The following is a 107,500-nucleotide window of genomic DNA, read 5'->3' as shown; positions in this document are numbered from 1 at the left end:
TTGGTTTGTTTGTTTGTTTTTTAAACTGTATAGGACACTTTTAAATTAGCTGTCCTAATATTCAGCATTGTTCCATACTCTTCATCGCACGTCAATACATGCAAAATCAGCATGAGCTCATTACTGATTTTAACATTGAGCAAGCCTTATAATTAAAAGGTCACTCATGGAATTCATGTAACATTACATTAGTGCTCCAGTTTTTGAATAGAGCCAATATATGGGTTATACAATAAACATAACAGCTTATAACTGTTTTCTACACTGCATAGGTCACCTCTAAACTAGCTGCACTAGTATTGAGGGTTATCCCGTCCTCTTCATCAACTCGTCCTGTTTTCTAGAAAGCCGCTGTCCCAGATCTAGAGGTGCAGGTAAACAGTGGTCATGCTTTCCGCTAGGAAACATCATAAAAGTACTGAGTCTTTTTAAACCACATCAATCAAACCAAGCAGGCACGTCCCATTCCAGTTCCACACTTCATTTTATATTCACTCAGTGTTGCGCTTGTGAAATAGAACTGGAATGCAGTTCAGAACATGTAGTGTTATACAGCTCCCGAATAGCTGTGAGCTATCCATCAAGCAGGGTCTCTGCAACAGTGCCCACAGGCAGTGCCTGAGTGATTTCCCAGTGCTGTAAAACATTAGTAAACTCCAGCTGTAACGTATCCCAGCTGGCATATGTTGATCAAAATGACCCCCAAGCTAGCTTGTATCCTTTTTGAGCTGATGCCACTGTAGCTCTTAACAACTCACTACACAGTATACAGCTCTTTATATGCAATACAATAGTGTTTAACACACAACAGCATCCATACAATCGAATAAAACAGAAGACATTTCAGCAGACCAGCTGTTTGAGTCTTCAGCAGCTCCTGCCATCTCTCTCTCTCTCTCTCTCTCTCTCTCTCTCTCTCTCTCTCTCTCTCTCTCTCTCTCTCTCTCTCTCTCTCTCTCTCTCTTTCTCTCTCTCTCTCTCTCACTCAATTCTCTGGGTACCTTGAGTCCCCAGCTGACAATTGGAGATGATTGAACAGGGGCAGCTGAACTGAAGTGCTGTTGCAAAATCAATAATTTGCCAGCCGACTTCAGTGCACATACAGTAAAGAGCTAATCATACTTATGGACATGAAAATATGTCCTGTTTTCAGAGTACATTTACTGGTTCTGAAGTATTGAAAGCACATCCAATCTACTCCAGAAGACAGTGGAGGGGGTAGGACTGTTCCCAAGGCAATGGTACACAAGGTCTCTGCTGTTAATTACTGGGAAGTGCATGCCTTGCAGTAGATGATTGCTGCCTGTTCTTTTGATGAAGTGTAACAGCTAGGTATTCTGTTCAGGTTTTGAGGATATTAGCTGCAGTACAGTGTTAGCTATTCGCATGTTTGTGCTATGCCACTCAGCTGGAATGCAGATCACTGTTCTCTGCTGTTGTTTTTAATTCACGGTTAGGGCATGTTGACAAGTCCTATATTAGCCCTTTTGTTCACTTGGTTTCTAAATTCCAAGATATTTCTATGTGTAAATGAAAAAGACAAGGGAGCCCCGTGGTTGGCAGATTTGTGTTTTGTTCACCAGTTTAACATCAACATTTATGAAAATTTGCAAGCAGCAAGCAAACATGTTGAGATACTTGTGATTTAGAGTGGCAATGACTACTGAGCAGTTCTGTTTTGAAATTGTGTCCAGGTTATACCTGTACAATCTCTCCTGAAGCTCTCTCTATTAGAGCTACAGCTGCTGTTCTTGTTTGGGAATTTTAGTGCATTTACCGAGCTGTCAACATTGATAACGACTTCAACAAATCCATAGACATCTTCAGGAAAATAATGTATGGGCTGAAGAGCAACAAAATGTCAAGCACTGTAGCAAATAAGCACCGGAAATCTTAATTAACTTCGTGAAATGTTGATTGACTGCCACTGTAGCTATTTTAAAATGTACATTTACTGCATGCCCACCACACAGCATTGCCTACGTGTAATATTGACCAGAGAAAACACTTATGCACTTTACAGGGTTGCTGGCTTAATTTCCTCTGTCAATTCCCAGAGCAGGGAAGCATTACTCTTTTTACACAACACAACTTCAGCCCATCAATGCAGTGTCCCCCTTTGCTTGCTAATGTGCAGATGGCAGACTGTAACCCTTTCCACACCAAATGCCCTTCTTATGCTCGGCAAGACAGCAGATCTTACATACTGTTAGAAGGGCTGCCAGGCGGAGTCAGGTTGGCAAATGGTTCTATTCTGTTTACATTTTTTCCTGAAGTAATGACTACGGGACATCTTTTTTTTATAATTTCCACCTGTTTAGAATGGCAGATATATTAAAGCTGAGGGAACACAAAGTTCTCTTAAAAATAAATAAATAAATAAATAACATTCCTTAAAACAGTGTTTGGAGTTTTGTGACCAGGAGCTGATGCTTCAGACTGTGGCTATTCAAAACAGAAAAACTTTTCCATTAACATAAAACAGAAAGTACTGATTAGAGGAGAAACCTCAGAATGGAGTGTGGTAACCAGTGGAGTACCACAGGGATCAGTATTAGGTTCTTCCTAATCTACATTAATGATTTATATTCTGGTATAGTAAGCAAACTTGTTAAATTCGAAGACGACACAAAAATAGGAGGAGTGGCAAACACTGTTGCAGCAGCAAAGGTCATTCAAAATGATCTAGACAAGATTCAGAATTGGGCAGACACATGGCAAATGACATTTAGTAGAGAAAAGTGTAAGGTACTGCACGCAGGAAATAAAAATGTACATTATAAATATCATATGGGAGATACTGAAATTGGAGAAGGAATCTATGAAAAAGACCTAGGAGTTTTTGTTGACTCAGAAATGTCTTCATCTAGACAATGTAGAGAAGCTATAAAAAAGGCCAACAAGATGCTTGCATACATTGTGAAAAGTGTTGAATTTAAATCAAGGGAAGTAATGTTAAAACTGTACGATGCATTAGTAAGACCTCATCTTGAATATTGTGTTCAGTTCTGGTCACCTCGCTATAAAAAAGATATTGCTGCTCTAGAAAGAGTGCAAAGAAGAGTGACCAGAATTATTCTGGGTTTAAAAGGCATGTCATATGCAGACAGACTAAAAGAATTGAATCTGTTCAGTCTCGAACAAAGAAGACTACGTGGCAACCTAATTCAAGCATTCAAAATTCTAAAAGGTATTGACAGTGTCGACCCAAGGGACTTTTTCGACCTGAAAAAAGAAACAAGGACCAGGGGTCACAAATGGAAATTAGAAAAAGGGGCATTCAGAACATAAAATAAGAGGCACTTTTTTACACAGAGAATCGTGAGGGTCTGGAATCAACTCCCCAGTAATGTTGTTGAAGCTGACACCCTGGGATCCTTCAAGAAGCTGCTTGATGTGATTCTGGGATCAATAAGCTACTAACAACCAAACGAGTAAGATGGGCCGAATGGCCTCCTCTTGTTTGTAAACTTTCTTATGTTCTTATGTTCTTACTGTTTTGATCAGTAAAAAGTCCTCCGAACACAAAGCTAACAATGCTGTCTCTTCCTTGAAGGAAAACTACACACAAAAACTTTCCCAAGTTTTCCCAATGTTAAATTCCATGCTTCTATGTGTTTTATTTGCCTTGCTTAAGTGTGAAATGTAATGTGCTGGAGTCACAATGTTTTATTTTGAAATGCCTTGGCGCTATCTGTTTAATGGATTGAGGCTTCACTGAGGGAGCGTCGAGGGTTTTGTTATCATGTCAAAGTGTTCTCTGATCTCAGACTGCATTTAGTCAGCCCGTAGCGCTTGGCATTTCGCCATGGAGCTTTCTCTTCATTTATGTTGTGTTTTGAAAAGTCACAGTGCACACAGAAGTTAATGCCGACTGTCCAAGCAAGGACACAAGAAAGAAAATGCTTTCAGTTACAAGGAACAACATGCCGTCAAACTCCTTTAATACTGCTCGTGTTAATGCACCCTCCACGTCTTGTCATCACAAGGAAATGTCCTCACCAGAACAACAATAACAGATAATATATAGAACACCCTCGCTATAATGAACCCGTGGGGGTCCAAGCCTTCTATTCGTTATATCGAGGGGTTTGTTATAGCGAAAGGACAATCAAAATGAACTATAAACTGTTAATGAGGTGAGATTGTGAATACCTGTTCGTCTCATGTATGCAGTATTCTGCCTTTGCTTTATCCTATTCGTTAAAGAATTAAAACGCAGTACAAAAAGCAAAAATTGAAGCTGAAATTTAATTCATAATCAATCTGACATGAAGCGTTTCTAAATGCATGTGACAGAGAGTGAATGAATCCGAATCAACAATCTCCCTCTCGACGAGTGAGGGCACTGTACAACAGGAGCTACGGGCTTCCTACTGAATGGTTGGGCAGTTCATCCCAGGGACAGTCGGGAGCCGGCCATTCAGGAAGAGGGCGGCGTTATGGTACCTGGAGTCATCGCCCTAGTATGGTGAGCGAAGTTTCAGTCATGAATTGGAGGAGACGTGATTGAACTAGCTATCGGAGGGGCCGTGGCTTAGGGTACTTTAGGGGGACGTGACGCCGTAATCGGCTCCTTTGTTGTGGTTAATGGGAGGAGACAAGGACGGAACCTTGAATGAAGTGTGGGTTCATGTTTTCTGTGGTTATTATTTTGGGACTGCAACCCCTTTGTTTTGTAGCTGGTAATATCCATTGCTGGGTAGAACGAGCTTTATTATTTTGAGTCCAGTTTTTGCTGGCAATACCCATTGCTGGGTAGAGCCAGCTTTATTATTTGAAACCCGGTTTAAAGGGCATTAAAAGAAACCTGACCGGTAAACTTTGTGCTTGTCCTTTGTTAGAGCACCTCAAATCACCTATACACCACTACAAACCACTTTGCCACAATGCACCAAATTTTAATCCAAATGCAAGAATCCCAATCTGAGTTTTTATTCCAAATCAACCCGACATCAGAAGGTCATCAGATCTTCCAAGTTTGTGTTGTTACTGTTTTGTTTTGTTTTTTTATCAGTTTTGCATGGTTGCTAAACAAGCAAAACACCCTGTATTCCTGACAGAGATATGCCTGCGTTACCTCTTTTTTCAAATGCTGAGTATAGTTTCCAACTCTGTTGCAACATAAAATGATTTTCTTTTCGGAGGCACAGTTACAGCGCTCGCTTTAAGACTGAAGAGTTGACTTCATTGACTGCTGAGGTGGCGTCCCGTGTGTACAGACCAGGATGTTGACAGTGTGTTTTTATGTTATCTTTTTTATTTTCTTTCATTTGGGGTCCAGGCGCCAGGTTTGTTATAATGAAGGGAGTTATAGCGAAGGCGTAATATATATTTAGGGCTTCTGATTTTTGGTTTTAACTGATATAAACAACAGTAAAACACCCCAGATACAGAACAAATTAAATCAGTGTACACCAGAATAACACTTGACATGGTTATTCAATTCACCTTGACTTGACCCCTTTCCCTGTGAAAAAAATAAATAAAATACCTACAAAAAAATATATATATTTAAAAAACCATCCCAGTGCAGCTGGGCAATGTCCCCTCCTTCCAGACTTGTATCTCGCATTGATTCGTTCTGAATGCTTAGTTTAAACCCATCCCTACTATAGTGACAGCAAACTGTATGAGGATTGTAAACACATGTGAGTCTTAAAACGAGATGCTCTTGCTCACGAGATTTAAAGCTGTATTACAGTTTGATAGGGAGTATTTACACGCTCGTGGAATTTAAAACAGAATTGCAAATTGTGGTGACATGAAAAAAAAAACCCTAAATGCACAATACTCCCAGAAGAATATGCCTATGACCATAATGCTTTCGCTGTGAAAGACAGCAAAGCAAAGAAGGTACAACTGAAGTGTGCAAGTACTGTCGAGTTACTATACATATTGTGACTAGGGACCACCCACCACTAATTGGACGGGACAGTCCCTAAACGTAAAGATCAAGTCAGGGTCCCGGGCTAAATTACTTCAGGATGGAATTTGTCCCGGATTCCTAGACACAGTGCACCCTTACAGTGTATTGCCATAGTCAAACCATAACATATCAGTCTGGAGCAGTGTCTGTCTGTCGCATCGCTTTGCACAGTGCTTACAAAAGTACCACAAAGTCTTCCTGTGAGGACAACTGAGAAAGTGAGCACTTCCTTCAAAAAACCTGCTTTAAGTAATAGCAAAGCTTATTCCCTGCCAAACATGAGCCACTCTAGCTGTGTAATGGCTGCACTTAAGGGTAGGGTTTCGGTGTAGGGAGGGGATGATTCCTTGTTTTATTAACAATAAAACAATAGCCAATCAGAGTGCTCGGGTTAAATTTGTAAGGACAGCTCATTTTGCAATGCCTTACACAGCCCCAGAATGATAGCCAATCTAAGACATAAAGCTATAGAACCCCTCTATCATGTGACTTTTTATACAGCACGTGTTCCCTATGTGATCTGCTTTGGCAACAGCAAACTAAATACAATTGGTATCATATTTTTATTTCAGTGTTTTCTTTGTGCATGCGAAACGTCTGAGTGTAAAAGTTGAAGTGACACTGATAATGATAATGATACATCAGTAAAGGAAGGAGCACCCTATAAGACAGAAAGGAAGCACCCTTGCAAATCCAGAGAGGAATGGGTTATAACGTCACTCACGTGGATTAGGAAAAGTGCCAGTGATTCAACAAGAGTCTTTACACATTATGCAGAAAAGATTTTAGAACTGGACACTTATAAAAAGTGAAAGCCAAGAAAAAAAAAGATTTACATATAACTTAAAAATGGAATTAATAAAAACCAAAAATCAGAAGCCCTAGATATCTTAGATATCTTAGATATCGAGATGTCGGCTCACTGCAGTGACTTTCAAAACATGTTGTAATGTTTGTTATCATACTATTCCTATGATGTAATAATTCTCACTGAAGGTATGGGTGTGGGGTGTGGGTTTAGATTGATACATGCATGAATGTTAACCTTATATATTTGAGAATATGTTTGTATTATAAGATTGCATTTATGTTGTTTAAAAATATAATACAAATATATTTTAAAAAAAGAAGAAAATAATAGGAGTAAATGAGGATTATTACACTGGCTATTGTCACACTATTATCAGTCATATTTATCAGTCATATACAGTAAATACTTGACTTAAAATAACTATTATTATTATTATTATTATTATTATTATTATTATTATTATTATTATATTGCAATCAAGTACGAATGATAGTACGTATTTGACAAAATCGGGTGACTGGACAAGTGCTCCAGGTTATATACGGTTCGCCTTCAATGAGCTGTCAGTACCATAGCATGTTTAGTAGTATGCATGCCCAGATGATCTACAGTCTCAAGAACTTGTGCTAAGGAATGTCCACCCCTGCGATACCATTAACAAAAGAGGACATTGTTTCCGGTGTGATAACATTACACTAATCCCTCATATGACTGCTGCTGCCCTTGTGCTATCATTGCATGTTCAAACCTATAGATTTCCACTGCTGTGCCACTGCATTGCCACTGGAGATCATTGCATTGGGGGGATGAGGCCTCTCCTGTAGAAAGCAAAGAATTACAGAGTGCCAGGAGCTGCTTCATGAGCACAAAGCTAAGTCTCATGGTCCATCAGTCAACACGGCATCTCACAGACAAGACCCTGCCTGAGAAAGAGTAGACAGAGCTGAGGTGCAGGGGAGAGCCTGACACCAAACCACCTCCCGCTGTACCAGGCTTTTCAATCAGACAGGGTGATCCATCCCACTCCATCCACAGACCCTGCCTGAGAAAGAGTAGACAGAGCTGAGGTGCAGGGGAGAGCCTGACACCAGACTACCTCCCACTGTACCAGGCTTTTCAATCAGACAGGGTGATCCATCCCACTCCATCCACAGACCCTGCCTGAGAAAGAGTAGACAGAGCTGAGGTGCAGGGGAGAGCCTGACACCAGACTACCTCCCACTGTACCAGGCTTTTCAATCAGACAGGGTGATCCATCCCACTCCATCCACAGACCCTGCCTGAGAAAGAGTAGACAGAGCTGAGGTGCAGGGGAGAGCCTGACACCAGACTACCTCCCACTGTACCAGGCTTTTCAATCAGACAGGGTGATCCATCCCACTCCATCCACAGACCCTGCCTGAGAAAGAGTAGACAGAGCTGAGGTGCAGGGGAGAGCCTGACACCAGACTACCTCCCACTGTACCAGGCTTTTCAATCAGACAGGGTGATCCATCCCACTCCATCCACAGACCCTGCCTGAGAAAGAGTAGACAGAGCTGAGGTGCAGGGAAGAGCCTGACACCAGACTACCTCCCACTGTACCAGGCTTTTCAATCAGACAGGGTGATCCATCCCACTCCATCCACAGACCCTGCCTGAGAAAGAGTAGACAGAGCTGAGGTGCAGGGGAGAGCCTGACACCAGACTACCTCCCACTGTACCAGGCTTTTCAATCAGACAGGGTGATCCATCCCACTCCATCCACAGACCCTGCCTGAGAAAGAGTAGACAGAGCTGAGGTGCAGGGAAGAGCCTGACACCAGACTACCTCCCACTGTACCAGGCTTTTCAATCAGACAGGGTGATCCATCCCACTCCATCCACAGACCCTGCCTGAGAAAGAGTAGACAGAGCTGAGGTGCAGGGGGGACAGCCTGACACCAAACTACCTCCCACTGTACCAGGCTTTTCAATCAGACAGGGTGATCCATCCCACTCCATCCACAGACCCTGCCTGAGAAAGAGTAGACAGAGCTGAGGTGCAGGGAAGAGCCTGACACCAGACTACCTCCCACTGTACCAGGCTTTTCAATCAGACAGGGTGATCCATCCCACTCCATCGCAGACCCTGCCTGAGAAAGAGTAGACAGAGCTGAGGTGCAGGGAAGAGCCTGACACCAGACTACCTCCCACTGTACCAGGCTTTTCAATCAGACAGGGTGATCCATCCCACTCCATCCACAGACCCTGCCTGAGAAAGAGTAGACAGAGCTGAGGTGCAGGGAAGAGCCTGACACCAGACTACCTCCCACTGTACCAGGCTTTTCAATCAGACAGGGTGATCCATCCCACTCCATCCACAGACCCTGCCTGAGAAAGAGTAGACAGAGCTGAGGTGCAGGGGGGACAGCCTGACACCAGACTACCTCCCACTGTACCAGGCTTTTCATTCAGACAGGGTGATCCATCCCACTCCATCGCAGACCCTGCCTGAGAAAGAGTAGACAGAGCTGAGGTGCAGGGGGGACAGCCTGACACCAAACTACCTCCCGCTGTACCAGGCTTTTCAATCAGACAGGGTGATCCATCCCACTCCATCCACAGACCCTGCCTGAGAAAGAGTAGACAGAGCTGAGGTGCAGGGAAGAGCCTGACACCAGACTACCTCCCACTGTACCAGGCTTTTCAATCAGACAGGGTGATCCATCCCACTCCATCACAGACCCTGCTTGAGAAAGAGTAGACAGAGCTGAGGTGCAGGGGGGACAGCCTGACACCAAACTACCTCCCACTGTACCAGGCTTTTCAATCAGACAGGGTGATCCATCCCACTCCATCCACAGACCCTGCCTGAGAAAGAGTAGACAGAGCTGAGGTGCAGGGGAGAGCCTGACACCAGACTACCTCCCACTGTACCAGGCTTTTCAATCAGACAGGGTGATCCATCCCACTCCATCCACAGACCCTGCCTGAGAAAGAGTAGACAGAGCTGAGGTGCAGGGGAGAGCCTGACTCCAGACTACCTCCCACTGTACCAGGCTTTTCAATCAGACAGGGTGATCCATCCCAGTCCATCCACAGGCACATATTTCAAGTGCTTCATTGCCTGTGTCAGCTCTTTGTTATTCAGCTGTTGCTTTCTAAGTAGGGCAGGCATAGTTCTGTGTCAGAAGATTATCAGCTGTCAGGGAACAGTGACCCGCAAGTGTCACTGGTGTAATTTTATTTGCTCACACACAACAGACAATTAAAGGTTATAAATGAGGGATCTGGTGTCAAGCTATGAATGTCTCCAACTTTAATACTGGTTTTGGCTCCCTTCGATTGCATGTTTACAAAATCCGAAAATGCGTCTCACACTTAATTAAATGACAAAAGTTGTAATAAATATGAACTGTGTTATGCTCAGCCTACAACATTTGTCAAAAAACTGGTAGTTTTCTGTTCTTTAAAGTCACTATAAGCAGCTCCACAAAAGTGTATATGGCTCCAATTTACATTGAAGCTTCCAAGCATCCTAAAGAAATCAAACAGCTTCCTTCTCAACCTGTAAACCACCTACTTCTCATGCTGTGCATTTTAGTGATAAAGCTCTTCTTACCAGGCATGTGGCGAGCAAAGCAAGCAAGCCAATTCAATTTGCTTCACTCAACACCTTGTCCATGCGAGCTATTTCACTCAATGTTTTTCCTTCTTTATGCAAGTCAAGGTTGTTCATATACGTCAGTTCCAACAATATTTGACGTTGCGCTCGGTGCCTTAGGTGGTTAATCTATTTTTTTTGTGATCACATACCGAAAACTCATGTAACAATAAACAAATCTATCTCATTTTTTAGGTTGTTACAGCTTCCTGAATTTTCTTAGAAAACACTAGTGGAGGCTTTGAGTACATTGTTAGGGTTAGGGATAGAGTAGAAAAATGCAACATGTCTAAGACTTTTGCACAGCAGTGTATAAACACATGCCAGGTGAGGGACTGAGGGCTGCTAGTTACCTGTTCAAAGATCCTTCTTGCTAGTGGTTAAGAAGAGGGATGAGGGGAGGTTGTTAACTGTGGATTCTGTTACAATAACATTGACACGTGTAGTTGAAATAAAACAATGGGATATTCACGGGTCTACTTGTATTTCCCTTATTGCTGATGATAAGATTTCACATTGACTCTGAGGAAGACACAATGCAATACGTAGGCATATAGGTTCAAATATATGGACAAAAACATTTATTTGTCAGTCATGTTAAACTTACAAAATTGATGCAAATTTAATAAAGCCACATCATGAGACATCTTCCTGCCCTGCTCCACCATTAACCTGTTCCAATAATCACACTTCTGAGAACAGAACAAATCTTTCCATCAGACGTAATCACTCAAGTGCATCCCTGGATTTCCTCCCTCATCTGACATATGGAAGAGAAGCTTTCGCAGCCTTGTACAATGAAAAGGTCCTTGTGATGTTGACCCTGCTTCTCAATATGCAAAGCAACGCTGACCCCATGGCATGTGAAGCTTTATAACTTCCTGGTCCATGCAAGGTCAGGGTTTGTCATTTTAACATCCTCTCATCTCACCGACTGTACAGGACAGAGTCTGAACACTATCTCCCGAGAAAAGGTTTTACACACTGCTCTGATACAGTATAGGGTTTGTCATTTTAACATCCTCTCATCTCACCGACTGTACAGGACAGAGTCTGAACACTATCTCCCGAGAAAAGGTTTTACACACTGCTCTGATACAGTATAGGGTTTGTCATTTTAACATCCTCTCATCTCACCGACTGTACAGGACAGAGTCTGAACACTATCTCCCGAGAAAACGTTTTACACACTGCTCTGATACAGTATAGGGTTTGTCATTTTAACATCCTCTCATCTCACCGACTGTACAGGACAGAGTCTGAACACTATCTCCCGAGAAAACGTTTTACACACTGCTCTGATACAGTATAGGGTTTGTCATTTTAACATCCTCTCATCTCACCAACTGTACAGGACAGAGTCTGAACACTATCTCCCGAGAAAAGGTTTTACACACTGCTTTGATACAGTATAGGGTTTGTCATTTTAACATCCTCTCATCTCACCAACTGTACAGGACAGAGTCTGAACACTATCTCCCGAGAAAAGGTTTTACACACTGCTCTGATACAGTATAGGGTTTGTCATTTTAACATTCTCTCATCTCACCGACTGTACAGGACAGAGTCTGAACACTATCTCCCGAGAAAAGGTTTTACACACTGCTCTGATACAGTATAGGGTTTGTCATTTTAACATCCTCTCATCTCACCGACTGTACAGGACAGAGTCTGAACACTATCTCCCGAGAAAAGGTTTTACACACTGCTCTGATACAGTATAGGGTTTGTCATTTTCTCTCGGTAATTGGTACTTCTGATCTAAAACCCATGTAACTCCAATAACTTGATGTTGGCAGGTGATGGAGGAGCAGGGTTGAGATTAAAATAGAATTATTCAAATGAAGCAGAGTCCTTTACAGAGATTATCAACGGTTTCTATATTTAGCCGACACCTTCTAAACTCTTGATTAGCGTCCAGTTTAAGCAATGAAATGTGATTCCTGCAAACTCTAAGAGGAGGAGGGTGTGCAGCTCCTGTCTGCGCTGAAACTCTCCTCCACCAATAAAGATGCAGCCTTGCAGGGCACTGCTGCACGCCAGCTAACCTCAGAGCGATCAAATAAAACTTCTAGGGTTAAAAAATAAAACAAACAAAATGGACCGAAATCAAAACCTTGAAAGGGTTAATAAACCTGTAAGTTGAAGATTTTAAATGTGTTTAAACATCAGGCAATAATGTCACCTGATCAAGGTTCTCGTGCTTAAGCAAAGTCTGTGTCTTCAACAATTAATTGGAGAAAAGGTGGATTTATATGACATTCATGGTTTAAAGTCCCAATTCATCTAATAAAGTGACTCGCCTCATCAATAAACAGGTACATTTGGTGTCCTTAACAGGGATGAGGCTGAGGCAAGAACCGACAACCCTGCCCACCGCAATCAACAGTCATTACCACAATGCAAAAGAGCTTTAACCTCCTCCCATCTCACTGAAAGGGGACTGGACAGAGTCCATAATGGCAGTGTACGACACAACACTGCCTGCTGCATGTGCTTACACATTTTAACACAGTGTGCATAAAACGGGATGTGGTTTGATTTCTTGCAGATCTATCTTGGAATTCAGACTGAGCATTTCAAAGTTATGAATGAAAGAATGCAAAGGATATCCATTCTAATCATATAAACTGGAGTAGAGAAAACATATCAATGAATATGTCAATCATACAGAAAAAAACAACTATTACATGAATGCAATAAACAAATGTTGCTGTTTATAAATTATTTTAAATATGCAACTAGTTAAATGAAAGCTAATAATGCTTATGTGATTGTGACAGAGAGCGAATGAATCCTGGTCAACAATCTCCCTTCTGAGCTGTGAGGGCACGGTATAACCAGAGCAGAGTGCCCCAGACTGGATGGTTCAGCAGTTCATTCCAGGGTCAGTCGGAAGCCAGCCATCCAGGAAGGGGGCGGGGTCAATATACCAGAAATCATTGCCTTAATGCGGTAGGTGATGTGTCAGTCACGGATTGGCGGATACGTGATTGGCCGTGACTGAAGGTATTTAGGGGAAATGGCCCAGTGATCTGTTCCTTTGGTTGGTTACTGAAAGGACCCGTGGGAAAGCGCATGTAATTAATAATCGTGAATGTTATCGTGTTTTGTTTGTTTGTCAGGCCGACTGTTTCTGTTTGTTCTTGCTAACACAATCCGGGAGCTGTCGCTTAAGACAGCACCCAACCCGGACTTCACTAATAAATTGTATTGCACCACTCGCACTTCAGCACTCACTCAGGACTGGCGATCGTGTGTGTGTTCTGTGTGTGTTTATACAGTATTTATTATTTCGGGACTAAACCCTGTGGTTATTTCACTGAGCAATACACATTGTTGTGTATTGCCAATCCTTCTTTGTTATTGCTGTTGTCAAGGGTCATTTGTATTATAAATAAACGTCATCATTTCACCAGTGCTTTGTTGTTTGTCGTTGTATTGAGCACTGCATCACCTGCACACCTGTGCACTACTTACTACTTTGCCACAGGAAAAGCAGTATTTACTGAAGCATTCAGAGATCACTGCTTCCTTGCCTTCGAACGTCTTCAGATTGCCCTGCATGTGGGAGTAATGTAAAGGAAATGTGTGCGCCCTAGTAATGTGGGGTGGACTCTTGCATACACACACAACCTTTAATGTTTTTAAATCTAGTGCTGACTCAGATCCAGTCCATGTTTTATTAAACTCCCTCCACACACAACTACCAATTCACCTTGTGGAAAGACCGGGGTCTAAGGGACTATGTCTAAAGTTCCATTAATTAAGAAGACTTGGATCTAAGGTACTGTGTCTAAAGTTCCATTAATTAAGATGAAGAAAAGTGCCTAACACTTATTGTGAATGGAGCCAAGAACTCTGCCCCTTAGTGTACCCAGAATGGTTCCTAAACATTTTCAGAAACTTTCACCAAAAATGGAAATGCAGGTTTTCTTAAATTAGTCCCAGCTTTTTTTTTTTTTTAGTTACTTATCACTTAGTTTAGTGTGTTAAAGCATTGCATGAGCCGACCAACATGCAGTTAAGCACAGTAACGAACAGTCAATGGCATGTTAACCATGACAAAGTGCAGTAAATGCGAAGTAAACTGCACATTACCATGCAAATATGCTGCAGTAAACTTTTACTCGTGCTCTGCTAACTAAAATGACCTGTAACTAAGCCCAATGTACCACATACATACTGGCCCTTAGAAGCTGCCAAGTTGGTTCACTCTACCAATCTGTGGTCACGTTCCTTTTCTGATGCCTTTACTTCTGGCACTTAACACGAAACAACAAGATCAAATCAATGATGCCCTGATCTTTGTCATAGTTTTCTATAGGTGGCTTTCTGTTGAGCAATACTACATCAATCAACATTGCTGGCGGATCTGAAAGCCTATGTGGCATCAGGACTTTGCTCATTCCACTCTGCTGTTTCATTGCTGTAAGCTTGCTACAAACTCACAGGGAGTTTCTTTACTGCAGTGAGGAGAGCTGCTGAGTGTTTGGGGGGATCAGTTTAATGTCTTTAAATTCCCGCTGCATTGTACATGCAGATTAGCAGCCCAGGAACTGCATCTCTGTGATTTAGGATGAATGTACAGCTCAAACATTCTACTGCGTCTACATATTTCAGTTTTGATGACTGTAATAACTCAAACCAATTAAAACTTTGTCCATGACATTTAAATTAAATAGGTTCTGTATCGTGAACGCCACCCATTGACAATCTATGAATTAACTCAAGTTTGACTGATCTAGCCTGCGTTACATATGGCAATCAACTACAACTGAGGATCAACTCCTAAATTTAGATCAAATCACCAATAAATTGAAATGACTTCAAAAGAAAACAACAAAAAGAAAGCAGGTAACAAGTGTCCAGTCAATGACTCTGATTGATTGAAGCTGAATAAGCAGCCATGAACATGTATCTGTGTGCAGACTGGAGCCAAAGCCCAGTAACTCTGGTTCTGTGATCTCCCTGGAGTCCATACTAGGAGAACGTACTCTCCTCCCTGTGTTACAATCACTTACGATGTGTTCATACACAGTTCAATATATTGAGCCAGATTAGCCACACTAGATACTGTATGGGGATGTTAATGTCACAGGGGAGTGTTGTGTGATGCATTGTTGTTGGTGAGGTCAGCGCATCATTAGCACCACTGCCTCGCTATATGAGCATCAAGCCTCAATCTCAGACCCTTCGGTCATCACAGTAGAGGGACTGCAATGCGTTTAATCACAAACGAAAGGCTGTCTGAATTTTTCCTCCCATGTGCTCACACTCCAGGAAGTGGAGATACCAGGAAGGCTGTGCTGAAGTGCGTTGAAAGACGAGGTGCTAACCTGTCAGACAGGCACTTGAACCACATACAGGAGGCGTGATAAACACACAATACTTCCAAGGTCATCTCTAGTGTGTGCCAGCCAGTGATTAAAGGCAAAGAGCATACAGTTTAATTGTCTCCCAGATGTCACATCTCTAACAAGTGGTTTCCAAGATTTAGCCTTTAATATTAAGTACTTTTTAAAAAAGTAGGTCAGACCATTCAGATCATCACTGCACTAAGCAAATCGAGACTCTGCTGTAATGAAGACCTGACATAGCTTCTCTCAGCCCAATCAGTTCAGACCAGAACTCACATAAAAGTAGGAAACTGCTTTGGACATCCACAATAACCTACAGTAGTGTACAAAATGTACTAGAACACCTCAAGATTTGTCAGTTTTTGGGTCCGTAATCATTGATATAGAAACAATAGGGACTCGTGAAAATGTTAGACCACTTTGTGCTTTAATGAGGCATCTTAAACAACTTCTAAAAAGTCATGTATTTTACCATTTGTGGCTGTGTGTTCCTTTTCTCTTACTATTTGGAATTAATTGCATGTGTGGCCTATTAAAGTCATCAATTAAATTAGACAATCGCTAATTTGCCTATTTTGCCAGTTTTCCAAGATTTTCATTTTCAGTGATTTGATTTCATATGCACAACAAATCAAAACTACAGAAGCAATGAGGTGCTCTAATAACTGTGCACACGACTGAGCTACAGAAGCAATGGGGTGCTCTAATAACTGTGCACACGACTGAGCTACAGAAGCAATGAGGTGCTCTAATAACTGTGCACACGACTGAGCTACAGAAGCAATGAGGTGCTCTAATAACTGTGCACACGACTGAGCTACAGAAGCAATGAGGTGCTCTAATAACTGTGCACACGACTGAGCTACAGAAGCAATGGGGTGTTCTAATAACTGTGCACACGACTTAGCTACAGAAGCAATGAGGTGCTCTAATAACTGTGCACACGACTGAGCTACAGAAGCAATGAGGTGCTCTAATAACTGTGCACACGACTGAGCTACAGAAGCAATGAGGTGCTCTAATAACTGTGCACACGACTGAGCTACAGAAGCAATGAGGTGCTCTAATAACTGTGCACACGACTGAGCTACAGAAGCAATGAGGTGCTCTAATAACTGTGCACACACGACTGAGCTACAGAAGCAATGAGGTGCTCTAATAACTGTGCACACAACTGAGCTACAGAAGCAATGAGGTGCTCTAATAACTGTGCACACGACTGAGCTACAGAAGCAATGAGGTGCTCTAATAACTGTGCACACGACTGAGCTACAGAAGCAATGAGGTGCTCTAATAACTGTGCACACGACTGAGCTACAGAAGCAATGAGGTGCTCTAATAACTGTGCACACGACTGAGCTACAGAAGCAATGGGGTGCTCTTATAACTGTGCACACGACTGAACTACAGAAGCAATGGGGTGTTCTAATAACTGTGCACATGACTGCACAGAAGTCCATTTCATCATAATTGGATAAGCAGTGTCACACACAGATGAACAGACCAGCAGACTACGAGCCCACTCACCGTATCCCTCTCACAGGTGAAATGTACCCACCACATTGCTATGAATAAAAACAGCCAATTGAATGATCTGACACACAGAAAAGTAAATCAATTTATTCTAAAACTAATGTAAGAATAAATAAATTGTCATTGATGTTTGTAAAAGTTTATATGATAATAATGTAAGTATCAAATGTAATGTATAACTGGTGGTTTAAAAAGCTAGCTAATTAGATAGGGGTATCAATAAAATAGCGTGTTGGATAGGAAGTGTTTATCATTATCTCTATGTTAGCTACTTTGTTTTTAAACATGTTACAGGAATTGTGATTGGATGGTACCTGGTAGCATGATTATACATTTGTACAAATGCCAGTTTGATGCCAATAAGGGCGGAATAAGCAGAGGTTATGTTGCAACACACAACATTGATAATGGATACATCTCTTCAGCCAGATCGAAGCACGCTTTTGTGACTTCACAAGGTTCCATCTGACTGAATGTTACGTACCCACTGTTGGGAGAATGTTGTGACAGCAGAGATTCCTTCTGATTGAATGTTATGTGCCCACAGTTAGGAGAATGTTGTGACATCACTGGATTCCATTTGATTGAATGTTACATGTCCACAGTTGGGAGAATGTCTCTCATCTGTAGCCTCGAGTGGTGCCCCTTCCTGCTGCACTTGCCACCAGAAAACCACCATCAATGGGATTGGTGAATAGTCACATACTGTAAGCAGCGACTCAAACATAATCAACTATGGTGGAAAAGTTACATAAATGGCATTTTCCTTCAACAAATGAATTCTCCCTGGATGTTATCCATCTGTAGAGAGACTCTCCCCAGTGGAGCTAATATAAATTGTTAGCATCCAAAAGTGGGAGACGATACACAGATGGTCCCATATTTATTACAATTATTAGGAGGATTTACATAAACTGTTTATCACAATTTCCACTCTAGTGATTTTTTCAATGTTTTCAATGGCTTGTTAAAGCTGAGAGAACACGGAGCCACTTTGGGGCTTGATTTCAGAAGACTAGGTTTCAGGCCACTGCACAGCACACCAGGGGAGACTTGGGGTTTAATACAGCAGCTGCCTCAAGCTAGATCTCCCTGTCTCCTGGAACCAGGTTTCAAGCCCATGTTCCTGAAAAAGAGGCTTCCTGTATGTGTAAAAGTACATTAACTTTACAGAGTTCACACCTCCACTTGGAAATCAATTCATTCAATAAAATGACAGTTAAATTGAGAAGATAATTGTGCAGGAACAGTGATGAAACATACACTTAATTTGTTTTAATTAAAGTCGAGTAAAATAAGTGGCAAGTGCAACATAGAGATTTACTTATGCATAAGGTAATACAATAAAGATAGGTCAGACAGGAAGGCACGCAGGCAGGCAGTCACACCAATTGAAAGAATGCTAGTAATTCAAGAGACAAGGCTACAGGGATATGAAATGCTTATGTCAACAGACATTAGGCTTGGCCAGGGGATCTCCTGTTTGTCCCGCCTGGCAAACGCACTCAGATAGGTGAGACAAGACGGTAGCCACGTCTCCAAGACTTCACAATATAGTACAGGTTTTGTGAAATACCCCGCATCTCAAAGAATGCCTCCTTGCGTTCTTTCAAGTCACGCGTACGCGCAGCTACGGAAGAGTGCTAGGGCCTGACCACAGAAACGTGACTTTAAAACCCCAAAATGTTGCTATTCTGCATACGAGCTGGGTCTGTGGAAAAGACGGAACAGGCGGAGCTCAGAACACTTGTTGACAGCGCTGCTGCCTGAGCCTCAAATTCACTGCCGTCGGGTTTTAATAAAGTCTAAAAACCGGCTTTTCTAGCATGCATTCCCTTTTACACATATATTATAGACTCATATCTGCTAGAAAAACAAAGCTAAAGTTTGAAGTAGGAATGTTTTACATAATTAATAATTAATCTATGTTTCCCTTCAGGCAATATACAGCTTTTAATTAAGGCTGTTTTATCCATAAAAGCGTCTTGCCCCACCATAATGCATCATTTTTATAAAGCCTGGACAAATGTTTCTTTGACTAAATACACACAAGTTTGTAGCAATGCAAATGATTTATATATATATTAAGCACTATAATTATGTCAACAAGGGTGTCTATAGTAAGTCATTAAGGTGGTTTACTATCAATGTGCGGACAAAATTTGAGAAAATGTCCCTACAAAGATAGTAACTCCTGAAAAACGGCGTTGTGGGGGCGTCCCCACTTTGTAAAACACCTTTTTAAGAACTAAATATGCCTTTAAAAAAAAAAAAAAAAAGAGCCAAAATATTGAGTTTGTTGTCGACTTTCACCCTGTGTGCAGTTTTGTCTGACTGGAGTTAGAAAAAGTAAATATAAATAAAAAATAAAAATAATAAATAAAAATATAGTGAGAGTCAATGAGAAGTCCCCACAAGTATAGAAAAACAAACACGTGTGCGTGTGCGTGTGTCTGTGTGTGTGTGCGTGTGCGCCTAATTTTTATGAATACTATTCTGTTTTTATAACGTTGAATCCGTGCCATTATATTATTATAATAATAGTATTTATTAATAATAATAATAATAATAATATAATAATAATAATGATTCAACTACAGCAAATTACTGTACGCCAAGATAACGTACTAAGCTATTTTGGTTTAAACTCCTGCGCTTTGAAAGGTTAATAAAGCGCTGTATTTAGGTGAGATAAATAAAGGAGACTGTTGTGTAATAAGCAGGCCTACTTTTCATACTTCAGCCTACTGGTAAAAAACAAAACAAAACAAAACAAAACAAAACAAAACAAAACAAAAAAACAGCACTCGTTTGAAACGTTAATTATTGTTTTTGTATATATGTTACGGCAGAATAAAACGAGCAATCGAAGAGACCCGAAGTGCATTGCATGCAGAAATTCAAGTATACCAAATCCCCTATACCAGATCGGTGTTATCCCTGTGACAGAAGCACACATGTTCTGTGCAGTGTTTCCAATGTAATAGAGGCTCAAGACCTCCCAAGCTGGTCCCCTACCACTCCAGCAACGCTGTTAGACACCCTTCCAATAAACAATTTACATTGAAGGAATATTTCTAAAAAAAACATTTACACAGTAAACGTGTCTGCCCCTTTTAAGCACTTGGATTCGAGCAGCTTTAAAAACGAACATCTTTCTTTCAGCGTTCCTGAGAGCTTAGCTGTGTTTTGGGCAGACATGTCACCGCACCTGAGCTCGTCAAAATAGCGGAATATCAACGAGACCATTCAAAACACATACGTTTAAAGATATGAAGCCCATTAAATTATAAAGTAGACTCGCTTTCATTTGCTTAACTGTCATTGCGGAAAACTAACGTGCTGACATGTTAAATTGAATAAATTAACTCAGTGTTATCGCTTCATTTATAAGGTACTCATATCCGGGAAATAGTTATAAAAAACATTTTTAACGGTGCTATCCAGGATTGTCATTAAGGTCCTTCTTATCGCCTATAAAGCCCCGTATTAGTCCCGTATGCCCTGGCCGGCCACTCCGATCCCAAGATGCAGGGCTGCTATCTGTCTCAATGGTAGAGCATTCAGTCACAGGGCACCTGAACTCTGGGATGGTCTACTACGCACAGGGAGAGACGCACCTACATTGCCAATTTTTAAAAATAAATTAAAAACATACCTTTATAATCTTTATAATATGTCTTTCTTTATATCGTTTTATTCCTATTTATTCTTTAATTTTTAATATAACCAGTTCTAATATATTTGGTTTTTAAAAATTATTGTTGCTAGATATACTATATATATTAAAATTTATATATATATATATATCATATATATATATATATATATATATATATATATATATATATATATATATATATATATGTTATTAGAATTATGGAGGAATAATATTTTCTCAGTTACCCGCAGATTAAAAAGAGAAGAGCATAAACAAAAAAAGAAAGAAAGAAAGAGAGAAAGAAAGAAAGAAAGAGAGGCAAACTCGCCAGTTCGCTGTTCCTGTGTTTTGACGGTTAGTCTCAGCTGTTGTCGTTCATCTTTCAGCGCAGCGCTACTGTTTAAATCAAACGTGTTAAATCCACAAAGCGAAAGATGAAAGATTTAAGAAAGATGAAAGTTGTAAGAAAGAAAAATAAAAAAGAAAGATGAAAGATTGAAGAAAGAAAGAAAGAAAGAAAGAAAGAAAGAAAGAAAGAAAGAAAGAAAGAAAGAAAGAAAGAAAGAAAGATGTAAGAAGTCTAAACATGCACACGCTCGCAGGAGTTTCAGCACCTTGGACAACAGACCAGCGGTGCCGCTTCCTTTCAAGGTAAAAAGATTAAAAGCTCTTTGCTGTGTAAAATATCCCGAGTTCTTTCAGGCTTGCGTTTGGTTTTACACTCGAGAGTTTAACTGCCAGTTTCTCTGGAGCCGAGAGCAGCAAGCAGCAGGGCGCGCCACGAGTTCGGCTCGCTATATGACAGTCGGATGCACCTGTTGTTGGGTTCTCCTGTAAGTATTGCAGGTACAGGACCGGCACTCCCCATAACCTGTATAACACGAGATACTTCACTTTTACACATGCATTCGCATCACACATCCACACATACACACAATGCTAACTGATGATGCTGAACTAGACTTGCGTTTAATTTGCAAGAAGAAAAAATACAAGAATATACAGTAATATATTGTTTTAATCCAGACAGAACTGTATTAGATTAAGAAGAACCCCGTAGCACCGAGAACTGATTCGAGCCGTTTCGCAGTGGTAGTAATACAAGTCGACTCGTCTCTCTCTATCACCACGCTTCCACTACACTCGTAATAAGAAGCTAAAGGGACAGTACTAAACATGCGTACTCAAATAATTCAATCCCTGAAATTCGTGCACAGACGTGTGTTCCCATAACTACAACATGCGACACAGCAAGGCTTGCACTGGCCCCGATCTGTAAAACGCATGAGATCTTTAACCTGGTTTTCAGATGTATTTCAACACAATGCAGTGCCAGACTGACTAGAACGCATTTTACATTTAGTAAAGTTTACACCCTCAACAAAATATGAGTCGAAAACTAAACAATCTGTTCAATGGAAATAATGCAAATGTGCATAAAAAATACTGATTCAATTGCATATAGAGACAACTCCCCAATATTTTAAAATCCCAGCATTGCTAAATTATTAGTAGCAGTAGCATACCATTAAATGCGTATTGTTCTAATATAGGCCTAGATCAGTCATCTGGAGCATTTCCATTAGGTAAACATTGAATCAATCCGTAGTTATTTCTTTTCCATTTCCCAAATAAAAGTTTGATCAAAGCTCTTCTCAGTTTGGAACCCGCTCTTCAGTGAAGTGGTAAGGTAATAAAAACAACAGCGGTACTCACATATGAAACTCCTTGGTGTACAGCATTGCATCCAGAACTTGTTGTGTGTGTGTGTGTGTGTGTGTGTGTGTGTGTGTGTGTGTGTGTGTGTGTGTGTGTGTGTGTTCTTTTTATTTACAATGTCCACAAAGTCATAGAAGCCCCCCACTTGTCGCCATGTTTATTCTCTCCTTGTAAATTTCCCCTTAATCCTTGATGTACTTGTCTGCCAAGTATTAGACTATAGTATTATTACTATTAATATTGCCTCTCCCCGGCAGTCAGGAACACGGAGGTCAATTGTCAACCCTTCTGGTACATCGCTAGCTTCCGTGCAGATTACTGGTAGTTTGTAGCCAGCACCGATCTCCGCTAGCTCGCCTCTCCAGTCCGATAGACTCTGACACATGCACTTAAAGTAGGTTATTGTTTTTTTTTTTTTCTCGCAGGCGTCTCTTTCAAACACCTCCCAGTTTTCTTACAGCTGTTAATGGAGCCCAAGGGAAACAAAAGCATAACCATGAAGTACAGAGCCCATCCTCCAACTGCCCCTGGCTGGAATGAACAAAGCATCCAAGCCTCTCTGCGAGTCAGATGTTCCGAGGTAACGCCTACTCCACCAGCAACTGGGGGGCTGTTCATGAAACCACTGTGTGACACAGCATTTCAAAAAAGAAAAAGTTATTCTGAAACGAGTTTAAATCCCCTTCAAGTCGGTTCACACGAGTGGATCCAGTGGACACGTGACTGGCATGAAAACTCGTGCTCGTGGAAGCCTCCGAATTCATATAGCCCTCCAAAATCTCTGTCACGCGGACAGCTGTTTTTCTGCCGCTGCTCGCGCTTCGTTATAGAGAGATGATTGGTTTGGAAGTTTGCTTTGACATCCGGGGTATTCTCCAGCACCCCGAATTAAATGAGACACGCACCTGTTAATTGCACGAGCACGGGGGGCAGAGCAGCGTAACACTGCGCCCGAATATTCTGACAGGTAACCAGCAGACTACCTGTACAACAAGCAGCCCCACTGATAGAAGCGCGTACGCACTTTAACCAAAGCACCATTCATTTTACTGCACTCTGTACATGGGCTGATTTATAGATTAACCTAAAGAGTTAGACTTTCCGATTTATTAATACCAAATTAGTTGACAGTTTAGTTGACAATGATTTTTTTTAAATTATTATTTTTTACCAATACTCTGTTATTTACAACTCGTGCTATGGCGTCAGGTGTACCTGTGTTAGTGATTGCTTGCAGGTCTTTTATATCTGAACTAACAGCTCCCTCTCTCTGCCACTGCCACACAGCGGAGTCCTGAGCCGTGCCTTTGAAATGAGTCAATGCGCTCAGCGAGGAAGACGGCAGAAAGCAGGTGGACGTCACGTAGCTAGTATGAGACAAACATTGACTGTCTGCACCTGTTGCCACATACATCAGAGGCCTCCTTAGTACCAACCCCCCACACCCTCCATACAAACACACACACACACACACAACCAAAAGCTATCTCCTACTGTAAACAGAGGAGCTCTGGATTCCTGTGTTTCCACACTGCACCACAATATAACCTGTACTGAGTTGTAATCTCTTAGCCCTCGTGATACCAGATTGCCACCAATAATACTGACCAGGCGACGCTTGGTTACGTCAGAAACTATTCTACAGGTTTCTGAAAATCTCTCTATATATATATATATATATATATATATATATATATATATATATATATATATATATATATATATATATATATATATATATATATATATAGAAATAAAAAAGTGCATGAACCTAGTTATTTACAAAAAAACCCAACGAACAACATGAATGACCTACAATTTGTAATTTTAGAAGAAATAAAATTAGATAATATAAAATATCTTTGAATAAAGGCAAATAAATGCATACCGGTAAATACTCAATACCATGAGGTCTGAAGGTTTAAATACAGTAGAAAGGAACCATAGATCGTTACATCAATAACTACTGTATGTAATAAATTAAATCACAAACACATTAATAGATTTACATAGAAACAAGTGAGTGTAGTTACCATGGCATCAAAACCTGTAAGTACCTGCAGCGTTTGTTTTCAAACACAAAATCACTTAACAGTACTGTGACAGAGATCGAATGACGCTTGATGTTATTTCTCCCTCCCGACCTGAGAGGGTACTAGATAAAGGGAGCAGAATACCCTGGACTTAAAGGCATGACACTTTATTCCCGTGGGTAGGTGGAAGTCGGCCGGCTAGAAAAGGGACTGAGCTACGGTACCCGGACTCAATGGCCCGAACGGGAAAAGGCTTGGCATCCGTGGATTGGAGGAGCGGATGCACACGTTAACCAAGGGGTCATGAGCGCGGGTATAAAATATGGGCATAGCAAAGTAAGCTGCTCCTTTGTAAATGGTTGGAGTTAACCTAAAAGCAGTAAACGTATTGTTGAGAACCACGAGTGTTTGTTTTGTGTTTGTAAATTGTGGGCTGTAACCAGGGCCGGAGTAAGAACTCACAGGGTCCTGGGCACAGGCTAGATAAATTGACCTTTTGTTGAGCAGCTTTGAATGCGGTTAAGAGGCTGTTGTATTTCTATTGCATTTTCTTTTGCCTGCAGTTTCTCAGCATTACTAGCTCCATGGGCCGTCTTGCTTCTCGTCGTTTTTTCAGCCACTTCTCAGCTGTCTTGTAGTGGCTTGTCTTTTTTATTTATTTTGTAAAAACAAGCTAAACTTTGGATTTTGTTGTACTAAACTTGCTTCTTTTAAACCTTTTTGTTTATTTTTGTTTCTGTTTATCACACCCCACTTGAGTCGCGGTGGTTGGTAGCCAAATCCATCATTTACTAAATACCATATCAGCGGCTGTTAAAATACGCAAGCACGCAGTGATAGAACATTACTTTACACAGCTCCACTACAAACAGGCAGGTCGCGTATCAAAAACACTTGAGCCATTTTCAAGAGCAGGGGTGTCAAGAGTTATTAAGTAAAAATTGTGAACAGTATTTACAGTGATGGACACGTGATACACATGTATTCTAAGGCTCTGTAAATAAAACAAATGGAAGATTAAATATGTAAGATCATAATTATGGGGCCCCTGGTTTTCTGGGGGCCCTGGGCCAGGGCCCTGTAGGTCCACCCCTTATTACAGCCCTGGCTGTAACTGTTGTTTGTCCGTTTAGACTATCAGTACCACGATCCGGAGCTGTAGCGCAAGCCAGCATCAACCCGGACATCAACCCGGACATCACATTTCAACCCGGTATTTCACACAGTACTGTAATCACCACTAGCACTTCATTTCACTCACTGTCTTGTGTTTGTGTTTTGTGTTTAATGTGTGTGTGTTACCTGGACTTTTGGTTGCTGGTCAAACCCAGGGATTACAGGTTTGCTGCTGTATCACTCCAGCATTTATTATTTACAGGTGCTTGTCTCAGGGCTCTGGACATTGTTATTATCAATAAACACCCCTTGCACCTGAAAGTAATTTTCTGAGTGTTTTGTACCTGCACAACACTACACTCACCACTTTGCCACAAGTACCTATAGATAAGTCAGTGGAAACTCTTCAAACTGTACCTTATCATCTTTAAGAAATTGCCACGTCTGTTTACTGCATTTTTAAACCTTTAAAAAAGAAGAGTCTGATCTACCTGCATCATTAAAGAGTTCTTCAACAAGGATGTGTAGTGAAATGGACCTCCATAGTGGGGTAGGGTTCTACATTCCAGGGGTGAACTAGATCATAGCAACCCATTCAGATTTGGGGGGTTTAGATAGATAGATGGTCGAGATCTTTGACATTTCTTCCAAAATCAGGTAAATATTCTGATATTCTATATAGCAAAACAAAACTATGTACCCCAACACATTGCTATGAGTTGAATGCGCTGCATTCTGTTCATAACGATCTTTTAATAATTGGTCCCTCTGCCTTGTACTCCGTTGATTATCTATCAGTTGTGAAGCTGCAGAGACCTCCCTTGAGTGAGTTCACTTGTGGGCTGAATAACAGAAGTACCTGACTGTGACATGCTGTAAAATGGTGTTTATGTTATAGAATGGAGCTGTGGACAAGACTATTGGCCATAAACCCATCAATTTACCATCAAACAGGTCATTGCATAAATTCAATATAGGGCAGTACATTCTCTTGCCAAAGCTTGATATAATACAGCTGTCAGACCCATGCCTTTGAGTTTATCTTTCGTACACTCAGTCATTTCCACTTGACATTTTTACTTTCTATACATAGTTCACGGAACACATGATTCATCATCACATCACTCCCACTTATTCTCCACTCAGGGCTATAAAACCCTCTCACTCCAATTGCCGGTCCCCTTGGTGTAGATGATCAGCACTGGTGCGCAAAGTGGGAGGGGCGCCCCATTGTGGGCGGGGGGGGGGGGGGGGGGGGGGGGTACAGAGAGTCAGTAAGGGGGGTGTGACTATAACTAAAGGGGCAGTTCTGTAAAATCATTTTTTAAAGGATAGAACATTTTAAATAAATACATTTCATGGAGTGGGAGCCAGGGCTGTGAGAGGAAAGGAGTGTTTAACATCTTAGGATTGGAGGCTCTGTCTCTAGAACAAGGGAGAAAGAAGAGGACTGGCCGGACTCCAACCAAGAGAGCCTCCCCTGTGGAGTTGAGGTTAGCCCCTCCGCCAGCAACTGCTGGACTGATCCATGCACTGCCTCCTGGCCTGAATAACCAACAGCCTGCACCAATACAGTTCATGCACAGTAAATTAACAGGTAATATGCTTTGTGAATACAAACCTCATCATGTTGACTCCCTAATGAATTCCCTTGATTTTTAAAATATGTGTGCCGGCTGGGAGACCACTTCATAGTAACACACACTGGGTCTCTAGAAAAAAAAACATGCTTATGAAATATTTAATCAGGAGTAACAATCAGTTTGCCAACTTATACCAGCTAATAGATCAATTTCTTATGAAAATTGAGCACTGGTGGCCTTGCATAGCTTTGAAGAGCTGATCAAATAATAATCAATAAAGCTGAGCAAGACTGAGACGAACAATATTCAACAAAACTGAGCAAGACTGAAACAAACAATATTCAACAAAACTGAGCAAGACTGAGACGAAACTGAGGAAGACTGAGACGAACATTACTCAATAAAACTGAGCAAGACTGAGTCGAACAATACTCAATAAAACTGAGCGAGACTGAGACAAACAATACTCAATAAAACTGAGAAAGACTGAGACAAACAATACTCAATAAAATTGAGCGAGACTGAGACAAACAGTACTCAATAAAACTGAGCGAGACTGAGACGAACAATATACAATAAAACTGAGCAAGATTGAGATAAGCAATACTCAATAAAACTGAGCAAGACTGAGACGAACAATACTCAATAAAACTGAGCAAGACTGAGACGAAACTGAGGAAGACTGAGACGAACAATACTCAATAGAACTGAGCAAGACTGAGATGAACAATACTCAATAAAACTGAACGAGACGAACAATACTCAGCAAAACTGAGCGAGACGAACAATACTATATATATATATATATATCTATATGTGTGTGCACGTGCATCTGTGTGTGCGTGTTTCTAAAAGCTTGAATTTGTGATGATAATTAGATCATGTGAATAAATGCACATGCATTTATGGCCTTTATTGTGATTAAGCTGTGACATCACATCTTTACAGGAGTAAGACCAAGCCTTGATCTAAAGGAAGATTAAATTCTTTTAACATATCCATATTGATTATTTCATTATATGTATTATTTCATTTTATATATATATATATCTATATATAACCAGCCAGCCATCCATTATCATTAACTGCTTAATCCTTTACAGGTTCGCGGTAAGCCAGAGCCTAACACAGGGCAGACACAGGGCGCAAGGCAGGACTACTCCCTGGACTGGAATGCCAGTCTGTCGCAGGGCACCACACACACACAGGGCAATTTAGAATGACCAGTCAACCTGAACAGAATGTCTTTGGACTGTGGGAGATAACCGGAGTACCCGGAAAAAACCCACATGAACACGGGGAGAACAAGCAGACTCCACACAGACAGACCCCTGAGGCCAGATTCAAACTCAGAACCCTGGTGCTGTGAGGCAGCCGTGCTAACCACCACACCACCATGCCACCCTATATATATATATATATATATATATATATATATATATATATGAAACAGTGATTGGAAATCCTGGCCTGTGATTGGATAAAACCTCATTATATGTATACTCAACAAAGGAGTTCCTTTTTTAATTATATAACTTAATTTCGCATTCTTCAGCTTGACAAAGATAACTCAGCTCTCCAGAGCACATGTCAGTGTTCTTCGCTGCTCCTGGATCCTGTTTCTACAAGTCAGAAAGAAAAGCGACCCAAACCCAAGAAGAGGCTGGCTACGTGCAGGCTGTTTTGAACTGGATGAAGAAGGCTTTGAGCCCTGTCTCAGCACATCCATCCCAGCACTCCCACTTCAGGATTCAGGTTAGGATCCAGACAGCAGGAATAATGGAGTGTGAGGGCTCCCCGATTGGAGTGCTGGAGGGTGAGGGCTCCTCGATTGGAGTGCTGGTGGGTGAGGGCTCCTCGACTGGAGTGCTGGAGGGTGAGGGCTCCCCGATTGGAGAGCTGGAGGGTGAGGGCTCCTTGATTGGAGAGCTGGAGGGTGAGGGCTCCTCGATTGGAGTGCTGGAGGGTGAGGGCTCCTTGAGTGCTGGAGGGTGAGGGCTCCCCGGAGTGCTGGAGGGTGAGGGCTCCCCGATTGGAGTGCTGGAGGGTGAGGGCTCCCCGATTGGAGTGCTGGAGGGTGAGGGCTCCTTGATTGGAGTGCTGGAGGGTGAGGGCTCCCCGATTGGAGTGCTGGAGGGTGAGGGCTCCTTGGAGTGATTGGAGTGCTGGAGGGTGAGGGCTCCTTGATTGGAGTGCTGGAGGGTGAGGGCTCCCCGATTGGAGTGCTGGAGGGTGAGGGCTCCCCGATTGGAGTGCTGGAGGGTGAGGGCTCCTCGATTGGAGTGCTGGAGGGTGAGGGCTCCTTGATTGGAATGCTGGAGGGTGAGGGCTCCTCGGTTGGAGTGCTGGAGGGTGAGGGCTCCTTGGTTGGAGTGCTGGAGGGTGAGGGCTCCTCGGTTGGAGTGCTGGAGGGTGAGGGCTCCCTGGAGGGTGAGGGCTCCCCGATTGGAGTGCTGGAGGGTGAGGGCTCCCCGATTGGAGTGCTGGAGGGTGAGGGCTCCTCGATTGGAATGCTGCAGAGTGAGGGCTCCCTAATTGGAATGCTAGAGGGTGAGGGCTCCTCGACTGGAGTGCTAGCAGTGGTTTTAGTGCTGGTTGGAGTTACTCTGTTCATTGCTATTTGGAAGAGAGACTTGTATCAGGTAAGAGATCTTGGAAAAAGTCTTTCTGTTGGTCTACTGGTACCAGGGAGGTGCGAAGGAGCCTGGAAAGAACTTCTTTTGTTTGTTTGTTTTTCCCTTCCCCCTCTTTTCTTCCATCATTGCGTCCTGACATTTCTTCAGAGATGGCTAGCATGGCCCTTTTTTAAAAGTACTTAGCGTTGATTGGTTTTTCTGGGGGGTGGGTTTGAGTCTCTGACCCGGGCCTGGAGCACCTTTGGCATGGCACAGCCTGCTACCTGTTGTAACAGACTGCTTTGCTGTCTCTTCCAGGCAGTTGTATCAAGTCTCAGGCCCAAATTGAAAAGCTCTCCAAACAGCAGCACATCCAGACCAGGGCCTCAGGATGGAGACTTTGCTGAGCAGCTGGTGGAGATGTGGAAACAAGTGGAACACATAGAGAAGATATTTCAGAGGCAGTACAGAGTGGGAGCTCAAAAGAAAAAGAAAGAGAGACTCATGAAACATGTCTCCTCTTCCTCTTCACCCAGTTCTTCGTGAAGTGACATGGAACACGTCATCATTGACACCTCTAGGGGGCAGCATAGTGCTCCAGGACAGAGATGAGGGAGGGACTTCGCTGGTACGTTGCTGTTGAGTTGCAAAGCACTACATATGAATGAATAAAGATATTTATGCAACATGTTGGCTGATAATAATACTACTAATAAAACAGTGTTATCATATTGCCATTGGTACAATCCAACTCAGACCATATGCATTTGAGCATATTTTGTATATTTGTGTTTAATTCCTTCAAAAGAAAATGTTCAGCATGATTTAATATACGATAATAAATGAAACCAACTATAAAAACCTATGTTTTATTAGGCCGTTATGATATAATATTTTAAATGAATTGCATGTGTGGCTGATTAAAGTCATCAATTCATTTAGACAATCACTCATTTGCCTGTTTTGACAATTTTCCAAGATTTTCAGTTGTTTGACTTCATATGCACATCGAATCACAACTACAAAAGCAATGGGGTGTTGTAATACATGTGCACACTGCTGAACTACAGAAGCAATGGGGTGTTGTAATACATGTGCACACTGCTGAACTACAGAAGCAATGGGGTGTTGTAATACATGTGCACACTGCTGAACTACAGAAGCAATGGGGTGTTGTAATACATGTGCACACTGCTGAACTACAGAAGCAATGGGGTGTTGTAATACATGTGCACACTGCTGAACTACAGAAGCAATGGGGTGTTGTAATACATGTGCACACTGCTGAACTACAGAAGCAATGGGGTGTTCTAATGCATGTGCACACTGCTGAACTACAGAAGCAATGGGGTGTTGTAATACATGTGCACACTGCTGAACTACAGAAGCAATGGGGTGTTGTAATACATGTGCACACTGCTGAACTACAGAAGCAATGGGGTGTTCTAATGCATGTGCACACTACTGAACTACAGAAGCAATGGGGTGCTCTAATACATGTGCACACTGCTGAACTACAGAAGCAATGGGGTGTTGTAATACATGTGCACACTGCTGAACTACAGAAGCAATGGGGTGTTGTAATACATGTGCACACTGCTGAACTACAGAAGCAATGGGGTGTTCTAATACATGAGCACACTGCTGAACTACAGAAGCAATGGGGTGTTGTAATACATGAGCACACTGCTGTACCTGAAGCACTAAGGGGTACTTGAGCACCTGTATTCTGTGTAAAGAATAAGTCCCTGTTTGTCTAGCTATAGCAACCTAGTGTTTACAAGGCTTCTGACCCTTATGTTTGCCAAACATTTGAGACCTAAATATGAAGGTCAGAAAGGCTTATTTATTAAATATGCAGTTAGGAATTCTTCCCAGGGAGAATGTTATTTCCAAAATGAGTCACTTCAAATCTCTGTTTAAAGTGCTGTGTACAGTGCAATCAGGGACACATCTGTCAGTGCACTGCCGCCGATAACCTGCAACAGCTCCAGTTCTACTACTGTCATATCAGTGAATGGACATATATATGAATATACATTATAAACAAGATTATATGGCCCTCCAAGACTGTGACTGAACACCCCTGGCCTGCGAGATGGAGTAAAATGGTCTTAGTAGAGGAAGATAATTTGCTTAATTAGATCTTTTTAATGGTTTTCAGCTCTTAAACAGTAGCAGAGTTCAAGTTACTTATAACATGTTATAGATAACTTGAAATCTTTAACTGTTTAGGAGCTGAAAACAAGTAAAAAGGTTCATTTACCTAAATGATCAGTTCAATTAAGGGCATAGTTAAGTAATTGAGAGCTCAGTTGGAATGAAAACCAACAGTCACAGTGGGACAATTGCAATGAACTAAAAGGAGTGTACTAACTGGGGATGATCCCGTGGTTAGCACGGGGGATGATATGATCCCGTGGTTAGCACGGAGGAGGATATGATCCCGTGGTAAGCACGGAGGTGGATATGATCCCGTGGTTAGCACGGAGGAGGATATGATCCCGTGGTTAGCATGGAGGACGATATGATCCCGTGGTTAGCACGGGGGACGATATGATCCCGTGGTTAGCACGGAGGAGGATATGATCCCGTGGTTAGCACGGAGGACGATATGATCCCGTGGTTAGCACGAAGGAGGATATGATCCCGTGGTTAGCACGGAGGAGGATATGATCCCGTGGTTAGCACGGAGGAGGATATGATCCCGTGGTTAGCACGGAGGACGATATGATCCCGTGGTTAGCACGGAGGAGGATATGATCCCGTGGTTAGCACGGAGGAGGATATGATCCCGTGGTTAGCACGGAGGAGGATATGATCCCGTGGTTAGCACGGAGGAGGATATGATCCCGTGGTTAGCACGGAGGAGGATATGATCCCGTGGTTAGCACGGAGGAGGATATGATCCCGTGGTTAGCACGGAGGAGGATATGATCCCGTGGTTAGCACGGAGGACGATATGATCCCGTGGTTAGCACGGAGGAGGATATGATCCCGTGGTTAGCACGGAGGAGGATATGATCCCGTGGTTAGCACGGAGGAGGATATGATCCCGTGGTTAGCACGGAGGAGGATATGATCCCGTGGTTAGCACGGAGGAGGATATGATCCCGTGGTTAGCACGGAGGAGGATATGATCCCGTGGTTAGCACGGAGGAGGATATGATCCCGTGGTTAGCACGGAGGAGGATATGATCCCGTGGTTAGCACGGAGGAGGATATGATCCCGTGGTTAGCACGGAGGAGGATATGATCCCGTGGTTAGCACGGAGGACGATATGATCCCGTGGTTAGCACGGAGGAGGATATGATCCCGTGGTTAGCACGGAGGAGGATATGATCCCGTGGTTAGCACGGAGGAGGATATGATCCCGTGGTTAGCACGGAGGAGTGATCCCGTGGTTAGCACGGAGGAGGATATGATCCCGTGGTTAGCACGGAGGAGGATATGATCCCGTGGTTAGCACGGAGGAGGATATGATCCCGTGGTTAGCACGGAGGAGGATATGATCCCGTGGTTAGCACGGAGGAGGATATGATCCCGTGGTTAGCACGGAGGAGGATATGATCCCGTGGTTAGCACGGAGGAGGATATGATCCCGTGGTTAGCACGGAGGAGGATATGATCCCGTGGTTAGCACGGAGGAGGATATGATCCCGTGGTTAGCACGGAGGAGGATATGATCCCGTGGTTAGCACGGAGGAGGATATGATCCCGTGGTTAGCACGGAGGAGGATATGATCCCGTGGTTAGCACGGAGGGGGATATGATCCCGTGGTTAGCACGGAGGAGGATATGATCCCGTGGTTAGCACGGAGGAGGATATGATCCCGTGGTTAGCACGGAGGAGGATATGATCCCGTGGTTAGCACGGAGGGGGATATGATCCCGTGGTTAGCACGGAGGACGATATGATCCCGTGGTTAGCACGGAGGAGGATATGATCCCGTGGTTAGCACAGAGGACGATATGATCCCGTGGTTAGCATGGAGGATATGATCCCGTGGTTAGCACGGAGGAGGATATGATCCCGTGGTTAGCACGGAGGAGGATATGATCCCGTGGTTAGAACAGAGGACGCTACTACATTAGTATGCAACTCAATACCAATTGCAACAAACTAAACAGCTCAAGACAGTCCCCAACTGTGTAGCAAATATGTTCTGAATTGCAACAAAGCCAAAGGAGCTGCTGCTGCTCTCTAGAGCAGTGATTCCCAACCCTGATCCTGGGGACCCCGTCTCTGCTGGTTCATAACCCTGGTCATGGGGACCCCGTCTCTGCTGGTTCCCAACCCTGGTCCTGGGGACCCCGTCTCTGCTGGTTCCTAACCCTGGTCATGGGGACCCCGTCTCTGCTGGTTCCTAACCCTGGGGACCCCATCTCTGCTGGTTCCTATCCCTGGTCCAGGGGACCCTGTCTCTGCTGGTTCCTAACCCTGGTCCTGGGGACCCCGTCTCTGCTTGTTCCTAACCCTCGTCCTGGGGACCCAGACTTTGCTGGTTCCTAACCCTGGTCATGGGGACCCCGTCTCTGCTGGTTCCCAACCCTGGTCCTGGGGACCCCGTCTTTGCTGGCTCCTAACCCTGGGGACCCCATCTCTGCTTGTTCCCAACCCTGGTCCTGGGGACCCCGTCCCTGCTGGCCACTAACCCTGGTCCTGGGGACCCCGTCTCTGCTGGTTCCCAACCCTGGTCCTGGGGACCCTGTCTCTGCTGGTTCCTAACCCTGGGGACCCCGTCTCTGCTGGTTCATAACCCTGGTCATGGGGACCCCGTCTCTGCTGGTTCCCAACCCTGGTCCTGGGGACCCTGTCTCTGCTGGTTCCTAACCCTGGGGACCCCGTCTCTGCTGGTTCATAACCCTGGTCCTGGGGACCCCGTCTCTGCTGGTTCCCAACCCTGGTCCTGGGGACCCTGTCTCTGCTGGTTCCTAACCCTGATCCTGGGGACCCTGTCTCTGCTGGTTCCTAACCCTGGTCCTGGGGACCCCGTCTCTGCTTGTTCCTAACCCTCGTCCTGGGGACCCAGACTTTGCTGGTTCCTAACCCTGGTCATGGGGACTCCGTCTCTGCTGGTTCCCAACCCTGGTCCTGGGGACCCCGTCTTTGCTGGCTCCTAACCCTGGGGACCCCATCTCTGCTGGTTCCCAACCCTGGTCCTGGGGACCCCGTCTCTGCTGGCTCCTAACCCTGGTCCTGGGGACCCCGTCTCTGCTGGTTCCCAACCCTGGTCCTGGGGACCCCGTCTCTGCTGGTTCTCAACCCTGGTCCTGGGGACCCCGTCTCTGCTGGTTCCCAACCCTGGTCCTGGGGACCCCGTCTCTGCTGGTTCCTAACCCTCGTTCTGGGGACCCAGTCTTTGCTGGTTCCTAACCCTGGTCCTGGGGACCCCGTCTCTGCTGGTTCCCAACCCTGGTCCTGGGGACCCCGTCTCTGCTGGTTCTAACCCTGGTCCTGGGGACCCTGGTCCTGGGGACCCCGTCTCTGCTGGTTCCTAACCCTGGTCCTGGGGACCCCGTCTCTGCTGGTTCCCAACCCTGGTCCTGGGGACCCCGTCTCTGCTGGTTCCCAACCCTTGGGGACCCCACCCTGTCTCTGCTGGTTCCTAACCCTGGTCCTGGGGACCCCGTCTCTGCTGGTTCCTAACCCTGGTCCTGGGGACTCCGTCTCTGCTGGTTCCCAACCCTTGTCCTGGGGACCCTGTCTCTGCAGGTTCCTAACCCTGGGGACCCCATCTCTGCTGGTTCCTATCCCTGGTCCTGGGGACTCCGTCTCTGCTGGTTCCCAACCCTGTTCCTGGGGACCCCTCTCTACATGTAGCGCTTTTCTCCTGTATATTATGCTATTTAAACTACCTTACACTACACAAACGGGGTTAATGATCTCAAATGAGCTAGTTAACCCATTCCGCTAATACAATCACTGCAACATTAATATAGCAGTAAACCATCCCGCTTGAGCGGGGCTTACAATAATATTAATTATCCTTATATTTAAAAAAAGCCCTTTGCTTCTGAATGCTAGCTTCCTCCTCTTCTTGGTTAATCACCACCAAGTTTCTGCTGAAGCTTTGTCGCCACCTACTGTTTGTTTTTATTATAGTTATTGTGAGCACAACATTGATTCCTGATTTTTTTTTTTTTTTAAGACTGGTTAAATCTCCCTGTTTTCCTAATGAATTTCCCTATATACCTGGCCATACCCCTATCTGTTCTATTACCATCCCCTATACCATCCTTGAAAAAGATCCTGAATATTCAAAGCCCTCAACTCTTCCCCTAACTCTAATCTCACTTCCCTATATCCAGCACATTCAACCATCAGGTGTTCCTGTTTCCATACCCCCTATCTCATACAGAACCCATTCTCATGCGCTCCAATTCTATATAAATGTTCATTTAAAGTCGACTGTCCCATAAACAGCCTTATTAGGTTACCTTCCTCCTGTCTATTCCCGCCATACCATTCTTCCCACAAGCTGACCTTACTTTGTGGTTTACATAATTTACACCCTTTTTTCCCTATTCCACATATTCTGCCATTCATCCACTATATTTTTTTCTGTTATTTTATAACACTCCCTTGACTCATAATGCACATCCATACCCACATTCACTCTCTTCACTGCTGTTGCTAACCCATCCGCCCTCTCATTCCCCTCTCCCTGGAATCCACACATAACCCACATACAATCCTAAACACACATATTCTGACACCAGATACATCACTTCCTCTATAAACCCCTTCTATCCCTTTTTCCTTCATTCTTAATTGCCTGTAGCCCTATAACGAAGATGAAAAAATTACTGCCCTCTTCACCTTAACCTCTATAATCCAGTGTAATGCCAAAAATAATCCCTATTAGTTCAGCTGTCATAATAGACACGTTCCTCCCTCAAAGGAATGTAATAAGCTGCCCCATCTCTACCATTATCTGTATTTTTAGGCCCATCTGTAAAAATCTTACAGTCATTTTCCCTACACGGTTTACTCATTTCCCCTCCAGTTCACAGAAAACCGTTCTATCTCTTTTTCTTTAACTTTTATAAATAAAGATCAATCACTGGATTTTAAAACACCTTGGACTGATGACAGAGTTTATATTTTTTAGTCTCACCCTTCCTATCCAGTCTTTCAATGTTCCCTGCTCCTCAATAGCTTTCTTAATTCTCACCCCTAAACTTGTATCACTGTCATTCCTTTTCCTCATCAATACCTCATACTCCCAACAGGGCTCAAACATCCTTTGAACACGATTTCCATCTCCTCTTCCAGTCATTATCTTAGCCCAATACCTAATTATCATCCTCTTCCTTCTTAAAGAGAGGCATTTCACCTGCAACCTCTTGCAATGCTGCAGCTGGCAATGAACACAGCGCTCCTCTGCATATTCACAAAGCCCTAGCTTGTACCACATCCCATTCTCCCAGCTCCTTACTGCTTCCTCATATTATACCAGCATACATCCATAATCCAGTGTAGCCCTGGTCAATGCTCTATAGATCATCAAGAGAGTTTTCATACTGCTCCCCACGAGTTCCCCGACATACTCAGCAGGTTCATCCTTCCCTTACATCTCACAATCAATCTGCTGAGTCCATTTCAACTTCTCATCCAACAACACCCCCAGAAATTTAAACACTGGCTCTACCTTTAACATCATCCCATCAAACTAAATTCTAATGCCTTCTGTTTTCTTCTTACCAGAGAAAATAACACGTTTGTTTTTGATTTTGAAAACTTTACCCCCCATTTTGTTTCCCATCATTGTATTTTCAATATCCCCATTCAGCACTTTAATCCCGCTTTTACATTCAAAGCACACAGTGATCTTCAGCAGACTCTGGCAAGGCGTTTATCACAACGCTGCTCTCCTCATGATCACACTCTGGTCCGGTCTTCTGCTTGCTCTCTTCGCGCCTCTTCTCTTGCAGGTCCGCCTACTCTGTGATTTGATGGCTGCGATTGGTGCAGCACCTTCGCCGTCAGCATTTGACTGACAGCAGCTTCCGGAAGTCTTTCCGTGGAAGTGACGTCGCGCTGTCAACATGTAAGATGGCGGCTCATCACAGGCAGAATGCAGCTGGGCGCAGGAAAGTCCAGGTAAATGTACAGTATAAACGCTAACCCCAGACAGGAGCTCGGGCATGGGGGCACGGTGCTGCCCTACGCCTCAGCCTGCGTGCTAATGTCGAGCTGCAGAGTGGCGTCCTCCTGAGACAGCGCAGTGATTACTGCGAGGGGCAGGCTCCGTGCGCTCCCGGTCTCTCTCCACTGGGATGGATCGGTCAGTGAAGCACATCTGTAAAGAGCTGATCCAGACAGGAGATGATATCACTGCGCGAACACGAAGTTATCAGACTGGATTTCAAATGTGTAAAAAGACACGAATTAACGGTGGATTGCAAAAGGGCCCGGGTCGTGTTTTTTTTTTTTAATTGTAGTGGGTAGGTCATGCAGTCGTACAACGGCAGCCGTGTTTAGATTGAGTCAAGGCAAAACATCAGCCATCAGCATGTTGTGTTCTTTTCATTTTGGCAAGCGTTATTTGCTGCGTCCGTTTCCTGTACCGTGACCGGTTCGTTTAGTAAGGTTTGTATGAGGCTCGGTGCTGCTGTAGTACTGCATATATACTTTGCAAGTACCTGGTGCAATGCACTAAACACTTCATTACTGATCGAAAAATCCAATAATAATAAGAAGAGTTCTGTTGTGGAATAACTCCCTTTGACGGGTAACCTTTCAGTTTTTATATTAAACGTTTTATTCATATAATGCAATTACCGCTACTTCACAGTTTCATGTTTATTCAGGTCGTCCATGTTTGCAGGGAAGTGCTGCATATTTAACTGGATAAAGTTGTATAGTTTTGCAAAGTTCAGAATGTGGAGTCAGTTGGCTATCAATAAATAGCAAGCCCACTGTGCCCTGGTGTAATGACTAAGGAGAGAAGGCGACATGCCAATCTGTTTCAATGTAGCAAATGCAAATTCAGTTGTTACTGTTTCACCATTAAGCCAACACTGATGTGTCTAACACAGACACACAGATAATATATATATATGTATGTATGTGTGTGTGTGTATAGTAAAGTCCGACTGGAAATTACATTAGTAGATTCACGTGACAAATGCATAAGGGAGGCAGCATCTGTGTTGAAAACTGGAAGAAAATGGACGGCAAAGAAATCTGTGGAAGATGCTAAGGCTGCCCTTCGAATCTGAGATATTATGGGGAAAGTTCTGCATGGGAAAGGAGGTTTTGGTCTCAGTTCAGCTCCTCCTACATGGCACAAGGCAACCCCAGTTTAACAGAGGAAGCTGGTAGTCAACGAGGTGCAAAAGCAGGAGAGGATCAGGTGTGTAAAGGCCGTTTCCCAGGCCAAGCAGGGAGAACGGATGAGATGGGAGAGTGTGGAACAACGCAAGATTGGCTGGCAAGACCCATGGCCAATGGAACAGAGCAGGATCAGTTTCCTCATCAGATCTACATATGATGTTCTACCATCACCACAGAACCTAAACCTCTGGGTGGGTGAGGATCCCTCATGTCCTTGTGTTCATTACCTGCAACATTAAGGCACATTTTGACAGGATGTAAGGTGGGTCTTAGCCAAGGACGGTTAACTTGGCGCCATGACCAGGTGCTGCAATGTTTGGCCTTAGCATTGGAAGACAAGCATAACCTGACCAATAAGTTGCCACCAGTTCCATCAAAGCATTACACACAAAAGACAATATTCCTCCGTCCAGGAGAGCAACCACCAAGGAAAGGTGTTAAAATCAAATCTCGCTCAGGACAACTGGAAGCTGCTAGAGACTGGAAGATGCTGGCAGATGTTGGTCAACGGCTTATTTTTCCACCAGAGATTGCCACCACTAACCTTCGACCAGACATTGTTTTGTAGTCTGGATCAGGACGCCTTGTTCATCTGGTAGAGTTAACAGTGCCATGGGAGGATGCTGTGGATGAGGCGTGTGAGAGGGAGAAAGTTCGGTATGCTCAACTAGCTGCTGAAGCGGAACAGCGAGGATGGAGAGTCTGAGTTTTGTGCTTTTCACTTGTATTTTTTCTTTTTTTTTTTTTTGCAAACTTGCCATTTGATTTGTGCTAATAGTTAATGGCGTAAGAAGGACAATAGAATATTTGCTTGTGGTTTGTCTTGTTTGTAATAAGCAACTTTGTGATATTGTTTTTAATACATGTTCATTTTACTGCAAGATTGGACTGGTTTCCTGCGGTAGTACTGTATAAAATGAAAGCAACATCAAAAATACCCAATGTCTCCTGTTTTTCAGTTGGTTGACGTGCTCCCTCTGTCTCTCTGAATGTTTTTCGGTTGGTTGACGTGCTCCCTCTGTCTCTCTGAATGTTTTTCGGTTGGTTGACGTGCTCCCTCTGTCTCTCTGAATGTTTTTCGGTTGGTTGACGTGCTCCCTCTGTCTCTCTGAATGTTTCTCGGTTGGTTGACGTGCTCCCTCTGTCTCTCTGAATGTTTTTCGGTTGGTTGACGTGCTCCCTCTGTCTCTCTGAATGTTTTTCGGTTGGTTGACGTGCTCCCTCTGTCTCTCTGAATGTTTTTCGGTTGGTTGACGTGCTCCCTCTGTCTCTCTGAACGTTTCTCGGTTGGTTGACGTGCTCCCTCTGTCTCTCTGAACGTTTCTCGGTTGGTTGACGTGCTCCCTCTGTCTCTCTGAACGTTTCTCGGTTGGTTGACGTGCTCCCTCTGTCTCTCTGAACGTTTCTCGGTTGGTTGACGTGCTCCCTCTGTCTCTCTGAACGTTTCTTGGTTGGTTGACGTGCTCCCTCTGTCTCTCTGAACGTTTTTCGGTTGGTTGACGTGCTCCCTCTGTCTCTCTGAATGTTTCTCGGTTGGTTGACGTGCTCCCTCTGTCTCTCTGAATGTTTTTCGGTTGGTTGACGTGCTCCCTCTGTCTCTCTGAATGTTTTTCGGTTGGTTGACGTGCTCCCTCTGTCTCTCTGAATGTTTTTCGGTTGGTTGACGTGCTCCCTCTGTCTCTCTGAATGTTTCTCGGTTGGTTGACGTGCTCCCTCTGTCTCTCTGAATGTTTTTCGGTTGGTTGACGTGCTCCCTCTGTCTCTCTGAATGTTTTTCGGTTGGTTGACGTGCTCCCTCTGTCTCTCTGAATGTTTCTCGGTTGGTTGACGTGCTCCCTCTGTCTCTGTGATGTGTGTCTAATCCACTGTGCTACTGTGGTGTTGCTGCAGGTGTCCTATGTAATACGGGATGAAGTAGAGAAATACAATCGCAATGGGGTGAACGCACTGCAGCTGGACCCCACATTGAACCGGCTGTTCACTGCCGGCCGAGACTCCATCATCAGAATCTGGAGTGTGAACCAGCACAAGGTACTGTAGCTGTCTAGTGCTCACTCCCATAGCTGTGGAGAGGGGTGCTGTAAATACTGTGTATTATTGCTCTTTTGGTCAATTGAAAACACTGAAGTTGTAAATACTTTTGCTAAAATAGCCAGGAGCCCTTTTAACAGAAAAGTAAATTTGTCTTACCTTAAATATATAATAAGACAAATATACACCTGTAGTTGGGTTGGAGGCACAAAGCAAAGCTGAGTGACTGCCTTCAGCCAACAAAGCCATGCTAATACAACACAGCACACAAGTGCTGGAGTGTGTTCTCTCACTTATAAAACAGATACCATTCGAGAAAAAAAAACGTATGTATGTGTTTAAAAAAAAAAAAAAAAAAAAAACAATGCATGTCCTTATGCTTTGGAGAAAAACTAGTCCCTCAAACAAACACATTTCTGTTTGTTGTAAGCATCAAACTGGAAGTTTGTAACTTTTCTATTTAGTGTAATTAATTAAAATGAAAGAAGCCTCTGTGCTGGTCTCAGTGAACAGAGCTGACATGACCCGTTAGTGATGTGTTAGCCTTGTTAGTGATCAAGCATTTTAAAAATACCAAAATACATTTTAGGTGTTCATGAAAAGATACAGAAAAGGAGGCAAAGACAAAGATTACTATCCATGCCTTACTGCCGCTGACTTGGAGAAGCCAATACAAAAATATATTATTGGCATTTTAAATGCTTGATCGCTAACGGGCTGCCATTGCAGAGCAGCACTGAGGCTAACAATAATATAACAAAGCTAGAAATTGAGCAGCCGAACTGAAGCGTAGAATTCTCGTAACAGACCGTTTACATTTTCAAGACAAACTCTTTTTAAGTTGATTTACCATTTCTTTGAGTTTTTTTTTATTTCATCAAGTTGTTAACTTGTTAGAACTCTGTGTCTCTGTTTTTTTTGTTTGTTTGTTTTGCATCTTATAATTCTAGCCACTTGTCAAGATGAAACGTGACAAGAGGAATATCAATCATTTTTAAAAACTGTAAAAGACCTCTCGAAACAATGTGTATGAGTATTGCAGGTTTAATATGTCGTGTATTGATAATTTATTAATCGAACTTCTTGTCTTGTTCCACAGGCCTTTATTTTATTAATTTTTTTAATTGTGAAACACTAACATGTCTTTGCCGTGAAATGCACTACATAAAAGTAATTTGTTTGATTGATGACTACAATGTGTAATGAATTAAAGTGTATAGAGAATGTAGAAACTGCTATATTTCAGAAATACACACAGTACTTAGCTGGATCAAACTGGTAAGTGCTAACGTCAGTGTGGTTATTTAAGTATAATATGGTTGGTAACACTTTTATTTTTTTAAATTGCAGCAAGACCCCTACATAGCATCAATGGAGCATCACACAGACTGGGTCAATGACATCGTACTTTGTTGTAATGGAAAGACTTGTAAGTATTTCACCCTTTGAATGTATCATCACTGTTCTAACAGTATATGCTGTACCTGTTGGTAATATAATGTGATGTGTTTACTCTGAAAACATTTGCATGGACAGTATAATAATAATAACAGCAGTGTTTATTTATTAGGGTCTGTGAGAAGGGGGTGGAATTCACTGGACACAAACACAAGGTTCAAGTTTGAACACCCCACAGGGGTGTACTTTATTAAATTCACCACAAGGTGGCACTGCTCTGCTGCCTCACCCGAATTCCGACGATGGTAAACATGGGGCCAATGGAGAGTGCACGCACACACACAGGTGCGTCAAAATAATAGTCCAGACGAGAGGCGAAAGCAAAAAGAGAACATAAAACTACAAACAAAAGGTTGCTGCTTCAGCAGCGTTCCCCCACCGTCGCTACCCGTACGCCTCGGGTCTTCAGCCTGTGTCTGCTCGCTACTCCTCTACCTAACGCTGTGTGGGGATGCCCAAGGTTTCCCCGCTAACTACACACGTTCCCCCTCGGGACTGTAGTAAAAGAAAAGGTTTGCCCTCCCCGATTCCGGGCTATATTCTTCCGTCTGTGTTGATGGGTTGGCAGCTCCAGATGCTGGCGTTCTGTTCGGTCTCTCCTTTATGTTTGACCAGAGCTCCCGCTGTCGTTCTCCCAGAAGGGCCGACCTGAGGAGTAGCAGAGCATTATTTTTATAGGACAAGCGCCACTCAAGACCCGCCTCTCAACCACTAAGAGAGAAAGAGCGAGCCCTCTCCCAGCCTCCCCATGTCACTGCCATGATTGACAGGCGGGCTCTTCGTGGCTCCCGAGCTCCCCCTGCAGGATCATGCACGCACCAAAGAGCCAGTACAGGACCCCCCTGTTACAGGGTCCTCTCGTCTGAGGGATAGCAGAAGCACCCTGACTAGGCAGCTCCCTGTATGAAGCAGCCACACATGTTTAGTTACTTTGAATAGCAGTTCATTCAGCTTGCACTGTGCACCAAGGGCTCTAATAATCCATTGCAAAACATGACTACCTAGTAATACTGTGCAGTATTACTAGGGGTCTACTTAGATCGCGGCAAATTACTGTATTTTTTGCGGGTAGGTTATGGAATAAAGGATTTCGCTTACATTTTGCGTACCTGTTTACACATTAAAGTAGAGAATATTTCAGAGCAGTATAAAGCCTAAAAATAGTTGCTGTCATTTGTTAAAGGCAAGCATGAATCATCCCCCAGCTGTTGCTGCCGACATTCTCTGTCTGGTGTGGACCTGCCCACACCATATTTTGGAATATTTTTTTGTAAATGTTTTTTGTCCAAGGACGTAATAAAAAGGCCTATCTACAGAAGGAACATACGTAGTTTGGGTCTCTTGCGTTGTGCAGTAGTTCAGTTAAATGACGTTTCTTTTTTTCTTCTCTCCGTACCTGTCTGGTATGCATTGACCCTTGAAAGAGGTGAATTTTGCGGTGACCCCTCAATTTCACAATTTTTCTGCGAAATCGCTATTTAGGTAGTCATTACACTTTGCAATGATTTTACTTTTGGTAAACTTTTTAAGGGTAAGGTACAAAACCCACCAATGGATCAGCCCAAGTAAGAACATAAGAGCATAAGAACATAAAGTTTACAAATGAGAGGAAGCCATTCGGCCCATCTTGCTCGTTTGGTTGTTAGTAGCTTATTGATCCCAGAATCTCATCAAGCAGCTTCTTGAAGGATCTCAGGGAGTCGGCTTCAACAACATTACTGGGGAGTTGATTCCAGACCCTCACGATTCTCTGTGTAAAAAAGTGCCTCCTATTTTCTGTTCTGAATGCCCCTTTGTCTAATCTCCATTTGTGACCCCTGGTCCTTGTTTCTTTTTTCAGGCTGAAAAAGTCCCTTGGGTCGACACTGTCAATACCTTTTAGAATTTGGAATGCTTGAATTAGGTCGCCACGTAGTCTTCTTTGTTCAAGACTGAACAGATTCAATTCTTTTAGCCTGTCTGCATATGACATGCCTTTTAAGCCCGGAATAATTCTGGTCGCTCTTCTTTGCACTCTTTCTAGAGCAGCAATATCCTTTTTATAGCGAGGTGACCAGAACTGAACACAGTATTCAAGATGAGGTCTTACTAGTGCATTGTAGAGTTTTAACATTACTTCCCTTGATTTAAATTCAACACTTTTCACAATGTATCCGAGCATCTTGTTAGCCTTTTGTATAGCTTCCCCACATTGTCTAGATGAAGACATTTCTGAGTCAACAAAAACTCTTAGGTTTTTTTCATAGATTCCTTCTCCAATTTCAGTATCTCCCATATGATATTTATAATGTACATTTTTATTTCCTGTGTGCAGTACCTTACACTTTTCTCTATTAAATGTCATTTGCCATGTGTCTACCCAGTTCTGAATCTTGTCTAGATCATTTTGAATGACCTATGCTGCTGCAACAGTGTTTGCCACTGCTCCTACTTTTGTGTCGTCTGCAAATTTAGCAAGTTTGCTTACTATACCAGAATCTAAATCATTAATGTAGATTAGGAATAGCAGAGGACCTAATACTGATCCCTGTGGTACTCCACTGGTTACCACACTCAATTCTGAGGTTTTTCCTCTAATCAGTGCTTTTTGTTTTCTACATGTTAACCACTCCCTAATCCATGTACATGCGTTTCCTTGAATTCCAACTGCGTTCAGTTTGAGAATTAATCTTTTGTGCGGGACTTTGTCAAAAGTAACCTCTGAATACATTTGAATTGAATGCTATTGCCTTAATGACCTTGCTTTATTCCTATTTATTTTGTAGTAATATCCGCTTCCTCAGACACCACTGTCAAAGTCTGGAATGCACACAAAGGATTTTGCATGTCAACACTGCGGACACACAAGGTAAACTAAACTATATATACTGTGTGTGTCTCTGTCTGTCTATCTATCAATCTGTGTATCTATCCATCCATCCATCGGTCCGTCGATCTGTCTGTCTGTATTGATCTATCTATCTGTCTGTCTATCGATCCATCGATCGAGTTATTTTTTTTGGATGTACAGAGAAGGTTGTACACAGCTGAAGGGCTTTTCTCCGAAACGTCCTGAAATAAATAGTTTCAAGAAGATCCACTCGCAGTGATTTCAGACATAAGGGAGGACGTCAAAAATACGATTGCATGTTGTACACTTCACTGTGTAGAAATGTTTAAAAGCATGTGCCTGTGCTCTTGTTTTCGCAGGACTATGTGAAAGCGCTGGCATATGCAAAGGATAAAGAGGTGGTGGCATCAGCAGGGCTGGACAGACAGATATTCCTTTGGGATGTAAATACCCTCACAGCACTGACTGCCTCAAACAACACGGTCACCAGTAAGTGTCTTAGGATAAATAATCCACCAATTAAAGTGCATCGTTTAGATTCAAATGAAGACATTGGTTATATAGACCACCTGAAGCGATATTTCATCAGAATTGGGTCTCCTAGGGCAGTAGCAAAGCAATTTCACAGAAATGTATCAGCTGAACAAGATTTCCAACCCCATATTTAAAAAAAAAAGCGCTATTAATAAGTCCAGCGTCTGTATGTGTGCGTATATGGGTAAATGTTTTGATGTTTCTGTGCTTCAAGCACAGTTTTTAACGAATGTGAAAATTAATCTTCAGTAAAAGTAAGCAGCATTATTTAGATGGCCTAGGTTTTGGAGTGTCTCTTTAATAAATGTCTTTAGCCCAAGCTGTGCTAGCCACTGAGTTTCTGTCAAAGAAGTTTAGTAAGACCAGTCCCGTTCTCGTAGACCTAAGTAGGTCCTCACTGCTAACCCTCTTGACTACTCTGTCACAAAACCGCTTCCTCCCTGAAGAAGTTTACTAAGCCCCTGTCCCACGCTGGCAGACGCAGGCGCCTGTCCCACGCTGGCAGGCGCAGGCGCCTGTCCCACGCTGGCAGGCGCAGGCCCATCCCATACTCTCTTGACTCTTTCTCGTAGATCCTCACTGCTAACTCATTCTCGTAGATCCTCACTGCTAACTCATTCTCGTAGATCTTCACTGCTGACTCTCTTGACTCATTCTCGTAGATCCTCACTGCTGACTCTCTTGACTCATTCTCGTAGATCCTCACTGCTGACTCTCTTGACTCATTCTCGTAGATCCTCACTGCTGACTCTCTTGACTCATTCTCGTAGATCCTCACTGCTGACTCTCTTGATTCATTCTCGTAGATCCTCACTGTTGACTCTCTTGACTCATTCTCGTAGATCCTCACTGCTAACTCTCTTGACTGCTCTGTCACGAAACAGCTTCCTCCCTGAGTGGGAACAAGGACTCCATCTACAGTCTTGCCATGAATCAGATGGGAACAGTAATTGTTTCCGGGTCCACAGAGAAGGTTGGTATCTTTTCAGCTTCTTTGTTTTAAGCGGGCAATAGACATTATAGACCAGGTTTGACAGGTATAATGCATTTATAGTTTACGACCTGAATGGACATTTAATTAATTTACTGAAACGATTGAGAACGTGATTGGAACAAAGACCTGGTTAGGAATCGCCCAATCAGGGATTTGCCCCTACCTGATTTAAAACCTCAATTGTCAAACAGTGTTGGTAGTAATCCTGTTTGGAAATGTTTCTTTTAAAAACTGTCAATGTTTGATGCAGCTGGTTGAAGACATTTTAAAGAAGTCGGGCAGTTCTATGCAGTTTGTGTTCAGTCATTTACCGGAAGCAAACTAAACCAGCTGCCAGGTTCTTAAATGCAGTGTACAGGAAGTGTAACAATCAGGAAAACTGGGTTTGTTCTTAAATGCTAAAGATTATGTAGACGTATGTAGACACTATTCTTTCAGAAATGGGGATTTTCATAGGAAACTGCATATTGTGTACATTGTACGGAAATCGTGAAAACAGTACAGCCTTGAGCAGGAGTATTACCTAGTGTTATACAAGGATAACCCTTGCGTACAGAATGTGTGAAGAACACAGCCTGTAGTACATTTACATGGATCTCTTGCTTGCTGAAACAACAGGTTCTGCGAGTGTGGGACCCACGGACCTGTGCAAAGCTAATGAAGCTGAAAGGACACACAGACAATGTAAAGTCTTTGTTATTAAACAGAGATGGAACACAGGTGAGTCTCTGAGAGAACTGTGCAGGTAGAGTGACATGTCCACCTTTTAACTAATTCTGTGTACTGTGCACCAGCTTCATGTTCTAACCAAACTTAGTTTTTTTTTGTTGTTTTTTTTGTTTTTGGTTAAGTGACGTTTGCACAAACATGCGCTCTATATTAAATAACAAACTTTTCCTGCATTTAGTGGTGCAGAAGAAATACTGAAATCCAAAGCATGTTTTTAACCAGGGCTGGTTGTTTCTTACTATAAGAACGAGGGGCAGCATTGCCTCTTTTTTCCTAGTTTGTTTGGTGCAGAAAGGTTTTCAGCAAGCAGCAGAGTACCCTCTGTTACAACATGGTCTGTTCCAGATGCAGCCTCTCTCCATGCTGTGATTCTGGTTTCAGTGCACTGTCTCACTCCTCCTCTTGGAGCGGGTGCAGCCTCTCTCCATGCTGTGATTCTGGTTTCAGTGCACTGTCTCACTCCTCCTCTTGGAGCGGGTGCAGCCTCTCTCCATGCTGTGATTCTGGTTTCAGTGCACTGTCTCACTCCTCCTCTTGGAGCGGGTGCAGCCTCTCTCCATGCTGTGATTCTGGTTTCAGTGCACTGTCTCACTCCTCCTCTTGGAGCGGGTGCAGCCTCTCTCCATGCTGTGATTCTGGTTTCAGTGCACTGTCTCACTCCTCCTCTTGGAGCGGGTGCAGCCTCTCTCCATGCTTTGATTCTGGTTTCAGTGCACTGTCTCACTCCTCCTCTTGGAGCAGGTGCCAGTGTACACAGGAGTGTTAAGGAGAATAGAGCAGGTGGTGGAGCCCCAGCTCGTCTTTAATATATCAAGTGCAATCAATCCAGAAAGTCGTGGTCATGTTACTGTTTTTACCGGCCTGAAAGTGAATTGTTTGACAAGTGTTTTGAAAAGTGTTTGTTGACCGTCAGAACAATACCCCTGTGGAAACCCTCGTAAAGACTGTCTGTTTAAATGGAAATCTGGACTTTGCAACATGTCATTTAAAGCTCTGTGTAAATGTTTCTTTACATATCTATAAAATGGCATACTTGCTGACAGTGATGCTTAACTGAATAGTCAAATTATCAAACAAAAGTTAAAAGAACACAATGTGCTTACCTGAGTGTGGAACCACAACTGGGAGATCTGGGAAACGTCCAGTGCATAGCTGAAAAATAAACCAAAAAAAAAAAAGTTAGTATTTGATATTAAAGAATGTGTTATCGTTTGACTTGTAAACAAAAGGCTTATTGTTTAAAAACAGGAATAGCGATGGGTGTAGCGAGGTAAAGCTGAAAGGAAACTTGTATTTATTTACTGGTAAAGTTGTAAGGGAGGTTTGGCATGCATGTGCTCTTCATGGGGACGGCGCGGCCGGGAGTCCCAGGTTACTAAAGGGCCAGGCAAGCACACCTTCACAAGTAGAGGGGGAGGCTTTGCCCTTGGAAAATAAAAAAGGGAAAATGTGTTTTTTAACTTTGCTATTGGAATAAACAGCTTCTGGATAGGTTTGTAAAATGTCTTCTACAAAGTAAAATGAAAACTATCTGTGGTTTATTCTAGAATATTACATTTAGTAGTTTAGATTGTTCGGGGGCGGAGGAGCCTAGCTGGGTAGCCTGCTATAAGTACCTCCTGGGAGTTCATTTGAGAGAGAGACTCTTAGTAACTCTGAGCTGAGAGAAGGGTGTTAAGCTATTGCACCTCTAGTCAGTAGAACATTGCTGGTATCTGATTGTGATTTCTTGAGTTTGTTTAACAGCAATCCAGCACTGTGTGCTGCAGGAAGTATGCGGCAGCCCTTGCTAAAATACATAAAAACAGAGTTTGTGCTTTAGTAGAGCGTTTCACTGGGGTAATAGCAAGGCTGTGGCAGGCACTGACTGCCCCTATGACTGAAATGCCTGTTCTCCGTGGTGCAGTGTTTATCAGGCAGCTCCGATGGGACAATCCGCCTGTGGTCCCTGGGCCAGCAGAGATGTATAGCCACATACAGAGTCCACGATGAAGGGGTCTGGGCTCTGCAAGTGAACGAGGCTTTCACCCACGTTTACTCAGGAGGACGGGACAGAAAGATCTACTGCACAGACCTGCGCAATCCAGACATCAGGGTGCTCATCTGCGAGGAAAAGGCACCGGTTCTGAAGGTAAGGAGCTGATGGGTGCTTTTAGACAAGTCTGACGCCTTCTCTCTGCTCCAGTTCAAGTACTGTAATCAATGTCCATTTCAGAGACTTTGACACGCAAACCTGGCGTTCATTGTACTGAACCTAATACCAGGCGCGAGAAACTGTTTTTAGAAGGCAAGCAAGGCTTTTTAGCATTTAATCGCACAAAATGCAGTAGCTGTAATAGATACACTTGTGTTAATTAAATAAATACCATAAATAGTTTTTTAAAAATATATATTAATACATTTGGTGAAACAGCAATGTAAGTGTTTAGCAGCTGAATATTTGTGGTTACTATTTACAGTTTCATGTACAGGACTTGAATATTTCATAAGTTTCCCCAAATCCAAATTGTTTGTCCTACAATTACAACTGCCCCCCCCCCCCCCCCCCCCAACCTCTGAATTAAGAAAGTGTCTTCCTTTAGTGTCTTCACTCTGCTCTTGTTGTTTAGATGGAACTGGACAGATCTGCAGACCCCCCTCCAGCTCTCTGGGTGTCCACCACAAAGTCCTCCGTAAACAAATGGGTAAGTACAGAGACGTTCTTAACCCATTAAGTGCCACTGCCTTCCTTTTAAGACAGGCTACTTTGTTTGGAGCATTTTTAACTGGCATCTACCTGTTACTTTCGTTCACTCTTATTGTTCTGATAGCTCACTCTCATTTTTGTTCATGGTGCATTTTTCTTTAGTCCCTGAAAGGTATTCACAATTTCCGAACATCTGGTGAATATGATAATGACTGTAGCGCTCCCCTGACACCCCTGTGCACACAACCTGAACAAGTGATCAAAGGTGAGCTGTCTGAATTGCTTTCCACTGACCCCCAGATTCAACATGTACACATTACACAGAGTACCCACTGTATCTAGGGGAGAGGTCACAGTTAAATGAAGGGCTTCCAAGGCACTCTGTAAAGTCAATTAAAGGGGCAGTTGGATTTGACAGCTGTCTAGGGCTGCTAGATTAAGCCTGGAAGAATTAACCCAGTCCCTTGAGACCTTGAAGTCAAATTAATTTATCAGCAAAACCTTGTGAGATCAAGGTCTCCTAGGGGGTAGAGTCCTGGGATAATAGATGGCATTCAGTGGCATTAGTCACCTAGTTCAAACAGTTCACTGTACAGATACTAACCACAAATAAGTATGCCATAGGTATTGGACTGTATTATCCAGTGTAATGTCATAACATGATGTAATCTCATCTTTTCTTGTGTATTTTACACTGGAAATTCTAGAATACTTTTAGTCGGTTTCAAATGCAGAATTATATTTGGCATGCAGTTTAAACGTATTGGAGACAAGTTGAAAGTACAGGGCTGAGGATTTATGGAATGTTCTTTTTTGTTTGTCCACTAGGGGGAGCTAGTATTATTCAGTGCCACATCCTGAATGATAAGAGACACATACTTACCAAGGACACCAACAACAATGTGGCATATTGGGATGTACTTAAGGTGATTATGATATGGTTCTCTTTATCAGGTTTTAGATTTACAGAGTCGTGGAAGCATGTTGTAACGCAGCATTTCGTTTTTTTTTTTTAAAACAGGCCTGCAAGGGAGAAGATCTGGGAAAGATAGAATTTGATGAAGAAATTAAAAAACGGTTCAAAATGGTATATGTGCCAAACTGGTTCTCAGTAGACCTGAAAACTGGGGTGAGTCTTGGTGTTTTCTGTATAGTGTTAAACTGGGGTGAGTCTTGGTGTTTTCTGTATAGTGTTAAACTGGGGTGAGTCTTGGTGTTTTCTGTATAGTGTTAAACTGGGGTGAGTCTTGGTGTTTTCTGTATAGTGTTAAACTGGGGTGAGTCTTGGTGTTTTCTGTATAGTGTTAAACTGGGGTGAGTCTTGGTGTTTTCTGTATAGTGTTAAACTGGGGTGAGTCTTGGTGTTTTCTGTATAGTGTTAAACTGGGGTGAGTCTTGGTGTTTTCTGTATAGTGTTAAATCTGTGTTTTAGCATGAATTGCAAGCTGCTGTAGATACTACAAGTATTATTGATTTACTAACAATGCAGAATGACCGAGTAGCATTTGCTCTCTCTTTAACCCCAGGCGGCGAGAGCCCAGCCTGGATAATATTTAGTGTAGTGTTGCTCTTGGCTGTCCTGAGCCAGAAGCATGTTTTTTGAGGGTAAAATGTAGAGACGGTGTCACACCCAGTCACTCTGCACTGGCAAGAAGTAGATCATATTTGGGGGACTGTTCATTAAAATCTCTTGCATGTTTTTAAAGAGGAGATGATTTTCTACTCGGAGATACCCGGGTATTTGGTAAACGAGGGTCTGAGTGAGGAAAGACAGACAGTACAATCCCAGGTAGTCTTGGTGGTCCAGTGGTTAAAGAAAAAGGCTTGATACCAGGAGGTCTCCGGTTCAAATCCCAGCTCAGCCACAGACTCGCTGTGTGTGACCCTGAGCAAGTCACTTAACCTCCTTGTGCTCTGTACTTCAGACAGAGGTCCTATTGTAAGTGACTCTGCAGCGCCCCCTAGTCTCTGAGTCGTTTTGGATTAAAGCGCCTGCTAAATAATAATAATAATCCCCACCCCTAGTGTTTCTGTAAATCCTCTGTTGCTTCCACACTTTAACACATGGATTGCATGTTAAAGGGTCCTGTTTGTTGTGTACTCTGCAGTTAAAGCAAGGCTGTTCTCAAGCTCTTCTGGGTTTAGCTGTGACCCCTGTCTTGCTGCACTGTATCCGATTCTCTTGTGTTGGATTTGTTTTATAGATGCTGACGATCACTTTGGATGAGAGCGACTGTTTTGCTGCCTGGGTGTCTGCTAAGGATGCTGGGTTTACCAGTCCAGATGGTTCAGATCCCAAACGTAAGTCACGATGGCGCTGCCCCCGGCTCAGCAGCTTGAACACCACTTACCACTGCTGATATTGCATGAATCATCCCAGCCACCAGCTTCAGCGTTTCACTATGGGAACTCCTGAATAGCACCCTTCACTGTGACCTGGGACCAGTACAGATCAATACCATCACTGCTACGTTATTTGGAACTTCTGGATATATAAATTTGGGGGGGGGGGGGGGTGTCCCCCCCCCCCCCCCCCCCCCCCCCAAAACCATTCGATCTGATATGACATACTCCTTAGATTATGCTACCAGGGATGCTTTTTTTTTCACAAAAACCTTCAGGTATTGCTCCTGCTAATCTCTCAAGTTGTTTGATATAAATAAATACATTACGCAACCTATTCAAAAGTGTTGTAGGGTTCTGCTCACGTATTTCCCTAGCTGGCAGATAGGCTGCTTAGTTCCACTAGGCTTTCAGCTGATGCCGAGTTCCTGTGTCCCAGACATCAGGACCAATGCTCCCCGTTGTGGGAAGATAATAGCTTTCCACTTGGCTAAGTGTAGGGAAGCGCCTGGTTGGAGCTGAGAAGATAATTAGATGGCGTGCTGGTAGAATAGAAAGCTTGGAGAAGCCCCCCTGCTATGAGCAGAATGCTTGATTGTCACCCCGGTCACAGGGGTTCTGGCTCTGGAATTGATTTATTGGTTTGTGCCCGTGTTTACAGCACAGGTACAGTCACAGCTCTGCAGTGTAACAGCAGCAGCACTTAAATATTCTTAGATAAAGGGAGACAAGTCGGTATAATCTGCGGTTCGTCGTTCCAGCAAAAGCAAGTCATCAAACAAACGTGCTTCCTCTACCACAGGGGCCATTTAGGTAAGAAATGTCACTCTGTTTTAACCAGCTGGACTGGAAAGTAGAGATGTGCAGGTCATTCAAAAGACTTTGAGAAGAACCTTGAAACTGGTAGCAATCCCCAAAAATATGTATCAACCGGGGGGCTAGTTTCACAAAGCAGTTCTAGGTAGCAGTCTGCTAAACCCAATTCACTTCCATAATAAAATAAACACACACTTATCCTTTAATCATATAGACTTGCTGAGTTGATTTCTACTGAGCTTTATCGTATCTTAAAATAATGTTTTTCTAAGCAGGTAATACTAAGATATCTTGCTGACTAGCAGCCTGCTAAGTGCTGGCAGTGCTTTGTGAAACTGGCCTCAGAAGATCAGTGTGTGCAAAGAATCCCGTTGGAGCCATTGAATGAAATGGTGCATACAACCACATGTCTTTCCTTCTTTAGTAAACCTGGGTGGGCTGTTGCTTCAAGCTCTGTTGGAATACTGGCCAAGAACACATATCAGCCAAGTGGATGAAGAAGAAAGTGAAGTAAACCACGGTGTGTATCTTCAGTTCCACCTGTTTCTTTAGAATATGTCATGCTGTACAGCAGATATAAAGGATGGTCTGCAGAAACGCGAACCATGCTGACACAATACTTTCCCTGTATCCGTAACACAGGAACTAGGAAGGCTGTCTAGGTCATTGTCTCACTGATCACACACAAGGAGTGTGGTAACCCTTTGACTTGCAGGTCAATGTCATTTTTAGAACAGATCATCCAATATGGAAACCCCTTTTTGCATTACGTACAGATTTGGCTCCTCTTGCTTTTGCTGTAACTCTGGGAATCGGATGTAGGTCAAGCATCTATAAACAGGCCCATTTTCTGCAGGAGTAGAATCAAAGCCATGTTTTACAAACTCGGGTCATGCTTGCCACCTTTCAGTTGGCTCAGAGCCGTGGCTATGAGGATGATTCTGCAGCGGCAGCAGATTTGAAGGATCGCTCACCTTATTATATATTTATTGCATTTATGTAGAGCTTTTAATACAAAAGTATTGCAAAGCACTGTACAGTACATAGCAGAAAAAACAGAACAAACTGCAATACATTTGTATAGCATGTCACACACACACAACTGCTACAGTCAGACCATTTAAATAGCAGTATACAAATAATAATAATACAAAAGCAGCAGTTTTAAAGTTACATTAAAACCCACTAAGATAAGAAAGACATTTTATAAAAGTGCATCTTTAGTCTTGATTTGAAAACTGTAACGGTCCCAGATTCCCTGAAGAACGTCATCTGTTTTTAGTTCAATGGTGACAGCTTTAAATACTATGTAGAGTCTTCAATCAGTTCCACCACTGCACTTCCTGCTGGGAATAACTTTAATAAATCATTTAAGCTGGCAACTTCCAAGTGTTGTTCTAACTCCTCTGGAAAAATCCAACGGCAACTTTGAGCTGTGATGTAGAATGGGCGTTGTGTGACTTTGCTTTTGGGATGCTTCATGCTCGCTACACAATGCACACGTGTGTTCTTTGATCACATTGTCACGCTCGATAGTGGGTGTCATTACCAGTGTTCATTAACAAGGGACCCTTTTACTGCTGCATTGCTTGAAATGCAGGCCCTCTGAATCAGACACACCACATGCTTTGACATCGTCTTACAGTCGGTATGCAGCTGTATTCTACGAGTCCAGTTTGTTACAGGTGGTGTCCAGTCAACATTAACCATTTCAATGCCACATTCTTGTAACCTCTGGACATATTATTTATACAGAGCACTTGAATTACCTTTACAAGCTGTATACAACTATTGTCTCAGTTAAAAATCATCCTTTTCACTGCTACATTGTAACCTCTGGACGAATCAATCTTTCACATTTCCATATTCCTCATGTTTTGAAGCTATTCAGCCATTCTGTCTGATATGACATACTCGGCGCGACCCGGAATGTTTTGTTCTTGTTAACAGAAACTCTCATTTCTTGGTGTGTGGTGCTGGTGTTGTTTCATATCAGATGTTTATGTGTGTATTTTAGTTTGCATGCAGGTCATGTGGTTCCCTGATTGAACCCCTCAGTCAGTATTGCCACTGCTTTGTTTTCATATGTAAATGTTTTGTAGTTAACGGTGAGCAGGAGCCTCGAATACAGAAAGGAAATGGGTATTTCCAGGTGCCGCCCCACACGCCGGTCATCTTTGGTGAAGCAGGGGGGAGAACTCTGTTCAGGTTAGTAACCTGGTCCTGCTGCAGCATTACTGACACCTGAAGCAGCGTTTCTACCTTACTGGATAGCAACGCTTGGCACCTCTAACAAACAAACAGCTCTGTACACAGCATCAGCACCTTTAACAAACAAGCAGCTCTGTACACAGCATCAGCACCTTTAACAAACAAACAAGCAGCTCTGTACACAGCATCAGCACCTTTAACAAACAAGCAGCTCTGTACACAGCATCAGCACCTTTAACAAACAAACAAGCAGCTCTGTACACAGCATCAGCACCTTTAACAAACAAACAAGCAGCTCTGTACACAGCATCAGCACCTTTAACAAACAAGCAGCTCTGTACACAGCATCAGCACCTTTAACAAACAAGCAGCTCTGTACACAGCATCAGCACCTTTAACAAACAAGCAGCTCTGTACACAGCATCAGCACCTTTAACAAACAAGCAGCTCTGTACACAGCATCAGCACCTTTAACAAACAAACAAGCAGCTCTGTACACAGCATCAGCACCTTTAACAAACAAGCAGCTCTGTACACAGCATCAGCACCTTTAACAAACAAGCAGCTCTGTACACAGCATCAGCACCTTTAACAAACAAGCAGCTCTGTACACAGCATCAGCACCTTTAACAAACAAGCAGCTCTGTACACAGCATCAGCACCTTTAACAAACAAACAAACAGCTCTGTACACAGCATCAGCACCTTTAACAAACAAACAAGCAGCTCTGTACACAGCATCAGCACCTTTAACAAACAAGCAGCTCTGTACACAGCATCAGCACCTTTAACAAACAAACAAGCAGCTCTGTACACAGCATCAGCACCTTTAACAAACAAGCAGCTCTGTACACAGCATCAGCACCTTTAACAAACAAGCAGCTCTGTACACAGCATCAGCACCTTTAACAAACAAACAAGCAGCTCTGTACACAGCATCAGCACCTTTAACAAACAAACAAGCAGCTCTGTACACAGCATCAGCACCTTTAACAAACAAACAAGCAGCTCTGTACACAGCATCAGCACCTTTAACAAACAAACAGCTCTGTACACAGCATCAGCACCTTTAACAAACAAACAAGCAGCTCTGTACACAGCATCAGCACCTTTAACAAACAAGCAGCTCTGTACACAGCATCAGCACCTTTAACAAACAAGCAGCTCTGTACACAGCATCAGCACCTTTAACAAACAAACAAGCAGCTCTGTACACAGCATCAGCACCTTTAACAAACAAGCAGCTCTGTACACAGCATCAGCACCTTTAACAAACAAGCAGCTCTGTACACAGCATCAGCACCTTTAACAAACAAGCAGCTCTGTACACAGCATCAGCACCTTTAACAAACAAGCAGCTCTGTACACAGCATCAGCACCTTTAACAAACAAGCAGCTCTGTACACAGCATCAGCACCTTTAACAAACAAGCAGCTCTGTACACAGCATCAGCACCTTTAACAAACAAACAAACAGCTCTGTACACAGCATCAGCACCTTTAACAAACAAGCAGCTCTGTACACAGCATCAGCACCTTTAACAAACAAGCAGCTCTGTACACAGCATCAGCACCTTTAACAAACAAGCAGCTCTGTACACAGCATCAGCACCTTTAACAAACAAGCAGCTCTGTACACAGCATCAGCACCTTTAACAAACAAGCAGCTCTGTACACAGCATCAGCACCTTTAACAAACAAGCACATTTCTGTACACAGCATCAGCACCTTTAACAAACAAGCAGCTCTGTACACAGCATCAGCACCTTTAACAAACAAACAAGCTTCTGTACACAGCATCAGCACCTTTAACAAACAAGCAGCTCTGTACACAGCATCAGCACCTTTAACAAACAAGCAGCTCTGTACACAGCATCAGCACCTTTAACAAACAAACAAACAGCTCTGTACACAGCATCAGCACCTTTAACAAACAAGCAGCTCTGTACACAGCATCCCCTGACTACGTACCCATTGTTCACATTTCCATTGCCTACATGGGCCATAAAATGTGCAGTTTTTATAGAAACCCCCTTTTCTTCAAGCGTTTCTTTTCATTTTAAAAAGTCTGCTTCTGCATTTTTCACTCTCGTTCATTTCCCCAGAAGTGTGTTCTGGGTCAAAGCATTGGTTATTGACAGGAATCAAGCCAGTGACGCAGGTCCTCCCATGTACTTGTTTGAGGGGAGTGTATGGGGTCAGTACAGGTTAAACACATTTGTGAGCACACTTGAGAACACTGCTCAAGCTCAGCTGCAAGGTGAGAGGATGTTTTCCAACTCAAAAAACCCAGGACACAGAGGAACAAGGAATTGATAAAGTGAGGTACATTGGACCTTGTGTAGAAGAGATGTGTATTCTGAGTCTGGAGCAACATTGTAACTCATGCTAATAGATCGTGTTTAGATATTGTTAGGAAAACAGAGTGTAAGCAGAGCTCACAAAGTTCAGCTTCACACCCCCACATTTAGGTAAGATATATAAGACAGGCACTTGAGAGTGTGAGTGAGACAAGCTCCCTGAATCCTCTCCTGATGAGAGACCCTCTCTGTGCCTGAGCTACCTCCCAGAACGTGATGTAACTGATCGCTATCTGACTGTTATAACTCGTTGCTACACTGTTGTGTCTAACGTTAATGTTTAAGCTATATGCCTGTAACTTTTGAATATTGGAATCAATACATGGAAACTTACTAGCATAGCAATTGGTACAGTTGGTACTGCGTGCACTCGTTTCCAGGCGTCAGATTAGTTTCCTTACAGGACTGTAGTTCAGTATTTTTATAGCACTGTCGTGTAACACTATAACGTTCTAATGAAACAATAGGTGAATGGAGGGACTCTCTTTTCTTTTTATGTGTGTGCTTCCTCTCTCAGATTACTGTGTCGAGATTCAGGGGGTGAAACAGAGTCCATGCTTCTCAACGAGACTGTTCCGCAATGGGTTATTGACATCACTGTGGATGTAAGTAGACCTCTATTGCTAGAGTCAATCCCGTTAGTGCTGTTTAATGGTAGATCACTAGTTTGTGTGTGTGTGTATTTTAGTACCAGTATTAATGGTGTTCTGCACTTGCTATTGCTATGTATTGCTGCTGTGAGTCCTAAGACTCTTGTGTGAGTGGCTTTGTCCAAGCTCTTTCAGGCAGCTACAGTATCTGGAGGAGACATCTACCAGCATGAGAAGAGTTCATGCAACAAAATCACAAACTTAGTTTGAATTTTTCATACACTTTAGGTACATATCAAAACAAAATTGCATGCTGTGAATTTAGCCGCCTCCATTGGATAGTAAGCTGTATATTAAAACCGCATCGCACTGGAACTTTAGCGGTTCTCCTCAACATTATATATGCTGTTAATTCAGATGTAGATTTTGTGATCAGTGTCTTCATAATTGAATTGAACAATCTCTCTCTCCTCTTTTAACTTGCAGAAAAACATGCCTAAATTCAACAAAATCCCTTTCTACCTCCAACCTCATTCCTCTTCAGGAGCGAAGACATTAAAGAAGTAAGTTGGCTCAGTTGTCAGGACTCTTGTTTCTTCAGTCCAGGATGACAGGCTGGTTTGTAAAGCATGGTGCTGGTTTGAAGCATTAGGATGATTGGCAGATTACCTTGTGCTGTAGGTATAGGAACCTTTTCACTAAACTTTTAACCAAGTTACTTAAAGGCTGGTTTGAAGATTATATAGTTTTATATGCATCTGTTGTTCTATTATGACAAGTTATAAATATTCTCTACTTTTGATTAAAACAGTTAAGATAGGGGAAGGTTTAGTTTTGCCAGAAGGGCATCGTTAAAATAACTGGAAGGAAATGTAGTTAATTAGTAGCATGCTAAAAAAAAAATAACAATATCCTGCATTTATCTACAGGAAACTGATTCCTGCACCCCAGGTTATTTATTTTACATTGAATACAACATTGTTTTTGATCAGTGAACGGTCAGCAAGCTGGGAAGTGACTTGGTTGTCTGCTGCAGCAATGCTGAAGGCTGTTTGTTTCACTGCTTTTAGGGATCGATTATCAGCTAGCGACATGCTGCAGGTCAGGAAGGTGATGGAACACGTGTACGAGAAGATTATCAACCTGGACAACGAGTCCCAGATAACCAGCGCCTCCAATAACGAAAAGCCTGGAGAGCAGGAGAAGGAGGAGGACATCGCCATGCTGGCAGAGGAGAAGATTGAGCTGCTGTGTCAGGACCAGGTGTGTAGACATGCCCCTCCCCCTCACTGCTCCTGGCAGAGGAAGAGATTGAGCTGCTGTGTCAGGACCAGGTGTGTAGACATGCCCCTCCCCCCCCCTCACTGCTCCTGGCAGAGGAAGATATTGAGCTGCTGTGTCAGGACCAGGTGTGTAGACATGCCCCTCCCCCTCCCCCTCACTGCTCCTGGCAGAGGAAGAGATTGAGCTGCTGTGTCAGGACCAGGTGTGTAGACATGCCCCTCCCCCTCACTGCTCCTGGCAGAGGAAGAGATTGAGCTGCTGTGTCAGGACCAGGTGTGTAGACATGCCCCTCCCCCTCCCCCTCACTGCTCCTGGCAGAGGAAGAGATTGAGCTGCTGTGTCAGGACCAGGTGTGTAGACATGCCCCTCCCCCTCACTGCTCCTGGCAGAGGAAGAGATTGAGCTGCTGTGTCAGGACCAGGTGTGTAGACATGCCCCTCCCTCCCCCTCCCCCTCACTGCTCCTGGCAGAGGAAGAGATTGAGCTGCCTCAGGACCAGGTGTGTAGAATGCCCCTCCCCCTCACTGCTCCTGGCAGAGGAAGATTGAGCTGCAACCTCAGGACCAGGTGTGTAGACATGCCCCTCCCCTCCCCCTCACTGAAAAGCCTGGCAGAGGAAGATATTGAGCTGCTGTGTCAGGACCAGGTGTGTAGACATGCCCCTCCCCCTCCCCCTCACTGCTCCTGGCAGAGGAAGAGATTGAGCTGCTGTGTCAGGACCAGGTGTGTAGACATGCCCCTCCCCCTCCCCCTCACTGCTCCTGGCAGAGGAAGAGATTGAGCTGCTGTGTCAGGACCAGGTGTGTAGACATGCCCCTCCCCCTCACTGCTCCTGGCAGAGGAAGATATTGAGCTGCTGTGTCAGGACCAGGTGTGTAGACATGCCTGCTCCTGGCAGAGGAAGAGATTGAGCTGCTGTGTCAGGACCAGGTGTGTAGACATGCCCCTCCCCCTCACTGCTCCTGGCAGAGGAAGATATTGAGCTGCTGTGTCAGGACCAGGTGTGTAGACATGCCCCTCCCCTCCCCCTCACTGCTCCTGGCAGAGGAAGATATTGAGCTGCTGTGTCAGGACCAGGTGTGTAGACATGCCCCTCCCCTCCCCCTCACTGCTCCTGGCAGAGGAAGATATTGAGCTGCTGTGTCAGGACCAGGTGTGTAGACATGCCCCTCCCCTCCCCCTCACTGCTCCTGGCAGAGGAAGATATTGAGCTGCTGTGTCAGGACCAGGTGTGTAGACATGCCCCTCCCCTCTCACTGCTCCTGGCAGAGGAAGAGATTGAGCTGCTGTGTCAGGACCAGGTGTGTAGACATGCCCCTCCCCCTCACTGCTCTTGGCAGAGGAAGAGATTGAGCTGCAGTGTCAGGACCAGGTGTGTAGACATGCCCCTCCCCTTCACTGCTCCTGGCAGAGGAAGAGATTGAGCTGCTGTGTCAGGACCAGGTGTGTAGACATGCCCCTCCCCCTCCACCTCACTGCTCCTGGCAGAGGAAGAGATTGAGCTGCTGTGTCAGGACCAGGTGTGTAGACATGCCCCTCCCCTCCCCCTCACTGCTCCTGGCAGAGGAAGAGATTGAGCTGCTGTGTCAGGACCAGGTGTGTAGATTTTTCCAAGATTCAGTTACAGTGGCTGGATTTCATATGTGCAACAAATCAAAACCGAAGCAATGAGGTGTTCTGATAAATACATCTCTGCCGTACATGAACATAACGATCCTGTATTAAAGGAACACGTTTGTTGCTGCAGGTTTTGGATCCAAACATGGACTTGAGAACAGTGAAGCATTTCATCTGGAAGAGTGGCGGAGACCTGACCCTCCATTACCGACAGAAATCTACGTGAATCAAGAAGGGCCAGGAGTTCCAACACCTGCTCATCCCCATCAGCCACCACCAGCCTGTACTGTTAATTAGCGTAGCGGTTTCCAGCACCGCCGAAGCCCCACACAACCCTGTGTTAGCTGCGTGCTTCAATGAGCAGCCCTGTACAGACCATTTCTAACTATCAAAAAGAGGAAGTCCCTTCATGCTGTAACATAGGAACATTACAGGGTATATAATGACATTTGAAATCACTGCTGTCTGAATCAGGACAGAGAAAATAAGAAGGGGGGGTTGTGCTGTGTACAGTGGATGGATTAAAGAATATTTTCCAGGACAACCCTTTTTTTCTTTTTGAATTCCTAGTTTGCTGTCTTGTTTAGAAGGATAGAGCGTTTGATTTTATTAATATTGTTTGCAAGGCTCCGTGTTGATCGCTTGTACACGTCAGCGTTCGCGTTGTGATTGATCGGTAAGCGCACGCTTTCGTGTTACGCTCTGGTTTTTGCAGTACATTCCAGGACACAGTACTTGTTTCTAACATCGTGTTCCACTCCCTGTTTGTGTCTCTTCATATCTGTGAGCGAGTGAAGGATGGGGACATTCAGTAACAGGAAAAAGAAAACAATCCCAACACGTTCTTTTATCGGATACAAGTAACGATGGGCAACGACCTGGCATGTATCACTCCACCTCATCATTACTATTGAAATGCATTCATTCACTGTAGCAAGAACTGTAAAACAACCCCTTAAGCATTGTAGACGGGAGAGACCGGACCTTCTTCGCACACAACTTCTATGGCTTGCACTTTCTTTTACAAGATAAAGCCACATAGACCTATTGTTTTCTTTTTGTAAATGATCTGTACATGAAAACCAAACTTTTTTTTTTTTAAAGAGACAAATACAAGTAAAGTTTATTATTTTCAATAGACCAATTTGCTTTATTATAATTTTTGACTATTTTGTAGTTTTCTGAGCACACTGCAGTATGCATTCTTATTATTTTTTAAATCTCTCTCGCTCTCTCTGTATCTATATAGAGCAGAATTGCAGGTGATTTTCTTCATGGTGAGAATGCTGATTCCCATTCAGTCTGCTCTGGGGCCTCTTCATGCAGTAAACATGTTGCCCTCGTTATTATCCATCTGCGTTCGGGGGAGCTTGTCCATTATTTTGTCATGGGCAAAAACGAAGAGCTCAGTTTGTGTTTTTTGTTTATGAATTAAGCAATGCCTGCTTAACTGCGCTTTGCAAATTTAAGTGTCGGATGACAATGAAAGTTATTGAACTGCAGAATATAATAGATTATAACAAATATAGTGTATTGTAACTTTAAAAAAAAGAAAAGTTGTTTTAATTTGTTTTTTGTCCAAAATAAATAAGAAGCATCTGTTAATTCTAGTTGCTGTACAAGCTGTATATGAAGTTGAAATCTATGAGGAATATGTAAAGATGCCATCTCCACAACCCCTGTATTATTTCTTCTCCCCTTGTTGATTGTAAGTATATCTGTAGTATATTTTGGTTTAATATCTGCTAAGTAAATTGACCAATATAAGTTTGCTTTTACATTTACAGAGCCTTGGTTTATTCTTATTGACCTCAAATAGTTCTGTTCTGCCAGTTACACTTCTGAACGTGTACAATCCATGTAGCCTCTTCAAATTCGTGGTTTTGGCAGCTGCAGTATGCTGTGAAATTCCCAGTCTAATACCACTGATAGTGATGCCTGCAGTGTAGAGGGCAGGTGTTTCATGATTACTGCACTGAACACTCCTAGCTGAAGAACTCGATTGACAGGCAGATTAAGCAATCCAAGCACGTCTGCATTATCACTGGTTAAATGATAGGAAGAAGAATCCAATCACTTGTGCTCCTCTCTAATCATAGAAAGGGTCAGGGTCAATTCCAGTGTTCCAATTCCAAATACAAACGGAAATCATTACTAAAACACACGCTTCAAATACAAACAGAAATCATTACTAAAACACTCACGATTCAAATACAAACAGAAATCATTACTAAAACACTCACGATTCAAATACAAACAGAAATCATTACTAAAACACTCACGATTCAAATACAAACAAATCATTACTAAAACACAGTTACTCACAATTCAAATACAAACAGAAAATTACTAAAACGTGATTCAAATACAGAAATCATTACTAAAATACAGTTACTCACAATTCAAATACAAACAAATCATTACTAAAATACAATTCAAATACAAACAGAAATCATTACTAAAACACTCACAATTCCAATAGAAACAGAAATCATTACTAAAACACCCAGTCACAATTCAAATACAAACAAAAATCATTACTAAAACACACTAACGATTCAAATACAAAAATAAATCATTACTAAAACAGTTACGATTAAAATACAAACAAATCATTACTAAAACACACAGTTAATCACGATTCAAATACAAACAGAAATCATTACTGAAACACACACCCAAGGTGTTCGGAACTCTGAGGCACTACTATATCAGATATGGTCGGCAAAGGACTGGCTGCCCTGGGACTCGAGGTCAGCCTGCACACTCCTGCTGTCACTCCATCGAGGGGCTGTCCTGGGACTCGAGGCCAGCATGCACACTCCTGCTGTCACTCCAGCGAGGGGCTGTCCTGGGACTCGAGGCCAGCCTGCACACTCCTGCTGTCACTCCAGCGAGGGGCTGTCCTGGGACTCGAGACCAGCCTGCATGCTCCTGCTGCCACTCCAACGAGGGGCTGTCCTGTGACTCGAGGCCGACTGACAACGAGGAGGAGGGCTGAGACTTCTCGGGAGCGTCCTCCACAGTCTGCAATTAGGAACGACAGAAACACTAGGGGGTCACTGCGCTGGAATCTCAGCTTTCATTATTCTACATTAAGTGTCTCCTATTGCTTATAAGAACATAAGAAAGTTTATAAACGAGAGGAGGCCATTCGACCAACCTTGTTTGTTTGGTTGATAGTAGCTTATTGATCCCAGAATCTCATCAAGCAGCTTCAACAACATTACTGAGGAGTTGGTTCCAGACCCTCACAATTCTCTGTGTAAAAAAGTGTTCTGTTTTGTTTATTTCTTGTGTATTAAGGATGGATGGTAATGCATATAATGTAATACATATTGACAACCTGTTATGAAAGTCAAACGTTAGTGAAGATGTATTTTCTCTGTACTCAATAAATAGCTCCTTATGCCTACTTGTATTAGATTCATTGCATTGTTGCAAGCAAGGATACAATGCTATTTGTTGCGTGATGAGAGTTCCTGCTGTTTATTTATGTGATCTTTCATTTCCTCTGATCATTTCTATCCATCAAGTTTAATGAATGGAATTGTGCTTTGGTATCTCCTCCCCACATTACAGGACCAATCATTTCAGAGGCTGCAAGTACCTGTCTTTCCAGCCATAACCAAAGCGGAATGTGCTGTTTGCAGAACGGGCACAGTACCCTGTTTAATATACCACTGTTAGTACAATAAGAGCCCTTCTTGCAGTGTGCTGCTGCTGTTTATTCTGCTTTAACCATGGCAGTACTGGTACCGGCTCCGTCCTCCACAAGGCAACCTACCCACGCTTAGTATTATGTGGTGACTGTTAATGTAATTGTCAAACACTTACAAGGTCTGTATCTGAACATAAGAACATAAGAAAGTTTATAAATGAGAGGAGGCCATTTGGCCCATCTTGCTCGTTTGGTTGTTAGTAGCTTATTGATCCCAGGGTGTCAGCTTCAACAACATTACTGGGGAGTTGGTTCCAGACTCACAATTCTTGTGTAAAAAAATCCCAGGGTGTCTGCTTCAACAACTAATCTCCATGGGTGACCCCTGGTTCCAAGACCCTCACATGATTCTGGCAGTGGTACAGGGGTAAAGAACAATGCTAAGAAGTATTTACCTTTACTGGTTTAATTTACATTTTCAAATAATATGCACTGTGTGCGGGTCTGTCTGAGCGGAGGCGGAGAGTACGGGGCAGGCTGCTCTGAGCGGAGGCGGAGAGACGGGGCAGGCTGCTCTGAGCAGGCGGAGAGACGGGGCAGGCTGCTCTGAGCGGAGGCGGAGAGACGGGGCAGGCTGCTCTGAGCGGAGGCGGAGAGACGGGGCAGGCTGCTCTGAGCGGAGGCGGAGAGACGGGGCAGGCTGCTCTGAGCGGAGGCGGAGAGACGGGGCAGGCTGCTCTGAGCGGAGGCGGAGAGACGGGGCAGGCTGCTCTGAGCGGAGGCGGAGAGACGGGGCAGGCTGCTCTGAGCGGAGGCGGAGAGACGGGGCAGGCTGCTCTGAGCGGAGGCGGAGAGACTGCTCTGAGCGGAGGCGGAGAGACGGGGCAGGCTGCTCTGAGCGGAGGCGGAGAGACGGGGCAGGCTGCTCTGAGCGGAGGCGGAGAGACGGGGCAGGCTGCTCTGAGCGGAGGCGGAGAGACGGGGCAGGCTGCTCTGAGCGGAGGCGGAGAGACGGGGCAGGCTGCTCTGAGCGGAGGCGGAGAGACGGGGCAGGCTGCTCTGAGCGGAGGCGGAGAGACGGGGCAGGCTGCTCTGAGCGGAGGCGGAGAGACGGGGCAGGCTGCTCTGAGCGGAGGCGGAGAGACGGGGCAGGCTGCTCTGAGCGGAGGCGGAGAGACGGGGCAGGCTGCTCTGAGCGGAGGCGGAGAGACGGGGCAGGCTGCTCTGAGCGGAGGTGGAGAGATGGGGCAGGCTGGTCTGAGTGGTTGCTGTTGCTGTTTCTTACAGCCTGTGATTCTAACAGCATTTTAAAGTTCTTGCTCTGACTAGGTACAATAAATACTATTCAAAGGGGTTTCATATATTAACACATGGAAATTGAGTTATATGCCTGGTGTTTAGCATGTTCTCGTTGAGCATCCACGTTCTGTTGTTCTTCTCAGGTGGAGCTCTACCACAGTTGGTATATATCCGGTGGATATTACAGTTATAGTACAGCAAACATCCATGTTTGAGAACTATCCCTTTAATAGGGATAGGGTTAACCCTAACCCTAACCCTAACCCTATCCCTTTAATACACACTGAGTTATTCTTAATCCAGTAATCCGTTGTGCATCAGTCCATCACATATCTGCCCAACCATTTATCCGCTATGATTAAGCTCTTCAGCAACGTCACCCACGCATACAGCACTAATGCAACATGGCTACAGGAAAGCCAAAGAGAGTTGTGCTGACAATTGAAAGTTGTTTTTTTTTTTCTCTCTGTAAACCTATGCATTTTGCTACTGTGTAAATTACCTGACACTAATGTAAGTGTATATAGCAGTGTGCCAGGCCAGGAGCAGTTTGGCAGGGCAGGAGCAGTGTGGAAGGGTAGGAACCCTGCACATGAAGAGGGTTGTTCTGTAAATGGTGTGTATTTATTGTAATTAAGTAATGAAGTACCTGGCGCTCCTGGGAGAGCCTCCCTGCTGTGATTACCAGGTGTGGAATCGAAACCCCAGGCAGGTGTGTTCCAGGGTTGGATACCGAAGAGCGAGTGAGCAAGTCGAAACCGAGTGTGTTTATTATTGATCACAGAACATTAGTTCAGAGGTTGTAGATATAAGTTTTCGTACCCTGTGTTGTATGTAATCTGTGCTGCCACTGCTGGTAGTGTCATGAGCTGTTCAGTGTGTTAATAAATCCTGTTTACCTGCGGGGCGTACCAACTTCAGCCTTCGTCTCAATCTCCTGCCTGTGACTCAGCAGCGAATGCACGCACCCACACTGCAGATGGCTACACTGTCACAAGCACTAATACCCTGTGTCTTTTTAAACAATGGGTTTAGGGGAGCTCCCTAATAAAATATGAATCTCAAAACAATATTTGTGTGAATACAGTAATTGTTACAGCTGTGGATTGGAGATTTCCTTTAACCTGTTGTGTCAATATGAGGTCTCTAGTCTCTGGTAATCTTAATCTCAACTATACTAAAGAATGCATTCTGTATATGAACTACAGCAGTGTGCACATGTATTAGAGCACCCCATTGCTTCTGTAGTTCAGCAGTGTGCACATGTATGACAACACCCCATTGCTTCTGTAGTTCAGCAGTGTGCACATGCATTAGAACACCCCATTGCTTCTGTAGTTCAGCAGTGTGCACACGTATTACCATACCCCATTGCTTTTGTAGTTCAGCAGTGTGCACACGTATTACAACACCCATTGCTTCTGTAGTTCAGCAGTGTGCACACATATTACAACACCCCATTGCTTCTGTAGTTCAGCAGTGTGCACATGTATTATAACACCCCATTGCTTCTGTAGTTCAGCAGTGTGCACATATATTACAACACCCCACTGCTTCTGTAGTTCAGCAGTGAGCACATGCATTACAACACCCCATTGCTGTTACTATCATCACACACTCACATGATGTTTGGAATATGGACACACCTGTAAGGAGAACTTATTAAAAATGCAGTGTGATATTGAAATGATTCTGTTGAAAATAAGATCATAAGGAATGTTTGGGAATGAGAAAAGGCCCCATCAAGTCTAGTCCCTGTTAGCACACCATTTTCTCATACTGGAGAGCGCTCATGTGAAAGCACAGAACCTAGTCTTTTTAATGTTCCCACTCCCAATGATGAAAATCATTTTAATGGAGGGTTGTGGAATACAGCTAAAAGCTAAATAATTAAACAAAGGAAGTGAAAAGGCTACCGGGATAAGCTGAACAAGTTTTCTTTGTGAACTCCAATAAATCAATGTTATTTTCTGCCAGTCAAATTGCAGTGCCTAAATAAAGTCAACATGAGCACATCTTCAGCAGCCGCAACTGTCCCAGATTAATGTATTTATCTAAATGCTAGAAGAATCAGAAACAAAATTCTAGAACTTGAAGCTACTGCACTAACAAGTAACTATGATGTGATAGGTGTTACAGAAACTTGGTTGTCTGAGAGTGATGGGGACGAATATAATATTTGTGGGTATACACTGTATAGGAAAGACAAAAGGCAGGACAGAAGAGGAGGAGGGGTAGTGCTATACATAAGAAACAGTCTTGAAGCCCAGGTGTTAAACCTGGACAAAAAAAACAAAGCCGAATCAATATGGGTCAGAATAACGGACACAAATTCAAAGGGCATAATAATAGCAGCATGCTATAGACCACCAGATTCAGACGGTGAGCAAAATAATCTGTTATACAATGACATTAGAAATGCGTGTAGCAAAGGAGAAGCCATACTAATGAGGGATTTCAACTTCCCCCATATAAAACGGGAAAACCCGGTGGGGAGCACGAAGGATGAAATTGAAATGGTGGAAATGACAAATGACTGCTTCCTAACACAATTTGTAAAGGTACCGACTAGAGGGGAGGCATGCCTTGATTTAGTCTTTTCAAATAACGAAGACAGAATAACTAAAACAGAGGTCAGAGAACCACTGGCAAACTCAGACCACAATATGGTCTCATTTGAAGTGCTTTTTAAAACCCTGAAAGTAATGACTAAAGCTAAGGTTTACAATTTTAGAAAAGCAAACTATGAAGGTATGAAACAGAGACTAACAGAAGTAGATTGGGGTAAAATAGAGAAAACACCCACAGAAAAAGGATGGCTGTTCTTCAAAAATGTAGTACTAGAGGCGCAAAGCAATTACATCCCTAAAGTAAACAAATGTAAATGTAAAACTAAATTGCCAAAATGGTTTAATAGATCAATTAAAAAAAATATTCAGCGAAAAAAGGCACTTTACAGATCATTAAAAAGGGACCAAAAAGAAAGTACACAGAAAGAGTACACAGAACTCAAATGCAAGTCATAAAGGAAGTTAGAAAGGCCAAGAGAGAAATAAAAATGAACATTGCTAAGGGAGCTAAAACCAATTCCAAAATGTTTTTCCAATATTACAACAGCAAGAGAACATTCAAAGAGGAGGTTAAATGTCTAAGAGATACAAATGGCAAAATCGTAGATAGCAAATATTAAATGATTACTTTTCACACTTTTTTAAAGAGGAGGATACAGACAACATGCCCACGTCAACCTGTTCCCATGCAGTTTTAAATAACTTTAGCATAACAGAGTCAGAAGTGTATATTGCGAAGAGTGTTGAATTTAAGTCAAGGGAAGTAATGTTAAAACTGTACAATGCATTAGTAAGACCTCATCTTGAATATCATGGTCAGTTCTGGTCAACTCACTACAAAAAGGATATTGCTGCTCTAGAAAGAGTGCAAAGAAGAGCGACCAGAATTATTCCGGGCTTAAAAGGCATGTCATATGCAGACAGGCTAAAAGAATTGAATCTGTTCAGTCTTGAACAAAGAAGACTACATGGCGACCTAATTCAAGCATTCAAAATTCTAAAAGGTATTGACAATGTCGACCCAAGGGACTTTTTCGACCTGAAAAAAGAAACAAGGACCAGGGGTCACAAATGCAGATTAGACAAAGGGGCATTCAGAACAGAAAATATGTGGCACTTTTTTACACAGAGAATCGTGAGGGTCTGGAATCAACTCCCCAGTAATGTTGTTGAAGCTGACACCCTCATTATAAATTATGACCATTAAAACAATTGGAAATGCCAAAATTCTGCATTATTTATAAGCAATATAGTCTGCAATTTAAAAATATTACATTTTAACACAGTTTGTAATACAATACAGCCATCAAAAAAAAAAAAAAAAAAAAAAAAACTAAAACTAATTATATAAAACTAAAACATACTATTTTGATTTTAGAATTTTATATACTTGCTTAGATCGTAACAAGATCTATAGCTGTACACGCGTCAATATTACTATATAGAGTTCAGGACTTTGGCTTAATAAGCAATGAACTTTCACTGAAACCTTGAAATCCCAGGGAAAATCAACACTGACCCACCATCCGATAATGCCTGCACAACAAAAACATTTGTTAGGCAATACAATTAAGCAAACTTGATTCATTTAGAATATGGAAAAATCTTCATCTAATTTATCAAAAATAAAACAAACCTTAAAAAGTCCACATTGTTCCACATCTCTCGTAATTTAAATATAAACCGCTCCGACCTGCATAAAAACGGAACCTCAGTTTGTCCCACTGTCTGTTTGTGGAATTCTGAAAACCTTCTCTTATGATCCTAAAAACAAAATAATGACTGCAGTATCACCTATTGATATTGTTGAAACGCTGGGTGCGTTAAGTAAGGGAGCCGCTCCGAGCAGCCCTGTGAAAGAACCCACTGAACAGCAGGCTCATTTCCCCCGAGAAGCTCAGTGCTACAGCAGGTTTCATCAGTGAGGAGAGAAATTCTCACTCCGAGCCGCTCAGTTAATTAACACACCCACTGGCTTTAAAAGGGACAGGGTGTTAAACTTTCACCCAACGCTTTGAGTTCAACAAAGGAAGCCAACGCTTTCATTAAAAGACACCTCCTATTGCTGCATGCTCTTTTCTGCACTAATATCCGGCTGGGAAAGGTCCTCCCCACTCTGCTCTTTCTGTATCGGCATGTCAGTGTGAACCAGGCTCTGGCTGTCCCTCGTGGAAGGGCTGCTCAGTTGTGGGACAGTTGACTCCAGAACATGCTCCAATGCAGACTCTACCACAGAGGCTTTGAGCGGCAGTTCAACTGAGGAAGGCAGAGGCTCTGGCGCAGACCTTTCAGACTCATCTAAACAAAATAAAACATTGTTATTCTTCTGCATTTGTCAATAAACTAAAGTCATGGCAGCAAACTAAATAGTTCAGTCATTTTACTCTGCCTTGCACACCCACTCACCAAGTCCAAATCAATATTCATGAGTGCACTAGGATGTCAGTCTCTGCATTTTAAAAAAGCCATTGGCTCCTAAGGCAACATGTTTGTCTGGTGCTCTGAAACATGTATTTTTACTTTAACACATGATGATCTTGTAACGCTGTCTGTTTGCAAGCCATGTTCTTACCTGTCTTGTAATTTCTGGGGCAGTTCACCTGGAGGGGGCCATTTCCCCCCACCCTTTCACTGGCTTCTTTCCTGTCTGTGTCAGACATGTGAATAAAAAATATCAAAACTATGTTGAAAGAACATGTGCGCTATGGACACCAGCAAGTTCAGCAAAGGAAAGGAAGACACTGTAAACACTGCAGGGGCTTCTGTAACCCCTACAGCATGCCATGCGTTTGAAATAATCTGCACAAAACCTACAGGTTCTGTAACCCCTACAGCATGCCATGCGTTTGAAATAATCTGCACAAAACCTACAGGTTCTGTAACCCCTACAGCATGCCATGCGTTTGAAATAATCTGCACAAAACCTACAGGTTCTGTAACCCCTACAGCATGCCATGCGTTTGAAATAATCTGCACAAAACCTACAGGTTCTGTAACCCCTACAGCATGCCATGCGTTTGAAATAATCTGCACAAAACCTACAGGTTCTGTAACCCCTACAGCATGCCATGCGTTTGAAATAATCTGCACAAAACCTACAGGTTCTGTAACAAAAATGATGACATCTACCAACATAATACATTCATTTAAATGCACATTTTTTGAGAGGAAAACAAAAACCAGGCGGGAAACAATCTTACCAATAGAGGGGTTAAGCTCATCATTCAACACTGACCCTTCTCCTAGCAAGGAACTGACTGCCACGTCACCAGCGGAGGAAGACAAATTCAGCATTAGGTCTGAGAGCTCAGGAAGAGAGGCTTCAGACATCTCAATGAAACCTGCAATCATTGGAAAAGTTCAATCTGGCAATTAAAACGCTCTCAATTTAGCTCTGCAGATGGTGATGTTTTGCTACGGGTGTCAGCACTTAGAAGGGGAGGTCCCTGTTTAGGTACTGCTTGGGCATGGTGTAGACACGCCTCGCCACACTGTTCAACAAACTCCGCTGTGTCCACTAAAGGGGCATTTCATGTTAAAACAAGCAATACTGATACAGCTGACAGCTCAAGTATCTCTTGCACACTGATACGCCAAATGGAAATGTGCTGACCTCAAGCTCTCTTCAGTCCTGAGACATGGGCCTTTAGGATTTTATATGACATGTATTTTGATGATACTGCTATTTGATTGCTGTTTTGTGAAAGTTTGAAGGAGTCAATACTTAAATATGGTAAACCTCAGAAGATTTACTTATTCTATCAGTTATACTGCAATCCCAGACTTCAACATGATTAGAAAAAATATATATGAAGATTCTGAGATTGTGAAGCAGCCCCCTCTGCTTGGCTTCACATGAAACAGTAAGGATTGCTGGGTATTGAACTAGTTAAGAATCCAAGGAGGGGTGGTGATCAGGATAGAATACTGTTACAAAAAGATGCGAGATGGATGCATGTGCTTCAAACTGAATCTCCAGGAGGGTTCAATGAGGAACGTGCATTGGTTCCATTCTGTAATAGTACTGTAGCAAAAAATGCATTCAATTGAAAACTGACTTGTGTATTATTTTACATGTAATATTTATTTTTTGACCAAAGCAGCCAAAGTGAGTAACTGTCAGCTGAGATTCCAAGTGTTTTGTGGCATTGAGAAACCCTTTGATAAGTTATTAAGCTTTAACCGTTTCCAGCACAGCTGAGCACCACTCAACAAGGCAGCCCCGTACAGGAAATGAATTAGTGCAATCTGTACTGCATGGAGCTGAGGAAGTGAAGTGACTTTACTATTAAAAGCTACCTGGATCCATGACCCTCTGAATAGGGGGTGGTAGTGGAGAGATCTCTGTTGGCTGGCTTGGTATATCCTGCTTCAGAGTCATTGCTTCCTCCAAGGTTTCTGACTGTACTGAAGGAGCAAGCAGGGCAACCTAGCATTAGAAATCAGAGAAAAGGAGAATACACTCTGTTAAAAACAGTATAGGTAGGAGACAAGGAAAGATGCAAATACAGAAAAAATCAAATCAACAAGTTATTCCAAAAGGTCCTGACCCCTCCCAACCCCAACCCAAGACAGTGAAGTCACAAACCTCAGTGTAGCCATTACTTGGCATTGTGGCTGGGGTACCCTCTTCAGGCACTGGGGTACTCTTTTCAGGCACTGGGGTACTCTCTTCAGGCACTGGGGAGGGTGGTTTGACCTCGACTGTCTTTGGTGTTACAGGAAGAGATGGGATTCGGTGCAGGTATCCGTAGCCAATACCACACCCTAAACTACCAACAGAAACAAGAAGCATTACAGAGCTGCTGAGCACTGCAAGTACCAATTGAAAACCAGTGCAATTCCAGGGAGATGGGCACAGTGTATTCAGATGCAATATCGCCTTCATCTACCCACTGAAACAGCTGACTGAATGCAAGCCACAAGCAAGCATGGCAGGGACTTGCTCAAGGCCACACACATTTATCTTAGTGTGTTCTGTAGGTCCCTTCAAACACACCAGTGCTGTGATATTTTCAAGTTATTTCTTCTGCGAGATTAAACCTTTCTGACTAAATTAATTACAAACTAGTGCAAATTTTTTTTTTTTTATTATTATTATTATGGTTATTCTAACCTAAAAGACGTTACTGCTTGGCAAGAGGTCATGTGTACGAGGTACATCTAGGACAAAGATCACACTGTGTAACAGGGAACACAGGACATACACATTAAGAGAAAGGACTAGATGGGCATGGCTTTAACTGCTCCATCTATAAGGGTGGTCACTCCAGAGCAGGCTTAAGAAAAAGGGAGTAAGTGAATAACCTGTTTTACCTCTGTTCTGAGGATTAAAACCTAACCCCTGACCACAAAGTGCAACAACATGAAATAACATCCTGAACTTGTACCTTTACACCTGTAGCTGACCTTTCTATACAAAAATGAGAGGCACGCATAGTAAACACAGTAAAGACAGTGCTCCACTGTTATAAGGCAGCCCCTTATGGTGCAGAACCAGTTCGGCTCTATAGAGGTTTCTCCTATTGCGTTCTCATTATAGGGTAGACCACAAACAGCATGGTCTCTTAACTACAGCTCTGCCTGCATGTGTTACAGTGCACACCTGCATGGAACTGTGATCCCTTTTCGGAAGTGGCATTGCAATAGCCCGATTGTTACCTTCCTTCGCCTCCCCAGGCTCCATTGGGTGTAACCACAACCTCTCGACACCGGTCAGTCTCAGTGTTGTAGACCAGCAGCTTCAAGGGCTTCCCCTCATGGGACTCCACCAGGGAGAAGAAATCCTCAGACTGGAGTACAGGACAACAGTGTTAATACAAAACACAACCTTCTATTCAAATAACGCACTTTAAAAAGCATACAGACTTATTGTCACTCCATCCTAACTTCACCCTAGGTTCACTGTATATATATATATATAATGGCAGACTAGGGGAGCAGACTAGGGGAGGAGAGAAAATGTAGTCCAGGAGGGGTGAAAGGACTACATCCCCCAGAATGCCATGCCAGGATGAGGGTCACATGGTTCTAATAATTAATGAGGGACACCTGCCAGGGATTAACAAGCAGGTATTTAACTGGGAAAAATGTTTATTCAATGCAGAGTGTGGGTGGTACTTACATCTTGAATCACCTGGTCAGCTCCGACTATGTAGTCTGTATGTGCACGGAGACCAGCTAGAGATGCTGGAGAATTGGGCTCGACATCCTGAAAAGAAGAGGAAGTCTCAGTTAGGTTGCTGCTAGTAAACAGATTGCTCTTCCAGGAGCCCCCTTCAGCTTTCTGTAAAGCAGTGTAGAATGCATGGGTATCATTGCAATAACTTAAATAAATGCAATTTCAATATTGTGAGCCTTATTAACAATGGTATACAGCAAGTGCAAAAAGGCATCCTTTACAATTTATTCATATAGGATTTCATTTAATGTGTGCTGCCACCTGGTGGGCAAATCTTTTTACTGTGTTATTCTGAATGTTTTCTTACTGCCAGGAGTGAGTAAAGTTGTACACTCTGTGTCTGTGTTGCAACCATGTTCTAAAACGTGGAATTGCACCAATTAAAGATCCAGCCAAGTCTTAATGAAGGCAGAGTAATAACACCTACCAAATCCTGAGAGGAACGGCCTCCAGGACTGGAATTCCCTTGACTTATTAAACTGCAACACACTGGGTTTATTTTGTTTAACCCAGGACAAGAGTTTATATAGACTGGCATGAATCACCTGTCTGCTTGGAAAACCCGCTTGTGGCTTTAGAGCTTTTAACCTGATCTCTCCCACAGGACACAACCTGTAACGGCAGTGTATCACACAACACTGCCTGCTACACTTGACTCTGCTTACCAGCACATGCCAGACGTGTTCGCTGGCTCCTTGGAAACTGCAGAATCTGACACTGGCCCCCAGCAGCCCCTGGCCTCCCCACATGTTACTGGGCACGACCTCCAGCTCTCGCACCCTCATCGCTTTAATACTGTACACCTCCAGCTTCACAGGCTTCTCCACATTCGCCTTCAGCAAGTCTTTCAACGTGTCATTCTCTTTGTTCTGAAGAAAACACAACAACCAAACAAAATGAGGCAGTATGCACTTTGTGGCCAACATTTTATCAATAAATGTCAAATATAAACACTGACTTTGAATAAGCCAATCCATCTTTGGATGCAATGGTAGATCATCTCTAACATCAAAATAAACATGAAACAAATGCTTTCCCCAGTGTTACAAAATTGAACAGTTATGATGTATGTCCTAGAGGACCTGGAGATATGTATTTAATGCATATTTTAGATTCACATTTTTTATATCTTTTTTTTGTGAAATTATCAAATTGACATTGATATGTTCAAAGGTTTTAAAATATGTATAGGAACTTTTTACAAGACCTTTGACAGTTGCATAGGATGCAGCTTGCAGATTGCAAGCAAGTGGTCTGTTATTAACATGGTCAGAGGTTAAAACAAAGTGGCAGCGAAACAGTTAATGTTCACTTACAGTATACAGCGTCCTTCATGCACAGGCATCCCAGGATGCTTTACAAAACCATTACCTTATAAACTACATTTAAACAAAAGCTAACCTTACAATATCAGCTGAACTAACAGAGAGAGAATTTCACTACGAATTTAGAGGCCAAAAGAAAATCTACAGGAAACTGGACTGGTCGCCAATGCAGGGCCCACAGAATGGAATCACTGGTGGCTAGCCTGCATGAGTCAGTATGCTAGTTGCAGAGTTCAGCTGAACTGTGATTTATTTAGTGAGCCAACTGGTAGGCTGGCAAACAATGAGGTACAGAAATGAACACAAGCGTGAATCAACATCTTCATGTGAACTTGTGAGAGAAGCGAGCAGAACAACGCAACATGTCTCAGACTACACAAGTCAAGTCTGTAAACTGAACCAACAAGATTATCGGATGACAAGGTAGACTCTAAAATAACTTCCACATTCGTCCATATAAGGACTCTTTTTGTTGCTGTTGTGTGAAAACACTCAATGCTTTATTCCCTGCAATCTGGAGAAAAAACAAAAACACACACACACACACACACACACACACACACACACACACATCTATTCTGGTGTTACTAACAAAGTGGTACATCTCTTCAAGTGGCATTCCATGAAGTGTCTGAACTGAAACAAATATGTCTGCTCATATATTATTATCTGCCACGCCCAGTGTTCTCTCTATAAGGTGTGGCTGATGGGACAATACCATAGCGAAAGTCTGGATCATTTCCCTTGAGCCTAAGAGATCACTGCACACAGCGTCTGTTGTAATGTATTATTTTATATCACTCTGCGCATGGCATGGGTGTACACATATGTGGTAGCTTGCATTGTGTTTGACTGGCAGCTTCATGAACTGTCAAAATAGTTACCAGTCTTGTATGCCCCATAGCAATGACAAAATCAAAATATGGCTCCAATCCTGCCCTCTCAGCCGGGGAACCTTCTTGAACCTGAAAAGAAAAATATTACAAATAAAATAAATAACCTGTAGTCACGCGCACAGAGTGTATAGTGACTTGGCATTCCTCAGTAATTGCTGTCTATTTTCTTGTGGGTGGAAACGTGTCTGTTTTTCTGGAATACACTGACGCTGCCCCCTCGTTGACATCCAGTAATGTGTGCTTGGCACCTAGAACCAAGTACTGTCAAATTCTTTCAGATTGACTATTCCGCTAACTTCATCTAATTTCACTGCAAAGGGGACGCACAACTTTACACATGAAAACAAGTTGTGCAAGAGTCACAATAATACAATCTGATAGAATTACTGCGGCTTGCTTAGCAACCAAACCCAGTTAACCCTACCTACTCGTACTCCTTACGTGTCGCTAACAAGGAGGCCACGGCACGAACACGCAGTGAAAGCGTTTAGCAGTACTGCGCTTAAACAACCCCCGCCACAAACACAAAGCAAGACGTGAGTGTACCCCTGGCATGTGACTGAGAGCTACCGTGCACAGTAGAGCTGTAATACTCGTTTAGTTATCGTGTTACCTGCAGAGGAAACACGGGGAAAATGCCACCTCACCAGCTGGCTTGGAGAAGACGGGCCCTAGACACATCCCTGTAAGCTGTGTTAATGATACTGTAATACTGACCACAGCGAGTAAGTACCGCACTAGCTAGATTATAAATGATTACATAGTTTAAGCACGTAAGCACGTACCCCGTGTACGTGGTATCCATCTGTCCCTCCTTCGGGTACGTCTGTGCTCTGCGTCAACCCCATGATGTGAAGTTTTGGTATAAAACAGAATAAAGTAAATACAGAAATGAGGAATGCGGATCTTGCATTACTCAGGGGCCATATTGCAAACTCGCCACGTCAGCCCAAATAAGTCGATTGACGATACAGGACTCAAGTGACTAAATCACAACCCCCGGTAGTTTTTGAAACTGAAACCCTGTTTTCGCCATGTTGGCTCCAACTGTGTTATTTTGTAGTACACGATGCTAACTCTATGTGGATCCAAAATGGCGCCAGTTTCATAGTAAGCCCATCCTCGAAAATGTAAAATTATTTCTGTATGAGTGTTTTGTGTTTCGGGAGCAGCTTTCAACAATGAGCTAAGGCAATTTTCCATTTACTTAATCATATGATGCAAATAAAAAAAAAAAAAAAACTCAATTTTCATTATTAATATTTTTTTAAACGCGTTGTCTTGGTTATAGATGGTAAAATTCCACAACACTAAACGAACGCTCTGCTCGTTTGGTCTGTACTCGATTGTCCCCAGTGCGCTGAGCGGTTTAAGTTGCTTAGCAACCAAAGACGCCAAAAGCAATCTGATAGACGCAGCGAAGACGCATTTGTAAAAAATAAAATCAAACGTGGCATTAATAATATCACACAAAATCACGAGAACAAATTGAAATGGCTGACACAGACCCAACATGTTTGGTATGTACTACAGTATAGCAACAGAACTGATTTGAAATTCAAATGCAAGTACAGTAATAATAGTATGCGCTAGTACTGTTATAACTTAGTTAAACTAAAGGCATGTTCAGAAGCTGGTTCATTTCTGCTAACAGCCCGCATAATGTGTATATTACAATGGAAAGAACCCTGTGCTTTCAGTGTCAGGGTTTTTAAACGACAAAACACGATTTTTAAAAAGATTTATTCTTTTTATTTTCTAAATACAGTGAGCTGCAAATATCTCAGCTCAAGGTGGTGTATTGTTGATTTGATAGCCTTTATTACAGTTAACAAACCATGTATGTACAATCAATATGTGAAATCATTAGTCCGTGTGGCAGCCCCGTAGCTGCTTCATAAACCGGAGGACACAATCTAAAGCAAAACAAAGGCAATCCACTGATCAGAAGGCTTTGCGTGTGAAAAAGCTCTCTCCATCCCATCAATTCATATTAAAGCATTATACAAGACCACTGTGATTTCCCTCTTAAAACCTCCTCCTTGCTTCACAACTGAAATCATCCTTTCTGAAATGTATTTTTGTTTTGTTTAGGCATCCCTTACTTACTATTGCCAGGAGAAATACTACCGACATGTAATAAAGATTGCAAGTGAATTTCTGAAAAAGTACATCAATGACCCTGTTCTGCTGTTTTTTAAAGCCTATGGAATATTAATGGAAGGTAAGTTGAAATGCATTGGTGTGGAAGGTAAGTACACTATGCACGATCATTCAGCTGACATATGTTTACAATAGTTGCACAAACCTTACCCAGAGTGCCAGTGATATCCATGGCAGTGAAAGTGGATTTATCTTTTCAGAGGAGGCTTTGTGGTCCAGTGGTTAAAGAAACTGGCTTGTAATCCAGAGGTACCCGGTTCAAATCCCAGCTTAGTCACTGACTTGTACAAGCAAGTCACTTAACTTCCTTGTGCTCTGTCTTTTGGGTGAGACGTTCTTGTAAGTGACTTTGCAGCTGATGCGTAGTTCACACACCTTTAGTCTCGTATCTTGTAAAGTGCTTTGTGATGGTGGTCCATTATGTAAGGCGCTATATAAAAATAAAAATACAAAGTTTGCAGATGATTCTAACCACTGTTCCACCATTACAGGTCGTACCCAAGAAGCCATTAGAGAGTTGAATCAAGTAAAGGACAAAACAGATGTGTCCCTTTGTTCCACTATGGCCCTCATTTATGCTCACAAACAAAGTGAAACTGTCGGTGGGTATCTGCTTACTTATGTATTTAACATAATAAAACTACAATTGTGGTCTCTATTCACAAATATTGAACTCACAAGTGTGCGTGAAACTTCAAAGACTAAACAGCAACTATTTCTGAATTTCAAATTTCAATTTAAATCATCATGAAAGAGTTTTAGAAAATGATGAATGAAACCAAGAAGAGTTTAAATAGTCAACCCACTTTCCTTTAAAGATAGTAACGGAGATTGTTTTTATTTCATATAAATAATGATGTTTTGCTTGTTAAAAGACCGAGATGCCGTTGTGGAACTAGAGAGTGAATTGAAAATAAACAGAAAGACTGCTAGAGAGAAGCCTCTGTACTATGCTGGGATGTTTCTGTGGCTGTTGGGGCGCAGTGACAAAGCCAAGGAGTATATAGACAGGATGCTGAAAATTGCAGACTCATCAAGAGAGGTTGGTAGATCCTAAAATCCATATATACTCAGTGTTGGGAATAACACAGTCCAGTACATGTAATGCATTACTGCAATCTGATTACATATATACTCAGTGTTGGGGAGTAACACAGTCCAGTACATGTAATGCATTACTACAATCTGATTACATATATACTCAGTGTTGAGGAGTAACACAGTCCAGTACATGTAATGCATTACTGCAATCTGATTACATATATACTCAGTGTTGAGGAGTAACACAGTCCAGTACATGTAATGCATTACTGCAATCTGATTACATATATACTCAGTGTTGGGGAGTAACACAGTCCTGTACATGTAATGCATTACTGCAATCTGATTACATATATACTCAGTGTTGGGGAGTAACACAGTCCAGTACATGTAATGCATTACTGCAATCTGATTACATATATACTCAGTGTTGGGGAGTAACACAGTCCAGTACATGTAATGCATTACTGCAATCTGATTACATATATACTCAGTGTTGAGGAGTAACACAGTCCAGTACATGTAATGCATTACTGCAATCTGATTACATATATACTCAGTGTTGAGGAGTAACACAGTCCAGTACATGTAATGCATTACTGCAATCTGATTACATATATACTCAGTGTTGGGGAGTAACACAGTCCAGTACATGTAATGCATTACTGCAATCTGATTACATATATACTCAGTGTTGGGGAGTAACACAGTCCAGTACATGTAATGCATTACTGCAATCTGATTACATATATACTCAGTGTTAAGGAGTAACACAGTCCAGTACATGTAATGCATTACTGCAATCTGATTACATATATACTCAGTGTTAAGGAGTAACACAGTCCAGTACATGTAATGCATTACTGCAATCTGATTACATTGTTTAAGTAACTTGGCACTGTAACGGTTCATTGTTTGTAACTTTAAAAAAAAAGGCAGAACGGCTAATGCATAATGTGGGAAAGAGCTTCAACAGTGCAAGTCGGAGAGTAAATGCAGTAATGAGCAAATCCATTCAATTGGCTAAGCAGAGTCCGGGGGCGGTTCCCACAACTGCAATGGTGTACCTGTGACCTGGAACCCCAATACAGGGCGGGGAACAGACAATTCTCAGTTGACAATTTTCAATTACTACAATACACTATTTCAAACATAGCAAAAACCTTGATTGGGTGTGGCTTGTCAGGACAGGAATTGGCTTCTCCTATGAAGTAGCTATTTCTAAGTAACATGTTTTTCAAAGTAATAAGTAATTGTAACTATTTTGTTCAAGTAACTGTAACATTCTTAGTTTGAAAAGTAACTTCCCCGACATTGTATATACCGTGTATTGATCTAGATATTTAAGGTCGCTTGTAACATGTGTTATCATACTATTCCTATGTTGTAATAATTCTCACTGAAGGTATGGGTGTGGGGTATGGGTGTATGAATATGTTTATATTGTAAGATTGCATGTTATTTTAAAAATTTATACAAATATTTATTAAAACTATTTTTTCTATAGTTACTGATATGACTTGTTGCCTGAGACATTTTTTTGAATCTAGTCCTGAAGCCCTTGTCCTGTCCGTACCCAAGGTATATGGGTGTGACTTGGAAATTATTGGAATGTAGAATTATGCTTACCAAAAAGAAAAGCATGGCAACTGATTGCTTGCTTTAAAATGAATTACACATGAAATGTTCCATTTCCGATTGTGTGCAGGGTCTTGTTCTTAAAGGATGGATAGAACTGAACTCTGACAAGGAGTTTAACAGAAACAAATCCATCAGATATTTTGATGACGGAGTACAAGACTCGAAAGATGTGATAGGCTTGATGGGAAAGGTATGCACTCTATATCTGTAATCTACTCGAACAGTGAGTCATGACTGTGTTTAAAAGCATACACTCCAAAGAGATGAAGCAATAACTTGTTTTTGTATCCAATGCTTAATCTACAGGTTAAGTATTTCATGAAAAGACAGAATTATTCTGGAGCCCATGAAATTGTGAACCAGATTGTTGTCTCACACCCCAGTTTTCTGCCATCACTGATCTTAAAGATGAAGCTGTTTCTAGCACAACAGGATTGGGACCAGACGCTTGAAACAGCCCAGAGGTAAGTAAAAAATAAACAGATTCAAGTATTAACAAACAAGCCCTAACCATATATCTATATTTGTGGAATTAGAAATGGGTTCAAAAATAGATATATTTTCAGGCCTCATCATTTATTAGAATAGTGAATGATTACCTCCTTGTACATTACACTTAAAAACAAATTAGAGCCTATGTGAGCTACTGCTGCACGGTGCTGACATGTGACTGACGGAGCAAGCCCTGCTAGAGTGGTGTGCTTGCCTGATATAGAGACCATGCGTATGGTATGCATACAAGTATGGGGTTTTGGTTTATATGAACTAATTTATTAATGTTGTTGTATCTATTGTAATGTGCTGTTTGTATGTGTTAGTTGTACACTATATATTTTTTTTGGTTTCTCACGAGCCCAAGGACTTCCGATGTAAATGAGCTTATAGCTAAGTCTGGGTACAATACATCTTGTGGCTTGTCATGAATGTTAAAAATTGTACATTGTCCCTGACAAATACATTTTTAAAAAAATAGGTTGAACCTCTGGGATGCTATGTTCTGTTTACAAAGACAATGCCATCAAGTGTATTTATATATTCCAGAATTCTTCAGAAAGACAGGACTAATGTGGATGCTCTCCAGGCTCTGGTGGTTCACAGCCTTGCAAAGGATGGCAACCTAGCTAAGGTGAATAAATCAAACATTTCCACGATACCAAACCAAGAAACATGAAACATTATTATTATTATTATTATTATTATTATTATTATTATTATTATTATTATTATTATTATTTAAACAGGTGAACTGAGAATAAGAGAAAAAGCTGTAGGGTTTTTACGTACACACACACACACACACACACACACACACACACACACACACACACACACACATATATATATATATATAGGTCGAGTAATTTATCAGCTGTCACAGAAACTTGAGATGGAATTGTTTTCTTATAGCTCATTGAAGAGGCCCACCTATTATTTTTTATAATACATGGATTCCCTTGTATCAAAGCCCTTCTTTTCACATTGTATCAGGCTGCTGATTCTGTACGAGAGCTGATTAGTGCACTTGAGACTGCTGAGCCTGGCAATGCAAGTCTTCACCTGCACATCATAACTCCTATTAGCAGGCTGGTGAGTCATCTTTATATTCTCAAATCTGGATTTAATGGCAGCATTTGGTGTTTTAGTACATTCTCTAGCTATACAGTAACTGCTTTTGTTAAGCTAAACTTCTGTGATATATTATACCCACTTCAGTCACTGCGTGTATAATTGTACCACGAGAAGTTTCCTATCTATGTATGTATTTTTTAACACTTAAATGTTTTTTTCAGTGTTTTCGCAGGACAGCTTCTCAAACTCCATTGAGTTCACAGAAACTGTTTTAAAATTTCTAAAAATTCAAACAAAAAATTGTGACCTGAAAGGATATGTTTGATTTACAGTGTTTTTATGCTTAAGTTTACAGACCACAGTGAATCTGTCAATATCATGTTCTTAATACATTTCATCTTATAAAATGAAACCCTTTTAATCCCAAATTTGAGCCCTTTTTGGTGTAAATAAAAACATGTTGATGGTATTTCTTTGCTTTTGTTTTGTGCTTCAGTGTGGAAAGAACCAAGCAATGCAGTCCCAGATTTATGGGTTAGCTCAGCGTGCATTCCTGATGGCTCCCGCTGATGCAGACATTGCAACTGAGGTGGGCTACCTGCTCACCCTGCAGGGCAACGTCCGAGAAGCTGCAAAATGGTACTCAAATGCAGTGAACCTGGATGGAAATAGTTTACCTGCTCTAGCAGGTAATTCAGCAATACCTGTTTAAATATACCATGTCCACTTGTTCTTCATAATGGTAATAGCAATCGTGCTTGCTTTTCCACTCAGGCATAATTCGATGCCAGCTCTTGGAAGGACAGCTGCTGGAGGCAGAGCAACAGCTGGAATTCCTCAGGGAAGTTCAGCAATCCATTGGGAAGTCAAGGGTAAGGGGCTGCATACTGCTACTAGTTTACAGTGCTGATCATTTTATGCTACTTATACTAAATGTATATGAATATCTATGCTTACTCACACACGTCATTCACAACACATTACTCCAGGCCTTAAATCACTGCACTGGCTTCCTGTTAAAATCAAGATTGATTTGAAAATTCTGCTTACTACTTATAAGGCCCTTCATGGTTGCGAGCCTTTATATTTACAGGAGATGCCGGTACCTGATGCTCCGAGTCACACCTTGAGATCAGTGAATGCTGGTGCTGGTACCTGATGCTCAGAGTCACACTTTGAGATCAGTGAATGATAAGCTTTGGTAGTTCTTAGAAGTGGTGTAAAATCCGGAGGGGCGAGGGATTCTTCAGTTGCTCTGCTCCCTGCCTGTGGAACTGCGTCCCGAGTCATATCAGGAATGCTGGCACAGTCGAGTCTTTCAAATCAAGTTTAAAAACAGATTTGGTTGCGTCAGCTTATTCTTGAGCTGGATGGATTGGCCAATGGCTTCTTCTTTATTTTGTATTGTAAAGCACCCTGGATGGTTCAGGTGAAGAGTGCTATATAAAAGCACATTGTATTGCATTGTTTGTAATATTCCATTATAACTTACATTTTTAACCATTAGGTATGCAGCATGGGTTGAGGTTGCCCCTTCTCCAGAATTTCTAAACTCAATTGACAGTGATGGTCTTCCTGTTCCTGTGTATGTGCCGTCATAGCTGATGTGGTATCTCAGGACATTCAGAACTACAGCCAAATCACTAGTCAATATACAGTGGCTCTCAAAAGTATTCACCCCCTTGGACTTTTCCACATTTTATTGTGCTACAACATGGAATCAAAATTGATATAGTTAGGAGTTTTTGCTACTGATCAATACAAAAAGTCCATAATGTCAAGGTGAAAAATAAAATCTACAAATTGTTCTAAATGAATGACAAATATAAAACAGAAAATAATTGATTGCATAAGTATTCACCACCTTTGCCATGACACACCTAAATAAGCTCTGGTGCAACCAATTGTCTTTAGAAGTCACATAATTAGTTGAATGGAGTCCATCTGTGTGCAATTAAGGTGTTTCACATGATTTCAGGTTACATACACCTGTCTCTGGGAGGTCCCTCAGTTGGTAAGTACATTTCCTAACAAAAACTACATCATGAAGATGAAGGAGCATTCAAAGCAAATCCAGAATAAGGTTCTTCAAAAGCACCAATCAGGGGTAGCATATAAGAACATTTCCAAGGCATTGAATATCCCCTGGAGCACAGTAAAGTCCATTATTAAGAAATTGAGAGAATATGGCACAACTGTGAATCTGTCTAGAACAGGCTGTCCTCAAAAATTGAGTATCTGGGCGAGAAGGGCACTAGTCAGGGAGGCCACCAAGAGGCCTATGGCAACTCTAAAGGAGTTACAGTCTTCCACAGCTGAGATGGCAGCCACTGTGCATACGGCAACAATAGCCTGGATGCTTCACAAAACTGGCCTTTATGGGAGAGTGGCAAAAAGAAAGCCATTTTTGAAAAAAACTCACATCAAATCTCAGCTAGAATTTGCCAGAAGGCATGTGGGAGACTCTGAGACCAAGTGGAAGAAGATTCTATGTTCTAATGAGACCAAAATAGAGCTTTTTGGCCTCAACGCTAAGTGCTATGTTTGGCGCAAGCCTAACACCGCACATCATCCTGAGAACACCATCCCTACAGTGAAGCATGGTGGTGGCATCATTATTCTATGGGGATGCTTCTCTGTTTCAGGGCCTGGAAAGCTCGTGAAGATAGAGGGCAAAATGGGTGCAGCAAAGTACAGAGAAATCCTGGAGGAAAACCTGCTGAAATCTGCAAGAGACCTGGGACTTGGGAGAAGATTCATCTTCCAGCAGGGCAATGATCCCAAACATACAGCCAAAGCCACACTGGAGTGGCTTAAAAACAAAAATGCCAATATCCTGGAGTGGCCCAGTCAAAGCCCGGACCTCAATCCAATTGAAAATATGTGGAAAGAGTTGAAAATGCTGTTCACCAAAGGTCCCCTTCCAACTTGACGGAGATTGAGCAATTTTGCATATAAGAATGGACAAAAATTGCAGTGTCCAGATGTGCAGAGACCAAATAGACTCATGGCTGTAATTACTGCCAAAGGTGCCTCTACCAAATATTGACTCAAGGGGGTGAATACTTTTACGTTTTAAATACTGTACACTTGGTCTGCCTAATCCTCAGATCCCAGATGAAACGGGTCTTTGTTGGAGTGAAATTTACCAGCACCTCCAGGTATGGGGAGCTTGTCTCATTTGTTTCGTGGACGATACAGATGTTGTGCTAAATGTGATCTGTTCATTGTTAGGAAGTGGTGTACCTTCAGGCAGTACTGGCTTCCAAGCAGGGCCAGGATCAGGAGGCAGTGAGCAGCCTGCTGAAGGAAGCTCTGGAGCTGCACTTCTCTGCCCTGGAAGGGCTTCCATTGGGAGGGGAGTACTTAGAGAAACTGAACCCTGCCTTCCTGCTCGAGGTAGTGAGAGCATATTTAGACTTCTATCCAAACAAGGTAAATGAAAAAAAAGCAATGTCAATGGAGTATTTGAAAAGTACAAAAGGGAAACTATCATGCAATGTAATCTCTGTTCTGTGGTTAAATCCAATATTTATGTATTATCCCTGATGAGGATGAATATTCCAGAGGTATAGGGGGTATAGCGAATGCCTTGGTGTGTGCACATGTTGTATTTGTTTCAACTATATGTTGATAAGCATTGTTTTAATGCAAATTGACTGGACATTTCTTATAAATCTGGTTAGAGATTTATTCAGTGGTTGAAAGTGAGATGTGTTAATGCAGATTCAAATGGTGTGTGTGTGTGGGGGGGGGGGGGGGGGGGGGGGGGGGGGGGGGGGGGGTGCTTTTTGTGCCAAAAATACATCAAATGGTTACAAATCCTCTTGTTGCAAAACAAAAGTCTACATTGAAATGAAATGCAGGTTGTTATCTGTGACTCATTTTGTGAGGAGGTGCTGATGTAACCTTTTAAAATACGGCCCAGCTGAAAAAACAATTACAGTACTGTAGGAAAAAGTGCCCATAGTGAGAGTTTCAGTGTAGTCGTGGACTCCCCTGCTATCCATATCTCTTCCTTCATCCTCATTTGAAGTTTATATTCTTGTTACTTTTCCTTTTTCAGCCTTGGATTCCTGGCCAGCCCTTGCCCTTTGTGCTGAAGCACTCAGCTATGATCCTAGACCCAGTGGTTAAAGCTGCCCCTGCTCTGCTGGAAGCTGTCTATCTTTTGGCCAAAGTTAAATATCTCTCAGGTAAGAATTTTTTAGTGTTATACATGCTGTGTCTGCCTGATAGATCCCCATGGCTGTTTTGGGTCATTTGTAACGGGCAGAGTTGTGTGATACACTGCTGTCATGGATTGCCCTGTCCCATGTCAGTTAGATGAGATGAGGTTAAAAGCTCTACAGCCATGAATGCAGACGAGTCCGGCATTTTTGTGTTGTGGTTAAGACGCAGGGTCACCGGTTTGCACCAGCCTCAGCCCGGCCTGTTACATATTCATAGATTTCTGTAGTCACAATTTAAACCCTGAACAGCTGAGTCACGTGAACACTTCAGTTCCTCACTCCTTCACAGTTGAGTTACTCAGGGTAAATAATTTCTAAAAATCAATGCAATAAAACACGCCCTCTCCCTAGTACATAAATAAGGCACTGTATGTAGTGTGTACAGTATTGGAGTTGAGTTACTCAGGGTAAATAAATTCTAAAAATTACTGCAATAAAACACGCCCTCTCCCTAGTACATAAATAAGGCACTGTATGTAGTGTGTACAGTATTGGAGTTGAGTTACTCAGGGTAAATAAATTCTAAAAATTACTGCAATAAAACACGCCCTCTCCCTAGTACATAAATAAGGCACTGTATGTAGTGTGTACAGTATTGGAGTTGAGTTACTCAGGGTAAATAAATTCTAAAAATTAATGTAATAAAACACGCCCTCTCCCTAGTACATAAATAAGGCACTGTATGTAGTGTGTACAGTATTGGAGTTGAGTTACTCAGGGTAAATAAATTCTAAAAATTCATGCAACAAAACACGCCCTCTCCCTAGTACATAAATAAGGCACTGTATGTAGTGTGTACAGTATTGGAGTTGAGTTACTCAGGGTAAATAAATTCTAAAAATTACTGCAATAAAACACGCCCTCTCCCTAGTACATAAATAAGGCACTGTATGTAGTGTGTACAGTATTGGAGTTGAGTTACTCAGGGTAAATAAATTCTAAAAATTAATGCAATAAAACACGCCCTCTCCCTAGTACATAAATAAGGCACTGTATGTAGTGTGTACAGTATTGGAGTTGAGTTACTCAGGGTAAATAAATTCTAAAAATTAATGCAATAAAACACGCCCTCTCCCTAGTACATAAATAAGGCACTGTATGTAGTGTGTACAGTATTGGAGTTGAGTTACTCAGGGTAAATAAATTCTAAAAATTAATGCAATAAAATACGCCCTCTCCCTAGTACATAAATAAGGCACTGTATGTAGTGTGTACAGTATTGGAGTTGAGTTACTCAGGGTAAATAAATTCTAAAAATTAATGCAATAAAACACGCCCTCTCCCTAGTACATAAATAAGGCACTGTATGTAGTGTGTACAGTATTGGAGTTGAGTTACTCAGGGTAAATAAATTCTAAAAATTACTGCAATAAAACACGCCCTCTCCCTAGTACATAAATAAGGCACTGTATGTAGTGTGTACAGTATTGGAGTTGAGTTACTCAGGGTAAATAAATTCTAAAAATTAATGCAATAAAACACGCCCTCTCCCTAGTACATAAATAAGGCACTGTATGTAGTGTGTACAGTATTGGAGTTGAGTTACTCAGGGTAAATAAATTCTAAAAATTACTGCAATAAAACACGCCCTCTCCCTAGTACATAAATAAGGCACTGTATGTAGTGTGTACAGTATTGGAGTTGAGTTACTCAGGGTAAATAAATTCTAAAAATTAATGCAATAAAACACGCCCTCTCCCTAGTACATAAATAAGGCACTGTATGTAGTGTGTACAGTATTGGAGTTGAGTTACTCAGGGTAAATAAATTCTAAAAATTAATGCAATAAAACACGCCCTCTCCCTAGTACATAAATAAGGCACTGTATGTAGTGTGTACAGTATTGGAGTTGAGTTACTCAGGGTAAATAAATTCTAAAAATTAATGCAATAAAATACGCCCTCTCCCTAGTACATAAATAAGGCACTGTATGTAGTGTGTACAGTATTGGAGTTGAGTTACTCAGGGTAAATAAATTCTAAAAATTAATGCAATAAAACACGCCCTCTCCCTAGTACATAAATAAGGCACTGTATGTAGTGTGTACAGTATTGGACATTCTGTGTCCCAATTACTGTTCCAATTATTGTTGAAGGGCAGTATCTACATTCTATACATGAGATACTAATCTTGTCTACAGCAGTGTCATTTCTCCATTTATGGCATTGTGTCCAGATGGGAGAAACTCCCTTACTGAGCCACTAAGACTCCTTCATAACTTTAAATAAGCTTCTTTTCTTCTTTGGGCTCTGGACTATGGAGATTTATTCCAGATTCTGATGATCATACTACCTGCTTACTTTCTTGGATATCATGAAATTAGAATCTGAGGTGTGTATCTGTGTAGAGTTCATCTTTGGGGAGTTTTTGTTTTAATTATTTAAACTGACTTTTGTCTGCAGGTGATTTCGAAGCAGCCCAGAGCTGTTTACAGCGCTGCCTGGAGCTCGACGGCACCTTTGCAGAGGCACACCTTCTAATGGCTCAGGTATACCTCTCCACGGGGGATTTCAAACAGTGTTCCCACTCTCTGGAGATGGCTGTCAGCTACGACTTCAAGGTAAAGCCCTACCATAGGCATGGCTAGCAAAGGCTGGACCTTCTTGATAAATATAAAAACAGCTCTTCTGGATATCAAACATTTTATTTAAACACACAGTAATTCTTTATATTCCTTTTTCCCCCATTAGGTTAGAGAACTACCTGTTTACCACTTCTTCAGAGCCCAAGCACTTAAGAAGACAGGCAGTCTTCCAGAAGCCATCAAAACCCTGCAGATGATCCTGAGTCTGCCGGGGATGAGGAGAGCTGGAGCTGGGAAAGCAGCGGAGGCCCCCAGCAGCTCTAGCGACCGTGTTTCTGTGTACCTGGAGCTGGCAGAGGCTCTGTGGCTAAACGGGGAGCAGGTAAGAAGAGCAACAACAAATAAATCACTTTTTAATCTTACTTTTAATTAGCCCTTTCAAGGTTCTTCAGTCTTTGCTTGCCCCAGGCTATACAGTATTTCTGCAGTTCCCCATTTAAAGAGCAAGTTGTATTCCCACAGCATGAAGCTACCAAGATAATGCAAGATGCCATTGTTGAGTTTACTGGAACTCCTGATGAGATGCGTGTAACTCTTGCTAACGTCGATTTAGCCCTGAACAAAGGAGACACTGAGACTGCTTTGAGTGTGCTCAGAAACATCACACCCACTCATCCATACTACACTGAGGCTAAAGAGAAAATGGCTGACATTTACCTGCATAAACGGAATGACAAGAGACTCTACATTGGATGCTATAGGTAATTGAAGGGCAATTCCATTTCTAAACTTAAGCTTCTTTATAAATCACAAATGTTATAGCTCATCTTCTTTGATAAATGTATAATATGAATGTGTGTTATTATTATTATTATTATTATTATTTATTATTATTATTATTATTATTATTATTATTGCCACTTACTGTACATTTGGTTTGAATACATACATGGGATTCTAAAAGATATCATTGATTGTGATTGATAATAAACATTGATTATGTGACAAAACCAACAGTGAATATGGAAAAGAAGAGCCTATATTATGTAACAGTGATACACTTGTAATAGCACAGCTCAATGTATTTCTGTAGTTGTGATTTAAACAGCAATGAGATTTTGTTTTCTTTGTATCATCTTTGCAGAGAATTATGGGACCGGGTGCCAGGTGCACATTCAAGTCTTTTACTGGGGGATGCTTATATGAAAATCCAGGAGGTATTAATATTCATTTCTGTCAGTTCATACATATTCAACAATTCAAAGAGTCAGCCTTGTCCTGGCTAACACTTATAATTACTGATGTGTATTTCCAGCCTGAAAAAGCCATTGAGATGTATGAAGAGGCACTAAAGAAGAACACAAGAGATGCGGTCCTGGCAAGCAGGACAGGCCAGGCTTTAGTTAAAACCCACCAATATAATAAGGTATCATTGTGATAAGGTATCATCGCAGCTGACCTTCAATTGTGAGGGCTTGGTGTTAGTAAGTGAGCATGAAGGACATATATACATTGCTGTGTAAAAGTCTTAGACATGTTGCATTTTTCTACTCTGATGCATCATGAACATTTTACTCAAAGCCTCCACTAGTGTTTTCTGCTATTACAACAACCTTGACATGCAGAAAGAAGGAAAGGCATTGAGTGAAATCAATCAATCAATATTTATTTTATATAATGCCTTTCATAGGGGACCACAATCACAAAGCGCACAATAGCTCGCATCACTCGATTTTCAAGGTGTGGTATCCGAAGCATAATCAACAAGTACAGAGAAACATCATCTGTTGATTTGATCGACAACGACACCTGTGCCTTCTGCCAGTTCTGTTGTCAATTCAACGCTTTTCTTCTTTCTATTCATTAAGGATATAGTATCTTCAAGTATTGCTCATCCTTGTTAGACAGCTTTTTGGGTCTTCCAGTCCTGGGTTTGTCATTTACAGATGATGTTTCTCTGTACTTGTTGATTATGCTTCGGATACCACACCTTGACAATCGAGTGATGCAAGCTGTTTCACTCAATGTTTTCCTTCTTTATGCAAGTCAAGGTTGTTATAATAGTAGAAAACACTAATGGCGGCTTTGAGTAAATTGCTGATGCTCATAATGCATCACAGTGTAGAAATGCAACATGTCTAAGACTTTTGTACAGCAATGTATATATATATATTGGCATTTGTATCTACTCTTGGAAGTCAATTCCACCGGCTTAGAGTTATTTTCAATCTGTCACTGACTGCCTTACACAGTCTGTTGATTTCTTACAGTATTGGCTTTTAAAGGCTCTACTATGTTTAGATGTCTCCATATTGTGTTAAGACATTAATAGTTTGTACTTGGGTACTGTATGACTTTCATTTGTTTCTTGTTTGACTTAACAAACATGGTAAGAAGCACACAGACTGTGTCATTCTTTTTTGTATTTATTTACTACTGTGTTTTCATTTTGACGGTCTCTTTCAGGCTATTCATTACTATGAAGCAGCGTTAAAGATCAAAGGGCAGGATTTCCTGTATCATGACTTGGCAGAGCTGTTCCTGAAACTCAGGCAATACGATCAAGCCAAGAAACTTCTCCAACAGGTTTTGCAGCATGACTACGGTAAACGTTTGTATGGCAGTGGTGCATTGTTTTTATTTTAGTGACACAGCGCACGTCCCATTCGCTGAAACACGTGATTACTTAATCAGAGATGTTTTTTACTTTAGTCAATGGAAAAACATAAGCACTGGTACTTCTACTAATATACACAATTCTTTTTGTGGATCTAAAGCTGAGGGAACACAAAGCCACTTTGTGGTTTGGAACTTGGTTTCAGGATACTAGGTTACAGGCCATTCCATGGCACACCAGGGGAGACTTGGGGTTTGATACAATTAAAGCCCCTTTCTCACTGTCATTCCAACCTGGGTCCGGACCCGTGTTCTGGCTAGCCGGGTCACAATCCCACGTAGTGTGACACCACGTACCTGGGTCGTACCCAGGTTAACCCGGGTCCCAGCGACCCACCTCAGGATGTGGGTCAACACTCTTTGACCCGGGTTGAGCGAAACAAAATGCATGACGGAGGACAAAATAACAAACAGCCGCACCTGCTGAAGGTTTCACTTCGGCAAGGAACATTTTGTTTTTTTCTGCCATATTTTTGTTGCTTAAAACACAGCGTGAGCCAGATTGCAGCAGGGATGAAGAAACATTTGGGCAGACGGTTCAATCCAGAGACGCTTGGATGGAAGCGTCCGTAACAAGCTGCTTCTGTGGCATTGATACCCGCATTGTGCACTTGCGTTTATCACCCAGGTCAGCCCTGCTTTATTAAAATCAGTGTGAAATTGTGTACTCGATCCACGTGACACCGGGTCCTGACCCACGTAGAGCATGCCAGTGTGAAAGAGGCTAAAATTGCCTCAAACTAGGTCCCCTGGTCTCCTGGAACTAGGTTTCAAGCCACTGTTCCTGAAAAAGAAGCTTTAAAGTCTTTCAGTCAATTGTTTTTTGTTTTTTTGATTAGCACTGCTACTATGCACTGTGATGAACCCTCTAAACACAGGTTTTTAAATGTGTGTTTCAGCAAACGATTTGACTTTGATGATGAATGGCGTCAAGTATTTAATTCTTCTGGCAAAGGCGTACACTCAGTCCAGAGACCTGAAAGAGGCTGTAGAAACATTAATCAAGGTAAAGAACTGAGTAAAACAGCCCACAGTCAGGAGACCTGAAAGAGGCTGTAGAAACATTAATCAAGGTAAAGAACTGAGTAAAACAGCCCACAGTCAGGATATCTGAAAGAGGCTGTAGAAACATTAATCAAGGTAAAGAACTGAGTAAAACAGCCAACAGTCAGGAGACCTGAAAGAGGCTCTAGAAACATAAAGCAAGGTAAAGAACTGAGTAAAACAGCCCACAGTCAGGAGACCTGAAAGAGGCTGTAGAAACATTAATCAAGGTAAAGAACTGAGTAAAACAGCCAACAGTCAGGAGACCTGAAAGAGGCTCTAGAAACATAAAGCAAGGTAAAGAACTGAGTAAAACAGCCCACAGTCAGGAGACCTGAAAGAGGCTGTAGAAACATTAATCAAGGTAAAGAACTGAGTAAAACAGCCAACAGTCAGGAGACCTGAAAGAGGCTCTAGAAACATAAAGCAAGGTAAAGAACTGAGTAAAACAGCCAACAATCAGGAGACCTGAAAGAGGCTGTAGAAACATTAATCAAGGTAAAGAACTGAGTAAAACAGCCAACAGTCAGGAGACCTGAAAGAGGCTGTAGAAACATAAAGCAAGGTAAAGAACTGAGTAAAACAGCCCACAGTCAGGAGACCTGAAAGAGGCTGTAGAAACATTAATCAAGGTAAAGAACTGAGTAAAACAGCCCACAGTCAGGAGACCTGAAAGAGGCTGTAGAAACATTAATCAAGGTAAAGAACTGAGTAAAACAGCCCACAGTCAGGAGACCTGAAAGAGGCTGTAGAAACATAAAGCAAGGTAAAGAACTGAGTAAAACAGCCCACAGTCAGGAGACCTGAAAGAGGCTGTAGAAACATTAATCAAGGTAAAGAACTGAGTAAAACAGCCCACAGTCAGGAGACCTGAAAGAGGCTGTAGAAACATAAAGCAAGGTAAAGAACTGAGTAAAACAGCCCACAGTCAGGAGACCTGAAAGAGGCTGTAGAAACATTAATCAAGGTAATGGTAAACAGTGCAGGTGCAAGTGATCAGTAAACAGACAGACAATGATGATTCAGGTGCAATGATGTTTTATTTTGCAATCCAATTGCCTGATGGCGAAACAACAATAAACAATAACAATATTAACAGGCAATACAGCGGTATGTATTGCTCTGTTTTAATCCACACTTCTTTAGTGATAGAAAGGGCAGTGATGATTTAGTGTAACATAGCTCCACCCCCTTTCTAGATTGCTGACTTCCACCTAACCCTGGGAATGAATTATCAGGCCATCCAGTCCTGGCTACACCATTCCCTTTACACAGTGCCCTAGCAGGTTGGGAGGGAGGTCTAACACCAAGAATCATTCGATCTCTGTCACAGTTACATGGTGCAATATGCAAGCAAATGTTTAACAGTATATGAGGCACAAGTAACTCAGTTAAAACAAGCTAACCTTAACCCTAACCCTACCCAACATATAAAAATAGACTAGTAATTGTACTTTGAAGAGACTGGCTTGGCCATGTCCAGTCCTATCACTGGCATGTGATATTGCTTTGTTAGTGTGCTGGCTACTCTCCTATCCGGATATCCCTTCTTAGTTGCTGACATTTTTATTGATTGCATGTGGCTGTTGAGTTCTCCCATTAAACACGGTTTGTTGCTCAGAAATGTTTTAAGTGAACAGTTTACACTGCTATTTAAAGGGCAATAAATTAATGTTAACAAATGAGAAAAAACATGAGTGCTTAACAAACCATAAATTAAACTGCTGAGGTTTTTGTTTTACAAGATATAAAAGCAGTATTTGTGTAATTATGCTGACGTGTCTTCCAGCGTGGGTGCAAGCCATCGTGTTTGTGGCATGGAGGCATGCAGTGCAGTCTTATCGAAGAGTGTTGAAGGAATAGCCAGGAAACATTGTTGTTTTTCAGTCCCTTCTCTTTTGTTCTTGTCAGGCCTATGATGTTCAGTCCCGAGTACTGAGACGGCTCTCAGTAGATCAGCCCGAGAGGATGCCCTCCCAGAGAAAAGTGGCTTCTTTAATATGTTCCCAGATAGCCCAGCAGGAACTGGCTTTGAAGGAATATGAAATGGCTATCAAATATTACAAGGAGGCTCTGACGTACTCTGAAGATGACAGCAAAGTCAGTTTTAGATTTTTTAAATACCTACTGTGTATGAAAAGTCCTAATAAAACCATTCAGCCTTTTTTATGCATATTTATGTATCCAGTTCAAAAGTATAATATATATATATATATATATATATATATATATATATATATATATATATATATATATAGTATATTGTTGTATTTTATTTATATTTTACCATTCTAAACCCTTAGATAATGCTGGAGTTGGCTAATCTATACCTGGAGCAAGGAGATGTGGATTCTTGCCAGCACCAATGTGCAATGCTGCTCAAGAACGAAGATGACAATGAAGATGCTGCTATGGTACTTTTGCATACTGTTGCCAGCCAAGCCTCATTGCTCTGTGGTGAACAGCAGAGCAAGGGATCACTTTCATTACTTTGAAGACAAGGAGATTTCAAATAACCTTTTTCATATACAGGGTATTTTCTGAAGCAGGTGAAAGGGCATTTCTATTGAGAGGTGTAAAATGATGTTAGCATATATAAAACAAGCAACTACTCATAGCAACGGTCAAGCTGCTTTTTCCTGCAATTGTTTTATTCCTCTCAGAAAATGTGTCTTTTGTGTTTGCACTAGCTTCACAATAAAGCCCTCAATGTTCTGGCAGTAAATATGCATGAGGAATGTTGTCAACATCAAGGGTATGAATGTTTTAGAGTAAGATTGCACGTGCTTCTGATGATACACCTTATTGAGTAGATATAAGGAGTGTATCGATGCTTGTATATTTTCAGAGAAACACCTTTAAGAAATGTGAAGTTGTTAGGTATTAATTAAATGGAATAAAATGTGTTTATTTACTCAACACAAAACAATACGGTCCCTCCGTTTCCCTTTTCCCTTTCCCGTTTACACAATTATTGAGTAACAATCAATGACAATCTGACAGTTTTATTTAATATAGAACCTGCCATAACCAAATTAACTAAAACTCACTTATATTTTACAATTGTATCCTTTATCCTTTTGATATGAAATCCTTTGTTTTTTCACTTTCCTTAGTTTTCTTACAAATCTTGCAGTGAATTGTGGGATTGTAGTCCTGGGAAAGATGTTATCTCCAATTAAGAACTCAACAAAGAACTGCATATCCCAGTTTTCACATGTTCATGTTAGGGTAAGGAAAAGTCACATTGTTGCGGCGAATCAGTTGCATTTATTAGTTTTGCAGCATATTTTCATTGCCAGTTGTCAGCAGGGCCTCAGTATGGCAGTAAAAATGTCTGCACCCCAGATGAGAGGAAAATTCAATTCCAATCTGCTTTTAAAACACTCAATGCGGAAGTCAATTGTCATTGAGTGGTACTCAACTGTAAAGGTGAGGAAAGGGCAGCTTTGTTTGTTTTTTAAATCATCACATTCATTACTAGCTGTGTTGTGATTGATTTAATACCTGCAGACAGATACTTCTTAAAGGAAATTACTTGGAAACTACAAGTATCAGCTTACCCCGGGTAATTATTGAAACTTTGAACGATGTTCAGCCAGGGAAGTGCATTCACCTTTTTCCCTTGAGTGTGAACCCACAGAACATCAAAACTGAAGCGTTTCTGTTGAGGATCGTAATCCTTGAATGTGACTTCCCTTGTAGATGATGGCAGACCTCATGTTCAGAAGACAAGACTATGAAAAAGCAATACTTCATTACAGACAGCTGATGGGACGAGCATCAGGTAGAACAGCTAGCCCCTGGAATCATGCTGGCAAAGTCGTACAATTCTTAGTGTCTCCCATGGGACCACAAGGCACAACCTTGGGCCAGACACTTCATGATTGTATCTGGGTTTTTTTTGTTTTTTCTTACCTTAATAGGTAACTTTTTAGTCCTGGCCAAGCTAATTGATTTACTGAGGAGAACTGGTAAACTTGATGATGCACCAGCGTTTCTGGAAATGGCAGAAAAGACATCTACCAGGTCTACCCTTGAACCAGGCTACAATTACTGCTTAGGGCTATATTTGTGGTATGTACTACTTGAATACTCTCTTGAAAAAGTGAGGTCTTGAGCTTTTAGGATCTGGCTCATTGTATGTCACATGAATGCAGTTTATGCATCTAAATGAAAAAAAAACTGTGACATAATGTTACAGGTCAGCATACTTCTACAGAATAGAATTTATAGAATTAGAATTTAGAGAATGGAATGATTGTGTTTTACTCTTTGTTGATTGCACAGCACATTCTCTCACAGTTCACTCACAGTAAATATGTTGCAGCAGTTGGTAGATTCACACAATGAGATATGTGTCTAATATTGCTATGTGATGCTTTGCATAATAAAATGTTGTGTCACTGGTAAAACTGAAGAATAAACAAGGGTAAACAGAGAATGCTGCATGAATATTGATTTTAGCAAGAATGTTCAAGTGGGTTCATTACTGATGTCCTTACCAGTGAAATAAATCCTTCACTCTATCACCATAACTAGAAAAGAGAAACTAGTAGATGAAGGGTAGGAAACCCCTACATTAGATACATTAGTATAGAAATGAACTTTATCCTCAGTGAATCTAAGCATCCACTTAGCAATGCAGCATCCTTTGGAACAGTGTGGTCTTCACTGAATCTGTATATATATATATATATATATATATATATATATATATATATATATATATATATATATATATATATATATATATATATATATATATATATATATGTGTGTGTGTGTGTGTGTGTGTGTGTGTGTGATTTTATTCAGGTATATGGGACAACCAAATGAGGCACTGAGGCATTTGAATAAGGCCCGTAAAGACACCGAGTGGGGACAAGATGCTGTGTACAAAATGATCCAGATATGCCTGAATCCAGACAATGAGACCGTAGGAGGAGAAGTGTTTGTAAGCATTGACGAGGAAACCAGGTAACACCATCCAGGCATGGAGCAACATTAAGAAGTCTAATGGTACTGCACAATGCAAATTACACAGAAACACAGCTTATTAATACATGCATTGCTATTGTGCTGCGGGGCAGGTAACATGAGGTCAAAGTTTTGTTAGACAGACTCGGTGGATTGCCCAGATATATCTATTTAGTTACTGTTACACTCAGTCAACTACTAGAGACAGTTCATTACAACACACTGTATTATGAACCTCTAACAAAATCTGAAAAAGAAGGTTCAGCTACTAGAGAGAGTTCATTACAACACGCTGTATTATTAACCTATAAAAGGATCTGATAAAGAAGGTTCAGGTATTAGATTAAGATGCGTCTCTTTCCCACTGGATTAACAGCAACAGCAACGATCTCTTGAAAGAAAGACAAGAATCAGAGGAGATGGCAGTGAGGACAGCACTGAACTTACTGAAGGAGTATCACCCTCGCACGCTGCAGGGAGAGAAGCAAGTGCTTCTGCTTCAGAACTGCTGCTTGATGGCTACCAAAGACAAGATCAATGTTGAAAAGGCTCTCGTTGCATTCACTGAAATGGCTTCATCTGAGGTATGGATGTATTGGTTGTTTAATATTTAGCAAGAATCACTCCCCTAGCGCTTACTTATGGAAATACTCATAAAAGGAAGTTAGTATCTTTCATTCCCTACCTGCTCAATACAGGTAATGTCTGTAATCTTTATTTACTGTATTTTATAAGTTGTTCCTTTGAGTCCATGTGTTAACAGTGCTAAATACCTCTGTAAGTATTACAAATATCATACATGTGATTGATGCCAATAGTGTTTGAATGATTCCAGAAGGAGCATGTGTCGTCCCTCCTGGCTATGGCACAAGCCTTCATGATCCTGAAGCAGACTCCCAGGGCCAGAAACCAGCTGAAGAGAATCACAAAAGTGTCCTGGAATGCAGCCGAGGCTGAAGACCTGGAAAAGTGCTGGTTGCTGCTGGCTGACATTTATATACAGTCTGGCAAATATGACATAGCAACGGACTTACTGAAACGATGCCTACTGTACAACAAGGTGAGGCTGAGGCATGACTGCTGTGCTTTGGGTTGAAGGTCCTGTCACAGTCATTCAGCTTGATCTTGTGCTGTAGTTGTTTTGCTGGGATGTATATTGGAATACTTGATGCCTATATTTAAATGAATGTAAGGGCCCAGAAAAAAAGAGAAAAAAATCATTATGTAATGTTACCTTACTTAAGGTATTGTAAAATGAGTGCTAATCAGGGTCTTTAAAACCAAAGGACTGTCTGTGATGCTTATGCGCTGTAGCATCAATTACATATTTATGTTGTCCACAAGTATTAAACACTACTGCATTTAGAAACACTAGAAGAAGCATAATACATTAATGACAAATATTCATATGATAAAACACAGTGTGAAAGTGTGATAAAGCACAGTGAAAGCATGGTAGTTTGATAAAGCACAGTGAAAGCATGGTAAAGTGATAAAGCACAGTGAAAGCATGGTAAAGTGTGATAAAGCACAGTGAAAGCATGGTAAAGTGATAAAGCACAGTGAAAGCATGGGTCTGGTACGTGATCAGTGCCACAGTCGAAAGCATGGTAAAGTGATAAAGCACAGTGAAAGCATGGGAAAGTGATAAAGCACAGTGAAAGCATGGTCATTTGTGATAAAGTGTAGTGAAAGCATGGTAGTGTGATAAAGCACAGTGAAAGCATGGGAAAGTGATCGTGCACAGTGAAAGCATGGGGAAAGTGATAAAGCACAGTGAAAGCATATGGTCATTTGTGATAATTTCACATCACTTTCGTACAGTCTAGTGTGATAAAGCACAGTGAAAGCATGGGAAAGTGATAAAGCACAGTGAAAGCATGGTAGTGTGATAAAGCACAGTGAAAGCATGGTCATTTGTGATAAAGCGTAGTGAAAGCATGGTAGTGTGATAAAGCACAGTGAAAGCATGGTAAAGTGATAAAGCACAGTGAAAGCATGGTAAAGTGATAAAGCACAGTGAAAGCATGGTCATTTGTGATAAAGCGTAGTGAAAGCATGGTAGTGTGATAAAGCACAGTGAAAGCATGGGAAAGTGATAAAGCACAGTGAAAGCATGGTAAAGTGATAAAGCACAGTGAAAGCATGGTCATTTGTGATAAAGCGTAGGTAATCACTGTTAAAGTCCATAGAGGTATGGTGAAGCATATTGAAATACATGGCAAACCAGGGTTAACTATGGTATAACCATGGGAGAAAACTGCAAAAGCACATGGGAAAATACAATGGTGACCCTTTAAAAAGAAAAGCCCATTGTTTTGTACTATGGGAAAATGTGCTGCATGAACATGGTGAGTAATGCTCTGAGTTGCAGCTATCGTATCTAGCAATGAAACAAAACACTTTGCATTAGATGGCAGTGTTTGCACAGTTTGCAAGGGTTCTCTTCTCGTTTTCATTTGAAAGGTTTACCTGCTGGAGTTGGGGTATAATGTTAGAGGGAATTGGTTAAATCTATAATGTAGTGATTTAGCCTATTATAATAATGCGATGAATAACTACTTGCTTGCTTGTCTTTAATAATTCTTGACATTTTGTTGAATGGTAGGTTTCTGGGAGTTTGGGTCTAACTCTAAGATGTTGTTGTCTTTCTTTTCTGTCTTTCAGTCTTGCTGTAAAGCATTTGAATACCTGGGCTTCATTATGGAGAAGGAGCAGTCTTATAAGGACGCTGCAAGTCACTATGAAATGGCCTGGAAATACAGCAACAGGGCAAACCCAGCTATAGGTGAGTTCGTTATTATCATCCTTTTAGCTACTGCTTGACCCAGCACCACTGATAGAAACACAAAGGCAAGGGCTTGGGGCTTTGGACGGCATACAGTGCAGTATACTGAGTGTATGTTTAACATGACCTGACAGAAGCCAAAAATAATATAAACGTGTTAAAAAAACAAAAAACAAAAAGAATCCTGACTTGGTGTCTGTGTTTTGTAGCTACATCCTTGCTTTGGGTTTTGCCTCCCAAAAGCATTCACTAGAAGACCACAGCGCCCCCTGCTGTTGTTGTAATGTTTTTTCACGTTTTCTTCTGCCACCTAGAGGCCAGAATAATGAAGTAGAGCTGATTTAAAGTTTTTCAGAAAATGCACATTGCAGGATTAAGAACATGTGGATCCTACTGCAGTGATGTCATCCTATTGTGTGTGTGTGTGTGTTTATTCAGCAGCTTTCATTGTGTTTTACAGGTTACAAGCTTGCTTTTAATTATCTGAAGGATAAGAAATACACAGAGGCAATACATGTCTGTCACAAGGTATGCCATGTTTTAAGTATAAAGATCAGACTTAGCACAGCCTATGAGGTCATGAAATCCAATCCAATCAAATCAAAATGTTTAAACAGTATCTCAATGCACTGTACAAGAAAGTCACAATAAAATACATTTCTATAGAGAAACAAAGTAAAAGGAAAGCAAGATCAAAAATAAAAACAGTTTGGTATAATATAATCTTAAAAATAAATCAATATTCATTGCATTTATTATTTCTCTAGGTTTTGACTGACCACCCTGATTACCCAAAAATTCGAAAAGATATCCTGGAAAAGGCCCAGTTCTCTCTTAGGCCATGAGAGAAGGATGCATGTATATTGCCAACATAATAAAAATATTTGGGACAGAATCATTTCTCGACTTATTTTAAAATGTCTTTATTAAATATGTTGTTGTGTAACAATGGGATAACATTGTGTGTAATAAACATCTAGCGCTTTGCTGCCCAGTGTCCAGTCTATCTGACATTGAGACAATAGTCATTGAATAGGAATGGGAACATACCCAGGGCTGTGAAGGGTTAGGGTTACAATCAAACCAAAACGATTAGCAGTATTCCATGTTGTAAAAGAGCAATGTTAAATTCTTATTCTGCAGCTGCTTCACTATGCAGTTTGATATATGATGGATATAGCAGCGCGATTTAGCCCATATTGCCATGTTGCGTTGGTCTGTTTAACACTATTGTGCACCAAACTATTGATATTATTAAAAATCCAATGTAACCATGTCTCTGATTTGATTCTTCTGAGCCTGGCTCCTATGCTCCAGTGATATGAAGAATGAAGTATCTATCCCTGTCTTTTCACCCCAGTTTTGAATCTCTAAGTATGTTCCCACACTGCAGCAAATTCCTAAACAGCTCAGAAGAAGTGAAAGTCAGTGGCCGTCGACAGCCAAGCCAGTTGCCTCTTTCCACTCAGGGGCTCCCTCTCGAGTAGACGCAGGAGAACTACCAGCTCCTGGAGGAGTGCAGGAGTGTGCTTGCACTCACAGGGTCTGGACAGTAGGGTCCTCTGTAGAGCTACCAGCTCCTGGAGGAGTGCAGGAGTGTGCTTGAACTCACAGTGTCTGGACAGTAGGGCCCTCTGTAGAGCTACCAGCTCCTGGAGGAGTGCAGGAGTGTGCTGAGCTCACAGTGTCTGGACAGTAGGGTCCTCTGTAGAGCTACCAGCTCCTGGAGGAGTGCAGGAGTGTGCTTGAACTCACAGTGTGTGGACAGTAGGGTCCTCTGTAGAGCTACCAGCTCCTGGAGGAGTGCGGGAGTGTGCTTGAACTCACAGTGTCTGGACAGTAGGGTCCTCTGTAGAGCTACCAGCTCCTGGAGGAGTGCGGGAGTGTGCTTGAACTCACAGTGTCTGGACAGTAGGGTCCTGTGTAGAGCTACCAGCTCCTGGAGGAGTGCAGGAGTGTGCTTGAACTCACAGTGTCTGGACAGTAGGGTCCTGTGTAGAGCTACCAGCTCCTGGAGGAGTGCAGGAGTGTGCTTGCGCTCACAGTGTCTGGACAGTAGGGTCCTCTGTAGAGCTACCAGCTCCTGGAGGAGTGCAGGAGTGTGCTTGAGTTCACAGTGTCTGAACAGAGGTAGTGGAATACAGCAAGGTGTGGAGCAGTTCAGTGCAAGTACAAGATGATGCAAGTACTGCTACAATTGGGTACCATATAGTCCAGCATAGTCAAGACTTTGAACTTTGAACTACACAGTAAGTTAAACTGAGCAAATTAATTTGATTGAAACATGCAAAATTAAGTAAATATATTTTTCTTGTGTTGAATTGTACACTGTCACTGAAAAGATCCACCAGGAGGCGGAGTTGAGACGGCACTGAATTATTTTTTGTTTCTGTGAGTGCAAGATGCTGTTTCAGCAGAACGGAGAAAAAAATTATATATTTTCCAGTAGCATTTACAAACCGCTAAAAAGACATTATTTGAAGTGACAGAGCCGGGGTGAGTGAGTTAAAGTCAGTGATTTTTTCTTTCTGTTGGTATTTGTTTCTGTTCTCTTCCAGTTCATTTATCCGTTCTTCATCCTAATCGGCATGTCAACGTAATCCTTTTAGGATTTTTTTTGCTGGTAATTGGTCCCTCAGTTTTATAGTTACTGTACAAAATAATTCAGTGCCGTCTCAACTCCGCCTCCTGGTGGATCTTTTCAGCGACAGTGTACAATTCAACACAGGAAAAATATATTTACTTACTTTTGCATGTTTCAATCAAATTAATTTGCTCATCTTAACTTAATGTGTAGTTCAAAGTTCAAAGTCTAGACTATACTGTATTCTGTTCTGAATTTGTGATAATAATCAAATATAAACTGCTGGGATGATTCGGATAAAGGGTTATACACCAGAGCTGTTGCTGGGTTTGGGATATTTAGGGTTATGGTAAATGTTAGGGATTAGGGATTAGGGGTTAGGGTCTTTGTTAGGGTTAAGGATTAGGGGTTAGGGATTAAGGGTTAGGGATTAGGGGTTAGGGTCTTTGTTAGGGTTAGGGATTAGGGGTTATGGGTAGAGATTAGGGGTTAGGGTCTTTGTTAGGGTAAATGTTAGGGTTAAGGATTAGGGGTTAAGGATTAGGGGTTGGGGTCTTTGTTAAGAATAGGGTTAGGGGGATTAGATTTAGCGTTTATATAGATAAGAGGGAAATTGTAATGAAGGTTGGTTAAATCTAACCATTAAAAGGATCAAATATTTGAAAAGTACCACTATGAGCGACACCTCTCTGCTAAACTCTTTCTAACACTGGTAACTGAAGTGCTGAGTGAGTGGAACTGGAGCAAGTATAACCACATAGCTGCTAACTTTGAAGTATGTTGCTGTTTAAAATAGTCACATGTGATATATTTTGTATATTGTTCTTCCTTGTGGGTAAACAGCCACATCACTGCCAGAACACTAAGGGAGAATTACACTACAAAATAGATCCAGGTTCATTCAATTACTCTGGCACATGTCTATTTATTACCATTTCATTTCACCTGCATCATTGTTCAATACAGGTTTCTTTGCAATTCTCTTATGAATATGATGACGCCTACTTCTATCACTCCTGTGGAGGCACCATTATTCACTTAACATGGGTCATGACAGCAGCCCACTGTGTTGATAGGTAAGAGAACAAAACATCATTTACAGGTAAAACTATATAGAAAGACCCTGATGCCCTGGGCCCCCTTTGCAGCTGCCTCTCCCGTACAGGGGCTGACTGCTCCTGTGTGCTTCCACAGGACTCACACATCCCAGAGACAGGAGCCCCTTTCAGGACACTTTGCATATCAGTAGTAGTATTTTTAGTAGCAGCAGTGGTGGTAAGTGTGATGTTGTGGTGAACTAGGGAGAACACTCCTTTCAGTCACTGCTATATTATCAGAACTTTATCCTCCATCAGAGTACAGTACTGGCTGTTCAGGAAGCTGGGCACCTCTCTGATTGCTTCACATCTCAAGTACTTATTTTTGATTGCTTCACATATCAAACACTTCTTTGAGGTGGCAGAGATGTGTTTTTCATTGTGTTTTACAAAGAGTTGAAGAAGTGAGAGATATGTTTTTCATTGTGTTTTCACAAAGAGTTGAAGAGGTGGGAGATATGTGTTTTTCCTTGTGTTTTCACAAAGAGTTGAAGAGGTGGGAGAGATGTGTTTTTCATTGTGTTTTCACAAAGAGTTGAAGAGGTGGGAGTGATGTGTTTTTCATTGTGTTTTCACAAAGAGTTGAAGAGGTGGGAGATATGTGTTTTTCATTGTGTTTTCGCAAAGAGTTGAAGAGGTGGGAGATATGTGTTTTTCATTGTGTTTTCACAAAGAGTTGAAGAGGTGGGAGATATGTGTTTTTCATTGTGTTTTCGCAAAGAGTTGAAGAGGTGGGAGAGATGTGTTTTTCATTGTGTTTTCACAAAGAGTTGAAGAGGTGGGAGAGATGTGTTTTTCATTGTGTTTTCACAAAGAGTTGAAGAGGTGAGAGATGTGTTTTTCATTGTGTTTTCACAAAGAGTTGAAGAGGTGGGAGATATGTGTTTTTCATTGTGTTTTCACAAAGAGTTGAAGAGGTGGGAGATGTGTTTTTCATTGTGTTTTCACAAAGAGTTGAAGAGGTGGGAGATATGTGTTTTTCATTGTGTTTTCGCAAAGAGTTGAAGTAGTGAGAGATATGTTTTTCATTGTGTTTTCACAAAGAGTTGAAGAGGTGGGAGATATGTGTTTTTCATTGTGTTTTCGCAAAGAGTTGAAGAGGTGGGAGAGATGTGTTTTTCATTGTGTTTTCGCAAAGAGTTGAAGAAGTGAGAGATATGTGTTTTTCATTGTGTTTTCACAAAGAGTTGAAGAGGTCAGAGATGTGTTTTTCATTGTGTTTTCACAAAGAGTTGAAGAGGTGGGAGATATGTGTTTTTCATTGTGTTTTCGCAAAGAGTTGAAGAGATGGGAGATATGTGTTTTTTATTGTGTTTTCACAAAGAGTTGAAGAGGTGAGAGATGTGTTTTTCGTTTTGTTTTCTTTACAGCTCTCAAGAGAAAGTTTACCGTGTAGCTTTGGGGGATCACAACCTTTTT

General features: G+C 42.2%; 4 protein-coding genes across 6 annotated transcripts in view; 2 read left to right on the top strand and 2 right to left on the bottom strand.

The window, feature by feature from the left end:
• The window catches only part of LOC121309989 (sodium channel protein type 4 subunit alpha-like), a 162,751-nt gene extending 139,377 nt beyond the window's left edge, over positions 1–23,374 (bottom strand). For both annotated transcript variants that reach the window (XM_041243181.1, XM_041243187.1), the window contains exon 1: positions 22,636–23,374. The gene's annotated coding sequence lies outside the window, so the exon portion shown is untranslated. The remainder of the gene's footprint in view (positions 1–22,635) is intronic.
• A 14,647-nt stretch (positions 23,375–38,021) lies between these two features.
• On the top strand, positions 38,022–62,931 carry LOC121309969 (WD repeat-containing protein 48). 2 transcript variants are annotated; one of them, XM_041243174.1, is made up of 19 exons: positions 38,022–38,093; positions 41,220–41,360; positions 42,711–42,789; positions 45,584–45,666; positions 46,008–46,137; positions 47,067–47,155; positions 47,795–47,896; positions 49,812–50,036; positions 50,515–50,589; positions 50,754–50,856; positions 51,420–51,517; positions 51,613–51,720; positions 52,796–52,892; positions 54,175–54,270; positions 55,853–55,958; positions 58,837–58,924; positions 59,396–59,472; positions 59,980–60,172; positions 61,941–62,931. In XM_041243174.1, the coding sequence occupies exons 1-19, from the start codon at positions 38,046–38,048 to the stop codon at positions 62,034–62,036; spliced, it is 2,034 nt and encodes a 677-aa protein (XP_041099108.1). In that variant the 5' UTR covers positions 38,022–38,045; the 3' UTR covers positions 62,037–62,931. The 2 variants fall into 2 exon arrangements, with proteins under 2 accessions (XP_041099108.1, XP_041099102.1); XM_041243168.1 differs by lacking the exon at positions 54,175–54,270 and having other exon boundaries at positions 38,026–38,093.
• A 7,518-nt stretch (positions 62,932–70,449) lies between these two features.
• On the bottom strand, positions 70,450–78,687 carry LOC121309960 (Golgi reassembly-stacking protein 1-like). The gene is made up of 10 exons (XM_041243160.1): positions 78,528–78,687; positions 77,731–77,811; positions 76,187–76,390; positions 75,465–75,551; positions 75,002–75,132; positions 73,929–74,112; positions 73,640–73,769; positions 72,541–72,681; positions 71,913–71,987; positions 70,450–71,638 (listed from the first exon to the last, which is right to left on the bottom strand). Exons 1-10 carry the CDS (start codon positions 78,588–78,590, stop codon positions 71,400–71,402), a joined length of 1,335 nt encoding a protein of 444 aa, XP_041099094.1. The 5' UTR covers positions 78,591–78,687; the 3' UTR covers positions 70,450–71,399.
• Positions 78,688–79,142: 455 nt separating this feature from the next.
• LOC121309950 (tetratricopeptide repeat protein 21B-like) lies at positions 79,143–103,657 on the top strand. Its single transcript, XM_041243149.1, has 29 exons — positions 79,143–79,262; positions 79,837–79,966; positions 80,397–80,507; positions 80,781–80,947; positions 82,655–82,777; positions 82,894–83,051; positions 83,629–83,713; positions 84,076–84,174; positions 84,653–84,845; positions 84,931–85,028; positions 87,391–87,591; positions 88,223–88,352; positions 90,791–90,948; positions 91,079–91,294; positions 91,435–91,673; positions 92,057–92,129; positions 92,228–92,338; positions 93,379–93,517; positions 94,488–94,594; positions 96,544–96,732; positions 96,936–97,046; positions 98,338–98,419; positions 98,559–98,709; positions 99,451–99,612; positions 99,989–100,196; positions 100,448–100,672; positions 102,280–102,400; positions 102,861–102,928; positions 103,168–103,657. Exons 1-29 carry the CDS (start codon positions 79,236–79,238, stop codon positions 103,243–103,245), a joined length of 3,960 nt encoding a protein of 1,319 aa, XP_041099083.1. The 5' UTR covers positions 79,143–79,235; the 3' UTR covers positions 103,246–103,657.
• The last annotated feature ends 3,843 nt before the right edge of the window (positions 103,658–107,500 follow it).

Source organism: Polyodon spathula, chromosome 3 (genome assembly GCF_017654505.1).
Source record: "Polyodon spathula isolate WHYD16114869_AA chromosome 3, ASM1765450v1, whole genome shotgun sequence".
Lineage (NCBI taxonomy): Eukaryota > Metazoa > Chordata > Actinopteri > Acipenseriformes > Polyodontidae > Polyodon > Polyodon spathula.
The sequence above is the reverse complement of the archived record's forward strand: the minus strand, read 5'-3'. Positions and strand labels throughout refer to the sequence as shown.

Bases quoted from the DNA above. Each gene is read 5' to 3' on its own strand.
- LOC121309960 (XM_041243160.1), bottom strand. From the start codon at position 78,590: ATGGGGTTGACGCAGAGCACAGACGTACCCGAAGGAGGGACAGATGGA. The intron at 77,812-78,527 runs GTACGTGCTTAC...TTTTCTTTTCAG, and splicing joins ATGGATACCACGTACACGGG to GTTCAAGAAGGTTCCCCGGC. The intron at 76,391-77,730 runs GTAACTATTTTG...TGTTTTCTTCAG, and splicing joins CTATGGGGCATACAAGACTG to AACAAAGAGAATGACACGTT.
- LOC121309950 (XM_041243149.1), top strand. From the start codon at position 79,236: ATGGCTGACACAGACCCAACATGTTTG. The intron at 88,353-90,790 runs GTAAGAATTTTT...TTTTGTCTGCAG, and splicing joins CAAAGTTAAATATCTCTCAG to GTGATTTCGAAGCAGCCCAG. The intron at 90,949-91,078 runs GTAAAGCCCTAC...TTCCCCCATTAG, and splicing joins CTGTCAGCTACGACTTCAAG to GTTAGAGAACTACCTGTTTA.
- LOC121309969 (XM_041243174.1), top strand. From the start codon at position 38,046: ATGGCGGCTCATCACAGGCAGAATGCAGCTGGGCGCAGGAAAGTCCAG. The intron at 51,518-51,612 runs GTGATTATGATA...TTTTTAAAACAG, and splicing joins CATATTGGGATGTACTTAAG to GCCTGCAAGGGAGAAGATCT. The intron at 52,893-54,174 runs GTAAGTCACGAT...TTCCTTCTTTAG, and splicing joins AGATGGTTCAGATCCCAAAC to TAAACCTGGGTGGGCTGTTG.